Source organism: Physcomitrium patens, chromosome 6, assembly GCF_059467195.1.
Source record: "Physcomitrium patens ecotype Gransden chromosome 6, ASM5946719v1, whole genome shotgun sequence".
Classification (NCBI taxonomy): domain Eukaryota; kingdom Viridiplantae; phylum Streptophyta; class Bryopsida; order Funariales; family Funariaceae; genus Physcomitrium; species Physcomitrium patens.
In genome coordinates, this window is record NC_143415.1 from 13,032,301 (window position 1) to 13,159,019 (window position 126,719).

The 126,719-nt window shown below is 35.9% G+C and overlaps 8 protein-coding genes and 1 long non-coding RNA gene across 30 annotated transcripts; 5 read left to right on the forward strand and 4 right to left on the reverse strand.

Annotated features, from left to right (window-relative positions):
- Nucleotides 1-46,341: 46,341 nt before the first annotated feature.
- Nucleotides 46,342-53,604, reverse strand: LOC112283985 (putative glutamyl endopeptidase, chloroplastic). Its single transcript, XM_024523421.3, has 15 exons — nt 53,465-53,604; nt 52,880-53,262; nt 52,394-52,601; nt 51,907-52,017; nt 51,645-51,693; nt 50,774-50,883; nt 50,072-50,575; nt 49,547-49,675; nt 48,959-49,255; nt 48,331-48,789; nt 48,004-48,069; nt 47,665-47,725; nt 47,324-47,473; nt 46,969-47,106; nt 46,342-46,714 (listed from the first exon to the last, which is right to left on the reverse strand). The coding sequence occupies exons 2-15, from the start codon at nt 53,151-53,153 to the stop codon at nt 46,496-46,498; spliced, it is 2,775 nt and encodes a 924-aa protein (XP_024379189.1). The 5' UTR covers nt 53,154-53,262; nt 53,465-53,604; the 3' UTR covers nt 46,342-46,495.
- Nucleotides 53,605-60,187: 6,583 nt separating this feature from the next.
- Nucleotides 60,188-63,223, forward strand: LOC112283536 (uncharacterized). Of its 2 annotated transcripts, XM_073534733.2 has the most exons (3): nt 60,188-60,541; nt 60,924-62,372; nt 62,526-63,223. In XM_073534733.2, exons 2-3 carry the CDS (start codon nt 61,043-61,045, stop codon nt 62,687-62,689), a joined length of 1,494 nt encoding a protein of 497 aa, XP_073390834.1. In that variant the 5' UTR covers nt 60,188-60,541; nt 60,924-61,042; the 3' UTR covers nt 62,690-63,223. The 2 variants fall into 2 exon arrangements, with proteins under 2 accessions (XP_073390834.1, XP_024378113.1); XM_024522345.3 differs by having other exon boundaries at nt 60,192-60,541; nt 60,924-63,223.
- LOC112283537 (protein RMD5 homolog) lies at nt 63,161-66,549 on the reverse strand. The gene is made up of 4 exons (XM_024522349.3): nt 64,966-66,549; nt 64,481-64,810; nt 63,902-64,261; nt 63,161-63,723 (listed from the first exon to the last, which is right to left on the reverse strand). Exons 1-4 carry the CDS (start codon nt 65,179-65,181, stop codon nt 63,472-63,474), a joined length of 1,158 nt encoding a protein of 385 aa, XP_024378117.1. The 5' UTR covers nt 65,182-66,549; the 3' UTR covers nt 63,161-63,471.
- A 118-nt stretch (nt 66,550-66,667) lies between these two features.
- LOC149989165 (uncharacterized) lies at nt 66,668-69,551 on the forward strand. Of its 3 annotated transcripts, none has more exons than XR_016503368.1 (3): nt 66,668-67,386; nt 68,147-68,352; nt 68,496-69,551. It is a non-coding gene; the product is annotated as an uncharacterized LOC149989165 (long non-coding RNA). The 3 variants fall into 3 exon arrangements; XR_016503367.1 differs by lacking the exon at nt 66,668-67,386 and adding an exon at nt 67,394-68,016; XR_016503369.1 differs by lacking the exon at nt 66,668-67,386 and adding an exon at nt 67,394-67,959.
- Nucleotides 69,552-75,274: 5,723 nt separating this feature from the next.
- LOC112283871 (stomatal closure-related actin-binding protein 1) lies at nt 75,275-81,022 on the forward strand. Of its 10 annotated transcripts, XM_090251316.1 has the most exons (18): nt 75,275-75,323; nt 75,408-75,446; nt 75,556-75,677; nt 75,950-76,148; nt 76,343-76,437; nt 76,567-76,939; nt 77,126-77,323; nt 77,736-77,864; nt 77,985-78,077; nt 78,178-78,318; nt 78,650-78,718; nt 78,842-78,925; nt 79,244-79,418; nt 79,748-79,867; nt 79,990-80,048; nt 80,225-80,359; nt 80,558-80,707; nt 80,839-81,022. In XM_090251316.1, the coding sequence occupies exons 6-18, from the start codon at nt 76,730-76,732 to the stop codon at nt 80,899-80,901; spliced, it is 1,626 nt and encodes a 541-aa protein (XP_090107442.1). In that variant the 5' UTR covers nt 75,275-75,323; nt 75,408-75,446; nt 75,556-75,677; nt 75,950-76,148; nt 76,343-76,437; nt 76,567-76,729; the 3' UTR covers nt 80,902-81,022. The 10 variants fall into 10 exon arrangements, with proteins under 10 accessions (XP_090107442.1, XP_090107440.1, XP_090107441.1 ...); XM_090251314.1 differs by having other exon boundaries at nt 75,275-75,446; XM_090251315.1 differs by lacking the exon at nt 75,408-75,446 and having other exon boundaries at nt 75,275-75,338.
- Nucleotides 81,023-85,066: 4,044 nt separating this feature from the next.
- LOC112283753 (protein COP1 SUPPRESSOR 2) lies at nt 85,067-87,411 on the forward strand. Its single transcript, XM_024522850.3, has 6 exons — nt 85,067-85,488; nt 85,658-85,858; nt 86,095-86,209; nt 86,399-86,472; nt 86,595-86,755; nt 86,920-87,411. Exons 1-6 carry the CDS (start codon nt 85,409-85,411, stop codon nt 87,090-87,092), a joined length of 804 nt encoding a protein of 267 aa, XP_024378618.1. The 5' UTR covers nt 85,067-85,408; the 3' UTR covers nt 87,093-87,411.
- LOC112283752 (voltage-dependent chloride channel 2, chloroplastic) lies at nt 87,399-89,745 on the reverse strand. 3 transcript variants are annotated; one of them, XM_090251323.1, is made up of 3 exons: nt 89,338-89,474; nt 88,532-89,124; nt 87,399-88,237 (listed from the first exon to the last, which is right to left on the reverse strand). In XM_090251323.1, the coding sequence occupies exons 2-3, from the start codon at nt 89,063-89,065 to the stop codon at nt 87,857-87,859; spliced, it is 915 nt and encodes a 304-aa protein (XP_090107449.1). In that variant the 5' UTR covers nt 89,066-89,124; nt 89,338-89,474; the 3' UTR covers nt 87,399-87,856. The 3 variants fall into 3 exon arrangements, with proteins under 3 accessions (XP_090107449.1, XP_024378617.1, XP_024378615.1); XM_024522849.3 differs by having other exon boundaries at nt 88,532-89,745; XM_024522847.3 differs by having other exon boundaries at nt 87,399-89,124.
- A 4,173-nt stretch (nt 89,746-93,918) lies between these two features.
- Nucleotides 93,919-101,041, reverse strand: LOC112283804 (cation-chloride cotransporter 1). Of its 3 annotated transcripts, none has more exons than XR_002970200.3 (16): nt 100,507-101,023; nt 100,141-100,272; nt 99,707-99,809; nt 99,340-99,431; nt 99,067-99,181; nt 98,494-98,594; nt 98,290-98,351; nt 97,807-98,055; nt 97,551-97,665; nt 96,944-97,138; nt 96,278-96,678; nt 95,871-96,032; nt 95,537-95,736; nt 95,099-95,388; nt 94,591-94,863; nt 93,919-94,430 (listed from the first exon to the last, which is right to left on the reverse strand). XR_002970200.3 is itself a non-coding variant. In XM_024522987.3 (16 exons), the coding sequence occupies exons 1-16, from the start codon at nt 100,635-100,637 to the stop codon at nt 94,218-94,220; spliced, it is 2,940 nt and encodes a 979-aa protein (XP_024378755.1). In that variant the 5' UTR covers nt 100,638-101,041; the 3' UTR covers nt 93,919-94,217. The 3 variants fall into 3 exon arrangements, 2 of the variants coding, with proteins under 2 accessions (XP_024378755.1, XP_090107450.1); XM_024522987.3 differs by having other exon boundaries at nt 94,993-95,388; nt 100,507-101,041; XM_090251324.1 differs by having other exon boundaries at nt 94,993-95,388; nt 99,333-99,431; nt 100,507-100,937.
- Nucleotides 101,042-108,742: 7,701 nt separating this feature from the next.
- Nucleotides 108,743-111,245, forward strand: LOC112283407 (uncharacterized). Of its 6 annotated transcripts, XR_002970096.3 has the most exons (7): nt 108,743-108,757; nt 108,972-109,115; nt 109,555-109,643; nt 109,825-109,960; nt 110,132-110,370; nt 110,568-110,626; nt 110,748-111,122. XR_002970096.3 is itself a non-coding variant. In XM_024522033.3 (5 exons), the coding sequence occupies exons 1-5, from the start codon at nt 109,283-109,285 to the stop codon at nt 110,568-110,570; spliced, it is 495 nt and encodes a 164-aa protein (XP_024377801.1). In that variant the 5' UTR covers nt 109,171-109,282; the 3' UTR covers nt 110,571-110,627. The 6 variants fall into 6 exon arrangements, 1 of the variants encoding a protein (XP_024377801.1); XR_012217655.2 differs by lacking the exon at nt 108,743-108,757 and having other exon boundaries at nt 108,910-109,115; nt 109,545-109,643; XR_002970097.3 differs by lacking the exons at nt 108,743-108,757; nt 108,972-109,115 and adding an exon at nt 109,165-109,310 and having other exon boundaries at nt 109,825-109,930; nt 110,748-111,245.
- Nucleotides 111,246-126,719: the final 15,474 nt, after the last annotated feature.

The following is a 126,719-nucleotide window of genomic DNA, read 5'->3' on the forward strand; positions in this document are numbered from 1 at the left end:
TAAAAGCTTTATAGATGCTGCTTTGACTTTATAGATGTCTATAATTGACTTTTCAAGTTAAACACGTAGTCAACAAATTGGCCATGTGCCACACATGTTGGTAGCTTGAAGAACAAGCTAACTATGTGGCCCACACATAGAAAACTTGCCTTGTAAGCTAAAACATGTATCTTGCAAAGTTAATACATATTAGAGGTCCTATAGAACATCACCACATAACTTCTAATTAAATAGTATATATAGAGGTAAGAATGAAACCTTCTTCACTCTAATTAATTTCTTTCTTGCTTTTAATCTAGATTTAAGAGTCTTTAGTTTCCTTGTCTTTTGGCAATAGCCATTCTAATTTCTTTTTAATATACATACTACTTTATTGTTATTTTTTCACTTTTTTTTAATACAATTTTTTTAGATTTATGTATCTTCTTCCAGTTCATGTCCTTGATAGATTATTAAGAGTACACTTATAATATTAGAGCTTTGTCTTTTCTTCATTAAGAGAGGATTATTCTTTTTTCTTGATAAGACATAAGTGTATTAGAAATTGTGGATTACCTTCTTCCAAAGTAATATTATTCTTAGTATCTTCTTTATTCTCAAGTCCCTTCTTATTCTTGTCTTAAGTGATATTATACATTTATTTTCTAAATATTATCATAGCAGAGCTTGTTGAAATGAAGAATGCAATGACACAAATATAAGAACAATTGAGAAACTTAATGCTTGTGATGCATCAACTCAATTTACTATTACAAGGAGCAACAAGAATGGCGAGAAGTGAAGATATAGATATGATTGGAGCTACTTCAACATTTGCATCCAATCATGCCCCTTCTCCTATAGTAGAACATCCTTCTGATACTAGAGAACTAAGAATTGCATTGCCTAAGAAGTTTGATAGATTAAGATTTAAATTTCAAGGATTTATCAATCAAGTATAACTTGTGATTGAACAATAATCTCAGAGCTATCCAACTCTAGGATCACAAGTTAGATTCATTGATACACTTCTTTCAAGTTCAATATTATCGTGGTTTTCATCTTTTCTAAAATGATGAGATCTAATATTAAATAATTTGGAGGCTTTTTTAGTGAAGTTTTGATCCATGAATAGACAACATAATATAACTCATGTTGCAACCAATAAGATCCATATTTTATGACAAGGGAATCAAGCTATAATATTATATGTTTTATAATTTTGATAATTTGTAACTGATATTAAGTGAAATGATGCTTCACTTATTAGCAAATTTTTTTATAGATTACAATATGATGTAAAGGAATTGATACTCAACCTATTTGATCCTCAAACATTGAATCAAGTAATTGATTTTGTTGTAAAATACGACAATAAAATTTTCAAATTTGAATTTAAGAGTCGGATAAGTAATCCTCAATGTTACTATAATTCAATGGCAATACCAACGCCTCTTCAATATATACATTCAGAAGTAGAGGATATGCAGATTGATGTGGTACATTTCAAACTTCTTACTGAGTAAAAAAAGACTCATTGCCATTAAGAAGGTTAGTGCTTGTATTATGGAGAATCTAAGTACACTACCCAATACTATTTAAAGAAGAACCATAATTATAAAATAAAGAGTATAAATATCAAAAAAGACAATATATCAAAAAAAAAATTTGTCCAATTACTATAGAGATCATGTAGCTGAAACCTTATACATTATCTAATAAAGGTTCTATTCTCTCTTTAGATCTCTTTCTTTGTTTGATATTAAATATTATTTTATGACCTATACATTACAAAGCCTCTACCTTATTAGATTTAGGAGCCTCCGTGTGTTTCTTAGATGAAAAATTTGTTAAAAGTATTAGCATATCTTTACTAAAGAAAACTAAACCTATTTACATAGAAGTCATAGACGGTCATCTATTGTCTTCTAGAGATGTTATTCACAAAACCCTTCCTATAAAAGTAATAACCAATAGTTATAATAGCTTTGTGGTATTTAATATCATTAGATCTCCTTCTAATTCAATTATTTTAGGCTTATCATGGTTAAAAAAATACAACACTTGAATAGATTAGATTTTTTGTATTGTCCACTTTTCTAAAAGTATAACTAAGGGTAAATTTAATCAAGTAAAAAATCACAAGTCTAGTACAATTAAACCTAAGTTTGAAGATGCAAGAGCTTTCTTACATCTTGTAAAAAAAAAAATCACCTTATGTTATTTATGCCACACCCGTTTCTAATGGTGTAAAGACTTCAAGTGGCATTTCAAGCCAATATCAAGAACTTTAAGGTGTATTTGAGAAAAAAATGTGAATACTCTTTTAGAACATTATCCTTATAATTGTTCAATTGACCTTTAAAAAGGAGCACAACTGCCATTTCGACCAATCTATAATTTATTACAAAACAAATTGGCCAAATTCAAGGAGTATATTGAAGAAAATCTAGCCATGAACTTCATATGCCATTCCAAATCTCCAGCAAAAGTCTTAATTCTATTTGTGAAGAAAAAAGATGGATCATTATAGATGTGTGTTGATTGTCAAAGACTCAACAAGATCACCATTAAGAACATGTACCTACTACTTTTAATATCCAGGCTTTTTGATCAGTTGAATGAATCTAAGATCTATACAAAAATATATCTACAAGGAGCATATAATCTAGTACACATCAAAGAAGGAGATGAATGGAAGACTGCAAATGTGGTTATATGAACTTTATGTTTGTCATGTGTTACAAAAATTAAGAGATGCAAGAGTCTATTCCAAGATAGAAAAGTATATATTCCATACTATTTAAGTTGTTTTCTTAGGTTATATCATTTCAAATGATGGACTTATGATAGATCCTAAGAAGATTCAAACTATTATCGATTGGAAGATCTCAAAAATAGTTCGAGATGTCTAATATTTTTTCAGACTTACCAACTACTATCAGATCTTCATCAAGAATTTCTCTCAAATTCCAGCTCCACTTACACATTTGACCTGTAAAGAAAAACTTCAATGGAATCAAGAAGCAGAAGAAGCATTTGAAGCTTTAAAGAAAGATTTTATTTCTGTACTAATCTTGTTTCATGTTGACTTTTTTAAGGCATTTTTTTATAGAAATAGATACATCAGACTTTGCTTTGAGTGTCATATTATCACAAATGGGAATAGATGATAAACTTCATCCGATAGCTTTTCTTTCCAAGAAATTTTCAACAATTGAGATTATATATGAAATCCACAACAAAGACCTTGCAATTGTAGATTCTTTTCAAGAATGGCGTCATTATTTAGAAGGCACTTTCAATCAATTCATCATGTATACAAATCACAAGAACCTCAAGTATTTCATGTTAGCTTGTCTTTTAAATCATCGCCAAGCATGGTTGAATATGTGTCAAGGACATACACTAGAAAGTTGTAGAAGATTTTAGAAGATTTTAGAGAAGCTTTGTAGTTTGTAGAAGCTACTTGAGAAGTTTTCAAGCTCATAGAAGCTGCTTGAGAAGCTTCCTAGCTTGTAGTATATATAAGAGCCAAGATTGAGGGGATCCTCAATCTTGATAATGCACCTCTTGGAGCTCTACATCACCTCTCTAATGTTGTTCTTGTACTCACCTGATTAATCTAGTTCTTGCTGATTCTTCTTCAGCTTGTTTAGATTTCCAGTGAGTATTCCAAATTCGTGACAATTTATCTAGACTATACTCATCTTTCATATCAGAGCTAGTTCCTTCTTGTTTGAGTGTGGATTATCCCTCTACTTGAAGGTACTGGCATTTTAGAGGTTGTGGATTACCCTCTTCTAAACTAATATTTCATCTATTATAATATTGGAGTCTTATCTTTCTTGGAGAGAGTGGATTACTCTTCTTTTTGAAGATTTTAAGGCATTTTAGAGGTTGCGGTGTCGTGTTGTAACACAAGTATACCGTGAAAATATAAAGAAAGAGGACTTTTATTAATGTTCAGTTACCTCGAATATTGGGAGCAACGACTAATTCTAGTGCAAATACTGAGAGGCTAGGTTCAGTCAGCCCATAACAGTCAGCCAGGGCATACTGAAATGCTCCGTTCGATTCCAATAACGGAAGTCAGCAGGAAGAAAAAGGACCAATTCAATGACGGATGAGTCTGGTTCGAAGAGCCAATTGGATCCAATTTCAAGACATCCAATCCAGATCCTATTACGGGCCTCTTATCCAATATGAGACCTCACTTGGTGGGGCAACCCAATGCAGTCTAATTATGAAAACATCCAGGTCTTACTACGGGCATCTTAGCCAATATGAGACGTGAATTGGTCGGGCGACTCAATGTTGTTCCGATTAGGGGGCTCCAATTCCGTTTCAGGCTGTTCCGTCCTTTGTGCCGTTCCGAGAACGTCCTTTCGGTAAAATGATCTCTTAAAGGTAAAAACAGAGGAGAAAGCTCTAACGGCAGAGCTAATTTCAGGTCCAGGACGGAAGATTGAAGAAATTCAGAGACTAGGGTTTGAAAGAGGGGAGAATTAGGATTAAAGAGGAGGATAGGTTAAGAAATGAAGGGAGGAGAATAAGTTTTTTTGAAGGGTCGAAGAGCTAGCTTCATGCTTCGGGGCGAGAAAAAAAGACAGAGAATTGGGGTTTTTTTTCTTCATAGGATTTTGGGAAGATTGAGGCAATCGTTGCTGAAGTCAATGTTGTACTGGTGAATCGGGATTTTAATGAAGTGGGTGTGATTACTCTTGACTATTTTGTGAAATCGAGTTACGTCTGTGATGAAGAATTAAAAGGGTGTCTATAGGATTGAGTACGCAGAGTGAATGAAATTTATTGGGTTAATCTAACGAAACAGTTAGTGGATATAGGATCGTGAGTATAAAGCGATATCGAAGATTAGTAGTTTGGGTTGTTCGGGGTTCTCTGTAACATCTGAAGACCTACCGACTGGGGCAAAAAGGATTTTGGCGAGCAGTCAAAGGACATCCGTATAGATTTACGGTATATTCTTGCAGTTGTTTATATTCTAACAGTCAAAAATTGATAAACTGCTTGAATATTAGCAAATCTCCATACTACCTTCTACAGCCAGACGCCTGACGCGTTCTCGAGCAGGAAAGCACATAATACGACAGTGGAGTACCCTCCTCTAAACTAATACTACCTTCTTGTAGAATCATTTCTTTGATTCTTTTAGAATGGCCGAAGGATAAGATATTAGTATGACTTAAAATTTGGAGTCCAAGTTGGATGCCATTATAAATATTCTTGCTACATTATCACAGAGAATTGTGGAGATTGAAGGAATCATTGCAAGATGTCATAATAATGGAGTATCAGGGATGGCACAATTGAGGATTCACTAGCCTCAAGCTTCAACACCAAGAGAAGCAGCTTTATCTCTAGTTCAACAAGGACCGTTGATCTTACAACGAAAGAAGCTCCAAATTAGCCTTCCAAATAAGTTCAATGATACGCGTTGTCGTATTACGTGCTTTCCTGCTCGAGAACGCGCCGGGCGTCTGGCTGTAGAAGGTAGTATGGAGATTCGCCGATAGTCAAGCAGTCTATCAGTTTTTGACTGCTGGAATATAAACGACTGCAACAATGTACCGTAAATCTATACGGGTGCTCTTCGACTGCTTGTCGGAGTCCTTTTTGCCCCAGCCGGTAGGTCTCTAGACGTTACAGAGAACCCCGTACAACCCAAACTGTTAACCTTCAATACTCCTTTGTACTTACGATCTTGTATCCACTGACTGTCTTGTTAGATTAACCCAATAAATTTCATTCACTCCGCATACTCAATCCTATAGACACCCTTTTAATCCTTCAATCACAGACGTAACTCGATTTCACAAAACAGTCAAGAGTATTCAAACCCACTTCATTTAAAAATTCCGATTCACCAGTACAACACTGACTTCAGCAGCGATAGCCTCAGTCTTCCCCAAAACTCTACGAAGAAGAAAAATCCAAATCCTATGTCTTTCCTTCCCCGACCCGAAGCATGAAGCTCCTCTCTCTAATTCCCTTGATCTCCAAAAACCTCCCATCCCCCCTAAATAAAAATCCACACCACTCCAAAACTATATCCCCCTAACCTTATCCTCTGAATTTCTTCAATCTTCCGTCTTAGATCCGGAATTGGCTCCCACCTCAAGCTTGGATCCGAAATTGGCTCCCACCTCAAGCTTTCTCCTCCGTTTTTACCTTTAAGAAATCCATTTACCGAAAACAACGTTCCCTGAGACGGCACAGAGAACAGGACAGCCTGAAACAGAATCGAATCCCGTAATCGGGACTTCATTGAGTCGCCCGACCAATTCAGGTCCTATATTGGGAAAGATGCCCGTAATAACCTGGATGTTCCCGTAATTGGGTCAAATTGGTCCTCGCGTCAGATTGGCTAAGATCCGTAGTAAGACCTCGATTTCCCGTAACTAGACTGCATTGGGTTGCCCCACCAATACAGGTCTCATATTGGGTAAGAGGACCCGGATTGGATTATCGAAATTGGATCCAATTGGCTCCTCGAACCCGTCGTGTGAATTGGTCCTTCTCTTCCTACTGACTCCCGTTATTCGAATCGAACGGGGCATTCCAGTATGCCCCGGTTGACTGTAACGGAGTCACTGAACCTGACCACTCAGTATTTGTACTGGAGTTGGTCGATGCTCCCAATATTCGAGATAACTGAATATTAATAAAATCCCCCTTTCTTTTTATTTTCACTGTATACTCGTGTTACAACACGACATCCACCCCCTCTGAACCTGTGCATCCTCCGGTATGCACCAATTTAGCCAATTGCTGTTTGATTCAGAATATATCCCCTACGTCTTTGTCCAGTTCGTCTTCGTCACCTTCATTATCGATATCACTTTCATCTTCTTGCTGCGGAATCTCTGTACCTTCATTAAGGTCTTCCATATTCATCTCTGCGTGTCTTCGTTTAAATATTTTTACTCTCTTCCCTGCAATTGGTATTTTCAATTTTGTACCATCTAACTCCCGTAATGAGTAAGTCGCATTATCATGAACAGTTGTTACAACATATGGTCCAAACCAACGTTTTGAAAATTTCCGCAAAGTACTATGTTGATTATCCAGACTATTGTCATAAACAAGTACCCAGTCACCTTCCTCGATTGCTTTTGGTCTCAATCGATGTTGCTTATCGAATCGCGCCTTGTTTTGTAACCTTGCTCTTTTTAACCTTTCCAATGCTATCTGGACATCTGCCGTTCTTTGCTCCAATTGTCGAATCCTAATAGCCAGAAGTTCTTCTCTTGTCAATCCATCTTCCCATGGTAGCATACTCCAAGTAAGTACCTTTTCTTCAATCGGCATAATTGGTTTTTGACCTGTCATAAGTTCTACAGGCATATATCCTGTCACCGAACTATGTGTTGTTCGATCAGCCCATAATGCAAATGACAAAAGCCGTGGCCACTCTTTAACCTTCCCATTACAAGCTTTAACCAGTGCTTTCACAATCGGTGGGTGACCGCGTTCGCTTTTCGCATTCCCTTCCGGATTATAAGCAGTAGTAAGTGATAGTTTAACTCCACATTTTTCAAAGAACTTACGAGCTTCTTGTGCATTTAATTCTCCACGATCTGCAGTGATTTTTCCTACGCACCCGTAACGGCAAATGACATCTTCAAGCAAAAACCTACAAATCCCTTCTGTAGATTTTGTCCTCAATGCTCTTCCTTCTACTTGATTTGATAAATCTTCACGAGCTAAAACCAAATATCTCATCTGCCATAACCCAACCGGCATAATAACCAAATCAACAACCCATTTAAAATGAATAGCCAGAGGATACGTAGGATGAAGACCATCTCGATGTCGGATATTAGAATACGATTGACAGATTTCACATGACTCTACAAATGAGAGCACATCTCGATACATATTTTTCCACCAATATCGTTCCTTGAGTTTAGCAAAAGTAGCCCAGATTCCTCTATGGCCTGCCCATAAACTATCATGAAATTCCTTTAATAATTTTAGTTTTTCTTTCCTTTTGCCTATCACTCGTTGTGGCATCCCAATTCCTTTCTTCGGTCTCTTCCATAAGAATCCATCTCGAAGTAAAAATCCATATGCTTTTTTTCTTATTTGTTTGAATTTTTCTGTAGACCAATTCCCCTGCTTAGACAAGGTATTCAAATAATGACCAATATCCAATAATTCTCCTTCATAAGATTCTTCAAGAAATAGCTTGTCTTCTCTGTTGAGATTTGATATTGAATAGAATTTCAATCCGACATCATCAATGTCTTCAACCATTTCGTCCTCCCTCTCGTATCTTGCTCGAGATAGCATGTCTGCTACTAAATTGTCCTTTCCAGTGATATGCTTAAATTCTGGATTTAGTGACTTAATATAAGCAATCCATCTCAACATTGCAATATCTGGCGTTGAACAGTTAATAATCATTCCAAGCAATGGCAAGCAATCTGTTTCAATTACTACTACTGCCCCAATCAAATAGTCCTTTTCAGCTTTCATAGCCGAAACGACTCCCCAAAGTTCTCTTTTGACTTGCGAATATGCACGCTGACGAATACTTAAAACTTTAGCTCCAAATCGAACTGCAAATCTACTCCCATTCGAATCATCTTGACCCACAGCCCATCCAATGGCAATTGGACTAGCGTCTACAGTAAGAATCACTGGTCTATTGCACTTATAATCAACCTTCCTCAATATTGGAGGTGACATCAAAAATTTCTTCAATCTTTGCATTGCCTGAATATGCCTTTCTTCCCATTCAAATCGGTAACCCTTGCGTAACAGTTCATATAATGGATCCGCTATGTGAGCAAAATGAGGGATCCAGATTCGATAAAATACACATGCACCCAAAAACCTGCGAACCTCTGTTAAAGAATCACAATCCTCTTTCATCCTTCCAATTGCATCAACTTTAGTCGGATCTGGTTTTCTTCCGTAAGATCCGCATAAATGTCCAACAATTACAACCTCTCGCACTCCAAATACGGACTTCATACCCGATAATGTAAGATGAACTTCTCCAAGCCGAGTTAAAATCTTTTCACAATCTTGTATATGATCAACAACATATCTGCGACACCCCCTCGTATCTAAAGTTTCATCCTTATCTCCTTCTTTGCACCCTTTTATAGGAACATCATCTAGAAAAGGCACAGTCTTTTCCGGGATAAAATCTCTCAATACCTTATTCATCCCATTCATCATATGCGCAACTGAGTTGGTCGCGCCTTGAGGAAGAGTGCACATTCTAACCAATCCAAGCGGTGTCCTCATCGTTGTCATATCTCTACTTCCTTCGGCAAGTTGAAATTGATCATAACCTGAATACAAATCATCCATTGAATAGATCGCCCTTCCAGCAAACGCCTCAGCAAATTCATCCACAATAGGTCCAATTCCTGCATTCCTGACAGTTATAGCATTCACCGGCTGCATATCTTGAATAAACCGCAGTGACCCATTCTTCTTAGGTACCGTAAACCATCGGCTAGAATACGGCGCAAATGAAGGTTCTAATATTTTCATCTTTATCTTTTCTTTCAATAGTTCGACCAATTTAGGTAAATGTGCCCTCGGTACTGGAATCGGTCTTAGATTCCAAGGTACATGCGGTACAGTGAAGATAACCATAGGTGTTATAATATTTGGATCCACACACCCAATTTCATGAGATTCGAAGGCAAACGATCTACCTTGTTTAGCCAACATCTTTTCGAAGCAAGTAATTTCCTCCGGCAATAAAGAACCATCAGAACCAATCTTCAATTCTTCAAAAGTCTCTTCAGTAAACTGGTGTCCAATACTCATTGGATCTCTTAAACTTGCTTCTTTTGATGCTTCTCCCATTTGTTCTTTAGAATCCTCTGGTAATGGTCCGGCAACAGGCTTTACCTTCTTATCTGCCGTTTTATATCTCGTCTCTACTGTGACTTCTGGTGCTTGAAAAGATTCAAGCATGGTATAAACCTCTCTCGAATGAATCTCAACAACCTTATCATTATCTCCTAACCCAATAGATGCAATCAATTCCAATGAATCTTCCAGCCCATTTTCTTCATAAACACCCAAAATCCTCTCATCATCTTGCAATGTACCTATCTTGCGTAACTGTCCTTCAATATCATATAATCTTTTTCTTTCTTTTCTTTTAAAATCTTCAACTTTCTTATACATAATATTTCCATTCTCCAATATACCAATAAAACTCGCATCAAAGGCACCTTCATCTCGCGAGAGTACCTCCTCTTTTGTACCTCCATAATCTCGCTTTACAGTGGTACCTCCCCAAAATCCTTAAATCCTTCAACAATCTTTGGCAATGGTTTCTCCCTCAACCTATCTCGATTCCGTTCATGGTTAGGAGGTACTGTTAGAAATTGTACAGCTTTCCTCCCATCTTCGCTCCGTACCCTTGCATAAGCAGAACCATCGTCAAGTACCTTTGTTTCCATCCGTGTTGCCGTGATATAAGGTTGTCCTAAAATCAACGGATAAGACGTTGTATCTTGAACGAAGAAATGTTGCTCCGTAGCAACATCCCCAATCCGAATTTTGACATCTGGACAAGCTCCATATAATTCGCCTCGTGTGTTATTAGCTGCTCGTATTGCCCATCCATGTTCCATATCAATTGGCCATTTTTGCTTCTTATAAAGATCTTTAGACATGAGATTTATTTCAGAACCATGGTCCACCAAAGCAACTATTGGTTCTTCTATATCTCCTACCTTCACCAATACCTCAGTAGTTGCCCTTGCCCAATGCTTTCGAGTATAATGGCTCAAAGTTTCCATTTCCTTGTCATTAGAATCTTCGAAACGTACTCGCTGATTATACCCATTCTTTTCATTTATTGGTTGCTTGTAACCAATATCAACCTCTTCTTCATCTCTACATATTCTTGCGTCAATAGCATGACTCATTCCAGTTTCGCTCATTAATTGCCTCTTTCGCTTAATGCTGTCAATGATAACATCATGAAACTCCTTCTTTGCAATTCCCAAGACTTCTTTCAATGTGAATTCCACCTTAGCATTTAATATACGTTCTTCCAACACCCCTTTCAAATTTGTTACTGCTTCAATGTCAGAAAGTAGCTTATAAGCAATTGATTTGCCCTTATCTTTTGTCTCCGTTGTTTTTTCTCCCAATGATGCTGAGGTATCCTTTACAGGCAATTCTTGTGAAGCTGCCTCCCGAGCCTTGTCTCCTCGAGTTTGCCTCTTAAAAGAATTTCCTTCTCTAGTATCATCAAAATTTCTTCGTCTTTTCTCTTCTATCAAAGCTTCATGTTGGCTCTTAGCAATATATGCATGAACTGAAAGAGACTCAACGGGATCCTCCCAACCTGTTCTTCCTCGTATTGTAGCTGCAGTTCTCAATAACGCTTCTCGAGGTAATTTCCCTTCTTGCATTGTAGAAACGGCAGAAGCCCAAAACTCACTAGTTTCCGTACTTCCACCAATTTCATCATCTACTCTAGCACCATAACTTGCACTTTCTCGTGCTACTGTTTCATGCCCTTTTAAGTAATCTTGAACCAATGCTCTCATTCCTCCCTTGCCAAAATTAGTTTGAAGAAGATCCTCCCTATCTTTCAATGCTATCTTCCCATCTTTCCAGCAAATAATTCCCTGCCGTATCATATTATTAAATTCATTGCAATCTTTTCTAGTGTGTGAAGCATCATCACACCAAATGCATCTTTTTACATATCCTTGTTTTGAAACATTCTTCGAATTATTTATAGAAGTATTCTCTTCAAGTCTTGTCAATTTGATTTGAAGATCTCGCATTCCTCGTATAATTTCTTCCATACCCATATCTGCTTTCTTTGACAAGGATATCGAAGGTTGAACTGTAGGCATAATTGGTGGTGTTGTACGTACTGGAGCTTTGGGTGCTTGTACTGTTTTCGGAATATTGCTCCTATCCTTCCTCTTTTCTTTTTTTGTAAGCAACCCCACCGCATCTTCAATGTTCTTCCACTTCATTGTCAATCCTTCATCTTCTTCTTTGTCTTCAAGAAAGAGTTCTAATTTCTCTTGCAATTCTCCATCAGCAGCTTGAAGAAATAGATCAACTTTGTTCGGCTCCAATGTCAATTTTTCTACCTTCGATAATTAAGAGTACTGCCTCTCAAATTCCCTTAGTAGCTCTGTTGCTTGCAAATTCTTATTGGGCCGTTCAATCCATCCCAGAAACAGCTTCTTAGTAACGCGATCAGCATCTTCTAAGAAATATTCGTCTTTCAATGCATGTGAAAAATCCTCCCATGAATTCCCACAATGATCCGTAATCGATGTAATGTGGTCCCTTATCTCCGGTATCGTGGCAAGTCCAAATAGTGCAACCATTTTCTTCTCAGAAACCCGATTTAATTCCATTTCACGAACATAACATCTTAAATACCTTGAAATATTCCTCCCATCAAATTGATCAATTTTATTGACCACTGCTTGCAATGCTTTGGTTGCCAAAGCTTCCTTTCGATCATTGCTTTGCTGTTGCTGCATTGACAATGAGAAGGCTTGAAACAAACTAGCAATAGATGGATCCATGTGCATACCTTGTCCTTTAGAAGACTCCCCACCAGAAATTTCTCCCAAAAATCCTTCAAAATTTTTATTTTCGTTTTCCATAAAAAATAAAGATAAAATCAACCAAAATCCAATACCTTCTACCTCAAGCTTTCACGTCGGGTTCACCACTTATGTCGTATTACGTGCTTTCCTGCTCGAGAACGCGCCGGGCGTCTGGCTGTAGAAGGTAGTATGGAGATTCGCCGATAGTCAAGCAGTCTATCAGTTTTTGACTGCTGGAATATAAACGACTGCAACAATGTACCGTAAATCTATACGGGTGCTCTTCGACTGCTTGTCGGAGTCCTTTTTGCCCCAGCCGGTAGGTCTCTAGACGTTACAGAGAACCCCGTACAACCCAAACTGTTAACCTTCAATACTCCTTTGTACTTACGATCTTGTATCCACTGACTGTCTTGTTAGATTAACCCAATAAATTTCATTCACTCCGCATACTCAATCCTATAGACACCCTTTTAATCCTTCAATCACAGACGTAACTCGATTTCACAAAACAGTCAAGAGTATTCAAACCCACTTCATTTAAAAATTCCGATTCACCAGTACAACACTGACTTCAGCAGCGATAGCCTCAGTCTTCCCCAAAACTCTACGAAGAAGAAAAATCCAAATCCTATGTCTTTCCTTCCCCGACCCGAAGCATGAAGCTCCTCTCTCTAATTCCCTTGATCTCCAAAAACCTCCCATCCCCCCTAAATAAAAATCCACACCACTCCAAAACTATATCCCCCTAACCTTATCCTCTGAATTTCTTCAATCTTCCGTCTTAGATCCGGAATTGGCTCCCACCTCAAGCTTGGATCCGAAATTGGCTCCCACCTCAAGCTTTCTCCTCCGTTTTTACCTTTAAGAAATCCATTTACCGAAAACAACGTTCCCTGAGACGGCACAGAGAACAGGACAGCCTGAAACAGAATCGAATCCCGTAATCGGGACTTCATTGAGTCGCCCGACCAATTCAGGTCTTATATTGGGAATGATGCCCGTAATAACCTGGATGTTCCCGTAATTGGGTCAAATTGGTCCTCGCGTCAGATTGGCTAAGATCCGTAGTAAGACCTCGATTTCCCGTAACTAGACTGCATTGGGTTGCCCCACCAATACAGGTCTCATATTGGGTAAGAGGACCCGGATTGGATTATCGAAATTGGATCCAATTGGCTCCTCGAACCCGTCGTGTGAATTGGTCCTTCTCTTCCTACTGACTCCCGTTATTCGAATCGAACGGGGCATTCCAGTATGCCCCGGCTGACTGTAACGGAGTCACTGAACCTGACCACTCAGTATTTGTACTGGAGTTGGTCGATGCTCCCAATATTCGAGATAACTGAATATTAATAAAATCCCCCTTTCTTTTTATTTTCACTGTATACTCGTGTTACAACACGACAGCGTTCCAAATTTTGAGGTTTTGTCAATCAAATTAGATTGATAACAGCTTTACAGTCCGAACGCTATCCAACGGAGGAATCATATTGTTGTGTTCTAACATGACTATATGGTGAAAATATAAATAAAAAAGATTTTATTAATATTTAGTCATCTTGGATGTTAGAAACACTGGCCAATTCTAGTGCCAATATTCAAGGGCCAGTTAATATCACCCTATCGCAAGCTATACCACCGTATATGACATCAGCAAAATGTTCCACTGGCGTCATCGAACCAAGTATCTTCCGTACCAACGGAGCAACCAGGATCATTTTCTAATCCTATATGGAACAAGCCTAGTAGGTATATATCAATAGAGACACCCAATATGCCTGATGGGAGGTACAAGAAGACCACTTCGTTGTTTTTGTTGCAGAAAAATTGATCATTATACTAGTGAATGTCTCAATCCCAGAGCCAGTGACGATTACACGCCAGTGTGTGGAAATTGCAAATAGTCAGGGCATACTTATCAGCAATGTAATGCTCCATTCAATTTCAATAATTGGGATCAGCAGATCCAAAGGTAAGGAAAAATTGAGGAGATAAATTGAGATCCTCAAGATACTTCGGAAAATCGGGTGGAATGTGTCCAAGCCGTTCTTACCAAGAGTCGGTAAAAGAGAAAAAGACCAATTCAACATTTGGGTGAGCATAATGTGAAGGGCCAATTTGTCCCAATTACGGGGACATTCAATCCAGGTCCTGTTACAGGCCTCTTATTTAATATGAGACCTGACTCGGTTGGCCAACCCAATGAGGTCCCGATTATAGAGGCTTTGGTTTTATTTTAAGCTATTTTATTCTCTATGCCATTTTAAAAAAACATCCTTTTTGTGGAAAGATTCTCTTAGAGGTGGAAATTCCATAGAAGCGTAGTCTACTGTTCCAATTCCGAGTCCACGGCAAAAGAATAGGAGACCTCACGAAGTTAAAGGAAAAAGGAGGAAAAGAAAGAGGGTATTTGGAGATCGAGATTTTTGGGATCAAAGAGCTAGCTTCAAGCTCCTTTGAAAGGTATAAGACTTGGGTTTCATAGGATTTTGGAGGACTTTGTAATTGTTGTTCAAAGTCAATGTTTGTATTGGTGATTTGGATTTTTTACAATAAAGTTAAGACTAATACTCTTGATTGTTTTGTAAAATTGGAGAAACATCTACGGTTGAAATTTTTAAAATATCTAGATGGTTGGGTATGCCAAGTACATGCAAAAATTTGTATTAATATAATGGTACGGATAGAGGATATTTGATCATTAGTATAAAGAAGTATCAAAAGTCAGCTTATTAGAGTTATTTAGGGTTTTTGTAATATCTGGAGATCTATTAACTGGAATAAGGTGAGTTTTGACATGATAAGTTGAAGACTTAAAGGCAGAGTTATACACAAAGTTGAATGAGAATTAATTGTTGGAGAAGGAGAAATTATAATTCAAAGTTTGTCATCAACTTTTAGATGGCAGTCAAGGGAGATCAATGTGGATTCATGATGTTTTCTTGCAATCTTTTGTATTTAGATGGTTGAAACCCACCAGACTACTTGGATACTTACAAAACATCATTTTATCTTCCACAACCAGACGCTTGGTGTATTCTCAAGCAAGATAGTATGTAATACGATATAAGTGGTGAACCTGACGTGAAATGCTTGAGGTAGGAGGTATTGGAATTCGTTTATTTTTATTTTTATTTTATGGAGAATGAAAATAAAAATTTTCAAGGAGCTTTGAAAGGAGCTTCAAGTGGGATTTCTTCTGAAGGACAAGGTATGTACATGGATCCATCCATTGCTAGTATGTTTTAAGCCTTATCATTATCTATTAAGTAACAGCAAAGCAATGATCGTAAAGAAGCTTTAGCAACCAAAGCATTGGAAGCAGTGGTCAATAAAATTGATCAATTTGATGGAAGAGATATTTCAAAGTATTTAAGATGTTATGTTCCAAAAATGGAATTAAATCGGATTTCTAAGAAGATGGTTGAATTATTTGGACTTGCCACAATACCGGAAATAAGAGAGCATATTACATCAATTATAGAGGATTATGGAAATTCATGGGAGATTTTTCACATGCATTAAAAGATGAATATTTCTTAAAGGATACTGATTGTATTACTAAGAAACTATTTCTAGAATGGATTGAGAATTTGCTAGCAATAAAGCTACTAAGGGAATTTGAGAGGCAGTATTCTTAATTATCGAAGGTAGAAAAATTGACATTAGAGCTGAACAAGGTTGAATTATTTCTTCAAGCTGTTGATAGAGAATTATAAGGGAAATTGGAGTTTCTTCTTGAAGACAAAGAAGAAGATAAAGGATTGACAATAAAATAAAAAAATGTTGAAATTTCATTGAATTTGCTTGTAAAAAGAGAAAAGAGGAAGGATAAAAGTAATATTCCATAAGTAGTACAAGCACCTAAAATTCCAGTACATACAACACAATCAATAATGCCTATTGTTCAACCTTCAACATCTTTATCAAAGAAAGGAGGTATGGGGATTGAAGAAATTATATGTGAAATGCGAGATCTTCAAATCAAATTGATAAGACTTAAAGAAAATACTTCTAGAAATAATTTGAAGGATATTTCAAAACAAGGGTATATACAAAGATGTATTTGGTGTGATGACGCTTCACATACTAGGAAGGATTGCAATGAATTTAATAATATGATACAACAAAGAGTTATTTACTGGAAAGATGGAAAGATTGCATTAAAGGATATAGAAGATCTCCTTCAAACCAATTTTGGCAAAAGAAGTATGAGAGCATTGATTCTAGATTATTTAATAGAACATGGAATAGCAATACGAGAGAGTGCAAGTTATGGTGTTAGAGTAGATGATGACTTTGGTGGAAGTATAGAAACTAGTGAATTTTGAGCTTCTGCCATTTCTACAATGCAAAAAGAAAAAATGCCTAGGGAAGCATTATTGAGGACTGCAGCTACAATACGAGGTGCAACAGGTTGGGAAGATCCTATTGAGTCTCTTTCAATTCATGCATATATTGCTAAGAGCCAACTTAAAGCTTTGATGGAAGAAAAGAAATGAGGAAATTTTGATGATATAAGAGAAAAAAATTCTTCTAAGAAGCAAACTTGAGGAGACAAGGCTCATGAGGTGGCTTCACAAGAATTGCCTATAAAGGATACTTCAGCATCATTGAAAAAAAAAAAAAAAAAAAGAGACAAAAGATAAGAGTAAATCAATTGCTTATAAGCTACTTTCTGATATTGAAGCCGCAACAAATTTAAAAGGGGTGTTGGAAGAACGTATATTAAATGCTAAGGTGGAATTCACATTGAAAGAAATTTTGAGAATTGCAAAGAAGGAGTTTCATGATGTTATCATTGACAGCATTAAGCAAAAGAGGTAATTAATGGGTGAAGTTGGAATGAGTCAAGCTATTGATACAAGATTATATAAAGATGAAGAAGAGGTTGATAATGGTTACAAGCAATCAACAAATGAAAAGAATGGGTATAATCAACAAGTATGTTTTGAAGATTATAGTGATAAGGAAATGTAAGATTCAAGCCATTATACTCGAAAGCATTGGACAAGGGCAACTATTGAAGTATTGGTGAAAGTAGGAGATATAGAAGAACCAAATGTTGCTTTAGTCGACTATGGTTTTGAAATAAATCTTATGTCTAAGGATCTTTATAAGAAGCGGAAATGGCCAATTGATATAGAACATGGATGGACAATACGAATAGCTAATAACACACAAGGCGAATTATATGGAGTTTGTCCAGGTGTCAAATTTGGATTGGAGATGTTGCGACAGAACAACATTTATTTGTTCAAGATAGAATGTCTTATCCATTGATATTAGGACAACCTTATATTAGAACAACACGGATGGAAACAAAAATAATTGACGATGATTTTGCTTATGCAAAGATACATATTGAAGATGGAAGGAAAGTTATACAATTTCTAATAGTACCTCCTAATCATGAAGGAAATCGAGATAGGTTGAAGGAGAAACCATTGCCAAGGGTTGTTGAAGAATTTAAGGATTTTAGAGAAGTACCACTATAAAGCGAGAATATGGAGGTACAAAAGAGGAGGTACTCTTGCCAGATGTAGGTACCTTTGATGCGAGTTTTATTGGTATTTTTGAGAATGGAAATATTATGTATAAGAAAGTTGATGATTTTAAAAGAAAAGAAAGAAAAAGATTATATAGTATTGAAAAGGAATTACGCAAGTTAGAGACATTAGAAGATGATGAGAGGATTTTAGGTGTTTATGAAGAAAATGGATTAGAGGATTCTTTGGAATTAATTGCATCTATTGGGTTAAGGAATAATGATAAGATTGTGGAAATTCATTCAAAGGAGGTTTATACTATACTTGAATCTTTTCAAGCACCAAAAGTTATTATAGAGACAAATTATAAAGCAGTAGATAAAAAGGTAAAACCTGTTGTCGAACTTTTATCAAAAGATTTTAAGAAACAAATAGAAGAAGCATCCTAAGAAGAGAGTTTAAGAGATCTAAAGAAGATTGGACATCAGTTTACAAAAGAGACTTTTGAAGAATTGAAGATTGGATGTGATGGTTCTTCATTTTCAACAGAGATTAAATATTTTAAAAAAATGCTTGCAAAACGAAATAAATCATTTGCCTTTGGGTCTCGTGAAATAGGATGTGTAGATCCTAATGTTATTGCTCCTATGGTTATCTTTACAATACCTCATGTGCCTTAAAACTTAATGCCAATTCCCGTGCCGAGGGCACATTTACCTAAATTGGTGGAATTATTGAAAGAAAAGATGCGAATGAAAATTTTAGAGTCTTCTTTTGCTCCATATTCTAGTCATTGATTTAAAATGTCTAAAAAAAATAGATTGTTACGTTTTATTCAAGATATGTAGCCAATGAATGCAATAACTAAAAAAAATGCAAGTATAGGACCTTTAGTAGATGAGTTTGCAGAAGCGTTTGCGGGAAGGATAATTTATTCAATGGCTGATTTATATTCACGTTATGATCAATTTCAACTTATGCATGGGAGTAGAGATCTAAGAACTATGAGAATGCCACTTGGATTACTTAAAATATGTACTCTCTCGCAAGGTACTACTAACTTAGTTGCACATATGATGAATGGGATGAATAAGGTATTAAGAGACTTCATTCTTGAAAAAACTATGCATTTTTTAGACGATGTTCCTATCAAAGAGTGTAAAGAAGGAGAAAAAGATGAAACTTTAGATAAGATGGGGTGTCGCAAATATGTTGTTGATCATATACAAGATTATGAAAAGATTTTAACTCAACTTGAAGAAGTTCATCTTATACTTTCAGGAACAAAATCTATATTTGGAGTGCAAAAAGTTCTTATTATTGGGCATTTATGTGGGTTTTATGGAAGAAAGCTATATCCAAGCAAAGTTGATGCAATTAGAAGGATGAAGGATTCATGTGACTCTTTAACAGAAGTACGCAGGTTTTTAGGAGCTTGTATATTTTATCGTATATGGATTCCTCATTATACTCATATAACAGATCCATTGTATGAATTATTATGTAAGGGTTATCGATTTAAATGGAAAAGAAAGCATACTGAAGCAATGTAGAAGCTAAAGGTGTTATTGGTGATACCTCCAATTTTAAGAAAAATTGATTATGACTGTAATAGATAAGTAATTTTTATAGTAGATAATAGTCCTATTGCTATTGGATGGGCTGTGGATCAAGATGATTCAAGTAGAAATAGATTCGCAGTTTGATTTGGAGCTAAAGTTTTAAGTACTCGTCAACGTGCATATTCGCAAATCAAAAGAGAACTTTGGAGAGTTGTTTTGGCTATAAAAGCTGAAAGGGATTATTTGATTGGTGCAACAGTAGTAATTGAAATAGATTTCTTGCCATTACTTAGAATGATTACTAATTGTTCAACGTTGGATATTCCAATATTAAGATGGATTACTTATATTAAGTCATTAAATCCGAAATTTAAACATGTTACGTGAAAAGATAATTTAGTAGTAGACATGCTATCTCAAGCAAGTTATGAAAGAGAAGACAAAATGGTTGAAGACATTGATGATGTTGGATCAAAATTCTATTCAATATCAAATCTTAACAAAGAAGATAAGTTATTTCTTGAAGAATTTTATGAAGGAGAATTATTGAATATTGATCATTACTTGAATACCTTGACTAAACAAGAAAATTGGTCTACAAAAAAATTTAAACAAATAAGAAAAAAAAACATATGGATTTTTGCTTCAAGAAGGATTCTTATGGAAGAGACCAAAGAAAGGAATTGGAATGCTAGAAAGAATGTTAGGCAATAAGGAAGAGAATCAAAAATTATTAAAAGAATTTCATGATAGTTTATGGGCAAGACATAGAAGAATTTGGACTACTTTTGCTAAACTTAAGGAATGATATTGGTGGAGAAATATGTATCAAGATGTATTCTTATTTGTAGAGTCATGTAAAATTTATCAAGCGTATTCTAATATATGACATCGAGATGGTCTTCATCCTACATATTCTCTAGCTATTCATTTTAAATGGGTTGTTGATTTGGTTGTTATGTCAATCGGATTATGGCAAATGAGATATTTGGTCTTAGCTCCTAAAGATTTATCAAATCAAGTAGAAGGAAGAGCATTGAGAACAAAATCTATGAAAGGAATTTGTAGATTTTTGCTTAAAGACGTTATTTGCCACTACAGATGTGTAGGAAAAATCACTGCAGATCGTAGAGAATTAAATGTACAAGAAGCTCATGAATTCTTTGAAAGATGTGGAATTAAACTATCACTGACTAATGCTTATAATCTTGAAGGAAATGCAAAAAATAAATGTGGTCACCCACTGATTGTGAAAGCATTAATTAAAGCTTGTAATGGAAAGGTTAGAGAATGGCCATGACTTTTGTCATTTGTATTATGGGCTGATCCGACAACTCATAACTTAGTAACGGGATATATGCCTATTGAGCTTATGACAAGTCAAAAACTAATTATGTCAATTGAAAAAAATGTACTTACTTGGAGTGTGCTATCATGGGAAGATGGATTGACAAGAGAAGAACTTCTAGCTATTATAATTCAACAATTAGAACAAAGATCAGAAGATGTGCAAATAGCATTAGAAAGGTTAAAAAGAGCGATGTTACAAAACAAGGCACAATTTGATAAGGAGCATGAATTAAGGCCTAAAACCATTGAAGAAGATGATTGGGTTTTGGTCTATCATAGTAGCTTGGACAATCAACATAGTACTTTAAGGAAGTTTTCTAAATGATGGTTTGGATTGTATGTGATAACAGCTGTTCATGATAATTCAACTTACTCATTGCGGGAGTTAGATGGAACAAGGTTAAAAATATCAATTATAGGGAAGCGAGTAAAAATATTTAAATAAAGATACACAAAAATAAATATAGAAGATCTTAGTGAAGACATAGATATTCCTCAACATGAAGATAAACTTGACTTAGATAGCAAAAGTGATGAAGAGAATTTGGACGAAGACTTAGAGAACATATTTTGAATCAAACAACAACTAAGTTATTTAGTACATATCAGAAGATGCACAGGTTCAGAGGAAGTGGATGTTGTGTTGTAACACAACTATATAGTGAAAATATAAATGAAAAAGATTTTATTAATGTTTAGTCATCTTGGATGTTAGAAACAGTGGCCAATTCTAGTGCCAATATTCAAAGACCTATTAATGTCACTCCATTGCAAGCTATACCACCATATGTGACATCAGCAAAATGTTCCACCGATGTCATCGAACCAAGTACCCTCCGTACCAATGGGGCAATCAAGATCATTTTCTAACCCTATATGGAACAAGCCTAGTAGGTATATATTGATAGAGACACCCAATATACTTGATGGAAGAGGTAAGAAGACTACTTCATTGTTTTTGTTGCAGACAGATTGGTCATTATGCTAGTGAATGTCTCAATCCCAGAGCCAGTGATGATTACACGCCAATGTGTGGAAATTGCAAACAGTCAGGGCATACTTATCAGCAATGTAATGCTCCGTTCAGTTTCAATAATCAGGATTAGTAGATCCAAAGCTAAGGAAAAATTGAGGAGATAAATCGAGATCCTCAAGATACTCCGGTAAATCGGGTGGAATGTGTCCAAGCCGTTCTTACCAAGATTTGACAAAAGGAGAAAGGACCAATTTAACATTTGAATGAGCCTAATGTGAAGGGCTAATTTGACCCAATTACGGGGACATTCAATCCAGGTCCTATTACGGGCCTCTTATCCAGTATGAGACCTGACTCGATTGGACAACCCAATGAGGTCCCGATTACGAAGGCTTTGGTTCTATTTCAAGTTGTTTTGTTCTCTATGTTGTTTCGAAGAAACATCCTTTTCGTGGGAAGATTTTCTTAGAAGCGAGAATTCCATGGAAGCGCGGTATGCTCTTCCAATTCCGAGTCCAGGGCGAAAGAATAGGAGACCTCACAAAGTTAAAAGAAAAGGGAGGAAAAGGAAGAGGGTATTTGGAGATCGAGATTTTTGAGATCAGAGAGCCAGCTTCAAACTCCTTCAAAAGGTATAAGACTTGGGTTTTATAGGATTTTGGAGGACTTTGCAATTGTTGTTCAAAGTCAGTGTTTATATTGGTGATTTGGATTTTTTGCAATAAAATTAAGGCTAGTACTCTTGATTGTTTTGTGAAATTAGAGAAACATCTATAGTTGAAATTTTAGAAATGTCTAGATGGTTGAGTATGCCAAGTGCATGCAAAAATTTGTGTTAATATAACGGTACGGATAGAGGATATTTGATCATTAGTATAAAGAGGTATCAGAAGTCAGCATATTGGAGTTGTTTAGAGTTTCTGTAATATCTGGAGATCTATCGGCTGGAATAAGATAAGTTTTGACATGATAAGTTGAGGACTTAAATGCAGAGCTGTACACAAAGTTGAATGAGAATTAATGGTTGGAGAAGGAGAAATTGCAATTTTAAATTCGTCATCAATTTTTAGGCGACAGTCAAGGGACATCAATGTGGATTTACGATGTTTTCTTGCAATCTTTTGTATTTAGATGGTTGAAATCCACCAGACTACTTGGATTCTTATAAAACATCATTTTATCTTCTATAGCCAGACGTTCGGTGCATTCTCAAGTAAGATAGCATATAATACAACAATGCATTGGATTGGTTGGAACTTTCGTCACAAGGTAAGCTCTATGATGGTTTTCTCTTTTGTTTGAGAAAAGATCGTCAATTTTGAACAACTTTGAAACTTTTTTGGAGGCGTTTGTGGAAGCATTTGGTGAACATGACAAGGCACAATGGGCTACAACAAAGTTCCAGTTGCTATGACAAGGGGTACGCTCCGTATGAGTCTACGCATCAGATTTCAGATAATTAGCATGAGACATCAATTGGAATAAAGAAGCATTGATGAGTCAATTTTATTGAAGCTTGAAAGACGATGTGAAGGATTTATTATTATCTCTTTCTGATCTACAAATGTTCAACAAAGCCATTACCCAAGCTGTGAAATGTGATAACCGCCTATTCCAACGTCGCCAAGATCAACTCTCAAGATAACATACGGCTCACCATGCTCCAACTATGTCAACAAGTAGCCTGAATTTACATTCAGAGGTAGAAGACATGTAATTTGATGTGGTACATATCAAATCCCTAATTCTAAAAGAAAAAAAAAAAAAAAAAAACAACGTATGAAGGAAGGACTATGCTTGTATTGCTGTGAAGAAAGCCACAGAGCTGGAAACTGCTCTAAGAAGCAAAATCGATGTATTGTCACGATCAGAGGCACGTTTGTTCAGGAAAATGAAGATGTCCATCCGCAATAGGGACCGTGTGATTGGACAATTCAATACCACAATAATAATTAGGTTCCTCTCTTTTCGCTCAGCTTGTCCATTGCTTTACCATTCCTCTATCTTTTGGCCCTCAAAAACTAAAAACCTTAGCATTATTAGATTTAGGAGCATCTGCTTACTTTTTAAATGAAGAATTTACTTTTTAGATAAGATTCTTCTAATACAAAAATCTAATCCCGTTCACGTAGAAGTAATGGATAGACGACCTTTATTATCTGGTAGTATCTCCTATGAATCAAAATCTATAGAAGTGACGTTTAAAGACCATAGTAGTTATATTATTTTCAATATTATTAGAACCCTATCAAATCCTATTATTCTTGGTCTTTCTTGGTTAGAAATGTATAATCCATTCATAGATTGGAGATTATGAAGGATGACATTTCCTTTAGAATATTCCAAGAGTAAGCCTGTTAGAAGATCCCAAATAAAAAAACCTTTATTTATTGGAGCAAGTTTGTTTGTAACATCATCTAAAGAAGGCACACCGTTTATCATTTATGTGACTCCAACTAGAAGAGAGAAGATTTCGAAAGCAACTATAGTAGAGCAATATAAGGATTTTGAAGATATGTTTCAAAAGAAGAATGCCTACATGCTACCGGAGCATTGACCATACGATTGTGCCATAGACTTGCAGAAATAAGCACAACCACCTTTTGGCCCAATCTACAATTTGTTGTAGATAGAGTTAGCGGAGTTGTGGAAGTACATTGACAAGAATCTAGCCAAAAATTTCATTTGTCATTCGAAGTCGCCAATTGGAGCACCAATCTTATTTGTGAAGAAGAAAGATGACTCATTGTGGATGTGCGTAGATTATCGAAGTCTCAATAAGGTGACAAAGAAGAATCATTATCCATTATCCTTGATATCAAGTCTTCTAGAGCAACTTGGGCGTGCAAGGATCTTTACAAAGATTGATCTAAGGAGAGCTTACAACCTCATGCGTATGAAAGAAGGAGACAAATAGAGGACAACTTTTTGTACAAGGTATAGCTATTTTGAATATAATGTCATGCCTTTCAGTCTTACCAATGCTCCGGCAGTCTTTTAATATATGATGAATGACATCTTTCGGGAGCACCTTGATGATTTTGTTATCAACTATCTAGATGATATTTTGATATTTTCTAAGAACGTAGAAGAGTATGAAAAATACGTTCATCTTGTCCTTGAAAAATTCCATAAGTGAGGACTTTATGTCAAGTTGAAGAAGTACTTGTTTCACCAAACTGAGATGGAATTTTTAGAATTCATTGCAACTACAAAAGGCTTGAAGATGGACCTTAAGAAGGTGGAAGCAATCGTATCATGGGAAGTTCCAAAGACAATTAGGGATGTACAATGCTTTCTTGGCTTTGCTAACTTCTATCGAATCTTTATCAAGAATTGTTCTCAAGTTGCTGCTTTGCTCACTCAGTTGACATGTAAAGATAAGCTTGAATGGGGACCTCTAGCGGAAAAAGCATTTCAAGATCTTAAGATGGTATTTACTATGGCTCCAATCTTGGTAAATTCGGACTTTGCAAAGGCCTTCTATTTAGAGATTGATGCTTCAGATTTTGCTATAGGAGCTGTACTTTTGCAGATAGGGACAAATGAGAAGCTTCATGCAGTTGTGTTCTATTCGTGAAAGTTTTCTGCTACTGAGATCAACTATGAAATCGACAATAAAGAACTTCTTCCAATAGTAGATTCTTTCTAAGAGTGGCGTCACTTTTTCAAAAGAACTACGCATTTGGTGACCATATACATGGATCACAAGAATTTAGAGTACTTCATGTCAGCTAAGGTTCTGAATTGTTGTCAAGCTTGATGGAATATGTTGCTATCCAGGTTTGACTTTGTTATTACTTATCGGCTTGAGAAGCAACAAAGACTATCTGATGTATTATCAAGGAGATCGTATCTAGTACCAAAGGTTAGAGAAGCAGCGTTTGATCAATAGTGTATAACATTCTTGATGTCAAAATAATTCAGGCTTTGCTCTACTATAGTGCCAATTGATGTTGACTTCCTCAACCAGATATGTACTACGACTATTGGAGATTTTATAGCCCTTAATATCATGCAATGTGTCAATAATGACAAGTTCAAGGTAGAAGGAGATCTTTTATATTTTGAGAAGCGATTGTATATTCCAAAGGGACCATCATAACTCCTACTTCTTCAATCTCGACATGACTTTTCAACTGCAGGATATTTTGGATTTAATAAGACCTTAGAACTTATTTTTCAAGATTTTTGGTGGCCCCAAATATGGAAGGATGTCAAGGATTTTATCCTCTCGTGTGACATTTTTTCAAGATCCAAGAATCCTTGGCATCATCCTTATGGTCTTCTTCAGCCATTGCTTATTCCACGTTGGCCATAGTCTTGAGTTTCCATGGACTTCATTACGGACCTGCCACCATCGAATTCATTTAATAGCATCTTTTTTGTGGTAGATCAGCTTACAAAGATGGCATACTTTGTCCCTTGCAAGAAAACATCGTCAAGCAAAGACACAGCAAGACTCTTCTTTGATAGTGTGTATCGATATCATGATTTACTAGATGATATCATGTCAGATCGAGGAACCCAATTTGTATCAAAGTTTTAGAGATCTTTCTTTAACATATTGAAGGTGGATATCATGCTTTCTTTGGCTTTTCATCCTCAAATTGACGGCCAAACAAAACGGGTGAATCAAACTTTGGAGCAGTATTTATGATGCAACATCAACTATTAGTAAGATGATTGGACTACATATCTATTATTAGCCAAGTTTGCATATAACAACACCCTTCATGCGTCGACTCAACAAACAACATTCTTTTTCAACTATGGGTATCATTAGAAACTTGATTTATTGAGTCCGTCAACCAAAAATATTCCGGCAGTTGAAGGATTTGTGAAACAGCTATCGGAGCTTCAAACTACGTTGAAGCTTCAATTGCAAACTACCCAAAAATCTTATAAGGCATTCGTAGATAAATTTCGGAATTATGCACCTACTTTGAAAATTAGAGATAAAGTATGGCTACTTCGACGGAATATCAAAACCAAGCAGCCATGTGATAAGTTAGACTATGGAAGATTGGTACTATTTTTCATCCAGAAGCAAATCAATCCAGTGGCATATCATCTAGGATTATCGGATGCTATGAAGATACACCTAATCTTTCATGTTTCTTTGTTGGAGCCTTATCAAGAGTCATCTTTTCTTGGAAGAGTGCAATATCTGCCATCTAATATTGAAATTGAGAACCACCAGGAATACGAGGTAGAAAAAGTACTAGATTTACAGCATAAGTGGAGAAAATTAGAGTACCTAGTGTATTGGAGCGGCTATGATATCAATGAGCATACATGGGAACCAACGGAAAAACTTATCAATGCGTTACAAAAGGTATAAGATTTTCATCGACGCTATCCTTAGAAATCTAAGGCCTTTCGATGAAAGTTTTTCAGTGAAGTCCATTCTCCTTGAAGCCTCTTAATCCTCAGCCTTACAAAGAAGGGGGAGAAGGAACCTCTAAAAGACATAGTTAGAGACTATAAATCTCTAATCTGAGCCCATTCTTTTATATTTAGTGCTTGTTTTTTTGGTCTGATATGGATAGCCAAGAGATAGACACTATACCAGTTATGTCCTCTCAATCGTGTATCTCACGAAGATGATCTCGAGATGAAGAAATACTTGTACCACGAAGACGATGGAGGATATCTAGTAACAGGTCACTATTGATTGACTTTGATGTAGAACCTGCCTATGGTGATCTTCCCAAAGGAGTGTTTGCAAGGCATTTTCACAATGAAGATATGGAAGTTCATGCCTAGTCAAAAATTGAAGATGTAGGATACTATTTTTGGTTACAAGGACCAATGAACTACTTACTACACAAACAAAAATTGGAGTATATTGCAGACACTATGCGATAAATTTTCAACTTTTTATATTGGTATTGACTCACAATAGGAATGCTTCTCAGAGACCTTAAAGCTAAAGGGGGAGTGATATCAAGGACATACACTAAGAAGTTGTAGAAAATTTTAGAAGGTTCTAGAGAAGCTTTGTAGTTTGTAGAAGTTGCTTGAAAAGTTTTCAAGCTTGTGGAAGCTCCTTGAGAAGCTTCTTAACTTGTAGAAGTTGCTTAAGAAGATTTTTAGTTAGTGGAAGCTACTTGAGAAGCTTCCTAACTTGTAGTATATATAGGAGCCAAGACTAAGGAGATCCTCAGTCTCGACAACACACCTCTTGGAGCTCTAGCTCACCTCTCTAGTGTTGTTCTTATACTCATCTGATTAATCTAATTCTTACTGATTCTTCTTAAGCTTCTTGTTTAGATTTCTAGTCAGTATTCTAAATTCGTGACAACATGTCTTTTTTAAGATTTCATTTCAATATCACTTATCGGCCACAAAAACAACAAGGTTTGTCTGATATCCTTTCTAGACGTTCTTATCTTGCACCTAAAAAAAGAGATATAGCTTTTGATCAATAAAAGATAATTTTATAAAAGCCAAAATAATTTCATCTTTGAGGAGTGAAATCAAAATTAATTGTTGATTCAACTTTTTTCAAGAAAATTCAATCAAGTATGTCCTTTGATCTTCTTATTCATAATATCAAGAATACTTCTTTTAAGTCTCATGATACTTCTAAATTTGAATTCAAAAATAACCTATTTTATTTTGAAGGATGCCTATATGTACGAGAAGTAGAAGCTTGTTCACATATTTTTCAAGCATGTCAGAATTTTTCAGCAACAAGACATTTTGGATACAACAAGACTTTGGAACTAATATCTAGAGATTTTTAGTGGCTGAAAATATGAAAAGCTATAAAAAAAACTTTTTTTAATTATGTGACATTTATTCAAGGTCAAAAAATCCATATCATTGATCTTATAGACTTCTTTAGCCATTACATATTCTAAAACAACCATGGTCTTCTATTTCTATGGATTTTATTAGAGATCTTCCAATCTTAGGATTGTCTGATTTTATATTTATGATAGTAGATTATTTAACCAAAATGCCATATTTTGTATCATGCACAAAATCTATCATAAGTAAAAAAATTGCTAAGCTTTTCTTTGATAATATCTATCAATATCATGGATTGTCAAAAGATATTATATCGGAAAGGGGGACTCAATTTGTATCAAGATTTTAGAGAACTCTTTTTAAAATTGTAAAGGTGGATATAAAGCTTTTTTTGGCCTTTCATCCTCAATTTGATCAATAAATAAAGTACATAAACTAAGTTTTGGAGCAATACTTAAGGTGTACTATTAATTATCAACAAAACAATTGAAGAACCTTCTTGCTATTCGGAGAGTTTGCTTATAATAATAAAATACATTCTTCTATACAACAAACATCTTTCTTTGCCAATTATGATTATCATCTACAATTTAATACTTTTGATTTTTTAAAAGTTGATAATCCTACAACAAAAGGTTTGAAAAAATATTTGTCAGAGTTACATGCAACAATGAAGGTGCAATTAAAGGAAGCTTAAGAACGACAAAAGATCAATGTGGATACCTATTGAAAAGAAAAACCACAATTCAATGTAGGTGATAAGGTATGGTTACTTTGTCATAATATCAATACTACTTGTTCTTGTGATAAATTGGACTATTGCAAGCTTAGACCTTTTTCTATTTGTGGACAAATCAATCTAGTTGCTTATTGATTATATTTACTAGAGTGAATGAAGATCCATCATATCCTCCATGTGTCTCTTCTTGAAGCATACAAGATTGTGAATATACCAAGAAGAAGATAAATTCCTATTTTCTCCTACAGAAGTGGACAATAATGAAGAATTTGAAGTGGAAGAAGTTTTAGACTCAAGGCGACATCAAAATAAATTGAAATATCTTGTCTATTGGCATGGATATGATATTAGTGAATACAGATGGAAACAAGTAAAGAATCTTACAAATATAACAAAGGTGATAGATGCTTTTCATCAATGACATCCATCAAAATGAAGAGGAAGAATAATAAATTTTTACTATAAAAGAAACAAGGTTTAGGAAATATTACATTTTATTTTCTATTTTTATTAGTAGTTTCTATATATTTGTGATATTAAAAAAATAAAGAATCAATAATCAACAGATTTGACTAAAGAGCCTTTATTTACTAACTTGTCAGTTGAGACATTGTGATTGTCACAACCTTCAAGACAATACAATCAAAATGAATATCTTCAAGAATAACATATTCTTCCTTGAATAGATAGCGAGATAGAATATGTTTGATATCATGACCTTAGAAAGAACTCTCGATGTTTGGTGATTTTATAAGAAGTAGGAACATTTTTTTAGAGTGTTCCAAATGTTATATTTGAAGGAAGTTATGAAGGCCTTAACAACAATCAAATAATTGGATGGTCTTTTCAACCTTGTATAGAATACTCTCGATGATTGAAAGGTTCTATCAACCATCTTCAAAGAGAAAAAAGATCAAAGTATGTGGCTAATATAATTTTCCATGTCTTAGATTTTTTCAACATATGATGATTGCTCTTTATAGAACTTGTTCCTTGAAGGAAGGATAATGCCATAGATATGTACATGTAAACCAATAATTATCTATATGATTAAATAAGAGTAAGTAAAAATAAATTAATTCCATAATATCTTATATAAAAGCTATTTAGAAGCTTCATAGATGTTGCTTTGACTTTATAGGTGTCTATAATTGACTTTTAAGATTAAAAATATGGTCATCAAGTTGGTCATGTATCATATATGTTGATAGCTTGAAAAACAAGCTAATTATATAGCCCACATGTAAAAAACTTATCTTGTAAGCTAAGGCATGTATCATTTAAAGTTAACACATATTAGAGGTTTATAGAACATCGCCACATAGCTCTTAGTTAGATAGTATATATAGAGGCAAGAATAAAGCCCTCTTCACTCTTGTCAATTCATTTCTTGTTTTTAGTCTAAATTTAAGAGTCTCTAGTTTCCTTGTCTTTTACCAATAGCTATTTTAATTTTCTTTTAATATACATACTTCTTTATTGCTATTTTGTTATTTTTTTTTAACACAAATTTTTTAGATTTATGCATCTTCTTTCAGTTCATATCCTTGATAATAGGTGTATGTAAACAAGACAAAGCACTCTAGACCTGGTACAAATAATTCTAAGTCAAAGACATTGTAATAGCTATGCAATGCTGGGCGAGCTCATATGACTAGTGACAACATTGTTCAACCTTATTCTTTGCATTTGCACTAACATATTAACCATAGAAGGACGTTGCATGACCAACAATTGAAACTCAAATACCTTCTTTAGTGGCTATTCTTCAAACTCTACAAAGAAGCTAGATGCATTGTTCCAAATTATAGTATTTTTAAAGAATTCATTGATATGGCTCCTTCTTACTACTACTTTTAATAATTATAATTTTTTTTTCAATTGACATATTATTCAAGATTAAGAAGGTAAAAGAGAACAACAACAAGTCAATAGATAGATGTCACGGACACAAAATACAGACTTGAAATCTAACAAGAAGTTCAAGAAGAAGTGGCAGAACTAGATTAAACAGATGAGTACAAGAACAACACCAGAAAGGTGAGCTAGAACTCCAAGAGATGTGTTGTCGAGACTGAAGAACCCTTCAGCCTCGACTCCTATATATACTACTGAATAGGAAGCTTCTCGAGCTACTTCCGCTAACTAGGACGCTTCTCCAACAACTTCTACTAATTAGGAAACTTCTCGAGCAACTTCCTAGAATCTATCAGAATATTCTAGAACCTTCTAAGAATATTCTAGAACCTTCTAAGAGAATCTTTAGGGAATATTCTAAGAATCTTCTAGAACCTTCTAAAGGAATCTTTAGAGAATCTTTAGAGAATATTCTAGAAGAATATTCGAAGAATCTTCCAATGTATGTCCATGACATCACCTCCTCTTCTAGCTTCGAGGTCTTCGAGAAGCAATGTTGTTATCAGTCAATACCAATGCAAGAAAATGAAAATCTGTCGCATCACATCCGCTATGAATTCCAATTGTTGTTCGCGAGGCAAATGATTCATCGGCCCTTGGAGCCAACGGTAGTGACCAACACCTTCAACCTCTGGCCAAGCGTGGACTTCTGTGTCTTCATTGTGAAACTGTCCTCCAAACACACCTTCTGGCTGACCGTCATAGGCAGGCTCGACCTCAAATACAATTACTAGCGATCTGTTGCTCAGTATCCTCCGACGTCGTCGTGGTGCAGGCGGTTCTTCATCTCGCGGTCATCTTCGTGAGCTAGTCGCTTGAGATGACATAACAAGTGTAGTATCTTGACTATCCATGTCTAAAGGCTAAAATGATGAGAGCAAACTATAACAAAGTTCTACACTATCGAACTATGGGTTTTGGAGGTGCCCTCCTCCCTTTTTATGCTACTTGATGAGCAAGCTTCAGCAAGAAGCTATCGTTGAATTGGCTTAGGTTTATGAGGATATCGTTGATGAAATTCTTGTACCTTTTTTGGCGCATTGACAAGATTTTCGGCACGCTCCCACGTTCGTTCATTGATATCGTATCCACTCCAATGCACTAAATACTCCAATTTTCTTCTATTACGCCGTGAATCTAGTACCTTTTCCACCTCGTATTCCTCATGGTTTTCAATTTCGATACTTGGTGGTGGACTTTGTACTCTTTGGGGAAAAGCTGACTCTCGATAAGGTTCCAACAAAGACACGTGAAAGACTGGATGTACCTTCATAGTAGCTGGTAACTCCAGACGATATGCCACCGGATTGATCTGCTTCCCGATAACAAATGGCCCTAATCTCCGATAGTCCAATTTGTCACATGGCCGCTTGGTCTTGATATTCCGTCGAAGAAGCCATACTTTACTTCCAACTTTAAAAGTAGGCGCCTCATTTCGATATTTATCTGCAGATGCCTTGTAACTCTCTTGGGCAGATTGCAATTGAAGCTTCAACGTCGCTTGAAGCTCCGATAGTTGCTTCACAAATCCTTCAGCTGCTGGGTTGTTATTTGCTGAAGAACTCAATAAATCGAGCTTGGGGTGGTATCCGTAGTTGGAGAAGAATGGTGTTTGTTGAGTTGACGCATGAAGAGTGTTGTTGTATGCGAACTCAGCAAGCGGTAGATATGCAGTCCAATCATCTTGTTGATAGTTGATGGTGCATCGTAAATATTGCTCCAAAACTTGATTCACCCGCTCCGTTTGACCGTCAGTTTGAGGATGAAAAGCCGAAGAGAGCTTAATATCCACCTTCAATATCTCAAAGAGGGACCTCCAAAACTTGGATACAAACTGAGTACCTCGATCCGACACGATATCATCTGGTAGGCCATGATAACAATATATGTTATTAAGAAAGAGTCTTGCGATGTCTTCACTTGACGATGTTTTCTTGCAAGGCACGAAATGCGCCATCTTGGTAAATCGATCTACCACAACAAAGATGCTGTCAAATGAATTCGATGGCGGTAGGTCCGTAATGAAGTCCATAGAAACTGAAGACCATGGTCGGTGCGGAATAGGCAATGGCTTGAGAAGTCCATACGGACGATGTCGAGGGATCTTGGATCTTGAACAAACATCACAAGAAAGAAAAAATTCCTTCACATCCTTCCACATTTGGGGCCACCAAAAATCTCGTGAAATGAGCTCCAAAGTCTTGTTGAATCCAAAATGTCCCGCACCTAGAAAGTCGTGGCGAGATTGAAGTACTCGGAGTCGAGTTGGTCCTTTCGGGATATACAACCGCTCCTCAAAATACAGAAGATCTCCCTCCACCTTAAACTTGTCATTATCGACACGTTGTTTGATGTCAAGAGCTATAGAATCCTCAATGGTCGCAGTACGTACCTCGCTGAGGAAGCCGTCATCGATAGTTGCAACAGTAGCAAAAATCCTGAATTTTTCTGGTTTCAACAATGTTGTACATTTTTGATCAAACGCTGCTTCTCCAGCCTTTGGCGCAAGATACGATCTCCTCGATAATGCGTCAGATAATCCTTGCTGTTTTCCAGGGCGGTAGGTGATAATAAAGTCAAATCGTGATAGAGACATATTCCATCGAGCTTGACGACGATTCAAAATTCGAGCTGTCATGAAGTACTCCAAATTCTTGTGGTCCGTATAAACAGTCACTGGATGTGCAGCTCCTTCGAGGAAGTGACGCCACTCTTGGAAGGCATCCACTATAGCAAGCAGCTCTTTGTCGTGGATCTCGTAGTTGATCTCAGCAGCAGAGAACTTTCGTGAATAGAACGCAACTGGGTGAAGCTTCTTGTCTATGCCCATCTGTGAAAGCACAGCTCCCAAAGCAAAATCTGAAGCATCGGTCTCTAAATAGAAAGCCTTTGCAAAGTCAGGGTGTACCAAGATTGGAGCCGTAGTGAATGCCGTCTTGAGATCTTGAAATGCTTTTGCTGCTTGTGATCCCCATTCGAGCTTGTCTTTGCTTGTTAGACGTGTGAGTGGTGCAGCAACTTGAGAATAATTCTTGATGAAGATCCGATAGAAGTTAGCAAATCCAAGAAAACACTGAACATCTCTAACCGTCTTCAGAACTTCCCAAGATATAATTGCTTCTACCTTTTTTGGATCCATCTTCAAGCCCTCTGTAGTCGCAATGAAGCCCAAAAATTCCATCTCATTCTGGTGAAATTGACACTTCTCCAACTTGGCGTAGAGTCCTCGTTCGCGTAGTTTTTCAAGAACCAAACAAACGCACTTCTCATGTTCTTCTTCATTCTTGGAAAATATCAAAATATCATCCAGATAGATGACAACAAAGTCATCGAGGTACTCTCGAAAGATGTCGTTCATCATATGCTGAAAGACCGCTGGAGCATTGGTAAGACCAAAAGGCATGACATTGTACTCAAAATGGCCATACCTTGTACGAAAGGCTGTCTTCCATTCATCTCCTTCTTTGATTCGCACAAGGTTGTAGGCTCTTCTTAAATCAATCTTTGTAAAAATCCTTGCACGTCCAAGTTGATCTAAGAGGCCGGAGATCAAAGGTAAGGGATAGCGATGTTTCTTGGTCACCTTGTTGAGTCCTCGGTAGTCCACGCACATCCGCAGTGAGCCATTCTTTTTCTTCACGAATAGGATTGGTGCTCCAGCTGGCGACTTTGAATGTCGAATAAAATTCTTGGCTAGATTCTCATCGATGTACTTCCGCAATTCTGCCAACTCCATCTGCGATAGGTTGTATATTGGACCAAAAGGTGGTTGCGCTCCTTCCTCCAAGTCTATGGCGCAATCATATGGTTGATGTTCCGGCAGTATATCGGCGTTCTTCTTCTGAAACACGTCTTCAAAATCCCTATATTGCTCTGGTATATTCGATGTTGAGATATTCTCGCCGCTAGTTGGAGCTGCATAAATGACAAATGGTGCGCCTTCCTCGGACGATCTTAGGAACACTCTCGCTCCAATAAACATGGATTTCTTCATGTAGGTTCTACCAATAGGTTTATTATTATTTTTTTCAGGAAATGTTATCCTTCCTAGCCTCCAATCAATGGACGGATTATGATCTTCTAACCAAGAAAGACCAAGGATAACAGGGCTTGATGGGGTTCTAATAATATTAAAAACAACGTGACTACTATGGTCCTTAAACACCACTTCTATAGGTTCTGATTCGTGGGTAACGTTGCCTGACAATAAGGGTCGTCCATCTATCACCTCTACGTGAACAGGTTTGGACTTCTGTACTAAACGGATCTTGTGGCGTTTAGCAAACTCTTCATCTAAAAAACAAGTAGATGCCCCCGAATCCAATAAAGCTAAAGTTTTTTGTTTTTGAGGGCCTAAAAACAAAGGAATTGTAAAGCAACGGGCAGGTTGGACAGAGAAGGAGAAACCTGATTGTTGTCGTGATATTAGATTGTCCAGCCGCACGGTTCCTACTGTGGCTGGGCGTCGTCGTTTTCCGGAATCATCGCACTTCTAGTCTTGACAGGGTGCCAATTTTGCTTCTTTGGGCAATTTCCAACCTTGTGACCTTCTTCTCCACAGTACAAACATAACCCTTCCTTCATACGCCGTTTCTTCTCTGTTGGAGTAAGAGATCGGGCACGCGCCGTGTCGATTTGCATGTCTGTTGCCTCCGAATGTGAGTTTAAGCTATTTGCAGACATAGTCACGTCGTAACGAGTCATTTGGTGTCTTGGACGTTGGTCTTGGCGACGTTGGAATAGGCGGTTGTCACACTTTACAGCTTGGCTAATAGCTTCGTTGAGCGTTTGAGGATCAGGAAGAGATAACAGCAAGTCCTTCACATCATCCTTCAAGCCCCAATAAAACTGACTCACCAACGCCTCTTCACCCCAATTAATGTCACTTGCCAATTGTCTGAAATTTGAGGCATAGACTGATGCAGAGCGTGTTCCTTGTCGTAGCGATCGGATCTTTGTTGTAGCCCATCGAACTTTATCATGCTCGCCAAATGCTTCTGCAAACGCCTCCAAGAACGTTTCAAAGTTGCTCAGGATTGGCGATCGCTTCTCGAACAAGGGAGTAAACCAAGACAGAGCTTGTGCTGTAAGCAAGGTTCCAACAAGCCCAACACGCGCTTCCTCCGTCGGATAACGTTCGGGCTGTAAAATTGTTATCAACCTGATTTGGTTGACAAAACCTCGAAACTTGGAACGAGTTCCATCAAACTTATCCGGAAGACTAACTCGAGGCTCTTTTCGTTGTAGGACTACTCGATCTTGTTGAACTGAAGGTAGAACTGCTTCTTCTAGCGCAGAAGTTTGAGGCTGATATGCTTTAGATGGCGCTATCCCAGATGCTCCATTATTATGGAGTCCTACCATGACTCCTTCGATCTCTGTTGTCCTATGTGACAACGAGGCAAGAGCATTTATGATGGCGTCTAGTTTGGATTCCAAACTTTCAGCCATTTTAACGTCTTAACCTTCGGCTAACCTTCAGAAAGAAGAAAAAAGAGTTTTGACAAGAGGACAATATTGGTTTAGAGGAGAGTACTCCGCAACCTCTAAAACGCCTTAAGACTCCAAGATGATGGGTAATCCACTCTCTCCAAGAAGAATAAGGCTCCAATATTGAGAAAGAAGAGATATCAGTTTAGAGGAGGGTAATCCGCAACCTCTAAAACACTAGCACACCTTCAAGAAGAGGGGTAATCCACTCTCTAACAAGAAGGAACTAGCTCTGATACCAGTGAAAATGCAGTCTCGACAAACTGTCACGGACACAAAATACAGACTTGAAATCTAACAAGAAGTTCAAGAAGAAGTGGCAGAACTAGATTAAACAGATGAGTACAAGAACAACACCAGAAAGGTGAGCTAGAACTCCAAGAGATGTGTTGTCGAGACTGAAGAACCCTTCAGCCTCGACTCCTATATATACTACTGAATAGGAAGCTTCTCGAGCTACTTCCGCTAACTAGGACGCTTCTCCAACAACTTCTACTAATTAGGAAACTTCTCGAGCAACTTCCTAGAATCTATCAGAATATTCTAGAACCTTCTAAGAATATTCTAGAACCTTCTAAGAGAATCTTTAGGGAATATTCTAAGAATCTTCTAGAACCTTCTAAAGGAATCTTTAGAGAATCTTTAGAGAATATTCTAGAAGAATATTCGAAGAATCTTCCAATGTATGTCCATGACAATAGATAGCTCTTATACATGGAATGGGAAGAGCTTGTTGTCTCTTGTTTTTTAAAGAACATGAGTGAAGGATTAGTAGGGCATTTTAATACCTACAACTAGAAACACTAGATGCTCTTAAAAATAAATGCTTAAAAAAGTACTTCCCTCTTATTCCTATCACTTGGAAGAAGATTGCAACATCTTTAAATTCTGTAGTATATAAGAGATAGAAGAAGCTTAATTAGAAGTTGAGCACTTGTGTACGTAACTCACACAAGTAGTTATTTTGAAGAAAATGTAGAGTTACAAAGAAAGCTTGTACTAGAAGTCAAAGAAGCCAATCCAATAATAATTCATGGATATTAGCTAGAACTTGGTAACCTTCAAATTGGAGAGGGTTGCTGGAAAATTGAAGAAGATTCCATGCTTAGAGGAAGTAATCTATGGCAATATTTACAATTCCAACTCCTGACGTTGTCGTATGGCGTGATTTTCTATCTGGGAATACACCGGGTATCTAGCTGTAGAGAGTTTAGGTTTCTTTTTTTATATAATGCCTTAGCTCCCAAAAACAAACTCCTTGCTTTGTATAAAAATTCAAAATATCTTAAAATTCTTCAAAATATATTTCTTCCCGCCAAGGACCTTTTTACATCAGACTTTGAAAATTCATAAAAGCTAATCCAACCATTCACTTTGTTTCAAATTTCTACATAAGCTAGATGCTATACTTAAATTTTACCATAAAAAAATTGAACCGTACATCTATCACCGATCGTTCGGCATCTAAGAAATCCTAGCAGGTGCAAAAAACCCTAACTTACAAGCATCCGAAAACTATTTTCCTTATATCTCTTAAACCCAAGCTCCAAATCACACAAAACTTGTATAGAAAGCTTTATAACAAGATTACACTCAATCTTGAAAATTTTGAGCTAAAACCTCATCAAATTGTCTAAGATATAGCTCAAATCACAAGCACAAGTAATTCGGGCTACTTACTACCCTTAGATATCAAGCGCTGACTTCAACTGCCAATATCTCCTTCATAAAAGCTTGGAATTCGATAAACAGTATGCACAAACTGTAGCCGAAAAAGTGCTCTCTTTAAATCCGGTCGCCGATCCTCGTTTGCTGTCCGTACGCGTGCGGTATGCTCAAAAGAGTGACAGTACGTCGAAAACTTATACCTTAATTTTGAGCGCCTATAACTTCTTCATATAAACCCCAAATGACACAAATTTTGCACCAAAACCATATCCAAAAACCTAAACCTTCTGACCCTAGCCTCAAAAACTCGAATGGCCTCGAGAAACTAATCCTAATCCCTAATATGGCCTCGGGCAGCCTCCTCAAAGCCCATTGGTCATGATTTTTGACCAATAGGAATGGAGATTTTCATCATTCATCTCCATTCATCTATATTGGTGCCCTAATTACTCCCTTTGCTACCAAAATCCTTCTTCAATCCTTTTTCTTATAAGATTTACATAATGTATGCTCTAAACACCAAATAAAAGAACCAAAATAAATTTTTAAATGTCACCAATGTCTAACAAAGGTGACTCTAAATATTTAGAAGTTACTATCAACCAAAACCAATCTTAAAATCCACTATCAAAAGAAGATTAAAGTTATACAAATTCTATAGTAATCTTTTTAAACAACCTCTTCTCAAATTAATAATCAAATTATATTCTACAACCAATTAAAATCTACTAACATGGCTCTCACCATGTTACTTAATAAATTATATATGAAGTACATAATTACATTATTTTCATATAGTAGCCGAACCACAACACGACAACGTCTAAGTAGAACAAGAGCAAGCTTCACCATTCTGACTACCTTCACATCTGCAAGGTGATGGCTCTTAAACAGTTAAATTTAAGGATATGCAGTTATATTTAATAAGAATTATTAGTTGGATGAAAATATTAATCAAAGATGGAATTTCTTTATAGATGAAGTATTATGGTTGATAACTTATATTGGATTTTTTATTAAAAAATAATAAAAATAAAATAAAATAAAATAAAATAATTAATAAATATCAAATAAATAAATTTAAAATAAAAATAAATAAATTGATATATTTATGTTATAAAAGAATTATTATAAATATGAGATAATTATAGAAATAAATTAATTACATAGATGTGTAAGAAGATTTGAAAATAATTTAGTTAGAATTGAAATAGGATCTAAAATTTTTAAGATTTTAATAGTTAATTCACTTATTGTGAATTAAAATTAACTTCCAATTAGTGGAGTTTTATTTTAGCTCACACTTTTTCTATTTGTGAATAAGTCAATCTTGTTGATTATTGATTATATTTGCTAGATTCTATAAAAATCCATTATATATTCTACATGTCTCTTTTTGATTCATATAAGATAGTGAATATCTCCAAAAGAAGACAAATGCCACTTCTTCCTATAGAAGTGAATAATGATCAAGAATTCGAGCTAGAAGAAGTTTAAAATTCAAGACAAAGCCAAAATAGATTGAAATATCTTGTTCATTGGCATGGATATGATATTAATGAATGTAGATAGGAGCTAGTAAAGAATCTTGTAAATGCAGCAAAAAAAGTTGAGACTTTTTATCAATGACATCTATCAAAATCAAGATGAAAAATATCAAATCTTTATTATAAAAGAAATGAGATATATAGAAGATAGCATTTTAATTTCTACCTTTATTTATAGCATTTATATATTTATAGTGCTAAAAAAATAGTGAACCAACAACTAGTAGATTTAACTTAAAAACTATTGTTTGCTAAATTACTGGATAATACATTGTAATTGTTACAAACTTTGAGATAACATAATTAAAATAAAGATCCTCAAGAATGACATGTCTTTCCTTGAATAGATGGCAAGTTACAATATATTTGATATCACAATCTTAAAAGAGATTTCAGATGTTTGGTGATTTTAACAGAGATAGAAATGACTCCTAATAGTATTTCAAATGTTTTATTTGAAGGGAGTTATGATGGCCTCAATAATAATCAAATAATAAGATGGTCTTTTCTTCTTATTATGAAACACTATTGATGGCTAAAAAGACCTATTAATTATTTTCAAAAAGAAGAAAACTCAAGATATGTAGTAAACACAATTTGCCATATCTTGGATTTTTTTAATGTATGATGACCACTTCTTATAAAACTCGTCCCTACAATAAGGGATAATATCACAAATATATATAATTATTCTAATAATTACTTATATAATTAAATAGAAGGAGATAAAAATACATTAATTTCATAATGTCTTTTAGAAAAGCTTAATAGAAGTTTTATAGATTCTATTTTGACTTTATTTATATTTATAAATAATTGATAAGCTAAAAACTTGGTCAAAAAATTAACCATGTGATACACATATTAATAGCTTGTAGAACAAGCTAACTATATGGTACAAATATAGATAACTTACCTTGCAAGTTAAGTCATGTATCTAACAAAGTCAATACGTATTAAAAGTCCTATAAAATGTTGTGACATAGCTTTTAAATAGAAAGTATATATGGAAATAGGAATGAAGCTTTTTTCACTTTTGCCAATGCTTTTCTAGTCTTTAGTCTCATTTCAAGACTTTCTAATCTCCTTATCTTTGTTAATAGCTATTTTAACTCAATATATTACTATCTTTGAATGATTTTCTAATATTTTTGAGTGATAGAAGAGTGTATTGAGATTTTCTTTCTTTGAGATTCATGTCCTTGATAATTCTTAAGCTTTTATTAATAACATCTTTATTTTTATATATAATTTTAACAAATAATTTATAAAATTATTTACTATATAATTATTAACTTTTAAAAAGTCAAAAAGTTCAAATTATAGATAATAATCATAATTAACATAAAATAATGATTATTAAGTAAAATAATATATTATATTATTATAAATAAAGTTTGCTTATGGTAAAAAAATTATCTACTTATTTAAATAGTATGTAATGATAAATTAGAAATAAAATTCTAATAAATAATTCACTAGCTTTGTTTATTCATTAATTTTAATATAGAAAGCAAATAATAATTCTATATCAACTTTTAATATCTTGAAAAGAATTTTATAAAAATTGGATATATATTAAATTTCTTTCTTTGATGTTATATTTCTTGATAGTTCATGATAGCAATAGATGTTGTTAAAAAAAATTAGTTTTTTTTATATTTTAATTATTATAATTTTTAAACATATTAAAAAATATACTATTATAAATATAGAATCATAAGAGCTTAAAATTTAAAGATCTAAAATATAATTTATAGAAAAAAAATATTATTATTATTTTAATATAAATAATGGTTGAAAAAGTCTATAAGGTCAATGATAATGGATCTTTGATATTGAGCAAATATTATATGATTTTATAAAATATTTTATTATTTTATAAATTTATTGCAATAAGATATTTTAGACATAATAAAACTTTGGAGTTAATTCCAAGAAATTTATGATGAACTTGAACTTGAAGAGTACATCATTATGATTTACATTTTAAAATATAAAAAGATGTTTAAAAATAATAGGAATTTTTTAAATCTGAACTTAGAAGTATTATGAGCCTTATAAGATTTATTTTTAATGTCATATAGAAGAGGATCTAAGAACATACTTAATTGAACTTAATTTAAGAATATTGAATTAATTAAAAATATTGATTTCATATATCAAAGATGATATTGCTTTGGTTTCAAAAGGATTATTTTTTGTTAATTATAGATTTCTTTTTCTTTTTATTTTAATGCAAGATAAGAACATCTACATAAGAAATTTTATAAATATTTTTTCTTATCCAAATAAATAATATTAAATATAAATCTTGATAAAAATCTACTCTAATTAATTTAGCTATAAGCCATAATATATGTTACCATAAAATATTTAAGATTCTTGTGCTTAATATAAACTGTTACTAGATTAGATATCAAAGACATAAATTATGAAGAACCAAAGGATCAATATACTCTTGTATTACTAAAAAAGAATAGATAATCATTCAAAGATGGTATAATATTAAATTATAATAGTTATTGCTAAAGGCAAGAATATTAGTTACTTCTTGAAATAAGACTAAAAATAAAAAAGACATTGACAAGAATAAAGAAGTCAATCAACTATAAACACATATAAAATAAAATCTACATCTATGAAGCTTTTAAGAAGCTTTTCTATAAGATATTATCAATACTATCTACATTATATTTTACCTAATATTTTTTACTTAAGTAATTATGTATATCCATGAAACTATAAGCACTTTCTAAATAATGACATTATTCTTGAAATGAATCCACAATTACAAGAAGTTATTTGTTATGGATCTCAAAATTGATCTTGGTTGCTAAAATTATTTTTAAATAAAAAATTATAGAATGAGATTTGTAATCTATTTCTATTTTTGATAGTATTATATATATATATATATATATATATATATAGTCTAATACATCTATTTCTATAAACAATGGTTTATCAAAGATAACTTAATATAAGATTGATGTTATAATAATTATTATTTTTAAAGCTTGATTTATTATTTTAACTTCTTTCTTATTTAAGTTTTTTTATAAGTCAAATGTAAAAAATGAGTTGTAAATTTAAAAAATAAATAAAAATTGATAATTGACAAATCATAAAAAAATAAAAATAAAAATCTCTTATTATTCTAAAAGTTTTTTTTATTGATGATACTATGAACTTTATTGGATCCATCATTTGAAATAATATATTTCAAAAACTTAACTTGATTTTTTAAAAATTCATATTTTTCTGTATTAATATATAATTTCAAATCTATAATTTTTTAATATATAATAAATTATGTTATTTTTTTTTTTTTTTTGAAAAAAATCAAAATATTATTTAAAGTGCAAAATATAAAATCTCTTAGAAATTTTTAATATATATATATATTAGATGTTAAAAAGTAATTTGAATATTTATAAGTTTAATATGTCTGATATTATATTCAAAATATCTATACTTAGTTTTTAAAATAATATTTTATTTATCTATTTTTTAATATATAATAAATTATATGAATCTTATCTATATTTAATTATAAAAGAAGTCTAAATTGAAAAAGTAGAAAATATTTTAATTATAATCAAGTCAATATTATTTAGCTATTATGACCATTTTTTGTTATATCTATAGAAATAGCTTGATAAATAATATTTTTAAAATATAAAGATCAACCATTCATGTTTTCTACATGTACCAATTTTAATTTTTTTATAAACTATATTTTATGACTCTTAACAAACATTTCATCCATAAAAAAAATAGCTAAGACTCTTAGATCTAATATTACAATAACTTTATGATTTTTAAGTTGTAAAACAAAATATATTATAAAACGAAGATAAAATTATATAGAAAGAATAGAAACTTTACAAAATATTGTACATAAATCCAATGGCACAATCTCTATTGTACTTTGACAAATTAGTATTTTGACATACTATCTGAATTGATAGCCATGCATTTTATTTTATAGTTGAATTTCTACTTAGAATAATATTAAACAAGGTATTTAGATTTTTTATAAAATAAAATCAACTTTTTTCATAATATTTTTTACTTTTATTCAATAAGATATTTAAAGCATATTACATGAATTTACATATCTTTCATTTTAAAATATGTGTTAAAAAGATGTTGGTGTAATAAAAAAAAATTATAGACGTTATGGAGTACTTATACAATTCTAAGATTATAGCTTAAAAAGTCAATTATCACACTTAATAGCATATTCAATTGCTTGAATTTGTATTTGAAGATCAAGTAAGTTCAATATCAATTTTTTTTTCTTCATATTGCAATTTGTAGAGATATTAGCTCATAATTTTAGTATCATTCTACTTAATATTAGTTTCCAATTGTAATAATTATAAAGCATATAGTAATATTAAACAATTCCTTTGTTGTAAGATCCAAATCTTATTGATTGCAATACAAAGCACATCATACTTTTTATACATAAATTAGTTGCTTCTAAATTTTTATCAAATTATTATCAATTTAGAAGTAGATAATCCATAACTTTAAATATGCTAATATCTTATAAAATAAAATATAAAAGATAATCCAAACTTAATTAAGATAAATAAAACTTTCATATTATAAGTTATTATTGTTAGTTTGTCAAGGATAAGAACTTAAAATGTGAATAAAAAAACAAGAAAAATATCAATGAATAATTTAAAAAAAGAAGCATAAAATTATGTATATTCAAGAAAAAAGTAAATTGGCTATTTTAAAAGTCAAGGACTCTAGACATTTTTTAAACTAGAATAAAAACAAGAAAATCATTGACAAGAATAAAGAAGGTCTTATTTATGCCTTCATATATTCTATCTAACAAAAGAGCTATGTAGAAACCTTCTCATAGGTCAAATGACAAGTGTCCAACTTATAGGTATAAATTTCAAACTTGTGAGTATAAGTATTCAAGTTGTGAGTATAAGTATTCAAGTTGTGAATATAAGTTAGACATATAGTATAAGTTGTGAGTATAAGTTTCTAATTTGTGTCTAACTTACAATATAAGTTTCTGACATGTAACCAACTTGTTGGCCAAGTTTTTAATCTATCAATCATTCACAACCACATATAAAGGCAATTATGCTTTTACAAAGCTTTTGAAATACTTGGCCAACAATAAGATATTAAGAATATAATCTATTTTTGCTTACTTTTAATTAATTCTACTTATTCTTACTTATTTGAATAAATATATTATTAAATATAGATATTCATCATAATATGTATCTATATATATATATATATATATATATATATATGTATTTATGTATATAATTAATTTAAATTTGAATGAATCAATAATAAAATTTTATATATTTAATTTTATAAATAAATATTATTTATTTTTATTTAAAATTTATGCTTACATATAGTTATTTATTTTATAATACTAATAAAATGAAAAAAATTATGATATTTTTATTTAAATTAAAATATATATTTTATAAAAAATATATATAGATATTTAACATAAGTTCTATCTTGGTTTGCCATTTGAACATAAGTAGATCAAAGTATAGTTTTTTTTTTGCCCTTGCATCTTGTTATGTACTCTTAGCCAGGAATACCACTCCAGCAAATCTAGCTTATTTCTTTTTAGATGATTCCTAGTCTCTATACAATAAGTGAGGTTGTGCACCCACCTGGTAAAAATTACTTGGTTGGGTTGTGATATTACCTTGTATGAGTCCAAATTTGATATTTTAATATCCTCAAGTTGGAAGACTACTAGGTGTTCAAACTCAATGCTTTCAAAGTCGGTGAAAGAATTCCACGTGACTTCAAACCAGCAATCACTCAGTTTAAACACAATGGAATGCAGTTGCAGAAATGACTTATCACACAGGAAAAATGCATGTGGGACACATAATAGGTAGATATAATTCCATAAGAGGATATTGCAGGGATAGTACACAAATTCTAGTAGGAGCAGATTCTGGTTCTTTCTACAGCCCCACTTCGCAGATACCCTCAAAAAAGGGAACCAATTCCATACAAACAAGCCATTAAACTTGCTGCCCAATTTTCCACACATTCTTAGCTGACTTTCGCACTCAGACTGTGAGCTTAACAGAGAAGCATGAAATCCATTTTGGATACTTGAAAATCTCGAAGAGAAAAAAAAAGAAAAAAAGAAAACGTCTGACCAGAAAGTCTAAAACTTTCTAACAACAAATCCTGTCAACCCGTTCAACATTGCGTTGTTGACAATGCCACTGTCCACATGCTGCAGATGAAGTACATAGTAAATTTGTGAATTCAACCGGGAAAGAATAGTATAGTACCGTATATCTTCAAATTCATTCATCCATCATATGTGCTACTTCCAATGACAATGTATCAGAATGGCAATGGCTAAAGCTAGGACAGAGGTACAAGAGATTATGAGTTCTTTTCGGCGCTGATCAAGTCTCCGTTCAAGCTCTGACCAAGGGACGCCTTATTAGAGGCTTGGACGCAATATTTCTGCAACCAGCGGTCCATTTCCCACAGGCAGTGCATCACGCTCTCACGCCCAGAGTAACCATGGCTTTCAAGAGGAAGAAGCACCAACCGGCACAGCGCCCCGTTTCCTTTCAGAGCGGCGTAGAAGCGCTCCGACTGCAGCAAGGGCAAAAATATTTATGTGTATAAATAGATCACAGTAGAGATAATTCCTGAGAGATATTGACAAGAACTGAGTTCATGTGCCCAGTAAAGAAACTGACTAGTCGGTTGCGAGTTTACTCCTCAACGTCTTTGTTTGTGATGGATACCGTACCAGGATCTCGGCGTGGAAGATCAAATCTATTTCATCTTACTGCAAGTGACAATTTTCAAATCAGGAACAAGAAGTAGAATCGACGAATTTTTACCTGCATGGTAAGAGTCCCAGCGTTGTTGTCCTCTTCGCCATGAATTAGCAAAATAGGTTTCTTCACTTTATCGGCCAGCATGAAGGGACTCATCTCAATGTAGGTCTTTTGCGCCTCCCAAAGAGTTCTCTCCTCAGACTGCACACCAGAAAATCCACAAATGGCGACAGATCACCAACTTGCAAGAAGAGGACAGAGAAGGCCTACAGTGAGGCTCATGACCATGCAAGGCGGATGTAGTCGCTCCAGGCCAAATCAGGCAAAAACAGGCCAAACCACTACAAAATCTTGATAGAATAAATCAGGAGATTTCAAACAGATGTCCTTTCAAAAATCAATTTACTTCAAATATTACCTGGAAACCGAACGGAGTAAGTGTACGATTATAGGCACCCGACCGACTAATACCACAACAGAACAAATTCGGTGCGTGGATAAGCAAGTTGGCTGTCATGAACGCCCCATAGGAGTGTCCGCCTACAGCTATTTTTTTAGGATCAGCAACCTAGAATTTGAACAATCAAGGATTAGAGAAACCTCCCAGAATAACTCCAAGGCAACTTCCAGTTTTGTCAATAACTTTGAAGATGCTGATTAGCTCCATACAACTTCATCTATCTGATCGGTGGCACTAGCAGTGAATGCTGCAGGTCATCTAACAAAGACAGAAAGCACACCATGAAGAGCAATACGTACCCCACGTCTGACAACTTCATCGACTGCTGCCTGCGCACTGGCTACAAGTTGCTCCACGTATCTGGAAGGAAAGAAATGCAGCGCAACATACTTACCACGGGGCAAAATATTCCCTGTCTAAGGGAATGGACACGCAGTGACCAACCCTCAATTCAAATCTGTATGGTATATAATATTTCAAAATACTCGGATGTGGCGTGCCAATGATAACCGTGATTATAAAAATATGGAGTTTTCCTCACCAAAAAACTAAAATTTCTTTCCAAGTTAAACTAAAAAGTTCGATTTGTCATTTCTAAGTGAAAACATGCACACACGTATTGGAACAGGGTTTAATACCGGTCATTGGCTTCCTCTTCACCCTCTCCTATTATTGGCATAGTAGGTCCATCAAGAATAGCAAACCTGTGAGATTCATAAACCAAAGACTTTCAGAGAAAAAGACTACAATACTGATCGGACATGCTACATTTACAAAACAATGATGAAATCAGTAACAGTTTCACTAATGCTACCATGTCCAAGATAATACGACAGTACTGTCCGTCCAGTTTGACCAATAATGGGCAAGTTAGAGATTTTTAATTCAAGCCTGAAAATTTGTTCAAACTTAACATCGAAGATCCTTCACTCAATCACATATCACAGCATTGAATAGACACTTACCCTCTGGCCAACCATAGTAAAGCAGAAGTAGACCCGATGCCAGCGAATGTGTTTGGAGATCCCCGCATCTGACCAGCATTATCTTTACTCTTGAACTCGCGAGGATAAGCCCACATAAGCATAGGTAGAGGACCATCCCTCGATGGGTCATAACCAGGTGGTAAATATAGAGTTGCCATTAGTTGTACACCATCATTCCTCGCATACCTAATGATCTCCTTCTTAAGATTTCGTAACTGGGGGTAAGGGTGGGGGAAATTAGTGACTTGCGTTTCTTTCTGTTCAGGCCAGGTCCGCAAATAGTACTGAGGTGGATCAAGTTGTGATTCCTTGGATATAAGAAGCTTGAGAGTATCAACAGATAAATCGGCGTCTACTTGGTCTGACATGAGTGCGGCTACGTCTTCAAAATACTTTTCCTTATCACTTTCCCATATTCGTTCTTTCTTGCCGGTCTCCCTGTAAAATAGCAGTCCAGAACATACACCTTAGCACAGGAGAACGCCACAGCATTAAGGATGGCCACAACAATGAGCTGAATTTGACTTGTAATCTGATTAAAAACTCATTCATGACATAAGAGATGGGTATTTAGAATCGCGAGCATTTGGGTACGTGGGTGACTTACGTGTCAAAGACGTCAAGAAAAGGAACGTAGCCTTCAGGTGAGGCCCCACTACCATTCAACAATAAACATCTTTTTTCGTCACTGTTTTTGAGTTGTGCAAGGACGTAAGTTCCAAGAGCCGTCCGACGCAACATTGGAGATCCAGGGTCAGAATACACATCTTCTGATGAGCGATCAAAGAGAATGCGAGGTTCTGAATTAGTAGTTCCTGGGGCAATAATCCAGGTGCGAGTACGACGGGTCTTGTACCACGACTCGTAAACCAATGCCAAAGATTCATCGCCCCAAACTATGCCTCTGTTTTCCAAAGAAATCATGGATATGTTAAATCTTATGTAAGGAGACAAGATGTACGTAATAGACCCAACAGCCCTACAACCTGGAAACAAGGAACCAAGCAAGACTACCATTTTGAATACTCATGATCAAGTGCAGGTGGTATCAATATGGATAATCAATAGCATATTTCTCGCAGTAGCAAAGTAAATATTATTGAACCGTATCTTAGTTTTAGTAAAGCATGCTCGTAGTGGAAAGTGGGACCTCACACTAACTAATTATTAAGACACAATTCGGTTAGATAATTACCCGTATCGAAGATCTGTCTTGGCTATAATTTGAGGTTCGGTGTTGGCCACAATTTCAGCAAGTTCCGAGTATACAATGTCACGAGGAGATACATCAACTTTAGGATCACCTCCATCTTGTGTTTCTACCCTGATTTTAAATACACGTCTCGTAGGTATCAGAAACATTGTTGACCCTCAAGAAATCTAGAATGAAATCCTTTTTTCAAAAGAATGTGTTCAATCTTCAAAAACATTAATTTATTCTTGTGTCTTAATTCTTCAAGAAATAGATGAAAAAGAATGTCCCCAAACGAATGACAGAACATCATAAATAGGCATGGCATTTGTGTACAGCTCAAGCCACCAAACCGCCCTGCTTACGAGCTCATCAACAAAATTCAAACATCTCAAAACAAGCTACACATGTAGAAACTCCCTACATATTAATCCTGGATATCATTCATCAACCAACATCTTTCCTTTTACAATCTTTAAATTACTCTTATAACATATCTTGATAACAGTAAAGGAAGTTAGCCCACACCAGTATAAAGACGCCGGTTTATCCGAACGCCAATTGATGCCTCGGCGGCCTTTTCGTGTACTGTTAGAAGCTATCGGTACATCTTCTGCAAGAGGTAGATCGCAAATCTGCTTAACAAATTCACCGTCCCTCCGCCACACCTCAACTGTTTTAGGAAATCGACCGCAGGGTACAATAAATGAGTAAGGTCTATGAAGGTATTCAACAAGGAGAAAATTGCTGTCAGGTGATGCCTCCACAGATACGTAAGTAGCCGGTTGCCCAATAGGCTGAGCTTTCCCATCTAGAGTTACTAATACAAGCTGTGCAGTTGTGTAATAATCGAAGAGGTCTTCATCATGCTTGTCTTTCAAGAGATCTTGGTAAGTACGATTTTGAACGACGAGTTGCTCTTCATTTGACTGGATTTTTGGACCAGATGGAGTCAGAGGCTTCTTAGGAGGAGCACCACGTGTGGCAGGAATAGTGCTAACTACTATTGTTTCATCGTCAACCCAAGAATACCTGAAGAACGGACGAAACATATGTATTAAACGTAAGATCATCTCCAATTAATTTGTCTCATTCACTGAATGATCCTCTCTAGTCCATTAATATGCATTCTCTCCATGCAAAAGACATTCATAAGAATACAGAGCAAAGCTTTCCAGCTTTCTAGCGGAGCACCGAGAGAGTTAAATTTTGTGCACAAATACCACTTACGACTCAAAGATGGAATTAAGATGAAGTTCTGGGGGACCAATAAGCCTTCGAGCTTTCCCTGTCTTCACGTTTGCAATCCATAGAGTCAGCAATGAGGGAGGGCCATTCTCCTGCACATCATCAAGCATTCATCGATAGTTAGCTTCCTGTCATGAATGCAGTGGACAACAATATCTGACCAGAAATGTAAACAGTAAATAATGATTTACACAACGTATCTCTATATGCACATGCTGCAAAACTAAGAAACTGTTGTTAGCAGTGTTCGATGATGGGTAATGTACAGCATCACTACCGCATCTTTGCTTATTGCAAGTTGACTATTTGTTAGTACAGAATACAGCTGATAATGTTTTTTTATAGCCTCCGCCAAATGAACATTTTACAGAAAGTCGACAAGCAGTTCCTTTAATCACTCGACGTTTGAATTCACTACAACAAGTTGATGAGTTAACTTGATCCTTTTAGGAGGTCCCAATGACTACAGGTGGAAAAAATCTAAATTTTAAGACTAGGTGGTTCGCTCTACAGAGCAACATGACCAGTATCGATGCTAAAATGAAGCCTTGATGCCGTCTATATAAAAATGAATTCGTAACTTGACAACTATCTCAACTTAAAACCGATTTTCAATCACAATTCAGCTTCATTTCGGGTGGTGTAAAGTATAAGAATCCCTCGAACTCTATGGAAAATCACTGAGTTGACAAATCATCATGAACCCACCCAGACACTTGAACAAAAGCTGATCATAGTCACTTCAGAACATGGTCAACGTAAAGACAAATACTGCGAACTATCGAGATTTCGTGCAACAAATAAAATTTGCATGAAAGAATCAAGAAGAAAGCTCGATCTGAGGGAAATAGACCTCTTCAACGCCACGAACACTGAATGCTAAATGTTGACCGTCTGGTGACCTTCAAAAAGCACGACAAAACATCAGAAACCCAAAGGTCAAATCAAACTCAATACATTTGAAATACAAAGAATTATATGAATTTCAAGTCAAAAGCCTTACTTGTAGACAGTTATCAGTTACATTAGAATCCCGAACATTAATAACACGATGTTAGTGGCAATTTCAAGGACAAATTTGCAGATCAATAAAGCCCCGAATTAGCAAACATTACCAGCTCACGAAGTTAATTCTGGCATCTTCGGGAAGACCGTCAACTGAACGCTCCGGACCTAGAATTCCTTCGTCAAGCAACTTACGGATACTGATTCCTGTGTAGAAGGACCTGAACACAAGCTTTATCGCAACCGCACACGCTGCACTCATCAGCCACTCTTCAATGCCCAATTACCTCAAGCCTTTAAAGGTACTGACTCTCAGATTCTGGATTATATCTCGTTGAACCATATAGATTTGAGATTTGTATTTACTACAGCGCCTCATTCATGTGCGAAATGCCAGTGAACCAATAAGATCTTTCATTCAATAAACTCCAACGCCATGAAACACTAGTACACAACTTTTCTTATCAAACCACTTGGTCAAGAACACGAAGTTCAAAAATAACACTGTAACCGGAAAAACCAGTAGAGCAATGTCACAATAAGCTGCATTGCCACATAGTTATGACTGCCGAAGGTGAAGAGAGAAACAGAGCTTACATCCTGCTCCCTGAATTGTAATCAGGGTCTATACGTATCCCTGCAAGCTTAAGCTCTGGTTTTGCAAATTCAGCCACGGGAGGTAGCGATCGTCGCTGCAAGAATACAATCTCATCCCGTTTTGGAGAAAATGAGAGAGCAGGTATTGGCGGTGCGTCTACTATCTCTCTTATCTCTTTTGGAGGGAGCTGATATCCCGTTACAGCTCCTACACGAAACAGGATATAATGATTAATCTCCTTGATGAGATTAGATACCATTAAATGCAAACCCAGTCCATTTGTAGGATTATAAGTAGGCAAGTATGATCTGTTTGAGATCTTCTCAAAAGAGTAAAACTTGCTAACTAACCTACTGAACTTCGTATGTAATGGGATAAGTACTCCCCATAAAACCCGTCACAGACTTGGATGTTTACCACGGCATCAATGATGCAATAGATACACGAAATAAATGAGGAATTGATACAGCTGAAACGGGACATACCATCAGTGTTTGTGGAGCCATTTCCACGCTTGTCATTCAATGCCACTACCAAGAGCCTCGTGGAGGTCAGCTGCGCCGGCACAACACGCAGTGGTGATATGGAACATGGTAAGCCCACAAAGCGGCGGGGAACCCTCGTTACACAGCTGGACTGGAAGCTCTTGCGCTGCTGCAAGGGCAGAGTAACTGCGAAATGGTGGACCCATTTCCTATACGATGAAAACGTACTCAACAGACATCCCGAGGAGCTAAGCTTACTCGAGGCGGCGTACATTGCCACCCAATTTCCCCCTCCCGAACCCCCAAATTCGACGGCTTCACCCCAGGTTTACCTCCACCCACTGATTTCCGTGGCGAACGATAATCTTGAGCAATTCCCCCCTCTGCAACGAAATCTGGCGTGAGAATCTGACACGATTCCAAGGGGTATTCTCACAATTCTAGTGCTAACACGGCAGCTCAATGAGTTGCAAATCACAACTCAAGCAAATGAGACGAGTAGAGTGAAAAAGAATAGGCCCAGAAGGACAGCAACATAAAAATGCATTCTGAAGGGGACATGTAGAGCGCAATTCAGAAGCCCACCTTGCAGAATGCGATTGAATGACGACACGATGTGAGCACAGAATGGCGCCGAGAGCGGATGTGGTGGCAATCGCACTCGAAGGCGTCGACAGTTAAAGGTTCAAGCAGGACATGATAACAAAATGAATTTTTTAAAGGGAATCCTGTGAAGGGTGCTCAGCAACAATCCAGTCCCTGGCGCCTCTGCTCTGGTCTGCTCAGCTCCCCTTCCATGGATGAATGTACATCTTCGTCCTTCAGCATCTTCACGTTTTCGTTGAATTTTCACTTTTTCGTCTTATTTTACTTTTTCGTTTACTGTATACTTTTCCGTCTGTTAACCGTAGTTCTGAGCTTTTTCTACATGACAAAGAGGGAAGAAAGTTTTGGAAGCTGACCGAGTTAATGGGGTTTGTTGGATGTTTAGACAATACAATGCATGCATTACTGAGATAGACGCAAAGGGCGTTTTTGACAAAGAAATTCTTGATCAAAAAATATATGTGTATATGTGATCATATATTTATACACACACATCAATTCCTTATTAAAGTATTGAGTCCATGTATCATGATATGATGTATATATTCAAAAACAAAAGCATGTTTGATTATACAATATATTAGTATTTTTTTTTGAAAAAAAAATAATGCATTCTTGCATTTAACCGAAAAACTTTATCACATTACATAAATGTTACTTGCAACATCATTTTATATGTGACTTCAACTGCCATATATATTTAACTACACATAATAAAATGTAATAAAATGTGTAAATAATAAGTTTGTATTTATTAGATATAAAATTTAGATTCTTATTATTAAACTTTATATAAGAATTACTTATTATATTTAAAAAATTATGATATAACTTAGTTCTTTATTTTTTTTTGTAGACCAAAAAAATATTTAAATAAAAATAAATAATATGACTATTTTCTAAGCAATCTTAGTACAATAAAATTTAAAAAAATATACATATATAAACATAGCATTTTATGTTAAAATATTTGTTCTACATTAATCTTATAAACAAATTCTTTGTTAAAAGTGATTGAAGTAAAACAAAAAACAAAGTTAGACAAAAGATTCATTTAGTACCATATAAATATTTAAAAAGAATATATATAATTCAATGATTCATAAGGTATTGAATTATTGCAAGAATATTTACTAATTACTCTATAATAATATATTTAGAACATATGTTTTATGTTGTTAAGGCACAAAGGCTTTATATAATTTTTTTATTTAATTTTATAAACTTTAAATTATTTTGATGTATTTATTATTATTATACATATACATTTTTTAATTATATAAATCTTTTAGATTATAAAGATGAAAAATTGAATTGGATTTTAATTTATCAAATAACCTTAGCAAATTTGTATATAATTTTGCATGAATAGCATATTAATGTCAAAGACATGATTCTAGATAAAAAATTTAAAAATATACATAATGTATTATTAAACAAAAAAGAATGTATTGAGAAAAGATATAAATATAAGATAGAAAAGAATTAGAATGATTGTTGTCAAACACAAAGAAGCTTAAAAGTATTGAATTAAGTCCAAAATACAAGAAAGGCATTGACAAGATTGAAAATAGCCTCACTCATGTTTCTATATATATTGACTACAGAAAGACCATGTAGAAGCTTTCTAAAGACTACATAAATTGTGGCCCAAGCATTTATAATTAGTCTTTGATTTTAATATATGTTCTGGATAATAATAATAATAAATAATAATAATAAATAATAATCATAAATAATAATAAAATTTGATGCATTTGCAAGATTTTCACATGGCTCTTATGTATGTACAATAATATCATATTTATACCAATATACAAGATATTCCAATTTATCTTTGGTACCACCTTAAATCTAAAATTTCTTCTACTTCAAACTCTTGGTTATCTATTTGAATACAAGATGGTGGTAGTTATTTTCTTCTCAATATATTGATTGTAGTATAAGGCTAGTAAAAGATACATAAAATACATGGTAAATTTTTTTCTTAGATAATAAATAAATTAGGATTTTAATAATCCAACTTGTCACAAAGTTAATTAATAATAATATTATGATAGAATAACCATACTTTATTATAAACTTTTAATAGAGATTGTTCTTTTTTATAAATTTTTGTATTAATTTTTTCTTATTCTTAAGCTTCCTTTAGTTTTATATCTATTTTTTATAAAATTCTACTATTCTATTTACCAAGTATTCTATTTATAGAATTTCAACTATTAAAAGTAAAAAATATTAAATTATAGATAATAATATTTATTATAGAATAAAATAAAAAATAATAATATGTATGATATTATTGTATAAAATTTTTGCTGATAATAAGAAAATTGTTTAACTTTTTTTTATAATAATAAATAGTAAAAGTATTATTTTAATACTTAATTTTTACACTATATTTATTCATTATATTAGGATCAAAAGCTAAAGATAACTTAATATCAATCTTTTATAAATTCAAAAAATTCAAAATCTTGGTATAAATTGGAATTTTTTTATTAAATAAAATATCACTTCAAAGCCTATAGTATTAATAAATATTATCAATTATATATATATATATATATATATATATATTTCTTTCTTTCTTTCTTTAATAGTAATATTTTTTATACACAATAGAAATGTACCATTTTAATTATCCAATCCATCATCATATGAATACAATCTTTAGAATTTGAAATTTGAAGAACTATAATGAAGTTCATTAATATATATGACTAACATTGCTTTAAAATAGATAAAAGGTGAAGAAGTCTAAAAATTGATGATGTAGATTCTATGCTTAAGAATATGTGCTATAAGATTTAATAAATATTTTGATACATTTTCACATTTATAACAACCAAAAATCTCTTAAAATATGCTACAAGATTTTATTATATCCAAAATTCCATGTTTGTAGAAATTCGTATTGTGCTTAAATTATATATAATTGTGCTTGATCTTTTAGAATATATAATTGTCATTTATAATAAAGATTTTTTTTTTTTGGGCTCAAATATTTTTAAATAATTATAAAGTTCATTTTTAACATAAAAATAAGAGGTATTTTTAATATATTTAAATAAACTTCATAAAAAAATCAATTGAAATTTTTGCTTAATAGATCAAAGATATAATTGCTTTGGTTTTAAAAGAATAATGCATTTTTTTATTATATGAAACATTCTCTTCTTTTGGTGTAAGATAAGAATATATAAATAAATTATTTAATAAGTCTTGTTATTTAATAATCCATCATAGTCTCTACTTTCTTAGAATCCAATATTAAACTATTATTTGAAATGATATGCTCCAAAATTTCATTTGAATTGTAAAAAATACATGTTTTTCTATCTTGGCATATGATCTTGCATTTCTAAGTTTTTTTAGCACAAAGCAAATATCATGTTTTTATACGTTCTTGGAATAGATGGCAATGTGATTTAAATAAAACATAATAAAATTCTATAAAAATTTATAAAAATATTGCTTATTAAATGTTAGAAAGTAATTAAAGCATTTAAAAGGCCAAAAGACAAGATATCATATTTAAAACGGCCATATTTAATTTGAGATATATTCTTTTATTAATCATCTTCTTTAATATGTACCAAATTGTAGACTCTTCATTGATTTTTCTTAATTAGATCTTAGCTTCATTTAGTTGATTAAGAAGCCTCAGTATTAGAAGAAAAGGTAGAAAATTCCTAATATTCAATGTATTGACTCTACAATAATATTATACATTTGTAAGAATCCATCTTTTTTTTTTCACAAAAAGAATTGGTGTACCTATAAGAAATTTGAATATTAAATTAACTTCTTTGCAAGATTTGCAATATATCCCTTCAAAGTAGTAAGATAATTTTGCAACAAATTATAAATTGGTCCAAAAGAGAATTAAATGTTTTTTGAAGGCCAATTGCATAATCATAAGATTGATGTTTTGATTATATATATATATATATATATATATATATATTGATGTTTCTTATATTGCTTTAAGAATCTACTATCTCTTTTTAAATAAATACATGATGTTGTATAAATAAAAAATGAATCTTCTTTTGTGGACTTTATAAATGGTCTATCTCCTACAAATACATGTTTTATTTTTCTAGATTTAAGTCAAAATTTTTCTTTTGTTTTTTAGTTAAATGAAATAAGATAAAATTCAAGACTATAAGGTATTTAATCTATTTAAAGATTATATTTTTTTAAATAAAATAAATCTTAAATAATGATAGTGATTAAAAAATTTATAAAATTAGATACCACTAGACTTTTGTAATATTTTATAATTACTTTTATTGGTATAATTTTAAAGATAATATCTCCTGAAGATAAAGATTTTTTATCTATAATTTCTACATGTACATATTTGGTTGTTTTTCTTGTGATATCTTAAGATACTTAGCAAATTATTATCAAAAAAACAAATAGAGGTACTAAACTTTTAAAAGAACAATATTAGAAACAATGTGGTTTTAAAATATTAAATAGACTTATATTATAAAGCAAGAAAATTATTAAAAAGGTAATACAAGGTTTTTATAAGATAATATTATACAAGAATCCAATTTCATTATTCTTGATGTTGTTAAACAAACTTCTCATTCAATGTATTGTCTTCTTTAGGAATTGTATACATGTCTTGTAATTTTGCTATTTCTTTGGACAATAGTAAGTAATATGATCTGATTTCCTAAAACAAAAGTATAATCCTTCTTGTTGATGTTGAATGTTTTTTCTTGTGCAATAAGAGATTTGAAGTAGATAGTATCATTCTTCATGACTTCTATATTTGGAAATATATATTATAACTAGTACAAGTACTTGCAATAGAAGTATTAAAGCACTGAAGTGCAAACATATAATTTTATTATTATTATTATTATTATTGAAATTCAAAAGTTCAGTTATTTCATTTGACAGCAAAATTATTAGCTTGATTCAAAGTTTGAGGTTCAAGCAAATTGAACTATAATTTCTTTATATGATTTTGTAGCTCATAAAGAAATTGATTGATAAATGTAACATCATCTCACTTGATATCAATCCCTAATTTTTAAAATAGTGATGTATATATCAAAAGTTGAAATAGAGTATTATAAATTATTTATTTCTTTTGTAATTATTCTCATAATTTTTTTATGATTATTTTTCTTTTATAAATATTAAAGACAAATTTTTCTATTAATTTTAATATAATCAAGTATAATTTAAAGATTAAAAAAAGTCTTTTTTTCTTTACAAGTTTAATCTCAAAAAATCAAAATCAAAAATCAAAACAAAGATGAATGATTCATAGACCATAGAATCAAAATTAAACTAATATATGCAAATAAAGATGTACTTGGAAGGAGACTATATATGTACATATATAATTATTTTCTTTTCTTTCTTTTTTTGTTGTTATATCAAGCTTATTCAAAATAATTTCATTAATTAGTGTAATAATATTTTTTCTAATAATTTCCAGCATAAATATAAAAAATCTATCAATTTTCAAAAATCATATGTTTTATGTACATTACTTCCTACTATATCTAATATATAGATGAATATGTTCAACTTTATATTTATAATAATATACTTGTATACTCAAATTTTACGACATTTAATGACCAATTATTACAAGCTATTAATTTCATGAATTGATCACTTTTATTAAAATAGTCTAGTATCATCAATAATTATTCAAACATTGATTAAAGAATTTGTCTTCAAAGTAAACCACACCTATAATCAAAATACATTTAATTTTTTTTTTTTTTTTTCAAGAAAACAAACACAAAAGAAAAGCCACTTATGAAACAACCAGCTTCTTGCATTGAAACAATCTAATAAACTCTAAATTCTCTCAAATTGCTGTCAAGAATGTAGTGATGTACACTAGGATGTATCATGAGGCATGGAGCCACCATAAGTGTAAGACTTGAGTCTTAGAAGGGGTCTTGGAAGTGGATCTTGGAGGTCCTTCACTTCCTATTCAAGTCCTAGTGTGTTTAAGTACTCCAAAATCCTAAGAAGGCTCATCTTTTTACAAGTTGAGCCTTCAAAGGAAGAGTTTGAATGTTTAGCTTCTCTCATTGTAGATTAACACACTTTTATAGTGTTTATATGTGGCTTGACTTATTGTATTTGTTATGGAGTTTTTGTACTCCATTGGGGTTTTCTCCACTTATTTATCAAAAAAAGAGACTTAACTGGCCTTGGCTTTGTTGGAAACTTGTGTGTACTTGGAGCTACTTATATTTTTTGTTTTGATGATGTATGTGTGTAATTGTTCCACCTATTTTCTAATTCTGACAGGATTGAGATATAACTCAAAGCAAGCTTGAATTGGTGTTGTGTTTGTCAACGATGCCACCCCCCCTTAAGAGATACATATTTATTCATGTGAGTATGTCAATACAAGCATAGTTTAGGTAGATTCTAGACAATACGATGTGGTATGCACACAATGCAATGGTGCACAACATCACTCATAAACAATTTTAGGTTTTTTCTTTAAAAGAAATCCCAAACCCTTAACTGTGCACCCCTCTTACTAATATTTTAGGGACTCCTAACAGTTAGTTGAAAATTAGTTAGCAAGTGCTTCCAACAAATAGTTGAGAGTCCGTAAGTGTTCACACGACATCATCTATGTCTGCACACACGCATTGACGATGAAGGACTGATGAAGTATAAAGATCAGAGTGCTTGCTGGGTACCAGCTCTGCGAAATCGTTATGAAAATACTACACACACAATCTGTGGCTCTAATCACACAAGCCTTAGATTAGGGTTTAGTGGGGGACTTGCATGGAAGGTTCTAGAAATTAGTTGACGAGGATTGGTGAAGCAATCCGTCGGTTAAGTTCGTTCTCGATCGCTGTGGACAATACTGTTCAATTCGGCGTCAACTTGGCAACTTCATGCACTTAAAAATCCCACACCTAATTGTGAGCTGACTAGTTAGAAGTGGGTTTTGAGCATCTGGAGTGAATAATGCTGCAGCGAGACCTTTTCGAAGGGAGTTGTGTTCAGCGTCATCTTCCGTTCAAGTGCGAAGTTGCAGAGGTAGAGAAGTTTTCGAGAAGACCCCAGTTTGTCATATCTTTAGGATGAGGTGCAAGGCTTAATGACTAGGAATTTGTAGCCAACCCCATTCATGGGTTGTGAGTAGACGAGCGCGCTTCTGCTCACGCGCAGATGTTGTCATGCATGCCTCGTGATGGAACACTTGTGAATTGTGTTTTTCTTCGATTACATTGTCGCCCGAATTTGGTTTCCTGCCTGTTCGTATTAACAGCTCTGACTTGTGGTTGGTTCATGGGAAGGACCATCCCGTTTTGCGGTAATGAGTTGTGTGGCAAATGTCTTTAATCACTTAGGGTTAGCAATTGAAGATGAAACTCGTAACGCAGCTTGTTTGCTTTTGACAAGCACGGGTCAATTGCAGGGATGCACACGTAAAAAAGGTGCGAACATCTCGTGTTACCGGTGGGCGAAGCGGAAGATGGGAATTCTGTGAGCGCATTAATTTCTTGAACACTTATCCTACTACACTTGTTGGCGACTATGTATATTGGCGAGCATGTTGGTGTGGAAACGTCTTCAAATTCTAGGAGTTCTTCAATCGATAATCGCGATAGCACGCCTGCAGCTAGCGAAGATTCAACGTGCCCGAAGTCGGAAAAGAAAGAGGAATTTACTTTGCAGCTTAAGGCATCCCCGAAGACTGGACACGGTGTGCTTAAACAGATGTGGAAACCCTCCATCTGCTTGTGCATATTTGTTTTGGCTTTGAGTGCAGCAGTACCTAACCTGCTTGAGAAAAACCCCTTCTTTGTTGAGCGTGCATTAACACGGTTGGATCACTACTTCTCAGCTGTGGCTTCGAGGTGGACAATTCAGAGCAAACATTCGCAGAACAGGGCCAGTGGCGATCACAATGCTGTCAGGTATTCTTTGCTGTGGATGGCGCCATTTTTCTCAGGAGGTGGATATTGCTCGGAAGCAATCTCGTACGTAACTGCCGTGAATGCTGGCTCCAAGGGCACCTCTAAAGTTCCAAAGCTTGGCATCAGTCATTATGCAGACGCTGAAAACCTCAACTTCTGGAAGGGTTTACCATCTGCGACACGCCAATCTCTCTTCTCTCTCACCTCAGTTCCCATCGACTTGGCTGGCGCCGTGGTTGTGTGTCACAGTGAACCAGGGGCATGGTATCCTCCCCTTTACTTAACGCCCCCATGCCCTCCTACAGGATACGATGACCCTCTCTACATCATCGGCCGCACCATGTTCGAGACAGATGGCGTCACACCTGATCACGTCCGCCGTTGCAACAGAATGGACGAGGTTTGGGTTCCCACCCAGTTCCATGTCGACTCCTTCATTCGGGCTGGCGTTGCGGAAGAGAAGCTGCTCAAGGTAGTGCAGCCTGTGGACACTGTCTTTTTCAATCCTGCCCACCTCCAACCTCTCAAACTACTAACAAGCAACCGTCTCTTTGGTTCAACCCCTAATTCCCCATCAAAACCTTTTGTGTTTCTTAGCATCTTCAAGTGGGAATACCGCAAGGGCTGGGACATCCTGCTCTCAGCATATCTGCAGGAATTTTCAGCAGACGACAACGTAGCGCTTTATCTCCTCACTAATCCCTATCATACTAACCATGATTTTGGAACTGTTATTACTGAGTTTGTCTCCTCGCATTCAATCCCAAAGCCTCCGAGTGGCTGGCCGAACGTTTACTTGCATGATCAGCACATTGCACAGTCCCAGCTTCCTGCTCTCTATGCAGCTGCTGACTGCTTCGTCCTCCCGTCTAGAGGGGAAGGTTGGGGCCGGCCCCATGTGGAAGCCATGGCGATGGAATTGCCCGTGATAGCAACAAACTGGTCAGGTATGACTGAGTACATGACAGAGCTCAATAGCTATCCCCTGCGGGTAGAGCGCATGGCTGAGGTTCTGGATGGGCCCTTTAAGGGACACCTGTGGGCAGAACCGTCGACCACAGACTTGAAGTTGTTGATGCGCCATGTTGTTGTGAATCCAGAGGAAGCGAAGCGGAAGGGAAAAGTCGCGAGGTTGGACATGGTAGCGAACTATGCTCAAGAGGTTGTTGCTAGGATTGTGGTGGAACATCTGGTTCGTATTCAGGCAAAGCTTGATTCCGGGACTAGTTTTAACACATCCACATCTACGGTCACAACCGGGTAGTTTGCAAAAACATTTATCACCTGTGAATCTCCTTGACACCGGCACATGTTTCAACTTTAGTTCTTCACCATGGAGGTCCTAGAAGCAGTTGAAGCATTTACAAACCCTATTGTTCCACACCAATCCAATTCTAAAGACGTGTTGCAATTTAGTAACTACTTCATGCTGGATTGAAGTTGGATTCACGAAAGTGCCTCAGTCGCAGCGACGATCATTGTTGAAGCCTGTTTGTGTAGCAGGTAATACTGGATTCTTTGCACTTGGACTCCAATAGCTTGCGCGTCCATCACTCTCCTTATCATTGACACAAATCCAGTACAATGAAGCTCTCACTCATGTAGCAATTTGAAGAATGATATCAGTTTCAATATAGCAGGCCATTTCCACAAGCGGAAGTATTTGCGCTAATTGTCGCAATACTTACTGTTTAATGATAGAAAAAATGCTTAATGTTTGTGAGTGCATGTGATATACAAATCTGTACACATTTTTTCAACTGCTTAATTTAAACTGGTACACAGCAATTCTGATTCATTTGTCAGCTCTGTGATTGACTAATCAAATGAGGCATTTCATATCCACTGAACACATTGTGCATCAATCAAGATTCATCAGAGCTCAATATCTACCATACAACTGCTAAGCTTGCAATGGATCCTTACGAACTTCTGTACAACGATTCAACTACTGGCATTCTTGAACCTCGCCTATCACCCCCTTCTTTGCAACAAATGTACTAGAGCACCTCAACACAATATTTAGTGCTCATTCTAGCCTTCTCATCAGAAGTAGATTTGCCGACATTGGCTGGCTGACGTCTCGAAAGGGCAATAGGGGCACTTGAACATTCTTGAATTGCTTTTGGTAAGCTTTTGGATAGACTGTTTGCAAAGAACGTGGCCGCAGCGCATAAGCATTGGAGGGTTGTCGGCTGTGCTCTGCTCTCGCGAAACAGGGCACGCGAACACTGAGTGGAACTGAAATGAATTATCTAGCTCGATTTCGACTGGCATCTGTTTCAGAGCTGCCCATTCCTGTATCAACTCCACAATAAGATTATCAATTCTAGAACAAATATCATAACATATAGAAAACACATACAAGAAATCCCATAAACAAAGTGCACAAAACAACATGAGTATATGCAAGCAATAAACGAGTGCACCTGAACAAAGAACGATAGAAATAAGAAGAGAATTGGTAGGAACGCACCTGTTTCTTGGAAGACATGACAGTTGCGAGCTTCAGCAGGGACGACAAGGCTTGGGATCCGGCGGAAAGAGTCACGTAGAGTGGACTTTCGTATGGCTGACCCAAGAGATTGCAGGACTCCCTTGTGAACTCCAAGGCAACTTTATCCCACTGAGATGGAGAGAGTAGGTCTTTGTATGGAGAGCATTCCAATCGGTTAGCCCAAAGGAGACAAGCCATCAGCCTTTGGATGTCGGACATGTGCTCAGCAGCAAAAGGAGTGAAGTTCAGTTTCGCATACTCCAGCGCTTCAATGCGCCCTTTGGTCCTAAGCACGTGAAGAAACTGTAGTTGATGCAATCGAAACTCCAATGAAGATCCCTGCACGATCATGCATGTAAGTACAATGACCGAGGAATTCTTCGATGAGGGGCTGGCTAACAAAACCCTACAGAAAAGAAAGGAGTATCGTCATCGATTGTCCATCTACCAGCAACACAACAACGTTTCATATGAAGACCAATCTGCATATTCATCTCGCAATGGGACTAGAGGACATGCATTGACAGAAGCACATTAGATCGCAATGTTGCCGTGTACCTTGGCCTCCAAGGCCTGTCGATTCCTCCTTGCCCAACTCAGCGCAGGCTCCACATTCTTCTCGCGAAGATGCCCCAAATTTTGATACATTTCATAGAAGGGAACCTTCAACGCTGCAGCTGCATTAGGTTCTTGTGATTCCTTGGCAAAGCAATCGCCTGATTCAAACAGCCCCATGCGATAGAAATGCTGAACTATGATTTGGTTGATCAAATGGCTATCAGATTCAACCTCTCTGTACGCTTTGGCAATGTCTGGGTTGAAAGCCTTGTCCACCATTTTTCCATATTTGCTAACAGTTGTGTTGAGCTCTTTCTGTAAAGCTCCTACCTGTAAATCTAAGAAGTTAGGTTCCTCTGTTGCAATAAAGTAAATCAAAACACGCTTGACATTCTACACAAGAAAATGCTTTAATACCATTGAACATAAAACTACTGACATGACTGCTAAAGATGAAGATCAAGAAACACAAAGCACTTGCTTACCTGGTTGACGGGAGCAATTTCGGTCAATTTTAGTTGAAGGTCCGTGAGTATTCCTTTGCGAAATTCAGGTGAGCGATCTACAGTCACATCCAAATGTTCTACAGCTGCCTCGAATTCGTGAAGTGTTCGGTCAATTACCTCTTGTGTCTTGGAGCAACACAGCTTCTGTTTCTTAGCCACACGATCGAATACCTCTTGAATGGAGGTCAGGTCCATCTTGCCAGCTAGTTAAGAACTCAAATAAACCGTGCTGGCCTGGAAATGAGACGCTTTTACCGAGTATCCTGGGTCACCGAAGGAATAACCTAATTGTCATACTCCCTTCTCCTCTGCACTTGATCCAACCCTAGTCCCCACTATCTGCTCCCCGTTCATAACCTTCCGCCCAGATGTATTCCCACAGCGCCTGCTTTCTTCTGCACACCTAGAGATGCCTTGCAAATGACGTAATCTCCGACCTTAATGCAGTCCTACATTATCATCTCAATTCCTTCTGACAATGAGCCGCACTTCTTTGTAAACCTAAAATCAGTAAGGCCTGCTCCTCCCACAGAAGCAAATTCTTTCTCTGTAGAGAAAAAAAACTATCTTTCTCCAGAAACCGAGGGAAAACGTGTCAATTGGAGGGCTTTTCAAATAAGGTAACCACAGCCCCACAAACCTAATTATGGATTCCGAAAAGCATCAAAAACCAACTCCAGACACGCAACTTCACATAGCCGGCCTCTCCAATGATCCTCACAATGCACCGGAAAGACGAATTCTCTCCGATCCTTCCCAAGACAGGGAGCCAAACTAATACAAATAGATATACCTAACTGGAAACACGAATTCTAGCGACTGCACCTGTCGTCTCACAGCTACGTACACTCCTCGCTCACACGTCACGATCCCCACTCTTTAAACTCTCAACTTTACCTTACCAATCACCAGATACTGGTTCTTCACGAGTTGCCACTTCAGGTTGACTCAACTCCACAGATTCTCTTCCGCCCTCCTTCCAGACGCGCAGTCAATCTTATATCACACACCTTCCGACATCCAACCACAACCCCAGCTCTCACTAACTTGCTGTGACTTCTTCCTTCCCCAAACCCCACCACATGCCACAATCCAGTCCAGGCTCCCTCCACGAGAACAAAGACATACACAGGAAAACTGCGCAGGAATATCACATGTAGAGACACTTCTTGAAGCTTTCTGAGATTAGTGGTTCACAGAGATTGCTACATGTACTGTGAGGATGCGGTGCCTGCTCTTCGGAGATCAGTGAGATATTGCGGGTAATTCCTTTGGGAAATGGCATATCGTACTCATCATTGCTTAGAGCTTGTACTTTAAGCTTCCGTTAGGGTTAGAAGATTGGGCATGAGGCCCCAACATTCCCTTCATCTTTGCTTGGCACAGTTCGAGTTGCGTTTCCGAAAAAACATCTCAAGACTTTGATGTTGCCCCTGATTCCTCTTCCCCAAAGGACACAACTGAATATGGTTGTGGAATGTTTGTAAAGTGACACATTGGTGTTTATTTCAATTTGCAATCAATATATTTCACAAGGTTTTATGCCAATGGACACAGCTTACCTCTAAACACTGTTATAATTACTTTTGATTGTACAAACTTACCCACCATTGCTGTTGGGTAAAAGTTTTTGAAAAGGGCTCGGAAGTGAGTCCGTTTTTTGGAAAAAAATATTAGTGCAGTTGTTTTGGCAAATGCAGCTTAGAAGCACCATGTTTATTGCAGGATATGCAAAGCTTTAGAAATTTACAATGAGCAGGATTGTTCGATACACAACAGGGAAGGAAAAGCTGTAGTACCAAGTAATTGTGCTTTAAGGAGCGAGAGAATAAATTGCAGTTGAAAGGAGACGTGTGCAAGGCAACTTGGAAGCTGGAGTTTTAGAATTAGGAGAAGGCATGGTGTACGATAAAATACTAGGATCGACATTGCAACCTCAGCAAGTGATTCCTGCTCTCAACAAACGACGCACATTTGCTCATGGATTATTTGCCGAGCCTGCGAAGGCGCGCGGGGCTGGCCCTGAACCGGCTGGCAAGAATCGACAAAAACACAGATGTTTAGTTTTAACACATTAGGCACAACGGCACTATGATGAAGTTGCCTGGAGCCCTTGTATCAGACCTTTGCCACTGTTCCTTGTGCCCGAAATAAGGTTTTCCTTTTTTGGGACAATATTCTGTGAGGAATCCCTGAGATTTCTTGAGTATGCGTGGACAAGCTATCCCGCGCGCCATTGTAATTTCGAATTGTGGTTTGGAGCTAAGATTTCGGTTTGGGGTTCGAGAAAATCAGGCAAGATGAAAGACATGGAGGTCTCGAAGCAGGTCCAGCAGATGGTGCAGTTCATCCACCAGGAAGCAAAAGAGACCTAGCAAGAGTTCAGTTTCTTCTAAATATGTACTGCCACTGTGCCTTCGCAATGTGTTTTCATTACTTATAATTGCACTCCTATTTTAGGGCATTGTTCAACATTAGAGACTCTTTGTTAGCGTTTCTTAGAAGTTATAAGTTTGGTTCGATGGATGATACAGTGATCTGAAAGCTCCGGATGCGGGATCATTATGTGGGACAGGGTTTCCGAAAGTAGATGTGGTTGATTCTCGTGTGGTTAATAATAAAGGGCAGTTTGACGAGTGAAATCTGATTATACATGCCACAATAATTTCTTAGCTCAATTTGATATGTAGTAGGTCCTCGAGGACGTTGGATCTAAATTAGATCTCAGCTTATCAGTTCGTTGACATTCGTCGAAGCCCGGTTGTTTGCATTCCCCTAAAATTTCGGAAAGTTTACAGGATGAGAAAGTCAGCATTTGTTCAAGTTTGATTGTTCATATTTATTTGATTCAGTGTTAGTATCAGTTAGATCCTGTCGGATGCCAGTATCGATGTGACTGCTATATATTGATACTTTCGAGCTCTCAACTTAACGGCCTGTTTTTTGTAGCTCTAATTTCGTCTCTATGTCATGGTGCGTGCATTCTCCAGCACAGTTTGCACCTTTCACGTTTGCACAGGTCCCTTACAGGTATTTTGTGTTGAGACTGACAAATGTAAGGCGGGAAGTTTCGAGCGCCTTTGCCTTTGCTATGTCGCCAAATGTTGTTAGCATGTTGGTGTATCCGATCTAAAGCATGGTGGATGGGGTTTAATCACAGGAATGTATGGATTCTCACTGGCTTGAAGTTTTCGATTTTCGGCACAGCGAGTATTTGATGCATTTGAATGATTCTCAGTCGAAGCTACTGCAGGCTCAGGACGAATTGGTTTGCACGATGAAAGAAGCAGCTGAGAAGTAGCTGCAGAAGATTGAGTCTATCGATAACGAGGGCCATCGTAGCTTTTGGAGGCACTCTTTATCCAGGTATGCAGTCCTCAGTGCTTGGTAATTTGGCTGGTTTCAACACACAGACAGTCAACATTGTTTGGGTTTAAGCAAATGGCCTGCATGGGCATTCCGTGAGTGGTATTTGCAGTGTTGTGTCTTAATAGAGGCGATGATTGCAGGAGGAGGTGATGCGTGGTTGTAGAAGATTTGTTGAGGCTGAAGGAGCTGCACCGCCGTGAGCGAGATCTCCAGACACTGTCAGAGATTTAATTAGCGAAGCAGAAGTAATCAGAGAAACTAAATGTTAGTGTGCCGAAGGTGTTCTTAGTCGACAAATATTTCCTTCCTGGGCCACCAGGATCATGTAATTACGGCTCTACATGGTATTTACACCCTTACTTTCACCCGATCTCTATCGGACTGGTATGATGTCCAGCATGAGAGTACAGCATTCTTTAATTACTCAAACGCCTGAAATTTCTGGAAGAAATTTAAAAGAGCAACTGTAGCCACTCCCTGTGGATATCATTGCGTTGAGCTGCTGTAACTTTCTGCTCCGCTAAGAACACACAAATCTGAAACACTCAGTCTCTTCTTGTTCCACAGTCGGGTATTATTAGCACCAAATAAGCCGTATCTGTTTCATGAATTTTATATGTTTATTCCCGAACGGCTCAAGATGTCCTCATTCATAATTCCACCCTCGGTGCATTGCCAAAGTTCTGCACGGATCAGTAAACTTACATGATATTTTCATTCCAACTTCACTCGTACTCTTGGGTCATTTGGAGTGTGCGAATGGATTACTTAATTGCGTCATGAATTCCATATGCAGGAACTGCGAACTCCTAAAGTTCCTCTAGGGTTCACGTTTTTCTCATATTCTTCTAGGGTTCACGTTTTTGAGGGTGTTGTTTACAATGATCTCTAAAGCTTTGCAAATCTGTTGAGCTTTTTCGACTACGCATAGCACGTGTGACTACATCCTCAGACTTAGAGGCTGGAGTGTATGCCATTAGGCTTCTGCAATCTCTGTATGATGGAAGCAAATACATAGAGGTCGTCCAGGATTAATCTAAAGCAGTAGTCATGATCTAAACCTTACCTCTTTCTGGTACAAGTAATCGAGAAAATAAACGATGACAAGACGAGATTCTTCTGGGCGCTGGACCCTCTTCCACGCAACAATTTGATTGTATTTGTCAAGAATTTGAAGTGGAACATTGTCTCTTGAAGTTGCAGTGTTTTGAAGCGGTAAACTTTGTGTAACATGTGGGCACTGTTGCAAAGTGGAGCTGGTCAACAAAGATGCAGAGGAGGATCCTCAATCTCGGTGTGAGCTTTCACCTATTCTTCACCCCTGGGGTCTTGGTTTGATAAGAGAGGAGATAAGATGACTTGGTGTTCTCGCACGTCTTTGATCTCCACGTGAGTTGTGTGGGATGGAATAATATTCGGATCATCCCAAAGATGGCCAATGTTTTGCGTGATTGTTTTGCTTGGGCAGCACCTAACATAGAAGCACTGAGTAACAGATGCAACCGCATTGCTCAATACGGCGTGACTTTAAACTCCATAGTGTGGCTTGTAATTACGTCTCAACTAACAGAAAAAGCTCAGAACCTAGTCACACGGCAGTCACCTCCAGGACGCCCATGTGAACTTTCCAAACCTGCAGTTCACAGTGAATTTTAGACATCTGGTAGCTTTTGAATCACCTTTTAAGCGTCACTTAGTTTTCCGTGATGATGTTGATGCGCTTGCAGCATTCTCGAAATCACTAACACGTTAATGCTGCATACTGATACCGATGTGGTGCCGCTAAGTGCTGTGAAGTTGAAAAATGAGTTTCAACGTGTTTTGCCACAGATAGTTGAACAACTCACACGGCAGTCACACGGCAGTCACCTCCAGGACGCCCATGGAGTTGTTACACCATCTTGAGGGTTAATCACTCGCTATACGATGCAATTAATACAAGAACTGAACACATTCAGATAGTTATCCTGTGGCTCTGCAAACTGCATCCGGGCCCAAATTTTGTTATTCATTTATTTGCAATTCATCGGATTCAGACAAAGAAGACAGTTTGTTCGTCATGGAGTGAACACAGCACACCCCACAACGTCTCACTCGACGCCCACACACATCGACTTCTCCTTTCAATGGATAAAACCACTTTCTTGTGTAAAAAGAATATGTGACTGAGAGCTACAGTTGAAGGAGCTCAAAAAGCATCAACCCATGAGGCCCACTTCGTGTACAATGAGCATGTCTATTGATGTGATGGAATGCTAGGTGGCATAGATCTATGCAACTGAGAAAAACAGAAGGAAACTTCAAATTGTAGTTGCAGAGCCACTGCAACTGCACTGGTACTTCAGGCAATTGGAATTAGAACTCTCTTGCATGACTTAAAAAGTATACTGTATATTGATGGATTCTAATTAGGGCTAGAGTCACGGGGTGCTCAGTGGATTGTTAGGTGTTTGAAAGACTTCATACAAATGTGAGACATTTCAGCCATAATTTTGATGCTCAATTAGCAATTTGGCATACAACCCGCAACTTTTTACAAAACCTTACAGAGCTTCAACAAAAGCTACTTTTGAAATCAATGATTGTGTGTGCCAACATTCTGTACCAATTATGTTGGATTTTTTGAAGCGTGTGGAAATAATTAATATCCAAGGCTATATCCAGTTTTCCATTAAACATAACATTCATTCAAAATACAAGTTTTTTAAATGCCAAAGTCACCTTCACTAATTATAATGTAGATCTTGTACTCAATAACTAAAGACGTGACACTTCTAACCACAAAAAATTGTTTTTGAAGAATACTGATTATATTTCATAGAAATTGTAATTGATATTATATAAAATGAGAAAGAAAAAGAATAAATTGTAATCAAATCAAACCAACAACAGAATCACATATAATGTTGTATTAAAAGCTTGAAAACTTCTAGTCAATTGTGATTAAAACCCATGAAGATTTCATGTGAAAATAATCAAAATAATCAAAATCGAAATTAACACACAACTATTATCCACTTCAACTTTTAATAATAAAATTATGTTTTTACAAATTATTTTAAGATCTTGTTCTTAGTAGGTTAATAATCAACTAAAAATAGACTCGTTTGAGTGTTTCTTTGATGTGAATCAAAACATTTCAATTTTCAAATAAGTGTTATTATGAAACTCAAGTGACAATTTAACATTAAATAGACTTCTTGAATAAGCAACACCCATTTCAAAATTTGATTTCATATCAATGTACATTGAAAGCATTGGGTTTGTGCCATTAGTGCATGTCATTACGTCTTTCAATACCATTGATGCATAGAAATAATGTCAAGGCTGTTTTCTATCATTGAAAATCAACAACTTCTTACAAAAAGAATACAAAAAGTATGGTTTTAAGCTTATAAATAAGTTGTGATTCCTTAAATTTGTTCTACCAATTGACATTCTAATTTATTATTGTATTTTATGAACTCTTACTTGTATGGATTACATGTAAATAAAAATAATAAGGTGATATTAATTTGTGAACATTTTTATTTTATTTTATTTTATTTTTTATTCATGAGGAGAAAGACATTTTTACATGCAACTTTCACAAACTAATCATGGATAGAGACGAGAAAAAACAGATTTTTAATTATTTTTTAATTTTTTATACGTTTCTTCAATAGGAAACTGAAAATGACTGTGATAATACACAATTAAGTTTTAGATTTTTAGATTTTTTATTTTTTATTTTAAAAAATGCATTCTCTACCACTATGTTATGTCAAATTGTCTCAATACTACAGATGAAACTATTGTGCTACTACTAATATAAAACAATGCTGACATCCCAACACATTTGATTGAATTTTTATAATTTTAATATAACATTTTTTACAACATTTTTTCCATTTTTATTTATTTGGCTGGAAGAGAATCTGGCTTTTATGGTGGTATTAGTATACTACAAAGAATATCGAGGTGGGTCTCACCCTTTGGACACCCATCAAAACTCTATCCATTTGTGACCTGGAAAGGACCTACAAATGGAACAAGGAGTTGTCATTCTTCTGATAAATATACCCAGCGGGCTCAACGCCACCCACCCACCCATTCGTCTAACCACCGTATGTGACGTGTACAACATGTGTAAATGTCATGTTTCTTACTTACTCACGGTGGCATCAAAACTCATTTGAAACAGTCAAGGGGCTCTTTTATTGCGGATAGAAGTTTCACCATCAGAGTACATGGATCACACATGATTGGATACTTTTGAGAGGAAACAAACAAGTTAATGTAGCAATTTATCTAACACATGCACAATAACAAACCAATTGGAATTTATATGTTTAAAACGAATCACATTCATCAAAGGCAACGAAAAGAATGAATGATTTGGTTCGTTCATCCAACGCTTGAGTTCTTCCATTCATTCAATGTAGCCTTCAGCTGGCTACCCACTACCAGGTGCAGGAACTGTCCTCCAGTGCACCAAATGGCCTTGGTAAGTATTAAATGCATTTGAACAGTAGCAATTAGGCCTTTGATTAGTGAGAGCAGCAAGCCGTTGACCTCATTTCTGGGTTGATGAAGGAGGAAAAACTGAATAAAATAATACTAAACCCCAGACCCTGGATACCCATGAGTCACACTTCTCTATTAATGCAAAATGGCTTCTTGGCAACTTTGTAGTAGTCTATACCAGATCACAACTTTGTTCTTCTAATTTATGTTTGTTATCCCCACAATGTTGCCAACAACCCATGAATGTATTACAACAGTGTGAAATGGGTGTCATCCAGTGCTGTGGTGGATTTGTCAACCCTAAAACTGGAAGTGGAGGTTTTATTTTATTTCATTTCATTGAAAGTGTCAGAAGAGTTGACAAAACTCTTCCTTTGAGCCCCAACCAATGCCATATTTCATCCATCTATCAATCCATCCATCCATCCACCTGGGCATTTCATTTCATTTCATTTATGGAAGTAGGAGTTGGAGTACCCCAAGAGAGACTTTGGAGTCCAACAACCCCCAATCATCTACCTATCTATCTATGTGTATGATGTATTTGTTGTTGACTCACTCCCCCCAAAAGAAAAAAGCCATACAACTTTAATAGAACTTATCCCTACTCGACCATTTGGATGCACACTATGTTGCATGACATCAGTCACATCATTCACATTTGGATTGGGGAGAAATCCTTTGTTGGATGTGTTATTTAAGGTTAATGAAAAAGATTAAGAGATGTAGGATATAGTGTGTGAGTGCCCTATGTGCACAAAGGAAAATATATGAAGAAAAAGTAGATGGATGAAATGATAAATTGTGGATGGATGCAAAATAGGGAGATGGAATTTGTGGACATCTAGTTTTTGTTTGTTTGTTGGGTTTTGGTTCTATGATATACAAATTATTTAATAATATATTAAAGGATTTACCTCTTTACTATTAATGTTAATAACTAAAAATAGCTTTGGTTTTGGTCCAGTTCCAAGTGAAAAAACACCTGCCACCCAACAGAACTTTAGAACTTATGAGTACTCCAGATGGGAACATGATTACCATGTTATCAATGTTATCATTTTTCTAATTTATCAATAACTATATATGTCATGTATATCTTTAAAAAATGTTTAGAAAAAATATTCTAGTTGTAAAAGTATGGCAGGTTGTCAAAACAAATACCAATAGTTTGTGTGAAAAGAAAAAATAATTCTTTCCTACACTTGTTTGGATTTGTATTTTGTATTTTGTATTTTATTTTTCTCATGGGTAGTAGTTTTTTCTACCTTTTCTTATTTTTGAAGAACAGAATAAAGTTCAACAAAATGTTGTAATATAACGAATGTCAGAACAAGTTTATCATAACTTGAAATACTTGCACGAACATTCGTCTCAAAAATTGTTTCCAGATAAAGAATTTTGAGATGGATAATTTTACAAGACGAGGAAGAAGAAAAGACAAAAAAATAAAAATAAAAATTCACTTTACATTAGACGTTTCATTGTATTTAGTCATTTTTAAAAATTAAAATGAGATCCAGACCTAAATTTTAGGTCTTTTGACCTTGTTATTATAATGGTATAATGCTTTATGTCTTACCAAAAATATTATTTTAGATTGTTTTTATGGAAAATTTTAAAATTTAATGATAGAAGCTGCAGAAGTTCTTTTTCTTGTTGTCATAGTTAAATTAAGAGATCTCACATTTTTTAGGGTGTTGGAATATTAATACGATCTAAAAAGAGAATTAGATTTATTTATGACACCACGCAAAACATACAGAGAATGAAACAAAGATTTGGTATGTATTGTTAAGCAAAAAAATCTTAATTTAACAGATGACTATCCAACTCCAAAGATTATTTAAAAATTTTGTAAAAGAGAAATTGCAAACACCTAGAGCTTCACAAAATTTTTATGTAGTGAATGTTTTGAAATCGTTTTTTCTATGTATACTTTTTTCCATCATATTTTTTTCATTCAACTTGCAAAACCATTTTTTCTTTTTTTTTTTTTAAAATATTTAGTCAAACCCATCTCAAGAAAAGATGGAAAAAGCACTAATTCCTCTTCAAAAACACGTAAAAGGGGAGAAAAAGAAAAACAATGTAGGAAATAGTAATAGAATTAGTCATGGGTTGAGAGGAGATCTTAGAAGTTTTAAGTAAGTCAGTCAGTGTTCCGGTGTGAACGGGTTCGAGACTGTCTTCTCACGTGGACGCATGCTGTTCCAATGACGTTCCCGACAAGGAAATCTCGTTCCCCTGAACAGGGCGGTAATCAATCCCGATTATTGTCCCTGGACGAACGTGTAGATGGACCTTGAAGAAACGAATGAAGTCATCCATCCGTTGAGCCGTCTCTCTGCCGGGGGGGGGGGGGAGGCAATGTGATGAGAGCTTACGCAGGGAAACTGGCACAACACAGAGTGGAAGCGAGGATCCTCGCAATCTCTGCATTTCTAGACAAGAGCTTTCAGGTAATATCGCCCCAGGTACTGCGCCAGGGTCGTGATTTCAGATTTCACCTACTAATAATACTCTTCTGCGGTTTTTCGGTGCAGTGGCTGCTTGGTCCTATTTGTCGCCTTTCCGCTGCACCGGTGAGTGTTGTTGTTGCCGACAGGAAAGGCTGATTGTTTCGCCCCCCCGCCCGACCGCTAATTAGAAGAGTTGGTCGCCTAATGAGTCTTTTCATAAATTGTGAATCAGGTTGTGGTGCTGGGAGAAGAGTCGTAGTTGAGCCGCGAGTACTTGGAAGCGGATTGGGGGTTTTACGAGAAGTTTAGCTTGAGGGAGTGGATCTATACAGCGGAAATTGCGTTTAGTTAACGGTGAGGACGTGAATGGTCAATTGTAACTTTTTCCTTTAGCCGGGATTTCCTGCGTAGGTTACAAGTGCTCGTGCGCGATGTGAGTTTTTTTTATCTGTCACTCTATTTGAGAAATGAGTGCGCTCGAGTGATGAGTGGTTTTGTTGGTTTGAAAAGCTCTACTCTCACTGTTAGATTGAGTTTTGGTATAGTAAGTGACTTCTGTGCGTGCACAGAGAAGCAGAGAGGAAGCTACACAATGACCGGAGTCCGTCATGGTGTGTTGAGTGCAGGTTGAGGTAATATTAGAGAGTTGATAAATTTTTGCTGAAGGCGTACTATATCTCTTTCGCACTCGAGCGTGTAGGATTGAGTGATATGCAACATTGCTCTTCTGCACCGACGAGATTTCTGTCGTGACGATACACACTTCCAGTGGATGGTATTGAAGGTGGTTCATAAAGATCCATGATCAAATAATCAACGTCTATGGTATGTAGCTAGTTCCTTCGTTCTTTTCATGAGCATTTAATATTACACATCCTTCTCTTAATTGCTGCGAGCGCAAGGAGCTCGCCTTGTTGCTGCCAGTGAGAAAGGAGGATATGATGTTGACGGAACTTTACTTTGGCGTGAAACATAATTTGCTCTCTGATAATTTCTCGTGTATCGCGTCTGCCTTGCAGAGCAATGAGACTGAAATTCCAGAGCCTCTGAGTGTGATTCTAAATTCTTATCAAAGACTTGACTAGCAGAGCATTTGATTTGCATTGAAGGAAGGGTAAGAATTTTTTAGTCAATTTCACCGAAGCAAGACTTTATGTGCACTTGCAAGGTGTCGAGTTTCCCCCAACATGTCAAGTTCACTTTCATTCAGCAATGGCATGTAACTCTTTTCCTGGTTTGGCAGGGGATGTGAAGAGGAGCTTAGCAAAATTTTCGGCTTCATAGCAGTCACAGTCTAATCAAACACTTGGAGCTGAGCCAGATTTTAGTTTGTAACAGAGTTACGCTCATGATGAAGGCAGAGGGCTGAAAAGGCCCAGGTTACGGAGTTAGGAGGGTAAAGTATAATGAAAGGTGTTACAGCTGATGTGATATTGAATGGGGCTGGTTTCCATGACCAAGATGACGACGCAGAGTCTCCATCCAAGATCGTAGCCAAGGAAGCTGCTGAACTGGAAAAGCTTCAGAAGCGACTTTCGATTGGCGATGTAACCATGGAATTTGAGAGTGGGGAATCTGCTGCCAAAGCTGCCGCTGCTAAGTTAGCGGAATCAGAGGTAGAAATATTTTTGATGGCTATTTTTGACAGATTTTTCACTGTCTAATTTATTTGTCCAAAGAAATGAGACTTCATTTTTGGATACTAAATGTCAGCCTATGTCCGGGTACTGTAGTTTGACTTTTTCTTGGTGCTCTCCGTCGTGTTATGATCGTCGATTCTCGTGTTCTGCAAACTCTCGCAGAAAAGTCCCAGTCCAGCAAAGGAGACTAAAAGGCGATTATCGGGTGGTCATCAATTTAGTCCCTCTCATGGTTGTTCACACAATCATTCTCATGGTCACAGTCCCGATTCAAAGATGAGCCGGAGTCCTGGTGATGGCCCTCCAATGCTCCGAAGCTCCATCAGGCGCACTGGTGGAAACATTCGAGAATGTGAAAAGGTGTGTAATATACTTGCCTTTTCAGGCCATTATATTGTTCTTGACAGTCGCACTTGACATGTCTAATTATTTTCTTCGTATATTCAAACTGAAAATAGTGTTCATTTCTGCAGTTTATGTGGTAGATAGTTTTTCTAGAACCGAGTTCGGTATCGTCCACAAAATCAATATGCTGCAGCTTCTCTGCTGCTTTCTTTGCTATGTTGATTCCTAAATTGTATTAGTGTGGTATGTTGTGCAGTCACAGTTTACTTCACAATTCATGCAATTCTGTTGCCTTAATCCAATAAGTATGTTATAAAAAGACGTGATGGTTGCTTGTACATTACTTCCGTAAATTCCAATTCTAAGTCCTTCTGTAATTGTCTTGTAAATTGGTTCTAAAAAGATATTGGGATCATGTTATGAGCAGCACAAGGTGCAGGATATAATGGTAATGGATAGGTCAGCACTTACGAAGAAGTTGAGAGTTCTGTTGAGCGAGCTTGCTGGGCGTGTTGCTGGGAGGAACAAGGAAGACGTTACAGAAGCTCTTGCCATTGTACTGCCACCTTGCCTTGAATATCTGCCTTTTTCTGTGATCTCTTAAGTATGACGGTGAAGATGAAGACTTTGTTATGAATGTGGACTTTAACTTAATTCTTATGGACGTCATTGGCAGGTTGAAGCAATGGAATTGCAATGGATACAGAAAGAAAATGAACTGGCGCAAGAGAAGGCTGAAGTTAGAAAGATGGCCGCTTTATTCAATCAGGTAATGAAGAAATTCATTGGTTCTGCCCACAGTAGCTGTTTATTTTTAGTTAAAGTTTTTCGACATTGCGAAAGATTGTGGCTTATTCTGAGGCTGCCAGGCATCAGATGACTCGAAAAGAATAATGAAGGAAGCTCGTGCCAAGGCTCAAGCTGAAGTAGAGGCTGCACAGGCTGCTGTTCTCAGAGTAGAAGCTGCCCTCGAGGAGCAGACGCAGTTCCTGAGTATTGCTGAGAAGGAGGTATATTACACCCACCCGGAGCGAAAGACACACTCGGCTCATTTATCATCATTTGAACTAACTTTTGTTTTTCATTTTCTGTTCACGAATGAGACAGTTCTTGAAATCATCAATCATCAACTGCTCAGAATTCCTACAATAGTTCACGAGCACACACACACACACAAAATAAAAATAAAAAACAAATTAATAAATATATATATATATATATATATATATATACACATACATTTACATATGTCCATGCTGAAACAATCTTTACCAATTGAATGGCACAACGCCATTTACTGCAATTAATTGCTGGGTATTCATTTGATATTTTTGGTTGCAGGAGCTCGAGGCTATGAGGAAAGAAATCAACGATGCAAGGAGAATAAGGATGCTGCATGAACCTAGCAAGGTGGGTCTTGTTAAATGATTCTGGGGAATCCGTTTCCTCACCGAGTAGCAATGTAACAAATTACTTAATATTTTCTGGTCAGCCAACCTTGTGTTAACAAGAATAACTGTAACATTTGTGCAGACCATGGATATGGAATTTGAAATTGAAGGATTGCGACAGGGATTGTCTCAAAAGGCTGGTGAAGTGGTTCAACTGCGCAAAGAGGTATTTATCAACGTCATTTAGTAGATTTAGAATGATGATTACTCGCGATTTTTCAGAACTAATATAATATTTTGGGCAGTTTGAAGTCGATCCAGTTTGATTCACATGATGTTATTTAATACGGTTGAAGTACGGAAAACCCTTGAGGCATTAGAATTTGTGTTGTGAAATTGTATGTTGAGCATAGTTCTGTTGACAACTTGGTTGTTTAGCCTACAGGCGACAAGTTTTATGGATTTTGTTCAGAGTCGAGGCGGCGCGATAGTTAAAATGAGGGTTTGAAGTGATTTTCATTTGTTTATTCATTTATTTCCACAGTTGCTAGCAGCCAAGAGAGCTGGTCAGACCGGGCATTATGAGATACAAGGAGAAGAGCGCCTTGGAGGTGCTTTGGTAATAACACAAACCAACGAGACGTCGGTAGATGTTAGCAAATGCGTCATACAATGGCACCGGATTGCGGTGGATGGAAGCAAGGGTGGACCAATCACTGGTATGCAAGAGTATATTGATCTTTATTTTCTTGAAAATTTCAAAATTCTACATGACTTGGGCAGAATGGTTATGCCAATTAGGATTGATGCTGCATCTGAATATTTATTGTTACGTGATGTCCCTGCATCCAGCAGTAGTATTTTATAAGGAAGTATGAGTTAGGAATGCAGTGTTATGCATCTCAGGTTGTCTTTCGGAGCCTCTTATTGACTGGTTCTCAGTGCCCCTCTATGTTTGTCACATTCAAGAAACTTTGATTGGTCTCTCCAAAGCGTTGTGGAACCATGTGAGTATGCTGCTTCATGTACACAGTATGTTTGTTTGTAGGTGCTACGAGGCCTCAATATGCACCCGAGCCCCTTGATGTGGGTTGGCTATTACGAGCTGATCTGACCATGCCAGATGGGAAAAAGGAATCTGTTTTTACAACGGGATCTCTAGATGCCGGTGAGCTGACATGACTTCGACTTACCCCTAGAGCCTGCTATTGTTTATGAAACCAGTTGCAATGGTTTGTAATCTAGTCACTTCAGTTTTTTGAGGCGCTGATTGTGGTCTTGCTCTTGCAGCTCCTGGACTTGGAAATTATGTGGAGGCTTTATTCAAGAAAGGCAGTACTGAGTTCAATGTGAGATTCTTATCAAATTCTGTCGTTGTTTTGCATAGTTTTTACTGTTAAGATGATTCTAGTGATAGATTCAATGCAGCTTTTTGTGACAGTGTCTTGAACAGGATAACTTTCTCTTTTGTTTGACGACTACGTAGATTAATGATTGGATTGGCATGTTTGAGGGTTGAGAACAGGTAAGATTGGTTCAACAAAATGGAGAGGTTCTGGAGAAACCCCTACTTCTTATGATGCATATTGATCGGATACGAATCAAACTTCAAAAAGGTCGTAAAAAAATTGCTAAGGAAGAGTACACATCAATGGTTCAGGTGACTTTCCTTACATATTACATCCAGTTCTAGTATCTTTCGATTTTTTCAGGAACGTTCATTAACGCATCCTAACATCTAAATCTAGTTGGACAACAGAACCATTGTCATGCACAGTATTCATAATAAGTAAAAAATGAATGTCCTAATGCTTCTGGTTTTACAAACAGCAGTCAATTATTTTGCGGTTGGTTGCAGCTTTGTGGAGCACGCGGTGGGGGACAAGCTGCCTCACGGGCTTTATATTGGGTGGCCAACAAGAGTGTTAGCTTGATGCTTGTTTTGGAGTCTGAAAGAGAGCGGAATGCTGCAATTTTGCTGGCAAGGCGATTTGCTCGAGATCAAAATGTGAGTGACTTACAACTTTTTATTATATTCCTAACTATGCAGCAATAAATCGACTTATTTTCGACGGCTTTGTTTGCCCGAGTACTTAAGTTGCAGGTTTCGAAGACTGAATACGTTGCTTTGTGGTGCAGGTAACACTTTTTGGCCCCGAGGATGGTATTTCTGTCTCAAAAATTTCTGCAAGTCCCTCTTGATGTTCCATCGTACACTATGAAGATGTGCATAGACCTTGTAGGATAATCATGTAATTACTGAGTGAGGTTGCATCATCCTTTGCAACTCGTTCAATATTTTTTTTTTCGTTGTACCATCTCATTGCTGTCTCCACTGCTTACGCTCTCTAAGTCCCTCTTCACTCATTCAAAGTGACCTGCAATTCAGTTATATCTGCACCTCTATCTTGATGCAAGAATGCAAGAATGTGTTTTGTCGATAGGGGTAAATCAGATTTTTTCACGTCTCGTGATGGATGGAGATTTCTTCGCTGAGTAAAATTCTTTGCACAACGTTGGCAGCTAGAAATTCTGTAAGGATAAAACATCGTGATTTGGCATGATAAATATCTCTTGGGCTGGATTGTCTTGGATCTTCCAAACACTCGGCTATTTGCAGAATAAAAGGGATTACTAGCTCTAAATGCTGGTTGGTTGAAGGCCATCTATTGGCAGCGTTGATGGTATCAAGAACCCACTGAGGAAAATTCTTACCACTACCTTGCTGGACATCAATTCTTCTCTTGTTATCAGTATTCATCAAGAATGAGAGCCAGGTTGCTCAATTTTATGTTGTCCTGATGCAAGCAGTGAAAACTTACATTTTTATGTCTTTGTGCTGTTCTTATGCTAGAATCTGAATTTGATGATTAACATATCCAGGCACGGTATGTGAGCGATTTCGAATTTACACTCATTTCGGGATAAAAATCCTAAGGATGCAATCAATGCAGACACAACTACCTCAGTTTATTGCTTTCATTCTACAGGATGAATTAAATTACATTTGATTGAATATGGAAAGCAAAAAATTCTGTTCAGTGTCAGTTTTGCCTTAATAATAACAATTATGATACACCTTTATATGAATATGTATATATGTAACTTTGTTTATTGAATGAAGTCATTGCTAAAACATTGATTCCCAGCTTTGTTAAATGTATGTTTTTATCTTACATTAAACATGTCAAAATTAATCCACATTTGAAATCACTCTTAGAATATTCCAGGCGACTGTAGGCAATGCCAAAAGTTATTTGCAGCACTATAAGTCTAGCAATACAATACACAGACTTTTAAAATAACAGTACAATCAATCTGCTATAACCGTCATTTGGATTGATCTATGACTTATTGTGCAATAACTTTGAGGTTTGAGAGCAATAATTTACTAATTATTTTGAATATTTTAAAATTCAATATCAAATGCATTTTCTACGATTCTTTTTATTAATAAAAAATAATAGAAAAAACATGGGTAAGTAACCATAATGGTTGATTAGCATAGTTTAAAGTAATAACTACAAAAACTGCTATCTTCAACTATAGTTTTTGATACTTTTTGATCATGTACACAGAGTAAAAATTTACATCAAATTATATTTTTAAAAAAAAACTTGCTACTATTTATCCAAAATTTATCCAAAAAAAACTTGTAGTTTGTACAATATTCCAAGTATCGATGGTATTTTTTAATATCTCATTTAAAACTCTTGTAAGTTATTTATTTATTTTTCTTTTCTCTCTATAAATTAAACATCTTAGTATATACAAAAAATATGAAAAATCATAAGAATCATGTAGATGTTATTTTATAAAAATTACAAGTTGTAATACTATATGTCAAGTTGCAAAACTATGTATTGAATATAATATTATATATATATAATATATATATATTTTTATATTTAATAATTTTAGTTATTGACATGCTTTCAAATTGTTTTCAAACATGGCTTGTTGTTATGGATGTTAATGATTTATTTTATTTTATTATAATAATTTATAAATAATTAAAAATAACTTTTTCATCCACTTTTTTTTCTAATTTTTATTTGATAAAATTTTCTTGTAAGTTTTGAAATCAATAATTACTTAGAAATATAGTTCTATTGCAAGGATGTCATTTTATTTTAGATGCAACATACATCTAATGACCATATATAAAATTCACAAGAACCTTAAATCTATATTTTTTTTGTTTATACTTTAAAATGGCATTAAAAATTTTAAATGCATCTTTTAAAAGAATAAGGATTTTTTAAAAATATATGTATAAAATTTTATATAAAATTAAATAAAAAAAATACAAAAAAAATTCATAGCATGTACTAATTTTTTTTAAATCATAAGATATTTTGTTACTTTACAACAATTATGTCAATAGAAATAAGAAACTGCTAGGTGGACACTCCTCTTTTATTGTGTGGATATCCTCCCTCCCCCCAAGCGAGACCAACAATACACCATTGTTATAAGCTTTTCAACAAGCTATGTACAAATGAGGCTAAAAGGTATAAAAAAATAAAAATAAAATGATAATAATAATAATAATCCACAACATATAAACATTAGCGATACAAAAGCTAATCAAAGTAAATAAAACAAACAATCAAAGAAGGGTGTCTACTTATCAGAACCACTATGTTGACACACTTCTTTGTTTAGCTTTTATATCATTAATATTTCTATATTGTAGGTTCTTGTTAATTTTTGTTGTTATTTTTGTACCTTTTAGCCTTGCTAGTGTGTAGGTTTTTGAAAAACTTATAGCCATGGTATATTCTTGGTGTAGCTTAGGAATAGAGGGAGGTGTCAACATAATAAAAGAGGAGTATTCACCTAGTAGTTTTTTAGAATTATTATCCATTCATAATATTTGAAAAACTTCAAATGTACTATTTTTTTATTAATTGATTATTTTTTCTTAATATCTTAATAAATCTAAATTCAAATATAAATTTTTTAATGATTTTATTTATTTATTTAGCCTTTAAACATAAAAATCTATACAATAAAAATATAGTACATATTTATTTTATTTCAAGAGTGTTTATAAATAAAAATTAATCAAATATTTACTTTAAATATATTTTAAGGTCTTAAATTGTATAATTAAAAAATCATATAATTATAAATTTTATTCTTATTATAATTTTTTTGATAAAAAAACATATTATTTAAATTATTATTTGAAGTATTTTAGTTATTATATATATATATATATATATATATATGTATTTTTTTATTACAACATTCTTTAAGCTATAGCCTTAAGAATCTTCTTAAGTTTTTTTGAACCTTTTATATATTCATATTAATGTTTGTTGATCTTTGAAAAACTATAAAGTTTTCTAAAACCTCCCATAAAAGTGTAGAAGTTTCTAAGAATCTTCCATAGTCTTTTAGAAGCATTAATTGATGTTTACAACCATTTGGGGCATTCTTTAGTCCTCTAGACATTTTAATGAATTTTATTTTTGTTTTAAATTTATTTTATTTTTTCTTTTTATTTATTCATTATTTTTAGAATCATCCTATAACACTTTGAACCTCCTTGGAAGTTTCTATAAGATCAAATTTTTAATAGTTTAATTAAAAGGATAAGATAATAGATTCCTTAATCTTGGCAACACAAGTTTTAAAACAATCCAAATATTGTTTGATTCTTAGATTTATTTTTTATTTTATATTTTATATTTTAAAAAATAATCTTATGTCTAATCTAGTATTTTTATCCTCTATTATTTTTTGATACTTTGGTTCTTTGTCTTTGTACCCTTAATATTATCTCATTAATTACATATGAAAGGACAATCAAAAGCAAGCCATTTATTTTAATAGATTTATTGTAAGCATTTTTAATTTTTTTTAATAAAATAATTTGATGTTTTCTATTGTGTGTATATTTTTCTATCTAACATATATATATATATATTCTTTTAAATACATTATTGTCTTTGTAAGTTTATTTAGATTTGTACTTTTTGCATACAATAGAATTTTTTATATATGCACTATAGTTTTGTTATTTTCAATACACCTACAATTTATTCTTCTGTAGTATTAAAAATTGAATTTAAACTTAATATATAGTGAACATAGATTACTGACATTGTGAACATAGATTATTTGATTTGTAGTGAAAACACAAAACAGGACTGAAACTTCCAAAAGTGGAAATCCGTTCCCCTCAGTAACGTCGAGTTCACTGAAACTGGTGTTCGCACCGGTCAGTTGACGAGATTATCACAAATCGTCGACGAAATGAGCTCGTCGTCAAGTCGTCCAGGCTTACGTCCACGTTCGTTCCGAGGTGTGGTTATCGTCGGCATGGGCTTGGCTGAGATTGTTGAGCGGAGGCTGGGCTCCTGCATCACCCAGAGCTTCGGGTGTGGATGTTCGGCTTCGCGCGGGCAAGTGCAGCACATGTCGTGTTGAGCAATTTTCAGCAATCCGCTTGGATGTTGTGAATGTTAGCATGTGACTGGAGACATTTTTGGGTGGCGGTGGAACTTCAAGGGTGTGTGTGGAGTTTTAGGGTTTCGAAGCCCCACACTTGACAGGGTGAAGGAACCTGCTGGTATTTCTTCTTGTTTGGTCTCCGTTTGTGGTGAAGATGGGGTGTAGTGAATGATCGTGATTGTGGAGATGGGGCTGAAGAGCTAGACCTCGAGGGTTTTGGTGAAGTTTTGTCTGGTTTTACAACATGGGGGCCAATGGTAAGCGGTTCCGTAAGCGTAACGCTCCTGAAGCAGGGGAGCAGTCCGACGATGACGAGGAAATCAGGTATAGAACTCATCACATGGGGTTTGTTTATAGAAGCTCTGACGAGGTTTTGCACATATGCTTGGGCCGTTCGTCATGAATGCCTTCTGTTGAATGGGGTCGTAACCGTGGGGGTGTGTGTTTTAGATGTTTGTTGAAATTCATCGGTTGTTGTTGGAAAATTCTGCAGGTCCACGTTGGAGGAGGTGAAGTTTTTGCAAAAGCAGAGGGAACGAAGGAATGGAGTAGTGGCCAATCAGCTTGGTCAATCTCTCGGAGGGTTGAATCCCAAAGTTGCGGACAAGGGCGAGGGTGAGGGTGAGAAAGAAGAGCAAGTGCTGCAAGACACATTTGCTCAAGAAACCGCTGTGACCATTGAAGACCCTAATATGTGAGTCCATCATTGTCGTTGTAACACCTCATGCGCATTTTGTCTCTGTTAGGTGTAATATAATTTTTTTGGTTGAAATTCTGCTTAAAGAGTAAAAACCAAAGAAGGAAAATCTTGAATCGTCTTTAGACACAATCATATCAGTTTGCCGTGCTATGCTATGGAGTGAATGCGCCCTGGTTGCTTAATGCTTCTCTAATTTATATGGGGACTTACCCCGACTAAAATCGTGACAGGTTGAAGTATATTGAACAGGAGATGGCAAAGAAGAGGGGAAGAGAGTTGGGTGTAGTAGAAGAGGAATCGAAACCCCCTGAGGATGACCTTTATGTTATACCTGAGCATCTTAAGGTGTGTACTTGATAGCAAAAGCTTTGTGAGGCAACTTTTCTTTTTTTGAGTTTTATTTTCTTATGTGTCGCACTCTGGTACATATGATGCGGCTTTCGATATTGTACATTTCAACTGCATACTGTTATTAAAACGCGATGTTCTACGGATGTTGCTTTTGTGACCTGTTTGATTGTTTGAACCCTCTAGGTGCGAAGAAGAAATGCTGAGGAAAGCTCCACACAATGGACAACTGGTATTGCCGAAGTGCAGCTGCCTATAGAGTGAGCTACTTTGACAATTTTGTGATGGAAAAAGTTAAGTTATATGTTTTAGATCAGAACTAGTACTTCTACTTGTGTATTTGCGAGTCCTGTAACAACCCCTAATGCTGCACTTTGTACAGGTATAAGCTTAAAAACATTGAAGAAACAGAAGCTGCTAAGAAGCAACTGCAAGATAAGCGTCCATTTGTTGGTCGTGGCAGAACCCAGTCCAGCATACCAGCTAGTTACAGCGCTGATTACTTCCAACGTGGTCGGGAGTATGCTGAGAAACTCCGAAGTGGTAAGCGAATTCAGACACAAAGGATTGTAATTAAATTTTCCTTAACTGAATTTATGCTTTAGGGTTTTTATGGATCAGTTTCCTTTCTTTGCACCTGCAAGCTCATTTAATTTACCATGGAAAATCTTCATGACCTCTTGTTCATGTAAATTTTTATTGAGCAGAACATCCTGAACCCTTTAAAGATAAGGGGAGAGGTGGAGGAGCAGGGCGAGGTGATCCGATTGGTTCTAACAGCGAGAAATTGGATTTAGGTAACAGAAGGCAAGCTGCCACCGATGAGATTATGCTAGAACGTTTTAGAAAGAGAGAAAGAAGCCGATTAATGAGACGGTGACTCGGACTAGTTGCTGCTCTATCCTCTTTCGCAATTCTGAGTCTGTGTAGGGGTAAAAGTACGTGTATTTTAAAACTACGTGTTTGACATCAACGGCATAGGAAATACTCGTTCACGTCTGGTGAACAATTGCATCATGGTTTACTTATACTTCACCGGCTTAACTACAGCAGTAATCATCGTTATCAATTTCACTGCAGACAGTGTCTTGTTACTAGGTATCTGCTCGTTGTGTAAAGAGTATTTCCTCATCTTCAGACTAAATCAAAAAGCCCAATCACAGACGTGTTGGGAACATGCTCACACTTTTCCCGTGAAATTATTGTAGCTCCTTTAAATTTATGTGCAGGAAAGTTTACAGTGTAAAGATATGAATACTTGGTGGTTAAGGTTTTCAAGCTCAAGTATTCGAATCTTGATTTGCAAGGAGATGATATTTATAGTGCTGCTTCGAGTATAAACTTAGTAAAATGCCTGGAAAACTCCCTATGTTCCACTCTAACAAGTCTCACTTTGTCCTCAGCTCATTTTTGCCTCTTGACTGTTATGCCTATTCTTAACAGTTCCTCACTTACATCGCTTTGGTCTCACACTACCTCAGTGAACATGCAAGGCTTCTGAATGACTTATGAGGTTTACTTTTGTGACTTAACCTCATGCGACCCTAGTCTTACTTTTGGCAGATTTGAAAAATACTTTGTCTGCGTAGAGTCGGACACGTTTGCTTGTCATTCACGTTCACTCAACACCCTGCCAACCATCATTCAACTTACAGACTTCAACTTCGAGAAACCAACATTCAAGTCCCCATAAAGGCTAGTTGTGGAATGAGAATGAGATCTTGATTTGTCGAAGAACTTTCTTCCGCTGTAAGACTTATAAGACTTAGACCTGCCCAAACCAAGCATCACTTCATCTTCTTTGGACGTCTCTTCCAGGGGATCAGAATCCATAGACTCCATTTCTATTATCTGCTCCAGATTCTTGGTAGTATCAGTTTTCTTCGGGTGCTCCGAGCGAATACTCTCTGTCAGTAGGAAAACGTCCTCGCGTGTTGCACGGAACATGTCAATTGCCGACCTGATCCCGCCGCAGATAGAATCCAGTGCCAAAATGCAGAAAGGCTCTTCTATTACAACCCCGACCTGCTCAATGTAAAACAATGCAGCACTGCTCATAAAAGTGGCAGGAATTGTCAACCATCTACAATCATTCCACAGACCATACGGTAACGCCAAGTGCCACATGATCAACATTCGAGATGTCATTCTTGTGTAAGCAATGGGAATGGGTGTTTTGAATATCCTCTCACATGCACCCACATTATCATGGAACTGAGTCAGATTGGCGTCCATACAGATCTTCTCCCAGTTTGGAATATGACACTGGCTAATAATCTCCGAAATCACTTGCAGCACATAGATGGGTTGATTTTGTACCAGCGAGACCTTGTGGAACTCTTCGTCCTTCAGTATATCTTTGATCTCACTAGTCGTGCTAGAACTCGGACCCTCTTGAGTCAAATGGAGCTTTAGATAATATGGATAAGCTTTCAGAAAGCGCAATAAACACTCCAATCTGGCGGCATCTTCTGGATTTTTAATCCACGACAAAGCTTGTCTTGCCAAGTCTCTGCACCTGTTTACGTTGGAACCCCAAACTTTCCGAGCCTCGTCGAAGCGCTGATAGGAAGAGTTGGTGCGGAAGACAAGAAGGAAGGCTAGAACTGGCGAAATGAAAGTGAAGGGTATAGGGGACACTTTGAGGTAAGGCACCCAGCTAGCGACCAGCATGTGTTGTACGCCGTGGTTGATCACTGTGACGAAAACCGCAGTAATGGTGCTCAATAGAACAGGCGGGCCAAGCGCAGCGATCACACCCGACGCCGCTATGGAGATAACGTGCCGGGCATGGCGCCACGAAGACTTATGCCTTCTCCACTCGTCGTGGCCGTAGACTGTGTTGCGGTGCATTTCGATAGTCTACCTGGAGCAGAACCCACTTCCAGGTAGACAGCTTCTCTAGGTAGCCTCTGCGAAAGAAATCCTCAACAACCCAAACTAATCAACAGCGGACCCCATCACGCAGCAACAACAACAAAAACAACTGAACCAGCAACTAGCGCGCCCCTGACCGAGCTAAGAATCACAACTGCCAAGCTCACAGACACCAGTTCGAGACCAGCCTGCAAAAACAACAGAGCTGCCGTCGGAGTGAGATGATAGACTAACACAGTGCATATTACCCAGAGTGGTTACGATCTCGGTGACACCACAGGGAGGCTGAATTGTGATCTGAACAGTCCATCAGATTGGAGTCCAGGGAGGTTGTGAGAAAGGATCTGCGTAGGCTCACAGCTACTGTCTGACCAACGACGACTAGTCATGGTGAAGGAGTCAAACTGATCCCCACTCGTGCCTCGGTGGAGGAAAAACACGTCGTCTGAGGCACAAACAGCGCGTGACGACAGGAGCAGCTCTGAGTCGGCGATACTGACAATAAGATCGGCATGTCATAAATCCTCCCCACAAAGTCCATATCTAGAGTTCTGTTGCAGAATCATAAAAGATGTGGTTCCGAACCATGTGCACTTCCAGGCTCGGTTCGGCTCATCTCCCAATAACTTGCCTGGCCTCAACTCCGACCATAATGGGCCACCAGTTTTCGGTGTGTGACGAGTGCTAAGCCTTTTCTGTCATTCTAAAACATGTTTCTAGCATTTTGTCTGCATTGCTGTTAATACTGCTCTCCTGCTTATTCTTGCTCCTCGATTTTCGTGCTTTTCCTGCTCCCCACTTTTTCATTATTTACATATATATATATATATATATATGTGTGTGTGTATATATGTATGTGTGTGTGTGTGTGTGTGTATATATTTAACTTCTCCTGTCGGTTTCCATAAAACTTCTTGTACTGTTAGGTCTTTGGAGTTATTGTTTCTGTGTTTTCAATGGTTTACTGTTATTGTTATTGTTATTAGTTTTTGCTGTCAATATGGTTTTTGGCATGAATTCAGGGCTTTTGAACAAATAAAGTCAGGTCTTTCAAGTTATGTGTCTTTCACAGTTTATGTACCGTTTAGTATGTTTCAAAGGCTTTGAAGCTGTTCTTTTAAGTGATAATGAACATGATGCATTTGTGTAAATGTATTATGTGCCTACAACTGCTTTGGCATGTATATTGTAATATACTTCTTTACCACACATTTTGACTGCTAATATAATCCTGATGTTTGAAATATCCAGGAATAGTAAACACTAATTGCCATTGTAATAAAGATGACATCCTTGTGTATGTTATTCTTAAAAGTAGAATAATATTATTAGAAAAGTTCTTGTCATTCATATTGGTAAGAATTAAAGTAAAGCATAATACTGTCTTTAAGTTTATTGAAATTGGTTTCAATTGAAAAAGCACAATGACTTTCAACAACAACAATCTCAACGAAACTTCAAGGACAGATTGATAAGAATAAATGTGACCTAAATGTTTTCTTTTCTGTTTATACTAGCCAATACATATATTTTTACAATATATATTTTGTAAATATTTGGTATTATAACATTAAAAAATAATAAAAGATACTAAATTCAGTTACTGTTATAATGTTTTTATTCAAAATTTGTGTTGTTATACAATCATAAAAAACAACTGAAGATCAATAAACCATTTCATGAATTTTTGTGTTTTAACTAATCATTGAACATGAAGTTTTAAGACTTATTTGAGTCGATGACAAAAAAAAATCCACTTCAAATATATTTGACATTTCAATGTACATGTGAGTATAATGTATAATGCTCATAATTGAAAATGTTTTAGCCACAATTTGATGGAATTTCTTCAATTGTAATCAAAATATGTAACCTACTTATACATTTGAATTCTTTATAGAAAATAAAAGAATTAAGGACATTGCCACCACAATCCACTACCTATTATAGTTTTATTATTATTATTATTATTATTATTATTTTATATTTCAATAAAAAAAATTAGCTTCAATCAAATGGTTTAAAAGATATTGAAAAAAAGAGACATGTGATGGATAAAAGATTGTGGCGATACCAACAAAAAATGTGGTGACATACAACAATTATTAAAATCCAAAATTCAAAAAGTTGCATTTTTTCACAAGTTTTCTTTCCACTTTACAGCACATACAGTGTCCAAAACTCACCAAAAAAGTTCCCTTTGCTATTTTAAAAATAACTTACGTGTATAATTTGTTTTTATTTTATTTTTCCCCTTTCTTCCCCCATTCATTCATTCATCCCTCCCTCCCTCCCTCCATCCTACCCATCCACTCATTCATTCATTCACTATTTCTAGGATGCAGGCCACAAGGACAGAAGAGAATGGAGCAGTGGTCAGTGTCAATGCCAATCCCAAAATGGGAGTACATACAGACACACAATAAGAGTGGCAGCAGCCTGCCCTCATGACATCACCACAACAAAACAAAAGCACCACAACTGCATAGAATTGTAGAAGGAGCCCAACTTAGGTCATGACAATTTTGGATCCCACAGCAAAAGCATGAAACAAGAATAATACGATGGATAACGCTCTCAATACATCATAAATAATGCTTGTCAGAAAATGGAACTTTTCCCACTGTCTTCTTATTGTTGTAAGAGTTTCCATCATTGTCTCAATCGTCCTATATTTTATTTTATATATATAGGATGTCTGATATATCCCACCTAACTTGTTCTGTTTCTATTTGTGTATTTGATGTTTTGCCCATGATCCATGATATTGGGTGAGATGAGATAGGTTTTAAGATTGTATCCAAAGAGGATGTCTTGTGGGTAGATGTTTGTAGTGGATGTTCATCTAACCCTTCACACTCAAATTTTATTTTCATTTACTTTTTTTTTTTTTTTTTTTTTTTTTTAAATAATTTTAAGTTGCTCTATTACAATGCTCCCCACAAATCCCATTCCCTACTCTCCTCACTCCCTTGCAAAATTAGTTCATCACCAAGTGCAAAATTGAGGGATTGATGATGGAGTGGGAAGTCCTAAGTAATGTGGGAATAGAGTGAAGACATGTGGGTCAATTTCAGTTTTGAGTGGTTCAAATTAAAATTTATCCTAAATTAAATGGATTACCATGTTCAAAATCCATAAAATATTTATTTAAGATAAAAAAACTCAAATAAATACATAATTTTCTTTGGAAACAAATTGGTGTTTTATTTACTTCTCATAATATATAATGAGATGTCAGTTTTCATACATATATATATATATATATATATATATATATTGAAAAATATTTTAAAAAATATCATTACCTTTAACATTGTTTTAATGTTATTTTTAAAAAAAATCGTATTAATAAATTTTAAAATTCAAATTAAATTTAGATTTGACCATGTATTGTTTATTTTATGGTAGTTAATTGTGAATACAATGTAAAATTTATCTTTTTAAAAAAATTAATAAATCACCACTTTCCTCTTTGTCTACCTAAATAATTTATAAATGCGAAATAGTTTCAAACATGTGAGGTTACTACCATAGTTTTAATGATATTAAATGTTCCCTATTCTACTTTATTGAAATTTTAATCCATCAAATTTGTTTTTTGAATTTTAAAAAATAAAAAGTAATATCTTTAAAGACTATATATATATGGAAATTCTAAAGTATTTAAATATATATATATATATATATATATATATGAATTTGCACTTAGAAAGAATAATGCTTTAAAAAAAGTATGATTCATCAAATGAAATATGCTATTGGAATAGTTGAAAATATCACAAACAAATATCATGTTTAATAAACTATGACCCTCTTTAAATCATTTCTTCATATTTTAGTGGTTCCCATAAAGAATGATGTCGTAACCCACATGAAAGAAATAAGAATCAAAGAAATGGGTGAATATTTGAATAAAGGAGAGTATCTTGCTATCATAAAAATACCAATAAGACTTAAAAAATGGAAGGAGCTCTACTCCTTATGTAACAATTTAGATTCTTTATTATTAGCACAAAATGCGAATGACAAAGTTTTCTTAATTGATAAATGGAAAATTTATATGGAAATTGCTTTATTTATTTGCTTATTTATTAGCAAGTGCCAATAGTTTTGTTCAAATTTCATTTTTGTGTACTAAATTACTCGCAAAATTAAATCTTCCAAATTGCTCAAGTGTGCTGCATCAGTCTGCCAACTTAGGCCTCTTCCCTTTTGCTTTATAGCATCACTTCCTTCCTTTGTTTATATGGTTCTTGATGCAAAGGCTAGACAAGTACTACAAGCCCTCTGTTCCATGCATCTCTATCTAGAAAAATGCATTCTTCACTGGTTCTATAAAATGCTCTTATCACCAAACTATTTCTCTCTTTGGTATTTTGTTTTTGCTACATTTCTTCTAATTTCTCTAATTACAATGTATTTACCAACTCAACTGCTAATACAGCTCTAATTTATAAAGCAAAGATTTAAGAAGTCGTATCAAAAACTTACTAAATATATCTATTAAAAATAGAAGTATCAAATTTGAATACCATCAGAGGTTATTTTTAATGAATTGCAGAATCTTTATGTATATACATTTGTTATTTATACTTTTAAAAATATATATTCATTGATATTTTAAGGGTGGCAACAACTGCCCTTGCGCGCTTCGGTGATTGTTAGATGGAAATTTTAGGTTCTGGACAAAAACCTGTAAGCGTGATTATCAAGGAGATATGACTGGCTTGCCACTAACATGTCGTTCAGCAATATAGAACTGAAGATCATGTGGACATCGCTTTCTGGTGGGAATAGACCATTGACAATGAGCAATAGACACGATAAAAGATTAAAAGATAATGAGAAACATTTCAGACAGTAAAATGTCTCATCATAGATTCTTCTTTGTTTCATTCTACAGTAAGGTGGAAAAGAATGTTTCCTAGAGTCGCTTTGTCGACACCGGCAGTGGAGAGTAATTCATCTTCTCGACCTACAAGATGCGGGAGATGAAAGTTTTATCCGCAGTATACTTCCAATAAAGAAGCTCGTTAACTAACACTAACCTTGGCGCAACATCATGATTGTGTACATAAATACTCGATGCAGCAGGACAAGTCCTATGTAGGGCCTGCACTCCTGTCTACGTGAAGACAGTGATGACATCTCGTCTGTATCCTCGCACCATTAATAGTCTAGGGATGTTAGCTACCAGTAAGTCGATGTACTCCATATAGCAAAATGCAGGGTGGCGAGGGGGTGGTGGAGGCAAACTAACTAGAACTACTGCCGCAAGTTTAGAGTACCGTAAAATGATAGAATTGAGCTTTAATGTTGTATACAAAAACTTGTTCACCTGAAGTACAAACAAAATCGGCACACAAGTTAACATATGCAACGAAATTCAATATTCAACACCCAGTGAAGCTAGGGCTAATTAGAACGGCACGATTCACGTTTTCATCCTCGAGATAAACCAAATCAGCCAACAGCAGAATTTCATCAAATTTGCTCACCTGGTGCTCGTTGAAAGGACTATAATCCGCCTCAAACTTGCTATCACCACAGACTTGCTTCATTTCCTCCACACGGACTGTGATCCGCTTGCGAGCTTTTGAGAAAGCCTCCATAGCACCGTCGCGGCCTACTCCATTTTCCTGTCGGTGATCCTCCCACGACTTCATAGTCACCACAATAACGTCTGCTTGCATTCGCAAATCATACAAAAACTTTTTCACGTCCGCTTTTAATTCTTCAGCCTCCGTCTCTTCCTCAGCAATGCAGAACACCTGTGATGAAAATAAAAGTTTATTCTGCATCAATTAGGCTCAATGTAATGTTTGCCTGAATTTGAGAGGTAACACTGCAATAACGGCACGAGATTCCATCAGAATGCATCAATAATTCAAAGTTTATACCTGGATTTTGCAATTATCAAAACATTCTTTTGCACGAAGCAACTGAGACAGCAATAACATGAGACCACCATCTCGAACAATCCAGTACAGGTCAATAGTACCATACTGCCTGTCATATTCATTAGGCCACTCATCCAGACCCTTCACAAAGACAACTGCCTTGTTTGCTGTGGAGCAGTCGTTGATGATACTGTAGAAATTGTTAGGCACTTCGCGGTGAGCTTCATCTCTCCATGTTTCAGGGTATCGCATGCACACGATATTTGGCTTTAAGTTGGCCAGCCCCATGGTCTGAACCACGCCCCGAAATCCATCAAGAAGTCTTCTTGCCACAATGACTTCTGCAACTCCTTCACATTTCTTCTCTTGAATGTACGTACCCAACAGCTTGCCAGCCTGCAACACATGGATCTGTCAATAACTGGTACAATACATTATATGATGCGTTGTAACTTTTATGTGTAATCTAGAATTGCGCACGCACTCACGGACAAATAAACATATACTTTTATAACATTCCAAATTCTAACTAGTATTCTCGAACCTGTCGAGCATCTTCATTTCTAGTCTTGTAGTCTCCTTCTAAAATGGACATGAAGATGGACATTCCACGGCCCTTTTTCTTCATGCAGTTTGCAAAATCTGCAAGTTTTGGATGGCAAGGCGCGTCATTCGGCAAGATCCCCCATGGCTTGCAGAAGATGAGAGGAATAGGATACCAATTTTTTGGATGTACTTGAGTTGCTGCAGCGAATGATTTTATGCATTAGTTCTGGTTCTACCATGGCATTAAGAGTTACCCTAAAAAAAGCCATCTGGGGTGTATTAAAGAACTGAATAAGTAATTCAAAAAAGCAAGTCATGCACTGTAGTAGCACCTCCAAGAGAACGAAGACTTCGCAAGGCAAGTTGGAAGTAGGCACTTTTGAACCCATCTCCCCAATCACCGCCTTTGCCTTTGATGCTAACATACCAATAAAGCAAACTTGCCAATGCTAATGAGACCACAGTAAATAACCATGAAATTACGAACATGATAACTGCATCCATAACAGAATTCCGTGAGTTGAGAGTACATAATCAATCTTGTCATGTCATATCCATGATACGATACTGCACACCGATACATAAACCACAGAAAGAACAGCAACCTCGAAGCACAACCCAGGTTAACAGTTTGCTACCTCAAGAGTATTTATGCCACTTCAAAGACAAAAAAAAACGCTATTTCTAGGATAACTTTGCACCGAAATTATAAAAAAATGGAAAAAGATACAAAACTCACCGATGCAAAGAACCGCACCCACAAGTGAGAAGCTCCAGTGATGATATTTCCAGCGAGGACGCCAGCTGGGCGCGTCTAGAAGCTCAAGCAAAAGGCAAGACAGATTTACACCTCCATAGCACATGAGAAAAAACATGGTGATAACAGGGGTGATGAGGTCAAGGTTGCCAATAACTACACAGCTTGAGCAGATGAACATGGTGGCGAGTGTTGATAAATGAGGTTCCACACCATCTGGGGCCTTGAAGTATTTCAATACTGGAAGAATATCGTCATTGGCTATGGCAGCTAAAAGTCTTGGAGCCCCTGTTAGGCTCTGCAAAGCAGCACCAAGTGTTGACAAAATCACTCCTACTTGCACTACCCAAGCTACTGGCCATGCCACTGTCGCTGTCAACAGTCTGCTCACATTTCCAGGATGCAGATGTTAGTAGTACGCCACTAGTGAACAATAGATGCATGCACTTTGTATTCATTAAAGAGGTTTTCAGCATCACCAAAATGCATCATACAATAATTGTTTTAACTTAAGAACATGTGTAAATAAAACCAATAGCAGATGATTGGAGGAGAAAAAGATGCTGAAGGTAAATCTCATCTAAAATTTTGAAAACTGAAGAACTACTGAAATATATTCAGTTACAAATGAGTTGTGAGAAGTCGAACCTGTCGGTTAGCAGCTGTTCTCTAGTGGCTACTGCCCCAAACATGAACACAGACACCAGATACAAAGCCGTGGTAGTGCCAATAGCTGACAATGTCCCCACGGGAATTGATTTTTGCGTGTCTTTTAAAGATGCCGAACGATTTGAACCTGCCATGATGCCTGTGACAGCTGGGAAGAAAAGTCCCAACAATGAACTGCAAATGATAACAAAAACACATAAGATAATCCCCACGATGAAAGAAAAAGGTTTTAAAACGCAGGTTGACCTCCAAAGCTCCGAACAGTATTCCAGAGTGATCTTGAAAGAACATACATAGAGTAATGAATACAAGAGTATATAGCAATAAAATTACAAGCAGGAGAAATTAATAAAGAACTACCAGAAGGAACTGGGGAGAGAGCGAGAGAGATCGAGCGAGAGAAAGAGAGTGTGTGTAAGTGTACATCTATGGCTTCATAAAATACAGTAAGGAGTCACAATAAGAGGATGGAGTGCATTTAATATAGGAAGTAATTCCACAGTATAAGGGAAGGTAACATATTAACAATGGTTTAGTGAAAATCAAACTCATACTCCTATGAAGGTATATTGGTTCAAAGATTTACTAAAAGCTCCAGTATATATCTCCGTCAGGAGTTGGAATGCCAGCATGATTGGTGCGTTGAAATGCAGAGCCCCAATTGGAGGTCAATGTACTCCATCTTAAACCCGTGACTCCCGCTGTATTTCACCCAGCCAATTGTACCAACTACTCAATTATAACCATGCTTCATAATATTCTGTAACCTTCACAATTTATGTACAATATGCGATTCAATGAGAATAAACTCAATACAAACAGCAGAGACTAAGATAACTTACGCGGATCTTTGCTGCGAGGAGCAGCTAAAATACCAATGAAGATCAGTGCTACCGATAACAGCACTGGAACAAGGAAAGCGGGAGCAACCTTGTTAATGATTTTGACTCCTCCAAAGACAATCAGGCAAAGTAATACTGTAAGTATTACTGAATAAACCTGAAGGTCGTGAATATTTGTGGTCTTCAGTACATCAGTCACTGTTGACCCAGATGGAGCTCCAGGAAGCGTGTCGGTGATGGTAATGGTTTCTGTACAGCCAACATGACTCAAATTCAATGGGATAAATTCAAAATGTTGCTATAGTACTACAAAATCTACGCATATTCATTGATATGCCCTTCAACACATACATCAATTGAAGCTTCAAGCTCAAATCCGAAGCCAGTTCCCCTACGACGTTCCTTTGATTCTGAAAAAAAGTTGCGAAACTATGACATAAGCAGGCGGCATTACAAATAGTTCAACTCACATCGACAACTTACGCTTGAATATGCCTGCCGCAGGAATGGCATCGAGAAAGGTTTCTACGGCTCCAAGGACGTATCTGTAGAGAAAATGTGCACAATCTCGAGCCTCAAGTATTTGCTAAATTGCAATGGTAAAGTTAAACTAACTTTTTGGTGGTACTAAGTACACAAATTCAGGAAAGCCGGCAGTAATTAGAGGGGCTAAAATCAGACACTTACAAAGATCCAGCCACAGCATTGCCGAGAAAAAAGCAAAGTCCAATGCTGACCCCAACCTCAGGACCCAGCGCCCTGCCTATCAGATAGTAAGGACCTCCACCCTGCAACCGTAGCAGAATGCGTTGTTTTAAACTGAAATTTTGGATTCAAACTTTAAACAAAGCTTCATGAGCCATGTTACAACACCATAAACAGACCACAAAGTGATTTAAACATAACAGCATATCTAAAATCCCAGCTAATTGCAACAGAGCCAGCTAGTCCAGTACTGATTGAAACAAGTGACTAGGCCTAGCCAGAATGCATATGAATAGAAGTTGTAGTGATAATGATTACAAGCACGAAGAGAATTTCGACAACTAAAAGTAATGGCAATCCAATGGAATTAAGGTAGACATAAAAACATATCACATTCTTTAACCGACTCCCAAATTACGCTTTTTCTCAGCAGGTACCCTACGAGGTGGGCTAAGAGACATCTGATAAGGAAAACAGAAGTTATAAGCATGGAGTCACCTACAGACTTTTCAATCGGCACTAGATGTTACCACAACATCAAAGTACCCTCCTCACCTTCATAGCCCCATTAGTGGCAATAGCACTAAGGGAAAGCCCAGTTAGAAATGTACAGAGGCAGCAAACAGATACCAGCACCAAGCTGTGCCAGATGCCTGCTATACCAACAATCCTGCAAGAGTGATCAAGTGATCAGATAACAGGCAGGACAAAGTTCACTTGGTTTCAACTTGCAGTGAGTAGAGGCATAAGACACAAAGATGGAGTACCAAAGGAACCTAAAAAATAAAAGATAAATTGTGTAACATGCTGAGATGTCTTACAGCTCACCATGAAAATCGAATATAAAATATAATGCCCAGAATGTTCTGTAGGCAAGGTATGAAGACGCCCATCAATGTCCCAAGATTTGCACTCTTCGTCTGCAGACAAGTCAATTATCGTGTCATAACACAGACAATAATAAAAAGTGGTTGTGGCACCGAATGCTCATAAATATACATAATGAAGAGCCACAGGTTACGAGTGATGAAAAACGCAAGCAAGAGATAAACAAAATTTGAGAGGGTTTGATGCTCTTCACTCAAATCTCTTCCACCTCTAAAGGTTTTTAAGAATAGCAGTCATCAAATTGTTGAATACTCTGCATATTAAGATTTAAATTGCAACAACATTGATCACTGACAAGCCTAACTACCTGGAAAAAAGGTTGCTGGGCAGGATCTTGACGCTGTTGACCAACAGGGACTGCAACCTCTCCGACCTGAGGACTTTGTGGTGTATGCTGCTGACCTCCCATACTGCAGAATCACTAAAACAAAAGTCCATCACATCGCTTCACCTTTATCAAATCACTGCTGCAGTTATGCTACAGCATAGCAGCTGCTGATCTTACAACATTTCGCAACATAGCTGTTTTTCTTTCTCATGGATCAAGAAAGAAATGAAAATTTTCTTCTCTTAGTGACAGGGAGGATAACAATCTCATCTAGAACCAAGATGGCATGCACTAAATAACGAGAGCGTCCAATCTGACACAATTAAAAGACTTGACATAAATTTTAAAAATAAAACAAAAATAAAATCGATACAAAAACGCGATCCTAACAGAAGTTAATCACGAAGACAGACCTTTTGAGGCCCCTCACATTTACAAGAGGATCACTTTCAAAGAGTTCCAGCTTCGATTCGCGCTCGCTGCGCTCAAAGATAGCCTTGCTTGGAGAAGAAGGCCGTCCCTGCCCATTTTCTTTTCCCTGTGACCTAGTACGCCACCACACCAATTTTCCAGTGGTAAGAGATCTTCATCTCTTCAGGTCGAATCCCACTTCCTTGCTCTCCAAAAAAAAACCATCAAGTCTTAAAGAATCACACGAACTCTGTTTTCCTATCATCAAAACTCAGCAAATAAACGAGCAAATAAATAAATAATCTACAACACCAACAATCTTAACATCCCCGCATTTTCACTCCCGGCAGTATTATTCCACAACTAACCGAGCACCAGGAGGACTCTCCGGAGCAGCATGGCGGGGCGGTAATGGAGACGACAGATCCACAGTCGTCATTTCAACACCTTCAGCTCCACCCTCGTCTGCACTTTTCCTCCTCTCGTCCCCTTCCGCCATCGTTCCCGCTTCACCAAAATCCTTCACAAAAATCCCCCTCCTTCACTCCAACCCTCGCAACTCCCCCAACCTACATCCTGCCCCTATCTCCACCCCCTCGTCGTTTCATCACAAACCCAACTCCACAAATCGACTTTCGGACCTCAAATCCCATAAACCCCATTCCTCTTTTACAGATCCATTACACACCCTCGCAATACCATACGCATTTCCGACCCACCGCGAACCCTCATCGTCTTCAAATGCTACAAAAACTCCGGCAAAAGCACCGATCTACAACGCCACGCTTGACTTCGGAGCATACAGATCCACCCACGAAATTAGCAGGCAACACGATGTGGGGATGCGGCGGGGGGGGGGGGGGGGTGTTGTCGCCGAGGTCACAATGAATCGCTTAATTGAGTGAGTAGAAGTGTGCATTACAGTACTTACATGAGATCGAGGCTTGAGTCAATTTTCCATCTACTTACTACCCCACAACTCGCACTCCCCTCTGAAGTGCGAGTTCCGACATTCAATCCTGACAAATCTACCACTTTCCTTTCATGCCCATTTCCTAGATTTCTCTCAGAGTTTTCGTAGATTTTGTGAATATTGTAGATTCCTGTTGGTTCTGTACGTTTGTGGTGGATGATATTCGTCCAAGCGGTGGATGTGGTTTTTTTAGTTAGGAAGTCATGGAGATTTTGTGCTTTAATTTTTCAAGTGGAATTTTGATGGGAAATGTACTCCTCATTTCTTGGTAATCAAAATGATGGATTATTTATTTATTTGTTTATTTATTTATATTTATTGCCTTGTAATGTGATAATCTTTTTACTTGTATCAATAGTTGCTTTGGTAATAAAACTCTTAATTATTTTTTAAATTGGTATGTTGCAATTATAATGTAATATTTATTTAATTAATCGATTATAAATTCTCTAAATGTTTATATAAAATTATTGTAGTTGTATTTATTGGTTACAAATCATGTTTATTATATATTATTTGTTTTCTTTGCAGCCCATTACTAACCAATGTTCTCATTAGCAACCATAGTAATATTGAAGAAAAAGGATTTTGGAGTTACCAACATATAGCATCCGCAAGGTTACTCACAAAGAGAGTATGGAGTAAGATATCTCTTACTTCGAACATCCAATACTTATAAGTGGTAGCTGATGGCATAATGGACAACTTCCATCCTTTGATGAATACATCCATCCAACATTCTATGGAAACTATATATTGTTATCTTATCTTATTATAAAAAATATCCTTTTAATATATTCTTTATACTCTTAAGAACTTTTGTTCATTCATCTACTTTATTTCTTGGCCTTTTTACATACCAAGAGCCAATCCTTTAACCAATAGCAACTCATCTAAAGTAATATTTTTTACAATATTACTTATTCTACTTTCATATTTATTTATATATTTTAATAATTCTACTTTGCTATTGATTAAAGGCTTTCAATTCTAATGCCTTTATTAACATGTGATGTCTATCCTTTACTAGTGCCTTTGTCAACAAATCAACAAGCATGTCTTTTGTTGCATAATATTTTATATCAATCACTCCTATTTCAATCTTCTCTCTTATGAAGTGATATTGAATGTTAATGTGCTTAGTCCTTGAATGATGCTTTGGATTCTTTTCAAATGTAAGACATCCTTGATTGTCACACTCCATTGGAGTTGCTTCCATTTGTACTATTCCAATGTCTTCTAAAAGTTGTCTTAGCCATATTGCCTCCATTGCACTATGACTTGTTGCCATATATTCCACCTCCATTGTTGATCTTGCAATTGTGGATTGCTTCTTATAATTCCATGAGATAGCTCCTTCTCCAATAAAGAACACATATCCCATTGTTGACCTTCTATCATTTGCATCTTCAATCCAATCCGCATCACAATAATCTTGCAAACTAATGTTATCATCTCCAAAGCACAATTTGAAATGGAAAGTACCTTTTAAGTACCTCATGATTCTTTTGATGGTTGCTCAATGGATTGGTGTAGCCTTTGACATGTATTGAGTCACAATACTCATTGCATATGCAAGATCCATCCTTATACCAACCATTGTATATATAAATGAATCTACTATTGTCTTATATAGAACATCTTTCACTTGATCTTCAACTTTAGCATACTCTTCATCTGTGAGCTTCATCAACTTCAAATTAGCATCTAAATGTGTTCCAATAGGCTTACGCTCTTCCATGTTGAATCATTTCAATACTTATTCAATATACTTGCTTTGGTTTATTGTAATGGATTTTTTAGTATGATCTCTCACAAACTCCACTCCTAAACAATAGTAAAGTTCTTCCAAATCACTCATCTCATATTCATTTTTTAACTTTGCCTTTAACTAATCCATCATCTTCATAATATTGGTTAAGATGATCAAATCATCAATATAGAGGATGACAATCAATATAAACTCATTTCATTGCATGACATATAAGGATTGATCAAATTCACTCCTTCTAAATCCTTCATTCATAAAGAATGTATCAATATATTGGTACCATGCCTTGGGAGATTGCTTGAGCTTATATAAAGTTTTCTTCAACTTACAAACAATATGTTATTTGCTTTCTTCTACACATCCTTGAGGTTGATCCATGTAGATGTCTTCTTTTACATATCCATTCAAGAAAGCCATTTTCACATCTATTTGATGTATTTCAAAGTCTATTGCTGCTCCAATTGCAATAATAGTTTTAATGGTAGTAAATTTGGCCATGAAAGCAAATGTTTCATTGAAATCAATATCAATAACTTATAAGTAGTCTTTAGCAACTAATCTAGACTTGTATCTTACAACATTGCTTATTGCATCTCTTTTGGTTTTAAGCACCCATTTATAACTAATTGAAGATTAATTTGGTAGAAATTGAATCAATTCCCATGTTCTATTGTCCATAACTAATTTGTACTCTTCTTTCACGGCATTCTCTCATTTCATAGCATCTGTGGACTTCATTGCATCATACAAACTTAATCGATCAACAAAGAGAGCAACATTGATATGTTCTTTACTTACTTGAGGAAAGATGTGGTTCTTCTACTATGTACCAAGTTATTGTTTATTTCTCAAAAGATATTTTTTTTCACTTTAAAGTTTCTTACAAGCTTCTTCTCTCTTAAAACTTATTTTTTCACATTCAAACGTTGGTACTCCTCATCATCATTAACATCATCATCTTCAACATCTTCATTGTCTTCATTTTTGCTTATAGCAATTATAGATATATTATGGTCTACCTTTTTTAGTTCTTCATTTTGATTTGAATTTCCACTATCATCAACTTTATCATCTTCTTGTTCTTCTTTTGTTGAATTTAAAGATGTGTCTACAAATATACCATTACTCCCACTTCAACACATCTCCAAGTACTCATAAACATCCTTATGTTCTAAAAACTCTACATCATGACTCTTGATGATCTTCTTGGTTTTTAAATACATTAGCCTATATGCCTTGGTATCTTCATAATATCCAATAAATACACATTTTGTACCTTTTACATCAAGTTTGGACCTCATACAATCTAATATCTTTAAATAGACAATGCATTTAAATATCTTTGTATCTAAAACACAAGGTTTCTTAAGATTCTAAGCTTCTTGTAGAATCATTAATATGAGTGCACTTCTTGGGCACATATTCCTTGTATACATTGCATTTATCATTACTTCTATCCAATATTCATGCCTAAGGTTTTGTGCATGAAATATATTCCTAACCATCTCCACAATGGTATAATTTGCTCTTTCAGCAACTCGATTTTGTTGTGGAATATATGGAATAGAAGATTGTCTTGCAATACCTTAAATCTTCAAGAATTCATCAAAATATTTTGACATGTACTCACCTCCATTATTCATGCGCAATACTTTGAGCTTGCATTCACATTGTTTCTCTACAAGAACTTTAAACTCTTTAAATCTTAAGAAATATTTGCTCTTAGCTTTAATGATGTAAATCCATACTTTTTTTAAAAAATCACCAATAAATATAATAAAGTATCTTGTTTCTTCAATTGATAATATTTTCATTGGTCTACAAACATTAGGATGCACAATCTCCAATAATTTCCTTGCACATATTGCAATTCCTTTTGGAAATAAAGCCTTTTGTTATTTGTCTTGAATATAACCTTCACAAATAAGTGTTAAGGCATTCTGGCTGAATTAACCAAGATTTAAGCCATTTACCATGGATTAGAGCTCTTTCATGCTTTTGGCATTCAAATGATTAAATCGTTAATGTTAAATTGTAAACTTGTCTTCATCTTGTAAAAAATTAGCAAATATTGCTCCTTCTATTCCATTCACCTTCTTACAATTGATGAAGTAGAGATTGCCATTTCTAAGGCCTTTCGCATTATGTTGTCAATCCAATGTCTTCACAAAATATCCATTCTTATCAAATTAAATCTTACAACCATGTGATACAAGTTTATTCTATGAAAGAGATTCTTCTTCATCTTTAGCACATGTAAGACTTCCTTCAATTTGATCCTCTTTATTTGATCCTTCATAATAATTTCCACAACAATGGATCCAATTCCTATGGCTTTTACAATGCTATTGTCTCCCAACCAAACTTTGGTTTTTGAAATTTCTTCATAAGTATCAAATAAAGACTTGCATAGTGTCATGTGCTTAGTAGTACCTAAATCTATAATCCACTTCGACATAGCAGCCATGGAGGCTCCTTAATTTGCTATGAAATCATAGTTATCTCCATCAAAGTTATCACAAGTATTGTTTGCATTCTTCCTATCTCCTTTCTAGATTTTTTAACAATTTCTAATAAAGTGACTTGGTTTTCCATAAATATAGAAATTTTTCATGTTATTTTTTAAATGTTCATATTGATGAAAATAACTACTTTTGCCTTGTCTTGAAAATAGAGCTAAATCATTATATTGGAGTTTTTTTTTTTTTTTTTTTTTTTTTTTTCTTTTTTCTTGATCACTTTGTAGGCAAATCTTGACGTGACATAATTCATGATAAGTCCCTTCATGTTAATAGACTCCAATGCCACAATAAGATAATTGTAGGACTTTAGAAGGCTCATGAGCAATGTCAATACAATGTCCTTATTATAAACTAACTTGTCAACAACTCCTAGTTGGTTTGCAAGTACTTTTAACTTGTTGACATGAACCACAAGATCATCTCCTTCTTCCATCTTTATCGTTAAGAACTTCTTCCTTGTCCATAGAATGTTGAGAAGGTTTCTACTCTCATAGATATTACAAAGAGTCTTCCATACTTTTGTTGCTCTATTGCAAGCAATTACATGTGAAAAATTGGTATCATCCAAATTTGATGCAATCATGCCAAAAGCCTTCCTTTCAAAATATTTGTACTCTTTCTTCACCTTGACATCACCATCGTCACTTGGAGGCTCTTCACTTTCAACTACAATGTCTCAAAGATCCAATGAAGCTAATAAAAGTTCTATTTTTTTCTTCCAATGGTAGAATTTATCACCTCTAAACTTCTCAATCACTTTCAAACCCTCACCTTCACTTGAAGCCATATTTAATAAAGAAGAATATCAAAGAAAATCAAGAAAAAGAGAAGATAAAGCTCACTAAATAAACAAGAAGATTTTGCTGCCTTAAAATCCAAAATGCCTCTTTTATGAGTTAATAAGTAATTTTATTCTTTAATCACTTTCAACTCTTATAAAAATACTTCAAATCTTACAAATATCTTCTTATCATTATAAGAAAATTTCTTAAGAAATTCAACTTATAAAAGCACAATACTACTGTACCGATGATGCAACTCAACAAAGAAATACAACACTAGTATTCTATAACATCATTCTAAAGTAATTGATATCTTCTAAGACAATGAATATATTTAAAAACTTACAAGAGCAAAACTACATCAACAACTAGATTCAAAAGAAAGTTTAGAAGATAAAAAATCCTAATTTCAATAAAAATAATAAGATCTACTCTTCACAATAAGAAAGACTTCAAAGAACTACAAAACTAACAATTAAAGTTGAGTGGGTCCATAACCTATTAAAGTTTTTTTTTTTTTTTTTTTTTTTTTTTTATTTTAAATTCACCAATACATAGTATCAGGAAGATTACTTAGAAAGAAAGTATAAAATAAGATATCTCTCATTTCCAATATCCATTATTTATAGGTAGTGGCTGCTGTCCTAATAGATAAATTCTATCCTTTGATGAATACATCTATCCAACATTCTATTGAGACTATCCATTATTATCTTATCTACTATAAAAATATATTTTTAACATATTCTTTATACACTTAAGAACTTTTGTCTATTCATCTACTTTATCTCTTTGCTTTGTTACATACCAAGAGCCAATCCTTTAACCAATAGCAATTTATTTAAAGTAATATCTTCTACAATGTTATTTATTTTACTTTTATATTTATTTATATACTTTAACAAGTAATTATAGTTTTTATTTTTCTTTCAATAGTATTATAAATCATAAATAATTATATTTTAAATTAATTTTCTTCTTAAATTCTAAAATATAAATAAATTTATATTACCAATAAATTAATTGACATAAATAAAGTTTCATTTGTTACAAAATATCTTCAAAAGCTATTTTTGATTATATATAATCAAATATATATTAAAACTAGCCAATTATATATATAATTGGTGTGTGTGTGTGTATGTATCTTTGTTTATTTCTAAGATATAATTTATAGCCTAATATTAATTTATATCTTAAAAATAAATAATATGAAATGATAATAAAAAACTTATGTGAAATAATAATAAATAACTTATATGGATGTTTTTATAACTATTATTTTTTTTATATAAATATTAAGAATATAAATTAATATGGATTTATTAAAAAAAATATATTCAATTCTATCTATATATAGGAAACAAGAAATTGAAAATAATATGTATTTAAATAATTTAAAATATAAAAATAAGAATCACTGAGAAAAAAAAATCAAAGAATCTTAAATCAAGATTGGAATATGAGAAAGACAATAATGAAATATTTTATATCAAACACTTAAGAAGTTTCTTATATGCATGTTAGACCTATAAAAGCTTCTAGATGCTTCATGTGATTATATTAACTTCTCTTTAAAGTTTATTATATCTAAAGGATTCCTATAAAAGTATCTTATAATCTAAATACTTAGCATGCAAGTTTTACAATTTGCAAAAAAAAATTACATTATCTTCTTATTAGCTAGTATATATAGAAGCAAAAATATTTAAAAATTCCAATCAACTATAATATGTTAGTCACAAAAGGATTCTATGAAAGTATTATAAATTAAAATAAGACCATAATTAATTTTAATACTTGCATTGAGAAATGATAATTTTCTTATGTAAAAAAAAAATTTTGATTTTGATTTTTATAAAGTGATGTATTTATTTTATAAAATAATAGTACTTATTATTATCTTTTGTGGTTCTCATCTTTATTTAACAAAAATCAAAATCTATTGGTAATATGTGAAAATGTAAATGAAAACATATATATATATATATATATATATATATATATTAGATAAGAACAAATTTAAATTGATAAACAAGATATATTTTATTTAATGATGTATTGATTCAAATTTAAAATAAAATCATATATATTAAATTTTTGTATTGAATACAAAAAATAAAAATAAATGTATGTTTATAAAAATATTCTTAGTTTTTGTTAGTGTATTAATATAATGATTTATAATTAATTTTATACTAATGTACAATAAAACCAATTGTTTCAATCTTATTGAGTAAATATTTAGAAAACTAAAAAGCTATAGAATTTTCTCACATGTATAACACCTTAAATAAATACACATGTTTTATAAAATACATAAGTTTCTATTGTACATATATAATCTATTTATCTATCTATCTATCTATATATATATATATATATATATTTCATGTTAATAGATTATCAAAAATTTAAAATGTGCGTGTATGTATATATATATATATAACTAATGGTACACAAGAACTTAAAATCTACTTTATGCTTAGATACAATTTGGAGATTTTTCCTGGGACTTGTCGGTGCCACTCGGAGCTTGGTTCCGAGGTGATTCGGTGAAGGTTGATCGAGGTGCCTGCTGCACTTTCCCTGCCATATGCACGTTGGTAGAATTGGCGACATGATAGTTTTGATATGTCCAATCTTACAGTCTCTTCTCTTCTCTCTCTGTGTTAATTGCTGCTCACCTTATTTTGCGAATGTTTAACAAATATATTGAGATCTGGTTCGTCATAAGACACATAGTTGCAACCGTTCATTGAGAACTTGAGGAGGATGTTTTCAGGTGAAAGGTCACACAGATTCAATTCCTTAGGTCTCTCAATTCCACACCCTCCACGCTGGTGCAGCAATCTTGCTCGATTCTCATCAACAACGTTGTCTGTCTAAGCATCCCCTAAGTCTCAAATCCCCTGTCTGAATTGATCAGGTAATTCTGCTATAATTTTTTTACGCCTCGTTTTTTGCTTGCCAGTCCTGCCTCGTAATTATGTTGATGTTTCTTTCAACCTTGAAAGATTTCCTTTGTTCGTCCTTAGCTCTATTGTTTGAAGTCGTTGAAGTTATCTTAGTGCATCTTTATCTTTCTTACACATTATGGCGGTCGCTTCTGTAGTGCGATACTGTGAGTTTGAAGAACTCTTATAATTGATGAATGGTCTGCATTCTATGAAGAACAACAATGTGTTACGAATCAATTGTTCTGAACTCTAGAATCTAAGTAACTAAGAAATTTTGATGTATAACCGTATCCTGAGAATTCGTTTATAGATGTAGGGACAGCTCTAGAACCAATTAATCTCCATTTAATACGGTCTCCAATGACTCTTTCTGATTTTACTCTCCATTTTCGTCGTAGATTTATTCAGTCATGCATTGTGAAGCGGCAGACCACTCATGGCGGTGGAAAACTTCTAGTGAGGCATACGGGAACCATTGGTCACAAGTTGGCAAGGAGGTCGGTTGAAATCTCTTCCTAAAACTTCCGAAATTATGAAAGGGGTCCCTACATGATAACATTTCTTATGTATTTATAAAAACTTTTACCACTCACCGAAATATAAATCCCTCAAAGTTAAGGACAATCATCTTAAATCTTCAAGTTGCAGTCATTATTTTTTGGCATGTTCTTCTGGCAGGTGCACAAGGAGAATTATATTCACCAAAGATGTGCCGAAAAGCTGTGTGCTCTTGCAAATGAGCTGTATGATACAAGAGCGTGCTTGGAGCTGGCCAGAGTTTCAGGTGCAAAAGTTCCGCGATTACGCAGTGCAGGTGGTAGAATTAAACTCTTCACATAGCTCCTAAAAAGTAGCAACTCAATCTTGGAGGCTGTTAATTGTTCCTATTTCCAGGTAACCTATTTGTACTGATGACTAATTTATCAAGATCGATCCACCCGTTTATTCTCCTTGATTTTGAATTCTGTTTTGTATTGAGCTGAAGGTGCACCATACGACTCCGGACGGTATTTTGCGGGTTCCCCAAAGATCGGTGACTGTGACTGCAAAAATAAGCCTTCCTTGGGTTGTGGAAACCCTTTTCGCACAGTGAATGAGAGAGAATACAACGGTGGCCACCGACATCATCGTCAGCTCTTAGACGATCACATAAAAATGTGTCATCCTCGACTCGTGAAGCGTTTGCAGCCAAAACTTCCGTTAAGTTCTACAAAGGAAAAGAAGGTTGGCACATCTTACCACCATTTGGAGTTAGAAGTTTCTTGTTGCACTTGCAATATGAGGATCTCAGGGAATCTGTTTGTCCGATTTTTGTCATTGTGTTCTTCACCCCATTGATTCAGAGTTTTTTCGCTCATTCCTGTGAAATTATTTGTCTAATCCTTACTCTTATTGTGTTTTGTTCATTGTAACCAATGTAGTGAAGCGGTGGTTTGAGTACTTCTTACGGTGACAGACACGACAAAACAAATATCTCCAGGTCTGTATTTGATCGAATTTTCTTCTCAGTTAAGACATGACTTTGATTTGAAAAATCTTGAAATCTGTAAACTTCCGTCGATCAATATACTCCAATGGTTCTCTTAATTTGACTATTTCAGGCAAAAAAATTCCAGGTCATCCTGGACTGAAGCTTCAGAAGGATTAGCTACCGCGAGGTCATAACTTTGGTCTGCTACCAATTGATCAAGTACTGAAGAAGCTAAAATTCTGTATGCTGCACTGAATTAAATGCAATTCAATCCATTAAGAGTTAAGCCACTTACACCACTGCAGAACAAAGCTTATCTTCGAACATAATTTCCTCAACAGTGTTAAACAATTATTGTTGGATCCATCCGCTGCTTAGACCTGTATTCTTCCAGTCACCACTTTGATTCATCTGCGAGGGTGGTATAACCCAATTCCATTGAATTAGTATGATTTTACGAAAACTACGCGAACTCCTGAATAAAATAAAACACATCTCAGAATCAGATTATGTCAGGTCTTCATCGATGGCACAGTAACTAGTCCTATTCATGTTAGAGGTCTATCTATAGATGAGCAAACAAAGTGTTGATCAATCTCATCAAATAACATCCATTTGTTGCACCTGCTATTTCACCTCACTATACATGTTGCAGCAGTTACCTCAGCAAGAAGCATGAATGTTGCATACGAATGTTCGAGCAACAAGTTTAGGGGGAAGCAGCTGTTCACGACGTCTTCTGACACTATGTCTGTAGGCCATCTCACCAGTGTAGCTAGGGTCAGGTAAAGATTGACCAGTTCATCTTTGGGATGATTATCTACACGTAGATACCTATGCATGAACCCTCTCAACACGTTTAAGAAAGCTGATACTGGAATTCTCTCCACATTTGCATCTTCCTTCCATGCCTTCACACAAGCTCACTATGAACTTGAAGCATATTTTGTTGAACATTGAACTGTCGATCATTAATTCAGTGAAATCCTTGCTCAACCATAGCTCACCATATGCTATTGCTTTTGCAATGAACAACAGTACAATTGAACAAGATTCATAAATATAGTAGAATCATAAGCCCTATCAAAAGTCAACTATACTTTTCCTTTTCCTTTTCCTTTTACTGTGACTTTTTACTTTTACCTTTACTATGACTTTTACTTTTACATTTACTATGACTTTTACTTTTACTGTGGCTGTGACTTTTACTTTTACTTTTACTTTTGTTGACTGCGCGGTTGACTGCTCCGTTTATTACTGCGCGGTTTTGAAATTTGAACGTTGAGTTTGTGGGTGTGTGCAATCCAAAGTGTGTGTTACAATTTGAGCTTACCCAAAACAAATTTGAAACTCTTGATTACAATTTTGAAGCTCTTGATTACAAATTTGATGTTCAAAACATTTTTTGGATCGTGCACTTCAAGATTGAGTTGTAAATTGTGAGTTGTAAGTTGGAAGTTGTAAGTTGTGAAGTTGGAGTTGGAGTTGGTTGATGTGATCTTGGAGGTTTGAATACAAAGTTGGAGTTGGAGTTGGTTGATGTGATCTTGGAGGTTTGAATACAAAGTTGGAGTTGGAGTTGGAGTTACAAAGTTCAAGTTGTGGAGATTGTTCAAGAAATTTGAGGTGAGATTGCAATTTTTGCAAGATTGTGAAAGATTGAAAGGTTTTGAAAGATTGAAATTTTTGGTAATTTTTGATTTTGGGTAATCATAAAATCAAGTTTTCAAACATTAAACTTTCAAATCAAGTTGAAATTTAGTGGTTTTAGTTGCAAAAAACTCAAACAAAAAACAAAAAAAATCAAGAACTGTCACAGCCATAATCATGTAAGCTAATAATTACATATAAAAGTAGATAAAAGTAAGTTAATTCTATAATATTTAATATAGAAACTTCCTAGACGCTGCTTTGACTTCATAGGTGTCTTTAATTGACTTTTTGGATTAGAAACGTGATCAACAAGTTGGCCATATACCACACATGTTGTTAGCTTGAAGATCAAGCTAACTATGTGGCCCACACGTAGAAAAACTTGCCTTGTAAGTCAAGGCATGTGTCCTACAAAGTCAACACATATTGGAGGTCCTATAGAACGTCGCCATGTAGCCCCTAGTTAGATAGTATATATAGAGACAAGAGTGAAGGCTTCTTCACTCTTGTCAACTCCTTTCTTGCTTCTAGTCCAGGTTCAAGAGTCTTTAGTTTCTTGTCTTGTGGCAATAGCCATTCCAGTTTCCTTTTAATATACCTACTTGTTTATATTTTGACTTATTATATCGAGATAGCCTTTTGGTGTATATTTTCCCTCATCGAGTCTTTGTCCTTGACAGATTGACAAGAGTACACTTACAATATTAGAGCTTTATTTTTTCTTGAGTAAGAGTGGATTACCCCTTTCTCTTGACAAGACATAAGCGTATTAGAAGTTTGCGGATTACCCACTTCTAAACTGATATTGTTCTTAGTATCTTCTTTGTTATCAAGTCTTTCTTTTCTTTTGTCTTGAGCAATATCAAACAAATTTTTCTTCTTAGTGTCATTATGGCAGAGCTTGTTGAAATGAAGAGTGCAATGGCACAAATGCAAGAGCAAATGAGGGAGTTAATGCTTGCGATGCATCAATTCAATTCACCAAGACAGGAAAGAACAAGAATAGCAGAAAGTGGAGATATAGAGATGATCGGAGCTGCTTCAACATCTACAACAAATCACATTCCTTCTCCAATTGTACAACACCCTATAAGCACTAGAGAACCAAGAATTGCCTTACCTGAGAAATTTGATGGTACGAGATCAAAGTTTTGAGGGTTCATCAATCAAGTACAATTGGCAATTGAACTTCAACCGCAAAGCTATCCAACTCTAGGATCATAAGTCAGGTTTATTGGCACTCTACTTTCTGGTTCTACATTATCGTGGTTTTCGTCTTTTCTTGAACAACGAAATCCAATATTGGACAATTTGGAAGCTTTTTTGGCGGAGTTTCGATCTATGTATGGTGAACACGATGCAACTCGTGTTGCAACAAATAAGATCCGAATTCTGCGACAAGAAAATCGCTCAGTAACAGTATATGCTTCACAATTTCGACAACTTGCAATTGACATCAAGTGGGATGATGCTGCACTCATCAGTCAATTTCTTTATGGATTGCAATACGAAGTAAAGAAATTGATGCTCAACTTACCTGATCCTCAAACTTTGAGTCAAGCAATCGATTTTGCGGTAAAATGTGATAATCGACTTTTTGAATTTCGATCCGAGAATCATTCATGGGAACCTCAACGTTATTACTCAATGGCAACATCAACATCTTTGCCAAACGTACATTCAGAAGTAGAAGACATGCAAATTGACGCGGTACGTTTTAAACCCCTAACTGAGCAAGAAAAGATTTGTCGTCGTCAAGAAGGATTATGTTTATATTGCGGAGAACCTAAGCACACTGCTCAACATTGTCCAAAGAAACGACGCAACTATAAAATGAGGGGTACGACGGTCAAAGAAGACAACATGTCGGAAAACGGATTTGTCCAGCTACAATAGGGACCGTGCAGTTGGAACCTTGTACAATTCCTAATGAAGGTCCTATCCTCTCCTCAGAACCCTCTCCTTGTTTTATAATAGACTTATATTTAGGACCTAAGAATTACAAAGCCTCTGTTTTATTAGATTCGGGAGCCTCAGCATGTTTTTTAGATGAACAATTTGTTAAAAGTCGTAAAATACCCTTTGTACAGAAACCTAAACCAGTACATGTAGAAGTCATAGATGGTCGTCCCTTGTCTTTTGGAGATGTCACTCATGAAACTCATCCTATAAAAGTAACAATAGACGGTCATGATAGCTACATAGCTTTTAACATAATTAAATCCCCGTCCAATCCAGTTATTTTAGGTTTATCCTAGCTAGAAAAATATAACCCTCGAATAGATTGGAATTTGCGTAAACTTGACTTTTTCCAAAGCATTATTAATAGTTCTACCAACCAAGTAAAAAATTATAAGTCTAGTATAGTAAAACCCGTACTGATAGGTGCAAAAGTATTTATACACGCAGCAAAAGAAGGATCAACTTTTGCTATTTATGCTGCACCTATTTCTGAAAACGTAAAGACTTCAATTGGCATTCCAAGTCAATATCAAGAGTATCAAGACGTTTTTGAGAAAAAGAATGCAGATATTCTTCCTGAGCATCGCCCATATGATTGTTCAATCGACCTCAAGGAAGGAACTCAGCCACCATTTGGACCAATTTACAGTTTATCGCAAGATGAGATGGTTGAACTCAAGACATATATTGACGAGAATTTAGCGAAGAATTTCATACGCCATTCAAAATCTCCAGCAGGAGCTCCAATTCTATTCGTAAAGAAAAAAGATGGATCTTTACAAATGTGTGTTGATTATCGAGGACTCAACAAGATCACAATCAAGAACAGGTATCCATTACTTTTGATATCAGGACTCCTTGACCAGTTGAATCAAGCTAAGATCTATACAAAAATAGATCTAAGAGGAGCATATAATCTAGTACGGATCAAAGAAGGAGATGAATGGAAGACTGCATTTCGAACCAGGTATGGACATTTTGAATATAATGTCATGCCCTTTGGACTCACGAATGCACCAGCTACTTTTCAACATCTCATGAATGATGTATTTCGTGAATTCTTAGACAATTTTGTCGTCTGCTATCTAGACGATATCCTGATCTATTCTAAGAACGTCGAAGAACATGAAATACATGTTCGTCAAGTATTACAAAAACTTAGAGATGCAGGATTGTACGCCAAGATGGAAAAGTGTGTATTTCACACTACTCAAGTTGACTTTTTAGGATACATCATTTCAAATGATGGTGTCATGATGGATTCTAAGAAAGTCCAAACAATCATGGATTGGAAGATTCCAAGGACAGTGAGAGATGTCCAATGTTTCTTGGGATTTACCAATTACTATCGGATCTTTATCAAAGATTTCTCACGAGTTGCAGCTCCACTTACACGCTTGACTAGTAAAGATAAATTCCAATGGAATCAAGAAGCGGAAGCAGCATTTGAAGCCTTGAAGATATCATTTGTCTCTGCACCAGTCTTATATCGTGTTGATTTTTCCAAGGCATTTTTTATGGAAACAGATGCATCAGATTTTGCCTTGGGTGCAATTTTATCACAAATGGGAACAGATGACAAACTTCATCCGATAGCTTTTCATTCAAGAAAATTCTCAGCAGCCGAGATCAATTATGAGATCCACGATAAAGAACTTCTTGCGATCGTGGATTCCTTTCAAGAATGGCGTCATTATCTAGAAGGCGCTTCTAGTCCAGTCACTGTGTATACAGATCACAAGAACCTCGAGTATTTCATGTCAGCACGCATGTTGAATCATCGTCAAGCTCGTTGGAGTATGTCTTTGTCAAGATTCGAGTTCATTATCACTTATCGGCCAGGAAAACAACAAGGTTTGTCTGATGTCCTATCTAGACGTTCTTATTTTGCACCAAAAGAAGGAGATGTAGCTTTTGAGCAACAAAGAATGGTCCTCTTGAAACCGGAGCAATTTCATCTCCGAGCAATGAAATTAACATTGACTGTTGATTCAACTTTTCTCAAGCAAATCCAGTCCAGTATGTCCTCAGACCCTCTTGTTTATGATATCGAGAATAATTCTTCCAAGTCTCATGATCCTTCTAAGTTCGAGTTCAAGAATAATCTATTATATTTTGAAGGACGCCTATATGTCCAGAAGGAGAAGCACGTTTACGTGTTCTTCAAGCACGTCATGACTTTCCAGCAGCAGGGCACTTTGGATATAATAAGACTTTGGAACTCATATCAAGAGATTTTTGGTGGCCACAAATGTGGAAGTCAGTCAAAGACTTTGTACAATCATGTGATATTTGTTCAAGATCAAAAATTCCTCGTCATCGACCTTACGGACTTCTTCAGCCATTACCTATACCAGAACAACCATGGTCTTTTGTTTCTATGGATTTCATCACAGATCTTCCAAGCTCAAGATCTTATGATTCTATATTTGTGATAGTAGATCGTTTCACCAAGATGGCACATTTTGTGCCATGTACAAAATCTATCACATGTGAAGAAACAACTAAGCTTTTCATTGATAATATCTATCGCTATCATGGATTACCTAAAGATATCATATCAGATAGGGGAACTCAATTTGTGTCAAGATTCTGGAGGACCCTTTTCAAGATTTTAAAAGTAGACATAAAGCTATCTTCGGCTTTCCATCCTCAAACTGATGGACAAACAGAGCGCGTAAACCAAGTCTTGGAGCAATATTTAAGGTGTACTATCAACTACCAACAAGATGATTGGACAACCCTTCTGCCATTGGCAGAGTTTGCTTATAATAATACGGTACATTCTTCCACGCAACAAACACCTTTCTTTGCCAATTATGGCTATCATCCACGACTTGATACTTTTGATTTTTCAAAAGTTGATAATCCTGCAGCAGAAGATATGGCAAATCGGTTGTTAGAGTTACATGCAATAATGAAGACGCAATTGAAGGAAGCTCAAGAACGACAAAAGATAAACGCAGATCTATATCGTAAGGAGCAACCACAAATCAACGTGGGTGATAAGGTATGGCTACTTCGTCGCAATATCAAGACTACTCGACCTTGTGACAAGTTGGACTATCGTAGGCTTGGCCCCTTTTCTGTTTCTGAACAGATCAACCCAGTTGCATATCGGTTACATCTACCGGAGTCAATGAAGATCCATCCTGTATTCCACGTGTCTCTTCTTGAACCATATAAGACAGTGGATATACAAGGAAGAAGACAAATGCCACCGCCTCCTACAGAAGTAGATAATAATGAAGAATTTGAGGTGGAAGAGATATTAGACTCAAGGCGGCGCCGAAATAAGCTGGAATATCTTGTTCATTGGCGCGGATATGATATTAGTGAACGCACATAGGAGCCATCCAAGAATCTAGGAAATGCATCAGCTAAAGTCAAAGTTTTTCATCAACGACATCCATCAAAACCAAGATGAAAATCTCTCTTATAAAAGAGACAAGATTGAGGCAAGATAACATTCAATTTCCTATCCTTGTTTGTAACTTCTTTGCATTTGTGACGCTAATTAGATGGAGAGCCAACAACCAGCGGATTCAACTCAAGAACCTTCGTTTGCTGACCTACCGGACGAGACATTACGATTGTCACAACCTTCAAGACGACGCAATCGAGATGAAGATCTTCAAGAACGACATGTTCTTCCTCGAACAGATGGTGAGATACAACGCGTTTGGTATCACGATTTGGGAAGGGACTCTTGATGTTTGGTGATTTTGCTAGAGGTAGGAACAACTCCTGATGGTGTTCCGAATATTCTATTCGAAGGAAGTTACGAAGGCCTCAACAATGATCAAATAACTGGGTGGTCTTCTCGCCCTGGTATGGGACACTACCGATGGTTGAGAGGCCCTATCAATCATCTTCGAAGAGAACAGAGATCAGAGTATGTGGCAAATACAATTTGTCGCATCATAGATTTCCTCAACATATGATGACCGCTCCTCGTGGAACTCGTCTCTAGAAGGGGGGGTAATGTCACGGCCATAATCATGTAAGCTAATAATTACATATAAAAGTAGATAAAAGTAAGTTAATTCTATAATATTTAATATAGAAACTTCCTAGACGCTGCTTTGACTTCATAGGTGTCTTTAATTGACTTTTTGGATTAGAAACGTGGTCAACAAGTTGGCCATGTGCCACACATGTTGTTAGCTTGAAGATGAAGCTAACTATGTGGCCCACACGTAGAAAAACTTGCCTTGTAAGTCAAGGCATGTATCCTACAAAGTCAACACATATTGGAGGTCCTACAGAACGTCGCCATGTAGCCCCTAGTTAGATAGTATATATAGAGACAAGAGTGAAGGCTTCTTCACTCTTGTCAACTCCTTTCTTGCTTCTAGTCCAGGTTCAAGAGTCTTTAGTTTCTTGTCTTGTGGCAATAGCCATTCCAGTTTCCTTTTAATATACCTACTTGTTTATATTTTGACTTATTATATCGAGATAGCCTTTTGGTATATATTTTCCCTCATCGAGTCTTTGTCCTTGACAAGGACTCAAAAACCAGCAGCTGCTGTTCTGTGATGTGCACATCGTCAAAACTTTTACTTTTACTTTTTTAAAACTTTTTTTTAAACTTTGTTTTTTACCCAATAATTTTTCATCCATTGTGATTTTTCATCCGTTGTGATTTTTCATCCACTGCGATTTTCATCCACTACGTAATTTTTCATCCACTATGGATGAAACTGTATTTTGGGCAGAATTCATTTAACAGTGAGTTAATATCTCCTAAAATACTAATTATTTTTGAATTCCGACTTCGCATTTGGACTTTTTAGGTGCATTTTCATTTAGTAGGAAAGAAAATGATTTGTGACAAAAGTTTTCAAAAATCGGCATTTTTAAGTGTCTTCAAAAAAAAAAAATTAGAGTCTAAACTTTGGAGGTAGAGTATGGCTTGAGAATATGTTCATCACATTTATTTTCATGCATGTTTTTTGTGTGTTAGATCAATACCTCTTGGCTACGAATGTGTTGCAAAGCAAGCGCCAACCTAATCTATTTTTTTTCTTTGAAGTGTAGTGCATTGAAAGTAAACTTTTTAGAGTGGAGTAAAATTTCATCAAAAGGTGCAACTTTCTTGGAGCACAAGCTTACAAAGGTACTATCAAAAACCTTACTTTTGTGAGTTTTGAAATGGTTTGGGATTCACGTTAGGATTTTTGTTATCCTACATTAAACTCTGCTTTTTTTTATCAATTTTTTCAATCTTTGTGGAGTTTAGGATTTAGGGTAGGATTTCTTCTATCCTACACTAAATCCTATTTATTGATATATCTTTTTATCTTTGTGGAGTTTAGAATTTATGATAGGGTCTTCATTCTCCTATCCTAAATTCCACTTTTTTTATTATATTGTCATCTTTCTAGAGAATGGCTCGTGCTTTGTCTACCATTGATAATTTTGTAGATGTCAATGTTGATAGTGTTGGATCAATGTGCATCCAATGTCCAAAATGTTTGGCTTTTCGTTTTAAAAAAGAAAAAAATACCATTTGTTGTTACAATGGCAAAATTGCCAATGAACATGTTAATCACCCCATTGTCCATCCAATGCTCAATGAGCTTTATATGGGCACAACACCTAAATCTCGAGAGTTCCTTAAATCCATTCGAAAGTATAATCAAGCTTTTGCATTTACAAGTATGTGTAGTAAGTTTCAGTCTGGCCAAATTGAAGGTAGAGGGGTATATACTTTTCGTGTGAACGGAGAGTTATGCCATCACATTGGAAATTTACAACCCGATTTAGACGAAGGTGCTAGATTTGCACAAATTTATTTCTTGGATGATGGTTTACAAACAAATTGTCGTATAGAGATTTTTGATGATCTTCATCGTGATGTTGTTAACAACATTCAAGAAGTTTTCGAATCCATAAATGCATTGGTTTGTGGTTTTAAGTCTTCGCGTGATGTTCTTCAAAGGGAACAAAACATGGGACTTCGTATCTCCGGTGAGGTTCCTTTTGGTGAACGTCTCCGTCGATATAATCGCCAAGTAGTTCCAGAAGTCGCTGCTGTTGTTCTTGACGAACAATACATGAATTTTGGTAGAGATATTATTCTTCACCAACGTGGTGGAGATTTAATACGAATAAAAGAAATTCATCCAGCTTACGATGCTTTATCCTATCCTTTGTTGTTTCCTGATGGGCGATGTGGGTGGTCACCAACTTTTAAAGCAGATACTGGAGTGACTTTAAAGTCATATGTCCAATATTTGCTTCAAAAGCGCCCAGAATCTAATGTATTACATAAGGCTGGTAGATTATTCCAGCAATATGTAGTGGATCAGTATTTATGTGTAGAACATGAAAATTTGCTTTTCATTAGGCAACATTATACTGAATTTCGTGTAGAGTGCTATCAGGGGGTCGTAGATGCTTTGCAGGAAGACAATGGAGCACTGTGAGCCCAAAAGTTGGTTCACATTGTTGGTTAAACTAAAAAAATCTAAAAAAAATGAGGATTTTGATTATGTTTTGTTATAATAAGTTAGTTATAGACATTAATGTTAGTGGCTTATTGATGATTAGTAGTGGAAAGAAAAATCAAGGGAGAAGGGAGTGGTGGAAAAGATAAGAAAAAGAGCCAAAAGAAAAAAAAAGAAAAAACAAAAAAAAACAAAACAAAAAAGCCAAGAAGAAAGAAGGAAGAAGATGAAGAGGGATAAGGAGAAGAAGAAGAAAAAGGAGAAGAAAATAATTAGAAGTAAATTTATTGTGATGGGTTTGTCAAATTATTGGTTCTTAATGATCTAGAACTTAGATTTGGGTGTATGAATAGTCAAACTTGATGTTTAAATATGTTTTAAACACATTGGTGGAGTTAGTTTTGTCAAAAAATGCTTTGAATTGGGAATTTTGGGCATGTCTAGCACTAAAATCGGATTTAGGACTTAGGGTTAATGTGGGCCCTTGATCTTGATTAGGGTTGGTGGATTCAGATGGTGGAGATGTGGCCGCCACCCTTTGGTCTCTTCCTACTTGGATAAGAGGGTGGGGGTGGCCACACTCGCTCTCTCTCTCTTTTTTTTTTTTTTTTTTGGGGCGAAGCCATGCCAAATTGCATCCCCACGTACCCTTGTTTCTATAGAGCTGCAATTGCACAGCTGTAGTGTATTAGTTATCTAGAAATAGAACGTCAAACTTTACCAATAGTTAGATCTTGTCGTTAGCTTCCTCGGGACAGTAGGCACGCTTTGTTTGGAGAGAAAACAAGAAAGTTGTGGTGGTTTTAGTGACAAGGAGGTCAGCTGCCGGCCAGATCTGGAGGTCCGACTTTGGAAGGCGAGTGTTGGCGGACAGTATTGAATTTGGAGCTGAAACTTTTGTGGGGGATGGTTCTTGTTGTCAGCTTTGCAAGGACTATTTGCACGCTTAGATTGAGTAAAGGCCAAGGAAGTTATGGTGGTTGGAGTGAAGAGGAGTCGGCCATGGTGAAGATGTAGCACTCCGCCAACTCAAGCTACTTTGGAAGGTCATATCTTGGAATTCACTCAAGATTTTCAAGAAAAAATTGTTGGAGGTGATGCGGCTTCAATTCTAGTTTCTGGAATGCTAAAGCATATGCATTGCACAACTGGAATGGAGCAAGGGCAAGGGTTTTTGTGGCCAGCGGTGCTCTGACTAGGCCGAGAAAGTCAGGCAACTTTGAGGCAAGATTTCTTTTAGCTTAATTGTTGTTTTGCATTGAATTTTGTTGGAAGACAAGCGCTTGTAAGTCTACTTTCTAAAATAGCAAAGCTTGTTATAAACAAGTTAGTGATGCAACCATTGTAGTGGAATTCGTGCAAGGGGGTCGCTACCATGACTTGGAAGGTGGCGACTTCCAATTTTCTTTAATTTTTAGGATGAATCTTGGATGAATTAGGTCAATTGCACGAATTGTCAGTTGGCTGATAAGTTGACTTGTGGTTGGATGAATGAATCTTTAGATGAAAATTGGATGAACAAACTTTGAATGAATGAATGTTATAGGATGAATGAGATTTAAGGGATGGATGATTGATGAATGGAAATTTAGGATGAATGAACTTAGGGTTTATGGATGAACTTAGGGTTTATGGATGAACTTAGGATTTATGGATGAACTTAGGGTTTATGAATGAACTTAGGATTTATAAAAATTGAGTGTGAGTGAAGTTAATCCACTTGACTACTAAACACAATTAAGGGTGGAGGAATTTAGCTCACATAAATGGTGCGTTTGCCGAGAGCCGATCTTAGAGACGTTGTCTAACAATTTTTTTTTTTTTTTTTTTTTTTTTTTTTGAGTTGAGATGATTGATTACATGGAGGAAGGAGATAATAGGAGCAAGATGATGGGGTCGTGATTGGAAGGAGCACAACAGAAGGTATGTGGGTCCTGGGGATATCTATGGTAGTTTGTGCTAGAAACCTTAGCATGTGATCGAGAGGCCGGTGGTATACTAATTGTGCAGGAAGCTGGAATTGCATGAGGTAAGCCATCATACATTGAATGATCTATATTAACTTAGGATTGTAATTCGTCTTTGTCGTTGCCTTGTTAGTGGGTAATGCCTCGGTAGTGAGCTGAATTGAGAACGAGGGGGTTTTGGCCGCGAAGGCAGAATCACAGTGTCTCGTTTACTGATCGGGTAAGCCCCACAACATAGGTTGTACCGTATGCCAAGATTGGACTAGCGGGCTGGTTTGCCTTGGTGAATTCCATGTCATCGCCCGTAAATACTATCTTGGTGGTTTGTGTTCCCTACCCACCTGAGGGTAGAATAGATTATTAATTATCAATTTTAAAATTTAAAAAAAAAAAAATAAAAAAAAAAAAAAAAAAATGGATTGGTAGGTAATGAGAGAAGGTCAGTGAGGACGTTTAGATGTTCCCGAAAACTAGATCTCAAAAACCTACTTTGAACCAAGGACTTGAACGTATTGGAAGACGTGGGGGCAAGGTCGTGGATAACAAGGAAGCAGCCTCTTCTCGGAATACACTCATTAATAGTAGAAGCAATGAAGAATTTCTTGGAGGAGACATCAGAAGGAATTTAGAAAACGCTTTAGGAGACATCGGGGGCAGCGAGCTATTAGAGGAGTTGGAAGTGGAGGAGTTAGAGATAGAATACGTAGACCCTGAAGACAGAGTGTTTGGAGACGTGAACCTTGGGGAAATAGGAGAACAGAATAGGACCTTGGACTTTGTGCCTGCGGTCGAAGGATTTATTCACGAGATGGCGACGGAGCGGCTTCCAGCTTTGGATCCCTTAGTTAGGCCACGAGGTTTGCCCGTGGCTATGTCAGCAGGGCTATTAGCGGCCACAGTTCCATGAAATCTTTCGAAGTTCTATGGCACCAAGGACAAGGATCCAACCCTACACATGGAGAGGTACATAGAGATTTTGACAACATCCCTCAATGGGAACGAGGGGTATTACCAAGTTTGGTTCTCCGGAACCTTACATGGTGAGGCTTACAATTGGTACCGGGACCATGATGAGGGACATTTTACCACGTGGTCCCAGTTGCAAGTAGCCTTCTTAAACCACTTTAGGCCGGAGGTTGGACAAAGTACAGCCTTGAGAGCACTGGGAGCGGTACGACAGCAAAGAGACGAGGAAATGGCTAACTACATCATGAGGTTTGACTTGGTCTGCATGCGTTATGTAGGAGGATTGTTGAATGGCGATACGTTAAAGCAATTCTTCATTGAAGGATTTGCTAATCGATCTACAATCAAGGGAGTATTAGACAGAAACCCAGCTACTTTGGAGGAAGCCAAAACAGCGGTGCGCGTTGTAGATTTAATCGAGAGAAGTTATGAAAGGCATTGGAGGAAGGAAGATGAGTCTATCTCGGGGTTTATTCCAATTAATCCCGTAAGCCAAGCGGTAGGACCAAGCACGTCAAGTACACCTCCGATAGTCGACAATGGTGCCCAATATTACAATGTCATGCCCACGGCCACCAGAGCTCCGGTACCCTTATTGGCGTTACCAGAGCCACAATTGGAGAAGAGAGTGGAGGACTTGGAGAAGAAAATACAGGCCGGATAAGAAGGTTTTCAAGACTCCATGATGAAGCAGATCCAAGCCTTGACTGAGCAGATGGCATTCATGGTAAAGAATCAAAATTCAAACACCCCACCTCCTCGGATAGAGTCTGGTAACCATAACTCGGGGGTTTGGTGCACTATTTGTGGCCATAATGGCCATTCATCTCTTCAGTGCCGAGTAAGGCCTCAAGATAATCCAAATCATCAACCATACCAGCCAACACAGGGCTATGGAAGAGATAGAGGACCTCAGTAGTGGCAAGGAGGTTATTAAGGTGGTCCTCAAGGATATGGTAGAAGTGGCAAGCCTCGGAAGGAGTACCATGAGCTTTGCAGGAGATGGCATGAGCCGGGTCAATGCTGGGATGATGGCCAACTATGGCCGTGTGGCAATTGTGGTGGCAATTACCCTACCTATGAATGTAGACAACCTGATAAGGTAATTCAACTACCACCACCAATAACAAATCCTTATGAGAACGTGCGGAATAACATGAGAGATCAGAGACGACCTCATGGTGATGATCAGAGGGGCCTAAAACCTCCTAATCTCTACTACAACTATGAGGATTTCAGACAAAACCATCAACCTCCGGAAGGGTTACAAACCCGCGAAGGTTATATCCCAGTTGCCCAAAATCAATAAGGCGGCTATCGAAACTATGCAAACCAGAAACAAGGTCCATCTTCTAACCAAGATGTTAGAGTAGCAGAAGAGGTCTTATTGAAGGGTCCTGCGCCATCTCTAGCAAAGACCACAGTGGTGATTGAAGAACATGAAGCACCTTCTAATTTAGTGATCTACGAATTGAAGAAAGACGGAGGCGGTGGCCATGAGAATGCTACTTTGGCTGTGATTACCCGAGGGCAAGCTCATAGGCAATCACCAATCGATGAAGAAGACTCAAATAGTAGTGAGTCTGAAGAGTTGTTGGATTTAGTAGCTCTTGAGGCGGCTGCAAAGGAGGCAGCAAGAATTACAAGGGAGGTAGGCGCCGCAGTAGATGATGAAAGGTCATCTGAAGGCTCTGATCCAGGTAAAGGGTTAGAACCGGGTGAATGGGAGGGTCCAGATATTCCAGAGGAGGAGTTTGGAGGGTTGGGTCGTACGACACCAACCTCTTACTAGAACTATGTTCTCTGGAAGGACTTGCGGAGGATAAAGGCTGACATCTCAATTGCTCAACTATTGGAGATATCTCCTTTGATGAGGAAGAGTTTCAAAGAAGGATTGCCTAGGGCGAAGAGGAAGAAGAAGACTCAGAAGAGGACAGTGGCTACGGTACAAGCATCTATTAGGCCAGTGGATGTCAAGGCACTGGAGATCGAGGTCACTATCATGGACAAGGTGGTTCCGAATGTGCTCATTGATGGAGGTAGTGGGCTTAACATCATGCCACTTCATACCATGGAGAAGTTGGGGTTGAATTTAACCGGACCTTCACCATTTGTATTAAACATGGCAGATCAGAGTCCTGCTAGGCCTTTAGGCCAGATCACGAACTGTAAAATCTCTATAGGAGGGGAGGATTACTTAGTGACCTTCCATGTTATCAGGATGCATACTTCCAAAAAATCTTTTCCACTTCTCTTAGGTCGTCCGTGGTTGAGGATGGCCAATGCCACCATCATGTGGGGTGGTGATAAGCCCTCCATAGTTTACGGTCCATATTAAAACCCCACTAAAGTTAGAATCAAGCCTTTGATAGGACTCGAGGTGGTTGACACCATATCTATTGGAGAAGGCACACCATTAAAATCCGTGGATGGGATGACGTTTGAAGCTGAGGTTCAAACCTTAAAGTGTCTTGGTCCAAATCTCTACCATTGGTCAGACAATGGAGAGTATGCCAAGTGGCTCCAGGACAACCCTGATTCTTCATCAGAATTGACGGCAGGATTGAATTTCATTGGAATGGAGTTGGACGATGGTTTGACACCTTTAATTGAGGTAGATGTCCATTTGATTGGAATAGAGGATGTTGAAGGAGTAGAGGTTTTAGAGGAAAGTGAGCATTTGCGAGGATCATTGAAATTTAAGATTGCTTCTTCGGGAATTACGGTTAGAGAAGACGTTTTCAGTTATCCCAATGTGCCTTGGGATTGGTATCGAGATAACAATGAGCAATCTCATGTTGCTAAGGAAGACTCGAAGTTTGTGACAGTGGTGTTTGAAGGAGAAGAACCAAGACAAATGAAGATGGGAAGCCAACTAGAAGATGAAGAGATCAAGGCCTACTGTGAGTTGATAAGAGAGTATCGGGAGGTCTTTGCATGATCTTATAAGGAGTTAAAGGGGATTCCTCCTGAGATTGTAGAACATCGAATTCCCTTGATGACTGGTGTAGTGCCGATCAAGCAAAAGGAGAGGAGAATGAATCCTCAGCTTCAATTGATTGTGAAAGAGGAACTGGAGAAATTACTCCAAGCAAGTTTTAT

What these genes read in the sequence shown, in the direction of transcription:
- LOC112283985 (XM_024523421.3), bottom strand. Translation starts at nt 53,153, where the DNA reads ATGTACGCCGCCTCGAGTAAGCTTAGCTCCTCGGGATGTCTGTTGAGT. An exon ending in AAACCGGCGTCTTTATACTG is followed by an intron (nt 49,676 to 50,071) that starts GTGTGGGCTAAC and finishes ATTTAAAATCAG; the next exon opens with GGTAGAAACACAAGATGGAG. An exon ending in CTGGGACTCTTACCATGCAG is followed by an intron (nt 46,715 to 46,968) that starts GTAAAAATTCGT and finishes CCCTTGCTGCAG; the next exon opens with TCGGAGCGCTTCTACGCCGC.
- LOC112283536 (XM_024522345.3), top strand. Translation starts at nt 61,043, where the DNA reads ATGTATATTGGCGAGCATGTTGGTGTGGAAACGTCTTCAAATTCTAGG.
- LOC112283753 (XM_024522850.3), top strand. Translation starts at nt 85,409, where the DNA reads ATGGGGGCCAATGGTAAGCGGTTCCGTAAGCGTAACGCTCCTGAAGCA. An exon ending in TTATACCTGAGCATCTTAAG is followed by an intron (nt 86,210 to 86,398) that starts GTGTGTACTTGA and finishes TGAACCCTCTAG; the next exon opens with GTGCGAAGAAGAAATGCTGA. An exon ending in TGCTGAGAAACTCCGAAGTG is followed by an intron (nt 86,756 to 86,919) that starts GTAAGCGAATTC and finishes TTTATTGAGCAG; the next exon opens with AACATCCTGAACCCTTTAAA.
- LOC112283407 (XM_024522033.3), top strand. Translation starts at nt 109,283, where the DNA reads ATGGCGGTCGCTTCTGTAGTGCGATACT. An exon ending in CGCTTCTGTAGTGCGATACT is followed by an intron (nt 109,311 to 109,554) that starts GTGAGTTTGAAG and finishes AGATTTATTCAG; the next exon opens with TCATGCATTGTGAAGCGGCA. An exon ending in TCCGCGATTACGCAGTGCAG is followed by an intron (nt 109,961 to 110,131) that starts GTGGTAGAATTA and finishes ATTGAGCTGAAG; the next exon opens with GTGCACCATACGACTCCGGA.
- LOC112283537 (XM_024522349.3), bottom strand. Translation starts at nt 65,181, where the DNA reads ATGGACCTGACCTCCATTCAAGAGGTATTCGATCGTGTGGCTAAGAAA. An exon ending in GACAGGCCTTGGAGGCCAAG is followed by an intron (nt 64,262 to 64,480) that starts GTACACGGCAAC and finishes ATGATCGTGCAG; the next exon opens with GGATCTTCATTGGAGTTTCG. An exon ending in TCATGTCTTCCAAGAAACAG is followed by an intron (nt 63,724 to 63,901) that starts GTGCGTTCCTAC and finishes GAGTTGATACAG; the next exon opens with GAATGGGCAGCTCTGAAACA.
- LOC112283752 (XM_024522847.3), bottom strand. Translation starts at nt 89,065, where the DNA reads ATGCACCGCAACACAGTCTACGGCCACGACGAGTGGAGAAGGCATAAG.
- LOC112283871 (XM_090251314.1), top strand. Translation starts at nt 76,730, where the DNA reads ATGAAAGGTGTTACAGCTGATGTGATATTGAATGGGGCTGGTTTCCAT. An exon ending in CTAAGTTAGCGGAATCAGAG is followed by an intron (nt 76,940 to 77,125) that starts GTAGAAATATTT and finishes AAACTCTCGCAG; the next exon opens with AAAAGTCCCAGTCCAGCAAA. An exon ending in AAGGCAGTACTGAGTTCAAT is followed by an intron (nt 80,049 to 80,224) that starts GTGAGATTCTTA and finishes GGTTGAGAACAG; the next exon opens with GTAAGATTGGTTCAACAAAA.
- LOC112283804 (XM_024522987.3), bottom strand. Translation starts at nt 100,637, where the DNA reads ATGGCGGAAGGGGACGAGAGGAGGAAAAGTGCAGACGAGGGTGGAGCT. An exon ending in GAGAGTCCTCCTGGTGCTCG is followed by an intron (nt 100,273 to 100,506) that starts GTTAGTTGTGGA and finishes GTGGCGTACTAG; the next exon opens with GTCACAGGGAAAAGAAAATG. An exon ending in TTGATAATTGCAAAATCCAG is followed by an intron (nt 94,864 to 94,992) that starts GTATAAACTTTG and finishes TTTTCATCACAG; the next exon opens with GTGTTCTGCATTGCTGAGGA.